At 68.3% G+C, this 101,763-nt stretch overlaps 17 protein-coding genes across 26 annotated transcripts; 10 read left to right on the top strand and 7 right to left on the bottom strand.

Moving 5' to 3' along the window:
* The first annotated feature begins 738 nt into the window (after window positions 1-738).
* DQX1 (DEAQ-box RNA dependent ATPase 1) lies at window positions 739-6,607 on the top strand. The gene is made up of 11 exons (XM_066185155.1): window positions 739-1,586; window positions 2,660-2,853; window positions 3,069-3,444; window positions 3,635-3,874; window positions 4,120-4,219; window positions 4,333-4,488; window positions 4,657-4,848; window positions 4,940-5,065; window positions 5,501-5,691; window positions 5,774-5,964; window positions 6,039-6,607. Exons 1-11 carry the CDS (start codon window positions 1,305-1,307, stop codon window positions 6,214-6,216), a joined length of 2,226 nt encoding a protein of 741 aa, XP_066041252.1. The 5' UTR covers window positions 739-1,304; the 3' UTR covers window positions 6,217-6,607.
* Window positions 6,608-8,266: 1,659 nt separating this feature from the next.
* LOC136290837 (interleukin-12 subunit beta-like) lies at window positions 8,267-10,069 on the top strand. The gene is made up of 6 exons (XM_066185179.1): window positions 8,267-8,336; window positions 8,685-8,906; window positions 9,023-9,131; window positions 9,215-9,396; window positions 9,501-9,649; window positions 9,929-10,069. Exons 1-6 carry the CDS (start codon window positions 8,267-8,269, stop codon window positions 10,067-10,069), a joined length of 873 nt encoding a protein of 290 aa, XP_066041276.1.
* Window positions 10,070-10,763: 694 nt separating this feature from the next.
* Window positions 10,764-12,986, bottom strand: LOC136290842 (alpha-internexin-like). The gene is made up of 3 exons (XM_066185186.1): window positions 12,010-12,986; window positions 11,245-11,369; window positions 10,764-11,181 (listed from the first exon to the last, which is right to left on the bottom strand). Exons 1-3 carry the CDS (start codon window positions 12,217-12,219, stop codon window positions 11,130-11,132), a joined length of 387 nt encoding a protein of 128 aa, XP_066041283.1. The 5' UTR covers window positions 12,220-12,986; the 3' UTR covers window positions 10,764-11,129.
* Window positions 12,987-13,464: 478 nt separating this feature from the next.
* TLX2 (T cell leukemia homeobox 2) lies at window positions 13,465-16,925 on the bottom strand. The gene is made up of 3 exons (XM_066185180.1): window positions 16,544-16,925; window positions 13,954-14,191; window positions 13,465-13,691 (listed from the first exon to the last, which is right to left on the bottom strand). Exons 1-3 carry the CDS (start codon window positions 16,923-16,925, stop codon window positions 13,475-13,477), a joined length of 837 nt encoding a protein of 278 aa, XP_066041277.1. The 3' UTR covers window positions 13,465-13,474.
* Window positions 16,926-23,536: 6,611 nt separating this feature from the next.
* Window positions 23,537-26,638, top strand: PCGF1 (polycomb group ring finger 1). 2 transcript variants are annotated; one of them, XM_066185182.1, is made up of 9 exons: window positions 23,537-23,825; window positions 24,621-24,726; window positions 24,822-24,974; window positions 25,190-25,261; window positions 25,351-25,459; window positions 25,576-25,609; window positions 25,752-25,835; window positions 25,909-25,989; window positions 26,486-26,638. In XM_066185182.1, the coding sequence occupies exons 1-9, from the start codon at window positions 23,730-23,732 to the stop codon at window positions 26,531-26,533; spliced, it is 783 nt and encodes a 260-aa protein (XP_066041279.1). In that variant the 5' UTR covers window positions 23,537-23,729; the 3' UTR covers window positions 26,534-26,638. The 2 variants fall into 2 exon arrangements, with proteins under 2 accessions (XP_066041279.1, XP_066041278.1); XM_066185181.1 differs by having other exon boundaries at window positions 25,749-25,835.
* A 10,971-nt stretch (window positions 26,639-37,609) lies between these two features.
* Window positions 37,610-41,353, top strand: LBX2 (ladybird homeobox 2). Its single transcript, XM_066185183.1, has 2 exons — window positions 37,610-37,931; window positions 40,823-41,353. Exons 1-2 carry the CDS (start codon window positions 37,610-37,612, stop codon window positions 41,206-41,208), a joined length of 708 nt encoding a protein of 235 aa, XP_066041280.1. The 3' UTR covers window positions 41,209-41,353.
* A 792-nt stretch (window positions 41,354-42,145) lies between these two features.
* On the bottom strand, window positions 42,146-46,286 carry TTC31 (tetratricopeptide repeat domain 31). Its single transcript, XM_066185166.1, has 15 exons — window positions 46,135-46,286; window positions 45,899-46,018; window positions 45,520-45,785; window positions 45,326-45,409; window positions 45,114-45,182; window positions 44,864-45,007; window positions 44,543-44,771; window positions 44,315-44,405; window positions 44,091-44,232; window positions 43,538-43,639; window positions 43,384-43,456; window positions 43,154-43,295; window positions 43,000-43,074; window positions 42,456-42,558; window positions 42,146-42,351 (listed from the first exon to the last, which is right to left on the bottom strand). Exons 1-15 carry the CDS (start codon window positions 46,253-46,255, stop codon window positions 42,235-42,237), a joined length of 1,878 nt encoding a protein of 625 aa, XP_066041263.1. The 5' UTR covers window positions 46,256-46,286; the 3' UTR covers window positions 42,146-42,234.
* Window positions 46,287-46,347: 61 nt separating this feature from the next.
* On the top strand, window positions 46,348-51,462 carry CCDC142 (coiled-coil domain containing 142). 3 transcript variants are annotated; one of them, XM_066185150.1, is made up of 11 exons: window positions 46,348-46,623; window positions 46,964-47,060; window positions 47,430-48,788; window positions 48,867-48,953; window positions 49,152-49,316; window positions 49,385-49,539; window positions 49,615-49,779; window positions 49,888-50,002; window positions 50,083-50,260; window positions 50,737-50,938; window positions 51,197-51,462. In XM_066185150.1, exons 1-11 carry the CDS (start codon window positions 46,576-46,578, stop codon window positions 51,446-51,448), a joined length of 2,823 nt encoding a protein of 940 aa, XP_066041247.1. In that variant the 5' UTR covers window positions 46,348-46,575; the 3' UTR covers window positions 51,449-51,462. The 3 variants fall into 3 exon arrangements, with proteins under 3 accessions (XP_066041247.1, XP_066041248.1, XP_066041249.1); XM_066185151.1 differs by having other exon boundaries at window positions 50,730-50,938; XM_066185152.1 differs by lacking the exon at window positions 50,737-50,938.
* A 517-nt stretch (window positions 51,463-51,979) lies between these two features.
* MOGS (mannosyl-oligosaccharide glucosidase) lies at window positions 51,980-54,858 on the top strand. The gene is made up of 4 exons (XM_066185154.1): window positions 51,980-52,340; window positions 52,433-52,644; window positions 52,718-52,908; window positions 53,016-54,858. The coding sequence occupies exons 1-4, from the start codon at window positions 51,980-51,982 to the stop codon at window positions 54,721-54,723; spliced, it is 2,472 nt and encodes an 823-aa protein (XP_066041251.1). The 3' UTR covers window positions 54,724-54,858.
* Window positions 54,859-55,001: 143 nt separating this feature from the next.
* Window positions 55,002-57,052, bottom strand: WBP1 (WW domain binding protein 1). The gene is made up of 4 exons (XM_066185177.1): window positions 56,914-57,052; window positions 56,744-56,846; window positions 56,211-56,372; window positions 55,002-55,813 (listed from the first exon to the last, which is right to left on the bottom strand). Exons 1-4 carry the CDS (start codon window positions 56,974-56,976, stop codon window positions 55,251-55,253), a joined length of 891 nt encoding a protein of 296 aa, XP_066041274.1. The 5' UTR covers window positions 56,977-57,052; the 3' UTR covers window positions 55,002-55,250.
* A 647-nt stretch (window positions 57,053-57,699) lies between these two features.
* INO80B (INO80 complex subunit B) lies at window positions 57,700-60,186 on the bottom strand. Its single transcript, XM_066185173.1, has 5 exons — window positions 60,027-60,186; window positions 59,743-59,920; window positions 59,469-59,584; window positions 59,065-59,279; window positions 57,700-58,743 (listed from the first exon to the last, which is right to left on the bottom strand). The coding sequence occupies exons 1-5, from the start codon at window positions 60,178-60,180 to the stop codon at window positions 58,279-58,281; spliced, it is 1,128 nt and encodes a 375-aa protein (XP_066041270.1). The 5' UTR covers window positions 60,181-60,186; the 3' UTR covers window positions 57,700-58,278.
* Window positions 60,187-61,181: 995 nt separating this feature from the next.
* On the top strand, window positions 61,182-74,490 carry RTKN (rhotekin). 6 transcript variants are annotated; one of them, XM_066185162.1, is made up of 12 exons: window positions 61,182-61,727; window positions 65,977-66,170; window positions 66,742-66,803; window positions 66,948-67,001; window positions 67,077-67,194; window positions 67,712-67,936; window positions 68,312-68,406; window positions 70,152-70,258; window positions 72,193-72,324; window positions 72,528-72,693; window positions 73,114-73,218; window positions 73,401-73,507. In XM_066185162.1, the coding sequence occupies exons 1-12, from the start codon at window positions 61,638-61,640 to the stop codon at window positions 73,505-73,507; spliced, it is 1,455 nt and encodes a 484-aa protein (XP_066041259.1). In that variant the 5' UTR covers window positions 61,182-61,637. The 6 variants fall into 6 exon arrangements, with proteins under 6 accessions (XP_066041259.1, XP_066041256.1, XP_066041257.1 ...); XM_066185159.1 differs by lacking the exon at window positions 73,401-73,507 and adding an exon at window positions 73,773-74,490 and having other exon boundaries at window positions 61,183-61,742; XM_066185160.1 differs by lacking the exons at window positions 61,182-61,727; window positions 73,401-73,507 and adding exons at window positions 64,656-64,681; window positions 73,773-74,490.
* On the bottom strand, window positions 74,465-80,587 carry LOC136290825 (drebrin-like). The gene is given in 15 exon segments (XM_066185163.1): window positions 74,465-74,872; window positions 74,979-75,024; window positions 75,294-75,401; window positions 75,403-76,298; window positions 76,373-76,481; window positions 76,586-76,660; window positions 77,061-77,115; window positions 77,232-77,383; window positions 77,937-78,014; window positions 78,148-78,201; window positions 78,203-78,283; window positions 78,760-78,834; window positions 78,911-79,023; window positions 79,109-79,161; window positions 80,425-80,587. Coding segments are annotated over 15 exon segments (2,082 nt in total). The 5' UTR covers window positions 80,511-80,587; the 3' UTR covers window positions 74,465-74,771.
* Window positions 80,588-82,564: 1,977 nt separating this feature from the next.
* On the top strand, window positions 82,565-87,843 carry LOC136290826 (rho-related BTB domain-containing protein 2-like). The gene is made up of 9 exons (XM_066185165.1): window positions 82,565-82,825; window positions 83,114-83,217; window positions 84,589-84,774; window positions 85,167-85,972; window positions 86,381-86,499; window positions 86,786-86,936; window positions 87,165-87,253; window positions 87,356-87,461; window positions 87,540-87,843. The coding sequence occupies exons 1-9, from the start codon at window positions 82,634-82,636 to the stop codon at window positions 87,707-87,709; spliced, it is 1,923 nt and encodes a 640-aa protein (XP_066041262.1). The 5' UTR covers window positions 82,565-82,633; the 3' UTR covers window positions 87,710-87,843.
* A 1,159-nt stretch (window positions 87,844-89,002) lies between these two features.
* WDR54 (WD repeat domain 54) lies at window positions 89,003-94,361 on the bottom strand. Its single transcript, XM_066185169.1, has 10 exons — window positions 94,270-94,361; window positions 93,258-93,465; window positions 92,551-92,613; window positions 92,401-92,467; window positions 91,866-91,922; window positions 91,666-91,793; window positions 90,759-90,859; window positions 90,518-90,680; window positions 90,205-90,279; window positions 89,003-90,065 (listed from the first exon to the last, which is right to left on the bottom strand). Exons 1-10 carry the CDS (start codon window positions 94,287-94,289, stop codon window positions 89,934-89,936), a joined length of 1,014 nt encoding a protein of 337 aa, XP_066041266.1. The 5' UTR covers window positions 94,290-94,361; the 3' UTR covers window positions 89,003-89,933.
* A 690-nt stretch (window positions 94,362-95,051) lies between these two features.
* LOC136290835 (uncharacterized) lies at window positions 95,052-97,006 on the top strand. Its single transcript, XM_066185176.1, has 4 exons — window positions 95,052-95,149; window positions 95,236-95,457; window positions 95,553-95,663; window positions 95,820-97,006. The coding sequence occupies exons 2-4, from the start codon at window positions 95,395-95,397 to the stop codon at window positions 96,654-96,656; spliced, it is 1,011 nt and encodes a 336-aa protein (XP_066041273.1). The 5' UTR covers window positions 95,052-95,149; window positions 95,236-95,394; the 3' UTR covers window positions 96,657-97,006.
* An 849-nt stretch (window positions 97,007-97,855) lies between these two features.
* LOC136290834 (retinol dehydrogenase 13-like) lies at window positions 97,856-99,965 on the top strand. 2 transcript variants are annotated; one of them, XM_066185175.1, is made up of 6 exons: window positions 97,879-98,050; window positions 98,608-98,847; window positions 98,934-99,023; window positions 99,096-99,284; window positions 99,420-99,526; window positions 99,613-99,965. In XM_066185175.1, the coding sequence occupies exons 1-6, from the start codon at window positions 97,894-97,896 to the stop codon at window positions 99,799-99,801; spliced, it is 972 nt and encodes a 323-aa protein (XP_066041272.1). In that variant the 5' UTR covers window positions 97,879-97,893; the 3' UTR covers window positions 99,802-99,965. The 2 variants fall into 2 exon arrangements, with proteins under 2 accessions (XP_066041271.1, XP_066041272.1); XM_066185174.1 differs by having other exon boundaries at window positions 97,856-98,050; window positions 98,934-99,284.
* Window positions 99,966-101,763: the final 1,798 nt, after the last annotated feature.

Here is a 101,763-nt window from a genome sequence, read left to right as displayed (position 1 = left end):
TCCGGTCAGGGAGCTCCACCTGCCGGTCCCGCCGGGAGCCGCCGCGGCCGAGGCCGAGGGAGCTGCTGCGGGTACGAGGCGCCGGTACGGGATGTCCGGCACCGGGATGTCCGACCGCGATACGCCCAGTGCGGGTACAGGATGCCCCGCTCCGGTAGCAGGATGCCCAGCAACAGTATGACCAGCACCATTACGGGATGCTCCGGTACGGAAGGACCGACACCGGTACGGGATGCCCGGCTCCGGTACACCCGACAGCTGTAGAGGATGTCCCGCATGGGGATGCCCGGCACTACTACAGGATGCGACGGTGCAAGATGCCCGGCTCCGGTACGCCCGGTCCCGCACCGGCATGCCCAGATCCAGTACGGGATGCCCCGCACCAGCACCGAGATGTCCGGTACCGGGAAGCCCGGTCCGAAAGGTCGCTGCAGGCGGGCTCGGGCTCGGAGCCGCACACCGGAGCTGGCACCGGAGGACGCCGGGCAGGGCGGGGCCGCGGCCGGGGGCGGGAGCGCTGCCGGGGGTGCCGGAGATCCCGGCGGGGCCCGTCCGCTCCCGTACCGCCGCCACATCCGGGCCCCGCCCGGCGCGGGCGCTGATTGGCTGCCGCCGGCGGGGCACGTGATGGGGCGGGTGTCACGTGACCGTGTCCCCAGGCAGGGCCCGCGGTGGCGCGCGCAGGTGAGCGGCGGGACCGGAACCGGAACCGGGGCCGGAACCGGGGCCGCGGCCCGGGAGGGTGCGGGGGACCCGCCCCTGACCCGCCCCCGACCTGACCCGCCCGCTCCGCTCCGCTGAGGTCCGGCCCGGTGCCGGTGCTCAGGTGCCCGGTCCGGACCGTCCCGTACAGGTGCTCCGCCGACCCGGTTCGGCCCGTACCGTTCGGGACCGACCCTCCCTAGGTGTCCGCTCTGTCCCGCAACCCTTGTACCCTTCCTCGGTCCGGTCCCCACGCACAGCCCTGTCCGGTCTCCGCACTCTGCTCGATCCTGCGGGGCTCTCCCGTTGCCCCATCCCCTTTCCCCGGTTCCCTGCCCGCGTCCCGGTTCCCTGCTCGTTCTCCCGGTCCCGCACACTCCGGTTCTGTTCCTGGTCTCCGCGGCCGTGTCACCCCTCCGCACCTGTCCGTGCCCCTGTGCCCGCATCCCCCGCCCGTCCCCGGTATCCGCGGGTCCCCCCTCCCCGCGGGACGGGACGTGGCACTGGGCTGCACCGGGCTCCTTCCCGGGACGTAGGCGAGGGTGGGTCAGCGCCGGTCCCGCTCCACCCCCGCCCGCCCTCGCAGCTCCGGTGTCCCCGCCATGGCCGGCTACGGGGCCCCGGGCCCTTTGCCCGGGCCGAGCGGCTCCGGCTCCGCGCTGGAGGAGGAGGAGGAGGATGAAGACCCGTCCCTGAGCTGCGACGGCGACCTGGAGGTGAACCCCTACGACGGGCTGCCCTTCTCCTCCCGTTACTACGAGCTGCTGCGGCAGCGCCGGGAGCTGCCGGTCTGGACCACCAAGTACAGCTTCATGGAACACCTGGAGGGCAACAGCGGCATCGTGCTGGTGTCCGGACCCCCCGGCACCGGCAAGAGCACACAGGTGAGGAGGGCGAGGGCAGAGCTGGGGGCTGCGTGTGCATCCTCCCAGACGCCACGGCAGCCCCTGAGCCGTGGGACACACGGAGAAGGTGCCGGGCCCCCGGGAACGCTGCACTGAGCCCGGCGGGCACCGCGGGGTGCTGGGGCCGCCGCCGGGCTCCGGGCAAAGCCGCAGCACGAGCCGGGAAGCGCTGCCACGGGAGCGGCTGGCACCGGAGATGGCGGCGGGAGGGGGGAACGGCCCGTCCCGGAGCTGGGCATGGTGCAGGGACAGCGGCAGAGGCTGGGGCGCCAAATCCCTCCCGCCTGCCCCGGGGAGCTGGTCCCAGCTGCTGGTGACACTCGGGGACGGCACTTGACAGACTTTGACCGGGGAAGGGATTGCAGGGGAGCGGTGGCGCAGCTGCGGGGCCGGAATGGGCTGGGTCGCCGTAGGCAATCGGGGTGTTTGCCCTGGGCTCGAGGTGCTCAACCAAATCACCTCCCTGGGTGTGACCTGCTGAGCTTCTGGGCTGGGCTGGCGCTGCCGGATTTGGGGAATAAAGTCCCTGTGCGGGCCCCAGGGCCGGTGTTTTTGGGTGCAGCACCCTGTCTGCAGTCCCTGCAGGGTCCTGGGGACACTGAGGCACAGGCACTGCTCCTGGGGGACTCAGAGGTGACAGGAGGAAGCAGGACTCAGGTCCCTGGTGCCAAAGTGATATCTGCGTGGCCTTGGCACTGTCCCACTCTGTCAGGCCAGGCACTTGGCCAGCAGCTGCCCCCTGGTGATCCTTCCCTGTCTCTCTGTGAGGTTTCCCAGGCCATTGTCCCGTGTCCCTAATGTGAGAGCAGGGTCATGCTGTCCCACACCGGGACAGGAAGCTGCAGGTGTGGGGCCGTGGTGCTCCTGTGGGGCTCAGAGGTGACAGGAGTTGGGAGGGACGATCCTGCCTGAGGTTTGAGTGCCTCTGGACAGCCCCTGGCCCTGGAGATCATGCAGCCAGATCCATGGGAAAGATCTCTGTGCCCTTTGGAGGTGCACAGCAGGGAGGGGACAGTCCTGGAGCCACACTGCCCCATGCCCTGTCCCCACAGATCCCTCAGTGGTGCGCTGAGTACGCCCTGTCCATGCGGTTCTCCCACGGGCTGGTGGCCTGCACCCAGCCCCACAGCCTGGCCGCCCTCAGCCTCTCCCTGCGCGTGGCCGACGAGATGGACCTGAACCTGGGCCACGAGGTGGGCTACTGCGTGCCCCACGAGGACTGCTGCACCGCCGACACCATCCTCAGGTGCGGGAGGGACGGACGGCGGGGCCCGCGCTGGGAGCACAGCGCCCTAATCCCGCTGAGCTCCGCCTAATCCCTTAATCCAGCCTGGCCTTGCTGGAAAGTGGCACGGGCTGCAGCGGGGAGGGGGCTGCAGCGCGGAGGGGGCTGCTGTGGGGAGGGGGCAAAGCATTTCCCCCCAGCCAGGGGTCTGTGCTGATGGGGTGGGCCCGTGGCAGGTTCTGCTCGGACGAGATGCTGCTGCGGGAGATGACGTCGGACCCGCTGCTGCGGCAGTACGGGGTGGTGGTGCTGGACGAGGTGCAGGAGCGCACGGTGCCCACGGATGCGCTGCTGGGGCTGCTCAAGGACGTGCTGCGCCAGCGCCCGGCCCTTAGGCTCGTGGTGGTCACCTCGCCCGCCCTGGAGCCGCGGCTGCGCGCTTTCTGCGGGGACCCCCCCGTGGTGCGGGTGCTGGGGCACAGCTCCTCGCCACAGCTGCTCTACCGGGAGCCGCCAGCCCACGGGAGAGTGGCTGCTGCCTGTCAGGCCGTGCTGGACATCCACCAACGCCAGGAGCCCGGCCACGTCCTCATCTTCCTGGCCAGCGAGCAGGTGGGTTGATGAGGGAACAGGGCACGTTTGGGGTGTCCCTCTCAATGGGGAGCCCAAAGTGTGTCTGGGGTTAAACTGTGGGAGCTGGGATTCCTTTGCAGTGGGAGGTGGGTGCAGCAGCCTGACCTGGGAATAGGGATGCTGCAGGTGTGTCAGCAAGTGTCACTTGTGCCCCCTTGTCCTTGCCCAGGAGATCTCCGAGTGCTGCAGTGCCATCCAGACGGAGGCCGTGGCGCTGAGCCCGGCGCTGGGCCCACTGCTGGTGCTGCCGCTGCACCCCGGTGTGGGCCGGGCAGCGCAGAGACTCTACGAGGAGACCCCTGAGGAGAGCCGGGAGCGGCGTGTCATTGTCACCCACTGGCTTGGGGACTCGTCCTTCTCGCTGGGCACTGTGCGCTTCATCATCGACTCGGGGCTGGAGCTGCGCAGCGTGAGTGGGATGGGATGGGATGGGGTGGGATGGGATGGGATGGGATGGGATGGGATGGGATGGGATGGGATGGGATGGGGTCTGGGTCTGCCCTGAGGTGTGATGGCCTGTGGGATCCTCCCTGCCATGATGTCCCGGGCTGGGAGGAGGGGTCTGCTCCAGGGAGGTGGCCCTGCACTGGCGGGTGAGGGGCCTTAGGGGATGGCAGGAGTCCCCCGCAGTGTCCCACTCACAGCCTCTCGCAGGTGTACAACCCCCGCATCCGTGCCGAATCCCAGGTGCTGCGGCCCATCAGCCGGAGCCAGGCCGAGTCACGCATGCAGCGAGCCACTGGCAGCCCCCCAGGTGAGACCCCTGCTCCAGCGTCCCCCCCTCAGGACTGCTAGCCAGCCCCTGGCCCAGCACCTTCTTGTGCCACTGCCCTGTCCCTGTCCCACCTCATGGCCTCTGTCCTGCAGGCACCTGCCTGCGCCTGTACTCGGAGGCCTTTGAGCAACGCCTGCCCCCCAGCCCTGCGCCCCACGTCAGCGAGACCAGCCTGAGCCGCCTCGTGCTGCTGCTGAAGCGCCTGGACATCGCTGACATGGGCCAGTGTGACTTCCTTGACCGCCCAGGTAGAGCCCACGGGGGTCAGGCATGGCGTGGGGGGCTGGAGCAGAGAGGCACGATGGGGCAGCCATGGCTGCGGCCATCACTGCGGCCTGGGTTGTCTCTGGAGAGGGACTGGGGGCCTGGCAGGTGCAGGACAGAGTGGGCAAAGCTGCCTTATGTCCCCACCCCAGCCCCCGAGTCACTGATGCAAGCGCTGGAGGACCTGGACTACCTGGCAGCCCTGGATGACGACGGGAATCTGTCGGAGGTGGGGATCATCATGTCGGAGTTCCCCCTGGACCCGCAGCTGGCCAAGGCCCTCATCGCCTCCTGCGAGTTCGACTGCGTGGAGGAGATGGTCAGCCTGGCTGCCATGCTCACAGGTACCGTGTGGGGGGCGTGGGGTGGCCCTCAGGAGCCAGCACTGCTGGGGAGGTGCTGGGGGCACAAAGTGACCCCCCTGCCCACCCCCAGCATCCCCCTGCTTCGTGCCCCTGTCCACGCACCTGGAGGAGGCCGTGGCCCTGCGCCGGCGGGCGCTGCTGCACCCCAACGGGGACCACTTCACCCTCATCAACATCTTCAACGCCTTCCAGCAGCGTGAGTGTGGGCAGGGGCTGGGGCGTTTGCACCCCTGTGGGCATCCTACAGACCCCTTTGTGTCGCCTGTATCCCCTGCTCCTCCTGGTGTCCCACGCCCCCTCATGTGTCCCTGTCCTGGAGCTACATTTCTGACCCCATCCCAGTGCCCAGCCTGCCTGGGGGAGGATCTGGGGGGTCCCAGCTCTAGCCTGAGGGCTGTGCCTTCTGCTCAATCCCTGTCACCGCTGTGTGAAGGCATCACAGACAGGGAGAGCAGCAGTGCTTCCATGGTCTTTAAGCCCCCAGCCCAGCGGGCTCTCTGCTCACCTGTCCCCATCCCCATGGCACCCCTGTCCTGTTGCTGCCCCCACTATCCCATCTCTGTTCCCACATCACTGCCCCCACTGTGCCATCCCTGTCCCCACGTCACTGACCCCGCTGTCCCTCCTGCAGACGCAGGGGACGAGGGCTGGTGCCGGAAGCACGGGGTGTGCTCCGAGGCGCTGCGCCTGGCGGGCACCGTGCGGGCAGAGCTGCTCGAGGTCATGCGCCGCATCGAGCTCCCGGTGTCCCCGCCCGCCTTCGGCTCTGACGCCAACGCCCTCAACATCCAGCGGGCCCTCATCTCCGGGTACTTCCTCAAGGTGGGCCCAGGGGAGCTGCGGGGAGTTACGGGGGAGCTGTGGGGGTGTCCCAGCCACCCCACTCCCTCCTGGTCCCTCGCAGGTCGCCCGAGACATCGACGGCTCCGGCAACTACGTGATGCTGACGCACAAGCACGTGGCACACCTGGCCCCGGCCTCTGGGTACCTGCTGAGGCCACCCCCGCGCCGCCTGCCCCCCTGGGTGCTCTACCACGAGTTCACCATCTCTCAGGACAACTGCCTGCGCGTGGTCTCGGAGATCCAGCCCCAAATGTGAGGGGGCGGGGAGGGGACAGGTCCTAACAAGGGGGTCCCTATAGCTGGCTGACCCCACCCTGTCCTCGCAGGCTGGTGGAGTTGGCCCCGCAGTACTACCTGAGCAACCTGCCACCCAGCGAGGGCCGGGACCTGCTGATGGAGCTGCGGGAGAAGGTGGTGGCAGCAGAGGAGGCGCCGGCAGAGCCGGAGCTGGCAGAGGCGGCCGGACGCGAGGATGAGCATGGGGACGTCTGTGTCCTGCAGTGAGCCAGAGCACCGGAGCCCCGCAGTGGGGCTGCCTGGGCTTGGCCATGACCCTGGGGACAGGGGAGCCCCGGGGAGGCCCCAGGGGGGCTGTGTGGCTGCAGGGGCTGTCCCAGGTCCCAGGGAGGCGCGGGCATTGCCTGGCACTGCCTCAGCGCTGCGCCGCCGTCAGTCGTGGGCCAGCGGCCGTGGGACCACCCCGGCACCTCAGAGCGTGGATTGGGGAGCGCTGGCCCCAGCCGGGGGAGTTGTGTGGGCTCTCCCAACTGGGCTCCTTCACCCCATCTTTCCCGGGGGTGCTGTGGGGCTGGAGGCATTACCTGTCCCTCTTCCCCCATGCCCGGGGCCGAGGGGCCACACGCGGGTCCCTCCTGTATAAAGTTTTGTGACCTTTGCTCCTGGCTTCGTGTCCATGACTGCAGCGAGGGGTCCAGCCAGGGTGGGGTCCATCCTGCCGATGGTCGTCACCACAGAGGAATCCAGTCAGGGTGGGCTCTGTCCTGCTGCTGGATATCATGGCAGAGGGATCTGGCCAGGGTGGGGTCCATCCTGCCGGGGGACATCACCACAGAGGGGTCCAGCCAGGATAGGCTCTGTCCTGCCAAGGGACATCACCACAGAGGGGTCTGACCGGGGTGGTCTCTGTCCCTGCTCCTCCCATCTCCCGGGATGGTTTCTGTCTGGTCTCACTCCCCTCCCACCCTTGTTTCCAGCACCAGACTGGGGTCCCCACTGTGCTGAGTGCATCCCTGGCCTTTGCATCAGGACTTCCCCTCCGTGGTTGTGGTTCTTCTGCAGAAGCCAAGGGGAAGCTGTGGTTGGCGAGGTGGGGGCGAGCGGGTCCCTGAACCTGCCACCAGTGTCTGCTTCCCGCAGACAGGGCAGGGCATGGGGGCACCCTTGGGCAAGGCACCCCATCACTCCCTCCCCTGTCGGGGTCCCCTACAGTGCTACAGCCAAGGGCTGTGCTGCTGCATGGGGGCCTGGGGGGTCCCAGCTCGCCCTCCCTGCCCCACAGCCCACGCACAGGGGCTTGGCTCTGCTCTGCCCAGAGGTCCCACCACCCCGTCCTGGCCGCAGTGCCTCAAAAGGTGAGAGCTGGGCTCCCCCAGCCTCCCCCAGCCCCCACTTCCCCTTTGCTTTCTAGGAACTCCAGAAAGTACATGAAAGGGTACAGCGCTCCCCTTGCCGGGGTGGGGTCTGCTATGTGCCCTCGACATGGGCTGGCAGAGGGGCAGCTGGTGACCATGATGATCTCTGTCCCTACGTCCTCATCCCTGCACAGCATCCCGTGGGAAACACAGTGGCCCGAGGAGAGGAGGGAAGGGGTGAGACAACCTGTGCCAGCCTTGGGGCATCACCCTGAGCCTCTGTGGAAACCTTCAGGGACCCACCCCAGCCCACCCAGAGGGGCCCAGCCCTGAGCTGCCCCTCTCCAGACCACTGGCACAGGTGCTGATAGGCGTCACTGGTCCCCCCACCCCATAGCAGGGCACTGTGGGGTCCTGTGCAGCACACAGTGAGGTGCAGACCCTCAGGTGGTGCAGAGGCTCAGGACTGCTTTGAGAGAGCTGGGACCACCCAGAACCCCAACACCATCCCAGGTGCCCAGCGCTGCCCCTTGCCCAGCGCTTCCTGGGGGGGCCCATCCTGCAGCATTCAGGGCAGGGCAGGGGGGGTCGGATGCCCCCTGCCCCGGGAAGTACCGGTGGTGAGTCCCGGGGCTGGGTGGGTGGGTGGGAGGCGGGGGGCCGAGCATGGCTCCCGTTCTCCAGTTCTGAGAACTGTGATGATGCTGTGGCTGCACCTTGGGGCAGCCCCATGGAGTCCAGCCCAGTATAAGACCGCAGGCCCCGGCCCTTCCGAGCCCACCAGAGAGACACACGCAGAGGTAAGCTCAGACCAGGAGGGTTGGGGGGGTCTTGGGGGGATCCTGCTTTGCGGATGCTATTCCCAGGGCTGGGGGCTCTGCCCTGGCTGGTCACACTGGCTGTGCCACTGTCCTGAGTTATGTCCAGCTGGGGCTGCCCTTCCCCTCCCTTTCCCTGCCCAGATGCTGGTGCTGCTGGGACTGGTGCTGTTCCTTGTGCCTGCAGAACCCCTGACTGCCTTCCCCCCAAAGTGTGAGTGCTGCTTCTGGGGTACAGGGCCTTGAAGGGGGGATCTCCTGGTTGGGGCAGCTGCAGGGACTGCAGAGGAAGCAGAGGGAGTGGGGGACATCCCAAACCCACATCCCTCTGATAGGGGTTGGGACAGCTGTGCTGGGAGAGGGGAGGATGGGCATGAGGGTGATGTGGGGTGGGTATGGGGTGAGGGAGTGAGGGGGATGGATGTGGAGTCAGGAGCAGGGTGAGGACTGTGGGCCAGGGTGGTTGTGAGGCCAAGGGGCACCCAGCCCCACAGTGGATTTGGGGACCATTTGCCCCCACCACAGCCCATCTCTGACCATAGGCTCTGCCTCTCACCTCCAGTCCAGGTGGGGAAGTTCAACCAGGACGTGGTGGTGCGATGTGACACTTCAGAGCAGCACATCTACTGGACACTGAATGGGGAGGAGGAGCCCATGGCCGAACTGGTGCCTGAGGGCCAGAACCTCACCATCGTCGGCTTGGACCTGCCAGCCACTGGCAACTACAGCTGCTGGGCCGGCCCCACCCTGCTGGACACCACCTACGTGGTGGTCAGCGGCACCTGTATGGGCTGGGGCAGCCAGGGGTGATGGGGTGGAGCCCCATCAGTGCCATGCAGGGAGGGGGCACCACTCCTGGCCTCATGCAGCCCCTGACCAGTCACCCCTTGGCCCCCTCAGGTGAGGAGGAGATCAACGTGTCCTGCCAGGCTGAGTCCTACAACGGCTCCTTCCACTGCTCCTGGCCCGGGCCCCCCTCTGCCATCTTCCATGCCCGCCTCACACACAGGTGGGTGCCCCAGGACCCCCCAAACCCAAACCAGCACCACAGCCACCCAGCCCTACGAGCTGCTGAGACCTCCCTCCCCACAGCAATGGCTCCGTGGGCCCATGGGTGCCGGTGGCCAGTGACCATGGCTGGTTCAACACCAGTCTGGCAGACCCCTTGTTCTGCCCCTTCGGAGAGGAGCTGCACCCGCTCCAGCTGCACCTGGAGGGGCTCTCGGACACCTCCTACCTCAACCTCTCCAGGCACTTCTTCCTCCGTGATATTGGTGAGCTCAGGGCAGGAGCAGCAGGGTGGGGGTGTCCAAGAGGTACTGGAGGCTCGGGGGGGGGGGGTGTCTCAGCCCCTGTTCTGAGCCTCCTCTGTCCACAGTGCGTCCTGATCCGCCCCAGGAGCTGATCCTGCAGCAGCGGGGGGAGCAGCTCCACCTGGCCTGGGCCCCCCCGGCCTCCTGGCTGCTCCCCAAGTCCTACTTCACACTGCTCTACCACCTACAGTATGAGCTGCACAACGGCACCCAGGTAACGAGGGGGGTCTCTGCCCAGGGGGATCCTGCAGAGCCCACCCCATGTCCCCACCCTGCCCTGTGCCCTCCTTGTCCCGTGCCCACCCTGCCCCATCCCTGACTCTGCTTGGGAAGATGCTCAGCCATGGCCCCTCCTCACTCTGCTGCTTCCCTTGGGGTGATGAATTGTCACCCCTGGCTGTCACCCCTGCTCCCCCCAGCGCTGCCAGGGTCAGGGGCTGCTGGTGGCCCCTCCCCGAGGATCTCCCGAGACTATGCCCTGCCCCCTTTGCAGGTTGAGCAGTTTGTGGAGGGTGTGGAGGAGACGCCGGTGCAGGCAGATGCGCGGCGGGTGAGGATCAGCTGCCGGGACCCCTACACCCCCCCGGCCTGGAGCCCCTGGAGCGCCTGGATGGGCCTGGATACACCCCAATAACAGTGGCTTTGAGGGTGCTGACCCCGCAAACGGGAACGTCCTTTCCCCAGAACCGCCATCCCTTTACAGCTCGGAAAAGGATTTTTCCCCCTATTAAAACTCTGGGATTGGCTTTGTCACCACAAACACGGGTCGGTGTCTGTGTGGGAAGGGAGGTCCTGGGCCCCCACAGGGCTCTTGGCTGGCACAAGACTCAGCCCTGGGGTCCATCTGCATGGCTGGGACTATGCTGTCCCTAGCTCGGGGACAGGCAGGAGAGAGGGTCCCCACAACCCTGCCCAGCTACACATGGGTTCCCTGAATTCCCCCAATCCTCAAAAACCCCTCCCAGTTCTGCCTCCTTTCTGGGAACTGCGATGGGACAACGCCAGGGGCAGCACTGGCAAGCAAGTCCTGGGTCCTCCCCGTCCCCACACCCCGGGGAGCAGGATCCCATCCTGACCCCTAAAGTGCCGGTGACAGTGGGGGGGTCAGGGACCACCCGTCACCACTGGGGGTGACCTCACAATGTGCCCCCTCAGTGTCCCTGTGCGGTGCCCAGCTCCGGGGTGAGGGGCTGCCCCAGGCAGGAGGGAACCCACACCCCTCCACGAGCCCACTTCCCTCGGAGCCCCCCGCGCCCCCGCTCCACCACAGACCCCTGGAGCACAGCCGGGGGTGCTGCCCAACCCCCTCCAGACGGGCCGGCTCCGGGTTGATGCCACGGGGCTTTATTGAGGTGTTTCCACACGGGTCTGGGCCGGGACCCCCACCCCGGAGAGGCTGGTGAGTGTGTGTCCCCACGGGCGCTGCCCTGCCGGGGGTCCCGGGGCAGGCGGGCACGCAGAAGTCCGGGGGACCCGTGGAACCGGGGGGGCAGAAGGACCGGGGCTCCGTAAGTCCAGAGAGGTCCAGAGGGTCCCAGGGAACCGTGGCCCGGGGTGCAAGACTCGGGGGTCTGGGGTCTGGCGGAGGAACCGGAGTCCGGTGGTGGGGCTGAGGATCCCGTCCCGGGACCGGGGGTCCAGTGGTAACGGCAGGGCCGGGGTCCGGTGGTGGGACCGGGGCTCCGGGGGTCCGGTCACGGCGGGGCCAGGCCGCCCAGGCGCAGCTCCTCGCTCTCCAGCATCTCCCTGGAAAAGAAGGGCTGGGCTAAGCCCCTCGCCCCCCGTGCCCCCCGCGCCCCCCTCGCGTACCGGTACGCGGCGATCTCCGCCTCCAGCGCCATCCGCAGCCGCAGCAGTGCCGGGTACTCCCGCAGGCACCGGGCCATCTCCGCCTCCGCCGCCCCGATCTCCCGCTCCAGCTCCGCCACCCGCTCCTGAGAGGGGCCGTCAGCAGCGCCGGTGCCCCGGGGCGACCCCCGGGATCCCCGGCCGGACCCCCGCACAGGGTGACCTCTGGCCCGACATCCTCCCCACAGGGACCCCCGCCCGGCCCCTTCCCCCACCCAGATCCCTGCCCGACCCCCGATCCGCACGGATCCCCACCCCCGCCCCGAACCCCACCCACACGGACTCTCAGCACCCGTGGCCCGACCCCCGCCCGCACGGACCCCTGGAACTCCGCACCGCCCCCCACCCCGCACGGATCCCCCGGCAGACCCCCTCCCTACATGGACCTCTAGACCCCCACCCCACATGGACCCACGGGATCCCCAACCCCGCACCGACACCCACGCACAGGGACAGCGGGTGGCCCGACCCACACAAACCCCACATACCAATCCCACCTGAACTCCCCCATCCCATCCCGCCGCCGCTCCCGCTGCCTCCCGGGGCCCCCCATCCGGACCCCTGACCCCCGCCCCTCCCCATCCCCCTCTTCTCCCATCCCTCCGGGCATCCAGCTCGAGTACCGCCCCCCCCCGAAACATCCACCCCCCTCCTCACATCCCGGCCCCCACCCCCGCTCCCTCCCAACCCCCAGGCGCCCCCCGGCCCCCCCTTCTCATCCCGCACCTGGTACTTGGCCAGCTCCCCGCTCCGCCGGTCCCGCAGCCCCTCCAGCTGCCGGTGTAACGCGCCCACCGCCCCCCGCAACGCCTCCACCTCGGCGGCTCGGGCTCGCAACAGCCTCCGGTAACCGGCGGCCTCAGCACGGGCACGGAGCACCGCCTCGCCGCCGCCGCCGCCCCACCGGCACCGGGGCCGGCCCTCGGCCGCGCTCATCCCGGTGGTAATGCGGTTCCACCCCTCCGCGTCACGGAACCGCAGCCAATCCCGCCGGTACCGGGCGTCCGACTCCTCCCGGTAGGGAGGAGAGGGGGAGCCGGCAGAAGCCTATCCCCCAAAAGTGGGGTGAGGGGCTGCAGCATCGTGGATAGCGGCGAGGCGGGGGGCAAGGTCGAGTTCAGGGTCAAGGTCACCGCTGTTCCCCTCCCCCCCAACCCCCTTCATTCCTTCCATCATCACCAACCGAGGCTGGACTCGGGCTGGATGGTCCCGGCGGGGGGAGCCCCCACTTAGGGGGTCGCTGGGGAGGGGGTGCAGAGATTTTCCAGAAGAGGGGGGATTCAGCCCCTCTGCACCCCACGAGTGTCCTATGGGTCACACCCAGGCTCAGTCTGTGGGAGGTGATGGCAGTCCCGGGGGGAGTCAGGGACTGGTGCAATCCCTCGGCATGGGGGGCACCCCGAGTCCATGGTGGGGGGCTGCAAGGGCATGTCCAGGCCCAGGGAGCTCACAGGCCAGTGAGTGGGGGGCCGGGGGCCCAGACCATCAGTCTGTCCCACCACGGGGTGGGGCCGGTGTGGCCAAGTCCTTCGTCCAGCCCGGAGAACACAGATGGAAGCCGGAGGTGGCAAACTCCGACCGGGATAAGGCAAGTGGTGCAGGTGGTGCAGACCCTGCTATCAGGGTGGGGGGCTTCCAGCACCAGGATTGGGAGGTCCAGGTGGGCTGGAGGCTGTGAGGTCCAAAAGGAGCCAGTGTGACCCACGGAGCTGCTGGTGGGGAAGCTGCAGAACCCTGCCAGGTGTGCGGACCCATCCCTGGGCTCACAGGGGTCTGGGCAGGGAGCTGCAGGTGTCCATGGGGTGTAGAGGCTCAGCCCTGAGCTTCCACAGGTCTGAGCAGAGGGTTACAGACATCCGTGGGGTGCAGGGGCCCAGCCCTGGGCTTCTGGGGGTCAGGCAGGGGGCTGCAGAGGTCCATAGGGTGTGGAGGCCCATCTTTGGGTTCCTGGGGGTCCAGGCAGGGGGCTGCCCACAGCAGTGCTCCAGGTGGGGTTTGGTGAAGCTTTGAGTCCAACCGCAGGGGCACGGCCTCCCTCCTGGGTGGTCCTGGGGGGCTCTCCATGGCAGGGAGGGGGCTGCCAGTGGGGGGCTCCCAGGAAGCTGCAGCCCCTTCCCTGCCATGGTCCAGGCTCAGAGCCCAGCGGGCTCCCACTGCCACCTCCTGGCACATCGGCAGCACCCAGGCCCCCTCACACCACAGAGGCCACCCCCGAGACCGACGTCACCTTGTTGTCCTCGGCCCAGGGCTGGAGGTTCTGCAGGGCGTAGAGCGAGGAGTTGTGCATGCAGAGCGGGTCCTGCGGCAGCGGCTGCGCCAGGCTCTTCTGGAAAGCCTCCTGCTGCAGGTGCAGCATCAGCCGGTTGGCCTGCTGCCGCTCCGCCTCACGCTCCTCCGCCGTCTGACGCCTGCAGACACCCACCATTGGCACCACCACGTGCCACTGCCCCACAGCACCGTCCCTCGTCCCCTTACCGCTGGCATGTGCCGCTGTGACACATCCCCACACCACCACCGCGCCTCACCCAGCAGTGCATAGGGGAGGTGATGGGAAGCCCAACCCCAGTCCATCCCAGTGCCATCCTCTCCCAGAACGCAGGGCACGCTGTGGGGGCTTGGGGCTGCCACAGGGGTGTGAGCATCACGGTTGTGGCAACTACCCCCCGTTACCTCCACTTGGTGCGGCGGTTCTGGAACCAGGTCTTGACCTGGGCGTCCGTCATCTTGAGGGCCTTGGCCAGGGTGGCACGCTCGGCCGAGGCCAGGTACTTCTGGCGGTGGAAGCGCTTCTCCAGCTCGCAGATCTGCACCCGGGAGAAGGATGTCCGCGGCTTCTTGCGCTTGGGCGGTGTTCGGTTCTGGTATGGGTGCCCGATGCGACGCGTCACCGCGAAGGGCGACAGCGCGGCTGTGGGGACAGCGGGGTGAGGGGGGGCTTGGGGTGACCCCAGAAAAGCACAGCAGAGCAGGATCCTGGGGGGACGTCAGGGACCTCAGGGCCATGGGGATGGGGAGCTCCAGGGCAGCCACCAGTGCTGCCTGGGAGAGCAGGGGAGGGGGACACTCAGAGTTGGCCCCACCTGCTCCCCCACCTTGGGGACATGGGGGCAGCTCAAGACACGACGATGGAGGACCCATCCTCTTTCCTACCCCACGGCACAATCATTCCTCCAGGCCAGCGGTCAGCCTGGAATGTCAGGGCGGATGAGCTGGCCCGGTCACGGGACTGATGCAGAACCATCAGGTCCAGTTGCACAAACCCACCCTCCCCTGACACCGAGCCCTGCCGCAGCCCCCGAGGGGCCTCCACGGCACTGCAGGGGCTGCCCAGCCTTGCCAGAAAGGGGATGGGACCATAGAAGCTGTTTGGGAGGCAGAGAGTGTCTCTTTCCATGTGCCAGCAGTGCCTGGGCTGGCCACCGTCAGGGGCCAGGGAAGGGGATGTCCCTGCCCATCTGAGGTGTGAGCCAGGCCTGGTGAGGCAAATCCCCAGAAAATGCTGGAGCTGCAGGGAACAGCAGAGCAGCAGAGCAGCAAAGCAGCATGGAGGAAAGTGACGGCTTGGCAGCCCCCAACGCCTGCACCCCTCCCGCTCTGCCAGCAGCCTTGGCCAAGCCATGACCCTACGGCACCACATCCCCGTGGCGCCATGGCACCACAGCCATCACCAGGGCCAGCACCGCGTGGGCAGGGCTGCACATGGCCGGGACCATGGGCAGCCATGGAGCCCCAAGCCCCCATGGCACAGGGATGTGGGGCACAGCCCACAGCACCCCAGGGACGCCCTGGCGCCCACAGACCCTCCCTCCCACCCACGCCCAGGAGGCCGCCTGGCTGCCGGCAGGGGCGGACACAGTTGATGCAGGTGGAGCCGTGCAGTCGGGGGGATGGAGGCCCCCGTGCCCCCTCCCCGCACGGGGCGGCCCCTCGCCGGCACCAGATGCCTCCAGCCCGCAGCCCACCCCAAGGCCAGCGGTGCTGAGTGATGGCTGCGGCTGGGAGACCCCGTGCCGGGGAGGGGCTGCCCCATCCACCCAACGCTGGCGCCAGGCAGGAGACGAGGACGTCACCCGCCACCCCTGCGCGGGGACGGTGCTTCGTCACCGCTGCGATGGCGGGGTGGGCCGGGAGGCGGACACGGTTCTGCTGGCACCCGGGCGGGACCCCCACAGTCCCCAGCCTCCTGCCCCACACCGCGCCATCACCCACATGGCCGGCGCTCAGCCCCCAGCCCCGCACGGCCTCCAGCCTTGTCCCCGCATGCGGCCACACACTGTGGACGTGGCAGTGCCGCCATCTTGGGTGGGAGCAGAGCTGAGCCAGGCCCGGAGTCCCCAGCACCCACGCACGGTCCCAGTGCCCGGGACCCCAACCTCGGCACCCCTCCTGCTTCTCGGGTGCAGCAACCAGCACCCCCATCCCAGCACTGCTGCTCAGCCCCCACCACAGCACTCAGCTCCAGCCACACCAGCAGCACCTCAACCCCTCGCTGCCTCGCCAACACCAGCATCGGCACAGGCCCGCCCTGGCCTCTCCCACAGCACTGGCACTCGGTGTTCCACACCGATCCCTGCACGTTCAGATCTGGGATCCCATCCCCAGACACCCCACAGTTACCCCTTCACCACTGGTCCCATCCTCCGGGGCTCACAAGGCCGGGGCATCTGCTCTGTGCATGGACGGGCTTTGTCCTGCACTCACATGGTAGGTCCCCCACCCTGCATCGTGTCCCCACAGAGCCTCCACATCACATCTCACACCCTGCAGAGCCCCCACTGCACTCTCCGTTCCGGGGGAGCCCTCACCCGCACCCCATAGAGCACCCACCCCACAGCCCGGCTCCCCAGAGCCTCCAGCAGTTCCCTGTTATGGTGGGGCAGGGTCGCCACCCAGCACCTCCAAACCGGGGAAGGGACCAGACACGGAGTGGAGATCGAGACCGGAGCCTGTTAGGACCCCTCGGGCTCCATCCGGAGCCGCCGGACCCTGCCCGGTGCTGTGGTGGAGCCGCCGGTGGCCGCGTCTACCCCGAGCAGCTTCCACGGGCCCCGACGGCGCTGGGCGAGGACCGGGCGCTGCGGGAACCTGTGGAGCGCACGGTCCCCGCCATCCCCGTCCGATCCCCGTGTCCGCCCCGACCCGCGCCGCGCTCGCCGCACCGCACAGCCCCGACGGAACCCCGGGAGCGGCCGGTGCCGCGTGAATCCGCGGAGCCGTCAATAGCGGCCGGTAGTCCTCGGCAGCCGTCCCGCCCGCTCACCTGAGAGCCGGTCCTTGGCGATGCGGCGCGAGGTCTCCATCCAAGGGAAGGTGAGCCCCGGCAGCGCGGGCCCCGGCGGCGGCGCGGCGGGCGCGGCGGGCGGCGGGGCGGGCGCGGGCCGGTGCGCCGGGACGCGGATGACTCCGGCGGGCGGCGCGGCGGGCGCGGGGGTCACGTTCACGCTCACGTTCATGCTCATGTTGAGGTTGTAGGAGCCGAGCGGACCGGTGGGGCCGTAGCCGCTGCCGTAGAGCCCGTAGTCGGGCTCCGCCGCCGCCCGGTGCGGCCCCGTGGGCTCGGGGCCGCCCAGGATCTGGTCGATGCCGAAGCTGATGGGCTCGTGGGGCGCGGGGGGACCCGGGCCGCCGCCCTCCCGCTCCATCCCGGCCGCGCTCAGAGCCGGCGGGGCGCGGGCATGGCCGGGGGGCGGCGGGGGGCGGCGGCGGCGACCGGCGCGGAGCGCCCGGTGCGGGGCAGGACGCGGTGCAAGGTGCGGGTGCGGGCCCGGAGCAAGGTGCGGGGCAGGTGCCGAGTGCGGGTGCGGGCCCGGGGCAGGGTACGGGGCATGGCTCGCAGCCGCTGGCGGCCCCGGGGCGGGAGCGCGGGTGGGCTGCGGGCCCTGGCGGGACGCGCTTTTCTGCCCCGCTCCATCCGGACCGGCCGAACTCCCACCGCCTGCGCCCTGATTGGCGGCCGCGCCCCGTGACTGACAACCCGGGGCCCCGCCCCCGCCCCGGGACCCCCCCCCGCCCCCGCCGCTCCGGGCCCCCGCCCCGGCTCCGGGACGAGCGGACGGGCCCGTCGGGTCCCGAGCGTGCGCGCCCCGCACGGGCCCCGGACACCCCCCGTGCACCGACGTGCTCCGTACCCGTTCGCCCCGCCGGGGCGTCCGCCCGTCCTCCACCCGGTCCACCGGAGCCACTGTCGCATCGGGCAGCAGCGCGGCGCATTTTCGCGTCCCCGCTCCGTCCGCAGCCCCGTCGGCGCTTCCAGCCGCCTCTCCCGGGGCGCACGAAGCGGCCCCTGCCCCAGCGCCGTTACCGCGGGGCGTACGGACCGGCTCCGGGGATGCGCAGGCTTCCCGCCGAGCCCGGTTCCCGCCGAGCCCGCCCACAGGGGAGCGAATGGATCTGGCGGCCCCGGAGCCGACGGGCCCGGGGCCGCGAACCCAGGGGTTTGTCCGACCCGCCGCTCCCGGGATATGGATCCCAATCTCCTCGAGCCACTGTTGCCGGTAGCTGGGATCTCAGTTCCCAAGAAACCGCCTTTCCCGGGACACCGACCCCACGCCGAACTTCAGTTCCGGGACTATGAATCCCCCTTCCCCGGGACCTGCCGTTCCCAGTATCATGGACCCCATTTTCCACGGACCAGACTGTTCAGGGGGACGGAGTCCGACACTCCTGGTCCCGCCATTCTCGGAGATAGATCCCCGTTCCCGACGCGCCGTTCCCTGGGATGGACCCCTGTTCCCCGCCCGCTTTTCCCGGTCACAGAGCCCAGCCCGGCTCCGTCGGCGGGCGGTAACGGCAGCGGAGAACGGCACGGGATGGGCCGGGTCTTCCGACGACTATCGCGACAGCGACGCGGCGGCCCCGCGGGTGGGTTCCCGGCGGCTCCCGGGCGGGTCACGGCCCCGGGACAGGGGCTGGCGAGGCGGAGGCGGCCTCCCGGGCACGCTGGCGCCACCGGTCTGGGGCAAATGACATTACCGGGGCCTGCGCCTGTAAATCACGGCGGCACCGGGGGCTGCAGCTGCCGCACCGGGAGCGCGGCACGCCCCGGGACACCGGGGGCTCTGCACACCCAGGGGCGCCGCAAGCATCGGGGGGCACCGGGTGGCCCCAAGCGCTCCGCAGTGTGGGGTGCCCGTCCCCGCAGCCGCAGCTCTGCCGGGGTGTCGGGCCACGGGAACCGGGGCTGCACGGGGACACGCCGGTGCCACCCTCGGCTATGCCCACGTCCCACCACGGCACCGGGAACGGCCGAGCTGCTCTTCTCCACACCCGGGGCACCGGCGGAGCCTCGTGTGCCCAGAACGGGAGGGGAGCACAACACCGGGACCTTGCCCTGCAGGCGCCACGGCTTTCTGGTGTTTCCTGCTCGCAGCCCGGCAGGTGCCAGGTCAAATCCCAGTGGCTTTTCCAACTGGAAAGAGCCACCGGGTCTGCTGCGGGAAAGGGACGAGCTGTGACCCCGTGGGGTGCAGCCATGGCGGCGGCAGTGGCAGTGACAGCGGTGACAGTGGCAGTGGCAGTGGCAGTGGGAGGAAATGGCCGGTGCCGGAGGAGGAGGCGGCAGCAGGTTAATTGAACCCGGAGCAGGAGGCAGATGTTGCCGTGCCCAGGGGCTGGAATCTGCCGGGCTGGGAGATGGATTGGGGGGCTGTAACGAGGCCGGGGGCAATGCGGGCTCACCCGGCGCCTGCTTGCGCCAGGGCCCGCCCCATGCCCACGGGGGTCTGCAGGCGGCACCCCCGGCCGGAGCAGCCCCCCCTGCCCGGCACCCTCCAGCACCACGACCAGGGCTGCCCTGGGAGGGCGCAGGGAAGAACTAAAGGAAGCACTACGAGTCCTGAGTCCCTTTCCCACCCTGGCTGTGGGTGTAGGGTGTCTCCGTGCCACGGACCCCACTGGCCAAGGGCCCCTCACTGTCACCACCTTGTGCCGCTGGCTCTGTCCTCCCAGCGACCCTTGGGCCACCTGGAAAAAGGCCGTGTCCCTGTGTCTGCCCCAGGGTCCCCGGAGCCACCGTGGGGACCAGGCAGGGTACCTGCGCCCGGGACCTCCCAGTGTGCCAGTACAGACCCTTCCTCGTTTCTCGGCCAGCAGGGTCCTCCGTGTCCTCGGTGCCCACAAGGGGCTGGGCCTGGCGGTTCTCCTGGGTGGCGGTGACAGCTGGAGGGGATGCGGCAGAAAAAAGGGCATTTGCCCAGTTCAGAAAGAAATCATCCTTCAACCAGGGCGGCACCAGGCCCTGCCACCGCCACAGCTGCTCCAGCATCTCCCCGCTCCACGCCCTCCACGCCCCTCTGCCCCTGGGAACAGGGGGTCTGTGGGGTCTGGCCCCTGCCCGCCCCACCACGGGGCTGCTGCCCGAAGCTGCCGGGGCTCCTTGTGCCGTTTCCCACCGTGGCCCCGGGGCTGCCGGTGCCGCTTCGTGGTGCCACGTCCCCGGTGCCGCCCGTGCCAGTGCCGCCGTCCCCCACGGGAACGCCGCAGGCTCGGGAGCTGCTGCCGGGGCGGGGGTCGCTGGGACGGGTCCCTGCTTGTCCCCGGTGCCCCGGCCATCACGGCGATGGCGCGGTGGGGACCTGGCAGGGCCCCACGTTCCCACCGGCCAGAGGCTGCCGCGCACCCGCTCCCGCCCGCTCCCCCCCGTAATCTCATTACCGCTGGACGTCCCCTTCTTCCTCCCGCTTCCCCCCAAACCCGCTGGCAAACTGGAGGGACAGTCAGCTCCTCTCTGGCTGCTGGGTTAATTCTGGGCTAATTAGATGAACCAGCCCAGATTGGATTACTTTAGCCTGCATTTGGTCCTCCAGTCCTTGGCTTGCGGCTCCCGGGGGAGCTGCTGGCGCCTCCTGCCTCAATCAGACACTTCTTAACCGCATGAAACACTCCCGGTGCCCCCCGCCGCCCGCCCGCCGCGGGCGCCGGCACCCGGACGGGGTGCGCGGGGTGAGGCGGCAGCAGCCGGTGGGCGCGGTGCCCACCCCGAACCGCCTGACACGCCGGGAGGGCTGGGATGAGGATAGATGGGGCCGGGATGGGGATGGGATGGAGTCGGGATGGAGTCAGGATGGGACCGGCGTGGGGTTGGGATGGGGTCACTGCGGCCGCGGATGGCCCCCGCCGGCTGCCGGGGACCCGACGGCCGAGTCGCCCGCTCGGACGTCACGGTGGCCCTCGGCGTCTGCGCGGTGTCCTCGGGGAGGAGCCGGGTGCCACATGGGTGCGGGGGCGGCTGCTCGGTGACGCCAACACCCGGGTGCTGGCTGGGGGGGCGGTTGCTCCCCCCCGCGCACCTCCAGGCTGCAGCCCCTGGGGCGGGGCACAGTGGGTACCGGATTGGGGGGTCTAGCACGGGCCATCCCCCTCAAAACCTCCCCCCGGCCCCAGCTCCGTGGTCTGGGAGCGGGGTAAGAAGGGATGGGGGGGGAACAGTGTGGGCTGGGGGGCTGCAGAGGTGATGGATGCCAGCGGAGCCCTCAGGCTTTCTGTGGGGTGAGGGCAGTGAGGAAGGGGATGGAGCAGGGGACGGAGAGAGGCACACACAGCCCCCACCCCTTGGGCTGCAGGACAGGCAGCTCCAGCCCCACTGGTCAGTGGGACCGGTGCCCAGGAGCCACGGGACACATGGCTGGGCACACAGGAACCCTCCCCCACGCCGGACGCCCTCGGGGTGCTCGCGTACCCCACCTTCACCTCCCCAGCCGGGGGTTGTTGTGGGGTCCTGCCCGGTCTGGGGGCTGCAGGTGCCAGTGCTGCCCGTCCCGGTGGGCTGGTGCCCGTCGCGGGGCCACAGTGTGCCGGTGGCTGGTGGCCGCTGACAGCCACGTCGCTCAGGGCCTCGTTATCGAAGGTTAATTGGATTCTGCAGATGTACTCGGTGCATTAGGCAGGAGCTCAGTCCATGAGCACCCAGCCCCCGCTGCCCTATAGGCACCCCTGTCCACCTCAGAGGGATTAATGGGGGACCCCTATCTGCCCTGGTAGACCCCTGCCCGATCTGTCAGGGACCCCTGTCTGCCCTGGGGGTCCCCTGCCTTCTTTGGGGGGATTCCTATTCACCTGATGGTGGTGGGGGGAGCTAACGCTGCTGCCCTGCTCCCACTGCGATCATGAGCGTGTCCGGCCTCAGCCCCAACCCTGCACCACTGCGGTCATGAGCGTGTCCAGCCTCAGCCCAGCCTCGCTCAGCCCCAACGAGGGCTCGAGCCGGGAAAACGCCCGGCAGCACTTCCCAGAAGGAGCCGCCCCGGCCCTGCCGCGGAAATGGAGCTGAATATCTGAGCAGGGCTCAGCTAAAAGCCTCGGCCCCACAGCCCCGCGCAGCCCCGGCGGCTCCCGCCATCAATTATTAACGGCGAGATGGATCCGCGGCCTCGCCCGTGCCCGGCTGGCGGGGGCGGCTCCGGGAGAACCGGCTGCCGTGACCCCAGCCCCGGGACGGGCTCTCTGCTCTCGGTCCCGCGGGGCCCGTCCCCGAGCCACCCACAGAGGCCGCTCCTCTCCCGGCCGGGACTCTCGGTGTCGGTGTCGGTGCCGTTACCGGGTGCGGTGCCGGTTCTCCTCACGGCGGCAGCAGAAAGCGATGCTGCCCCGCCGCGGGGCCGCGCTGGCCCCGCTGTGACCCCCGCCCCTCCCCGGATGGCTCCTGGCAGGTACAGATGGGACCGGACCCTCCCCAACCGGGGGTCACCGGCCCCCGCCGAGCTCTCGCCTCCCCGGAGGCGCGGGCAGGGCGTGGGCGGGCGGCAGGGCGGGGGCTGGTCCGGAGCCTCTGCCCGCCGGCGCCCCGGCACCGGGAGGGGTTCCTGCTGCTCCCGGTGGGGCCCCGGAGGTCCCGGGGTCCGGCCACACACCGTGCGCGGCCCGGGACGAGGGGCTAGTACCGGGGTCACCGGGGCTCGGCCGGTGCCGCACGGGGACAGGCTTAGGCGCTCCGGTCGGGCTGGGGAGACAGAGCGAGTGGACTGGACACACTGAGGGAGCTGCGGGGTGGAGTAAGTGCTGTGACTCGTATCCGGGACCGGAACCAGGATCAGAACCTGGACCTGGATCGGGACCGAGACCAGGATCATCACAATGACCGGGACGCATCCCGGAGCCCCAAACCCGCACTGTCCCTGGCCGTGGCAGCCCGTGCGGAGCCGGCGCCAGAGCAGGGCTGGCAGCGCGGCAGTGTGCCAGGAGCTCCATAATGGGGTGGTGGGTGCCCGCCCCTGCTCGGGGGTCCCGCCGTGTTCCTCTGCCCGCTCCCACCCCCCTGGCATGTACCAGCCTTCCCCGCCGCCGGTCTGGGATCCGGGGCGGGGGTTGCACAGTCTGTGAGGAGCCGTGGTGGGCTGTGAGGGGCCGTGGGGAACTCGGCTCCGCTCTGCATTAGCGCGGCCGCTGCTTCCCCTGAGCCAAACCTTCATTAGCGTGGCTCCGGCTGCGCCGGGTGGGGCCGTGGGCTGCTCCGCTGGCACCCCAAATTGTCAGCGTCTCGGCACCCCAAGCTGCCAGCACCCCAGTACCCGACAAACCCGAACTGCCAGCACTTCAACCCTGCCTGCACCCCAGCACCGGGCACCCCAAATGTCAGCACCAACAACACCGTGACACCCCAAACTGCCAGCACGCTGGGACCTCAGCAGCACAACCCTGCCTGAACCCCGGCACCCCGATTTGCGAGCTCCCTGACACCCCGAAGTGCCCCGATACCTCGAACTGCCAGGGCAAACACCCCGACCCTGCCAGCACGCCGGTACCCCAATCCTGCCCGTACCACTGCATCCCTCAGCCCAGCCCTGCACTCGCCGCCGCAGTTAACTCTGTGCCCCCGTGGAGACACCCCCGTGTCCACTCCCGAATCCTCTCAGACCCCCTGAGCCCCCCCAGACCTCCCCCACCCACGGCCCCCCTAACCCACCCCCCTGAGTCCTCCGCATGTATCCCGCGCCCTACCCAGACTCCTCGTCCCCCTCGTGCCCCCTCACAGCCTCCAGACCCCCTCAGACCCCCTCAGACCCGTGTCCCCCCGGTTCCCTCCCGTGCCCCCCGAACACCCCCTGCCCCCCCCGCCCCTCCCGTTCCCCCGCGTTGCTCTGCTGCCCCCTGGCGGCGTTCCGCAGCACCGCGCGCACACCGAGCCCTCTCTGATTGGTGAATGCTGCTGTCCGTCAAGAGCGCTCCCTGTCCCTATTGGCCAGTGCCGGGAACGCCCTCCCCTAAACACGGCGGGTCCGCTGGCGGCGGCTCCCGGCGAGTCCCCCGGTCACAGACGAGGTCGGGGCGGGCTCGGGATCCCGGGCCTCTCCCCGTGGATCGTGGGGAAGGGCCAGCACAGGGCCGAACTTGCGCTGCCCGCCGCTCCTCGAGGCGCGTGGGGAAACACTAAGAGTTGTAGTCCCGCCGCTCGCCGCGGCCCCGCCCCGAACCCGGAAGTGCGCGAGGCCACAGGCGGAGGCGGCTCTAAGATGGCGTCGCCTCCTCAGGGGGGCCCGATGGCCATCGCCATGCGGCTGCGGAACCAGCTCCAGGCCGTCTACAAGATGGACCCGCTGCGGAACGAGGCGAGCGGCCGTACCGGGAGGGAGGGAGGCACCGGGAGGAGGCGGTGGCGGCGACACCGGGGGCCAGCGCGGGCAGGGACGGGAGGTGCCCCAGTGGCGCCGCTGGGGGGCGCTGTTAGACCGAGGGGCGGTGCGGGAAGGCGGGGCCAGGAGAAGGGGGCGTGGCCAAGGATCGGGGCAGGCTTTGGGCTGGGGGTGTCCCCAAACCCCCAAAATCCCATTTTATGACATAATAGGGCAAAAAGCCCCCTCCAAATCCCGATTTTTGGCGTAATAATGGAATACAGAGCGCTCAGTCCTGTTTTCTGGTATGTTAAGGCAAGACAGGGGGTGCAGCACCCCAAAATCTCGTGTTCTGCCATAATAATGGAAGACAGGAGGCACAGCCCCTCCCAAATCCTGTTTTCTGGCATAATAAGAGAAAACAGGAGGCGTTGGGGCCCCAGAATCCCATTTATTGGCATATTAAAAACACACTGAGGCCAGCCTCTCACAATTCCATTATCTGGTATAATGATGGACAACGAGGGGCAATCCCTACAAAATCCCACTTTCTGACATATTTTATCAAGATAGAGATGATCAGCCTTTCAGAATCTGTTTTTTGGCATATTAAAGCAAAACAAGAGGCACAACCCCCCAGAATCCCATTTTCTAGCGTGTTAAGGGAATGCCAGGAGAAGGTTCTTGGGCTAAGGGGTTCCAGGTGAAAGATGAAAGGGGTGTCGGGGGTCTCCAGGTGACAGGTGAGGGTGGTCTTGGGATGCCCTAGGTGACAGGGAGGTGTCCCCGCAGGAGGAAGTGAAGGTGAAGATGAAGGAGCTGAACGAGCACATCGTGTGTTTCCTGTGCGCCGGCTACTTCATCGACGCCACCACCATCACCGAGTGCCTGCACACCTGTGAGTGTCCCCCACCTGTGTGGGGGGTTTGGGGGGGGGCTGTGAGTCCCGTGGGGGTGCGGTCCCAGCCCTCCCACACCTGTCCCTGTCCCCAGTCTGCAAGAGCTGCATCGTGAAGTACCTGCAGACCAGCAAGTACTGCCCCATGTGCAACACCAAGATCCACGAGACGCAGCCGCTGCTCAACCTCAAACTGGACCGGGTCATGCAGGACATCGTCTACAAGCTGGTGCCCGGCCTGCAGCACAGTACGGGGGACATGGGGGGCACAGGGGGCATGGCCTGCAGCACAGTGTGGGGGGCATGGGGAGCTAGATGAGGACAGGGACAGGAATGGGGATGGGGACAGGGTCTGTGGCAGGGGCTTGGTGCAGTGGCAGCAGTGGGGAGAGGGAGGACAGCCAGGCACTGCCCTCAGGGGCAGATGCACCAGATGTGTCCCTGAGCCACCTCTCCTTTGCAGGTGAGGAGAAGCGGATCCGGGAGTTCTACCAGTCCCGTGGCCTCGACAGAGTGACACAGCCCAGCGGTGACGGTGGGACGGGGGGGCACGGGGAGCAGCTGGCTGCGGTGCTGGGGGGTGTCGGGGACGCAGGGGGCTGACGGTGCCACCTATGTCCCCAGACACGGTGGGAGGTGACCCCATGGGGCTCCCCTACAGCACCTTTGACCACTCGCGCGCACACTATTTCCGCTACGATGAGCACGTCTCGCTCTGCCTGGAGAAGCTGAGGTGAGTCTGCGGGGGCTGCAGCCCCTCAGTGGGCTGGGGAGGGGACACAGGGGACACTGGGCATGACCCCCACCCCTGAGACCCTGAACACGTGTCGCTTTCTTTTCCCGCCACAGCTCCAGCAAGGACAAGAGCAAGGCTGTGCTGCAGGTGAGTGGGGATCCCTGCAGTCCCCACCTCTGATCCCCAGCTCTCACCCTGGCCCCGGCAGGGGTGTATGGGGTCCCTGGGGGGTGTGTGGGGTCCCTGGAGGACCCCACAGCCCCCCAACCCACTCTTCCCCTCACAGCAGAAATACGTGAGGTGCTCAGTGCGGGCGCAGATCCGACACCTGCGGAGGGTCCTGTGCCACCGGCTGGGGCTGTCCCTGCAGCACGTGAGTGGGGATCCAGGGGGGTTCCCAGCCCCCAGGGTTGTCCTGGCCCCCCTGATTCAGCCTTCCCGTGCAGGTGCAGATCCTGTTTGACAACGAGCCCCTCCCCGACCACATGACAATGAAGCAGCTCTGGCTCTCGCGCTGGTTCGGCAAGGTGTGCATCCATCATAAAGCATGGCAACCTCTGACTTTGGGGTTCACCCAGCCAGTGGGGTGGTGGGGTGACCCTCTGGGGGTGGTTTGGGGCAGTGTGGGATTGGGGGATTGAGGATCTTGAATGTCAGTGGCTGCAGTGGTGACCTGGGGAGGTCCCCAGCCCCTGTATGGGTCAGGCAAGGGGGGGGTCCCCAAAGGAGTTGGCCAAGTTCAGGGTGCAGCCCCAGGGGAGTACCTGGGCTGGGGTTTGGGGTCTCTGCCCCAAGGGGATCTTGGGCTGGGGTTTGGGGCCATGGATTGGGATTGGGGGTCCCTGGTCTGAGGTTTGGCATCCCTGCCCTAGGAGGGGGTGCTGGGCTGGGGTTTGGGGTCATGGACTGGGATTGGGGGGATCCCTGTGTGGGGGGGTTCCCTAGGCTGGGATCTGGGGTCTCTGCCCCAAGGGGGATCCTTGGCTGGAATCCCCCCAACTCTGACCCCCCCTCACCCCACAGCCCGCACCCCTCCTGCTGCACTACAGCATCAAGGACAAGAGGAGGTAGGGGTGGGGGGTGGGCGCTGCCCCCCCAGTGCAGCCCTGCTCCCGCCCCCCCACCCCCCATAACTTATACCCCAGTTCGAATTTATTTTTGGAATAAAATTGTGGAAAAGCCTCCTTGAGTCCTTGCTTTGTCTGGGGGGGCTGGGGGCTGCTGTGGGGGTCTCAGGAGCGTCACCTCTGCACCAGCAGCTCCAGGAGCTGGGGGGCTGCATGTGGGGAGTCAGTGACCCCCGGATGGGCTGCACCCATGGGGGGCTGAGTCATGGGGAGCTTAGGGGTGCGCTGTGGGCAGTGGGGCTGTGCAGCCACCTCCGTCCCCATTCCCCCGCCGTGCCGGGGGGGGGTCTCACAGCCCCGCACAGACATGCGGGCACGCTCCATATCGATCCCGTCACGATCCCGTCACGGCTTCCCGGTGCTTGTCCGGCCCCTCCGGCCCGCGCCCCACATAATGAGCCTTAATAAAGTCATCGGCCCTTTGATTGCCGGGGGAAGGGGGGAACCTCGCAGTCCCCCCCGCCCCGCGCGGCCCTAATTAGCCCGGGACAATATTCCGCCATCTGGATCCCCGCGCGGCAGCCACGGGCACAGCTGCGGGCGGCGGGTCCCGGGGGTGTCCCTGGGGTGGGGCCGGGACCCACGGCTGCGGGAGGAACAGGTGCCGGATCCCAGTGATCCCGGTGATCCCGGGAACGCGGCTCCGGAGGGGCCCTGGCTGCGGCACAGGGCTCAAACCCCCCCGGTCCTGACCCTGCTCAGTCCCCTCGGCACGGTGGTGCCAGTGCCGGGCTGTGCCGGGGATCACCCCTCCATCCTCGCCCCCCGAACCGGCTGGCCCGTCCTGGGGTGGGCATGGTGTAGGACCCACCGGCCTTGGGTGGATGTGGCACCGGGTGCCCCGTGCCCACGCCGGGGGAGTCGCGCCGTGGCCCATCCTTCCTCCCCGGCCCCGCACTGAGCTCTGCGCTTGGTCCCCCGCGCCGCCGCCGCCGCTGCCGGGGGATCCGGTTACGGCCCGGCCCGGCCCAGCTGTCGGCCGTCGCTCACCGGGCGGGGGGCGGCCGAGCTCGCCTGCCCAAAGCCCCCACAAGGACGAAGGGAAACGCGGGGGCTGCAGGGACATCCGAGCATGGGAGTCCCAGTTGGGGCTGGAGGGGTGGGACTGCGGAATGGGGGTTCCAAATGAGGCTGGAGCGGTGGGGTGCAGGATTAGGGTCCCAACCGGAGAGGGAGGGGCGGGGTTGTGGAATGGGGGTCCCAAATAGGACCGGAGGAGCAGGATGGGGGGGGGGGGGGTCTCAGTAGGACTGGAAGGCTTGGGGTGCGAGGTGGGAGTCCCGAGCAGGGACAGAGGGTTTGGGGCAGGATGGGGGTCCCAAATGGGGTCAGAAGGATGGGTGAGGGATCCTCAATGGGCTGGAGGTGTGGGACAGGGATCCCAGCTCCACCGGAGGGCTGTGGGTGCAGTATGGGACTGCCAACCAGGGCTGGAGGAGTGGAGGTACGGGATGGGGATCCCAAACAGGGCTGGGGGGCTGGGGGTGCAGGACGGGGGTCCAAATGGGGGCTGCCTGTGGGGGAGTGGGCGCGTAGGTGGATAGATGGATGGAGGGAGGGACAGATGGATGGATGGACGGACGGATGCCGGGGGTGGTGAGGCAAGGGCTGTCCCTGTGTCTGTCAGCAGTGGCTCTGGCAGCCAGTTACAGACGGCAGAGCAGGAAGCCCCCCGGAGCCCCCCACGCCCCCCCCCCCCCCAGCCCTGCACCCCCTCCCTTATCAGCGCCGGCCCCGGAGGAGCCTAATTCAAACCAACTGCGGGGCTGACGTTGGTAAATGAGCCCCCCGCCCACGGCCTGGCCCCAGCGCCCACGGGGGCTGCCCCGGAGAGGGGGGAAGATGAGGGTTGGGGGATCCAGCGGGGCAGGGGCAGGTACCGGGGGGATGTTCCCGTACCCCCGAGGCGCGGTCAAGCTGAAGGCACTTTGATGTGCCCCCGGCCCGTCATGCTCCGAGGGGGCTAATGGCCCCCGGCTCCAGCCCGGCAGAGAGGGAAACCTGAGCCCCCATCCCCCTGTCCTGAGCCTGGGGGGCTGCCGGGGGTCCCCAGCTCTGTCCGAGAGGATCTGGGCATATCATGGACTCTCGTGACCAAGGGGACGGGACCCTTGAGAGCTCTTGGCTGTGTGGGACCCCCAGGGGTCCCACTGGGGATGGTGGCACCCCCAGCCTGGAGGGTCCCGGGGCTCCGGTGCAGGGTGAGACGGGAAGGGACCCACCCATGATGTCGCAGGGATGTGCCAGGGGGCTGCGGGTGCAGTACTGGGGGGGAATCTGTAGGAGGGACCCCACAGAGAGACTCCTCAAGCCCCCCACCCCCCACAGCCCTGCAACTCCTGTGCCAGGTGGGGGGCAATGGGGGCACAGCACAGCCCGGGGAGGGGGGCACAGCATTACCCCTCCCTCCTATGTCACTGTCCCCAAGCACTGCCCCATCCTACTCCTCACCCCCCAGCCCTGTCCCTCTCTGGGACCCCTCCCTAGCCCCCTCCAAAACCCCCCAAAACCCACCAGCCCCATGGACTCTCACTCTGGGAGTCCCGCTCACCCCCAGTCGCTGCCCTGACCTGGGGGTGGTCACAGGCGGAGGACCCCGGGCTGCTGAGCCCCCCGGCTGTGCAGAACCCCCCTGGCTGCACCGTCCCCACCATGCTCCGGCAGCACCGGCTCCGGGCAGCCGTGACAGAGACAAATGAGCCCCCGGCACCTCCACACCCCATCGCCGGGTGAGGGGCCATGCTCGGCGTCCTGGAACGTGGTGGGCACCGGGATGGGCTGGGTGGGCACCGTGGGGACACATGTGACACAGTATTGCCCCACACTCTGACCTCCCACCCCAAGGCACCCACTGGGCCCATGGCGACACACAGCCGTCTGTCCCTGTGGTGCCCATCCCATCCCACTCCACGCCCAGCAGCACAGGGCACGGGCACGCGACTGTCACGACGGGAATGAGCTGTCACGACAGGAATGAACCGTCGCACCAGCGCGGGGACGTTCCCTTGTAACGAAGCGCCGGGATGAGGCTGATGAGAAAATCCAAACGCAATTTAATTCCTGTCACCGCCTGAGCAGCTCTAAATGACTTCAGGGGGTTCTGACGGACCCACGCTGAGCCCCCCTCAGCCCTCCCCACACTGTGCCCCCCTCAGCTCCGCTGCCCCCCGCCTCGGCCCCGTGCTTCCTGCCCGTTTCCTGAGGATGTGGGCACCGGCACTGGCACCGGGATGCCCGCCGGCGTGGGAAGGGGGGCGAGGGGGGGCACCTTCCTGCGGACAGAGGGGTCATGGCAGGGCCTGGGAAAGTGCCGCCCTCGGGACCCCAACACTCGCTGCAGCCACCTGGAGGACCCCCGGGATTGCTCGGAGCAGCCAGGCTAGTGATAGGAGCACTTGTGGCACCAAACCGTGGCACCCAGCCCTGCCACTGGCATTCCGGGGCTGCCCAGGACCCTGAACACCCAGTCCCAGCTGCTGGGTGGTGACAGGGCCAATGTCCCCTTTGATAAAGGGGCACCGAGCACCATCAGCCCGTCCTGGCATGGGTGCGAGGGGTGGTGGGGCCGTGGGAGCGGGGTCAAGGTACCCCTTCACGTCTCCCGGTTTATTTTGGCCGCCGGAGCTTCCTCCAAGCCTTTGTCTGGTGGCTGCAGCCTCCCACCGCACCCCCAGGCTTCCTGCGTGTCTGCAAGGTCAGGGGGATGCTCTGCAGGACCACCACCCTGGGATCGGTGGGATGGGAATGTGAGGATTTGGGATGGGAATGTGTTCTGCCACGTGCACGGGTGGGACATGGGATGGGATACGGGATGGGATAGGGGATGTGGCATGGAGTGCACAGGGGACGCACACATGGGGTACAGGAGGGCACAAAGGGCAGGTGTGGGTGCTCTTGGAGGGTGCCAGCCTGACCCCCATGGCCAGGCTGGTGCAGATGCTGCGGTTTGGGTGCTGCTGCCCCAACGTGGATGCTGGTGCCGTGGTGTGGGTGTCACGGCAAAGGTGCCGCGGTGCCAGTAGCCACAGTGTGGGTCCTGGTGCTGTGGCGTGGCTCCCAGTGCTGTGGTATGGATCCTGAAGCCATGAAGTGTGTCCCATGTGGGTCCCAGTGCCATGATGTGGATCCCAGTGCCACAATGTGGGTCCCGGTGCCACGATGTGGGTGTCAGTGCCACGGTGTGGGTGTCAGTGCCACGGTGTGGGTGCCATGGCATGGTGTGGGTGCCAGTGCCACCACGGGGGCCCCAGTGCCCTGTGTGTCCCAGTGCGGTGGCGCTCTCCATCCCGCCATTGTTCCACCCTTTGAAGTCGGTGTTTCCTGGCGGGTTTGTCCCGGCCCGCCTGCGCCGGTGCTTCCCAGGCAATAAATCACCCGGCACGGGGGTTCGACGTCCGTGTACCCACGGTCGCAGCCTGACAAAGGGCTCCCTCCAAGCCCACCTTCACTTGGGACCTGCCTGGGCAGGGCAAGGACTCACTGGAGCTCCGTGGTACCTACCATCAGGATGGACATCACAGTGGTCCCTTCCCCATGTACCCGCCATCCCCACTGACTCCGATTGGTACAACAGGATGTGGATAACCCCGGGGTTAGGATTTGGGGCATACCACAGCAAGTTTGGGAGTGCCCACGACAGCCCAGCTGATGTGCCAGGGCTTCAGATGGTCTCTCCACTCCTGTGTGGCTGCCCCCAGCGCCCCGAGGCTTCCGTCCGGGCCCAGCGCTGACGGCACGGCCGTTCCCTCCGCTATTCCCAGCATTTCCTGGGGTTTATTGTCTTTCCCTCCCTGTCCCACCTTCCTCGCAGGAAACCCTTCGTCCCACGGGGCCGGCGGCTCCATTACCAGCAGGACGGCGCTCCCGGCTCCCTCTCCACGGGCAGGGATACAGCCGGCGCCCCGGGAGCTGCTCAAGCCCCCAAATCCTGCTCAGACCCTGGTATGGGGGGGTCCCAGCTGTACCACGCAGGTCTGAGCCCCTGTCACGGCCGTGCTGGTGTTGATGCTGGGGTCTCACGGTGGAGAAGAGGCTGGGGACTGTCCCCAGAGCCCTCTCCCACTGGGGGAGCTTGTTCTGCCACGGCAGTCGCCCGGCAGTCTCCTGATCCCTAAAACATTTGGTTGCGTTATTGCAACGCCTCGTCTCTGTCTGCCGGATCTCGGCAGGGAGGGGACGTGCTGCCATCATCCCGTAGCTCGGTCCGGGCTCCCGCCGTGGGACACGGGCTGGAGAGAAGTCGGGGAGCCCAGCACAACAAGGGGGTGCTCCTGGAGGAGTGAACCGGGAGTCTGCTCCATCCCCATCCCCATGTCATTCCATCTCCATCCCTATTGCATGCCCATCTCCACCTCATCTCATCCTCATCCCCATCCATCCCCCCCGCTCTTCCTACACCCCCCGGACCCCTACACCCCCCGGGGCCTCGGGCGGCAAATTCCAAAGGGCACCCGGGAAGATTAATGGCGGGGCCGGGGCCGGGGCTGGGGCTGGGCCGGCCGGTAACCGGATCGCCCCGCGGGAGCAGGAATGCGGCGCTGACCCCGCCGTGCCCGCCTCGCCGCGAGGGTCCCGCCACGCGGGGTCACCACGGGCTCAGTCACCGCGGGCACCGCGCGGCCCCTGCCCCAGCCAAGGGACATCCCTCAGGCCCCGAACCCGATGGGGCTCTGTCCCCGGATCCCCAAACCCAGAGACACGTCCTGGGGACCCAGGGACAGGCAGTGGAGCCGAGGTCTCTGTGATGGGGGTTCCGGGATGGGCGCCATGTGCCATCTCCCTGAGCACATCCAGAGGATGCCACGTGCCATCTCCTCTCCCCACAGCAAGGTGGGCACCAGGGGCTCCATCTCCCTCTTCTCGCCCCAGCCTCGGGGGAGCAGAGACCCCCCCTCCAGCCCCCCGGGAACGGGGACACCCAGTGTTGTCGTGCCGTTCCATGCCATGGAGGATGTGGCGTGGAGGCCGTGGGGACTGCGGGGGCCGTGACGGCTGCAGGCGGTCGGCGCGGAGCAGCTGTCAGGTCTAAAGTTACGGTGGCGGCTGGGGGCGGGGAGCGAAGCCCGGAGAGGAACGGGGTCCCCATGGAGGTGTCCCCGCTTAGAGTCTCCCCGTTGTCCCACCCCGAAGCTCCGGCGGGGCGCAGAGGGCCGGACCCCGCTAGGCGGGGAGGATGCAGGACAGACCGGGGCTAAGAATAGCTCTGGGGTGGGAGGAGGAGGAAGGATGGGGCTTCCTCTGCGACGCCTCTTCTTCCTCCTACCCGACTCTGCCAGGCAGCACGTGTGACACGGGGACATTCCGAGTGCCACCTGCCCCCCCTTCGCTGTCCCGCACCCCCGTTCCCAGTGTGACAGCCCGCGCTGCACTCGGCAGTGTCCCCTGGAGCAACCAGCGTGCCCGCTGCCCGTACAAGTGCCACCCCCACCGTTCCCTGCCGCCGTCACCCCCCGCTGCTGTCAGGCCCCATCACCACTGTCACCCCCCGCCGCCGCCGCGTTTCGTTGCACTTCACTTTTTAATTAACCTCGGGGCGCTGCCTCGCCGGGGTTAATGGCAGCGGTGACCCGCGCGGCCATCGATCCCCCGAGCCCTGTGCCGTGCTCGCAGCGACGGACGGGCCCCCTCGGGGTCCTGCGGGATGACAGGGGCGTGCGCCCCCCCCCCCCTCCAATCCTACGCATGGCAGAGTCCCGTAGGACCCCCGGGGTGCCCCCACGCTGCTGCCATCACTGTGGCGGTGTGAGGCTGTGGGCACACAATGCTCGAGGTGTCCCCAGCCAGGTTTAGGGAGGGTCCCATAGTGGCCCTGGTGCCACGTCCCCCCACTCTCATTGGGGACCCCCTCCTGGCCATTCAGTGGCCCCGTAGCCGTGCCAAAGGCGGGGTCCCGCAGTCGCCCCAGCCCCCTCCCTGCTCAGGTGCCCCTGTCACCCCTCCGCGCTTTAATCCGGGGGTCGTTCATCTTGGGCGGGGGCCGGGCTGTCAACGCCCAGACGGGCCATTTCCGAGCCGAGTCCCCCGCGCTCAGCCCTAATTGAATCCTCATGGCCCCGCCGCCGCCTCGGCCCCGCCGCGGAACCCGCCACCGTCCCGCTGCCCGCAGCAGGTCTCCCAGGGCTCCCGGTGCCACGGGGAGGCTGGGGCTACCCCACGCCAGGCACACGCCGGCGGCACTCGGAGCCCCCCACCCTCTCCAGCAGCCCGATCCCTCCCCCGGCACAGAGACCCCCGCTCGGTGGGCAGCGGGCACACGGCCCCACCCCACGGCTCTGCCCCACGGCAGGACGGGGATCCCACGCCCCAAGAGCCCAGCCTGCCCCCGCCCTCCCCCACAGCCGCAGGTCAACTCTGGACGGACCCCGACCCCGTGGGGGTCCCAGCGGGTCCCTCTGCTGGGGGACGGGGAGTCCCCCCCACCCCGGCCGTGCCGTGCGGGGGTCAGGGGGCGTGGGCGGCCGAGAGCCCGGCGGGGGGGCAGCGGCGTTTGCTGCAGCCGGAGCCTTTGAAATGCAACCCCCCCCCCTCCGCCCACGGCCCATTTGGCTGGAGTTTGGCCCAGGCACAAATGGAGGCCCCGGAGCGCGCAGGGGATTCCGGGGGGGTGCGGCAGCTGTGGCCGGGGCTGGTGGGACCCGCTGACCCCGGCCGGTCCCTGGCACTGGCGCTGATGGCTCCACGTGTGTGTGCGCCTGCACACTCGTGTGGCGGCTCTGGGTGTCAGCTGGCGTGTCCGTGAGCCCTCCATGCACACCTGGACACAGCTGCACACACCTGCACATGCCCCTGCACACCTGCACACGCCCGCACACGTCTGCACACAGCTGTGCCCACACACTCCTCCTGCGAGGAGCCTGGTGGGGTGGCTGTGCCCGTACAGGGTGTGGGAGCAGTGGAGGGATGTGCAGGGCCCCGTGTGTCCCTAGTCCTGCGCTGTCCCCATGTCCATATCCCCAGCCTCATCCCCATCCCACCCCATCCCCATTCCATTCCCCCAAGCTCCCCCCGCGCCGTGGTTGTGCTCAGCCCCCCCGCCCCCCGCCCCTGCTCGTCTTAATGAATCGATGATTTGCCAACAGCCCCAGGGAGGGATCCCCGTCTCCCCTGGCTCCCCCTACTCGCGACACATCCATCCCCATTCACCGGAGCCAGGTGTAATCCCATTATTCCCAGCTCCGCTGAGGGCCCAGCCCACCACAGGGTCAGGATTTATTGCCAGTAATTGCTGGGGTCCCGTCCCCCGGCGCGGGGGGGCTCCCGGCACCCCCCCGGCGCTGCCGCCGCTCCTTACACTTTAATTCCGCACCGAGCTGTTCCCTTATTAAAGGAAAATTCATTTGCCAGCGATTTCCATGTGCCGGGGCCGCGCGGGGCCGCGGCCCTAATCGCGTTACGAAGCGCTGCGGCGCAATATCGGGATGGAGCCGATAAATAATGGATCAGGGCGGCGCGGGGCGGGGGAGGCGCCTTACGGGGGCTTCGCACCCCGAATTGTGTTACCCCCGGCACGGCGCTGGCGCCCGAGCACCCTGCTCCTGACACCCCGCTCCCGGAGCCCTGGCATCCCAGCACCCCGTGCCTGGCACTCCGCTCCCGGCAGCTCGCGGGTCCGGGAATACCCGGAGCTGCCGGTGCTTGGAGCCACGGCAGCCCCCAAGATGGGGGGTGCTGGATGAGGGGACACAGCAGCAGCCCCAGCTCCAGCATAAACACCCCCTGAGTGCCCCCTCAAACGTGGATCACACTCTTGTGCACGCACAACCCCCCTCACATGCAAACGCACGCACAAAAACACATGCGTGTGCCGCGGTGCTGCTCATGGCGGGGATAGGGCGTGAGGGGCTGGGAGGTGGCTGGGAGCTGAGGTCCCGGACCTCCAGGACCCCCCCAGAGACCCACAGGGACACCCCTGGGGTGGAGGAGCGGGACAAAGGCACTGTCAGTGCCACACCGGGTGTGGTACCCTGGGGTGCCCTCAGCCCCACGCCGTGGACGTGCCCGTCATCGTCCCCTTGGGCCACGGGCGCCCGGCCAGCGCCGGGCACTCTCCCGGCTCCGCAGGAAGCTCCTCTGTTCCTGCAAAACCCCCGAGGGCTCGTTTTGTTCCCACCCTGTGGCCTGGTTTGGGGTGAAAAGCGTTTCCCATCCTGTGTTCCCGGCAGCTGGAGCCGCCACTTCCCACACCGGGGGGAAGCCGGAGGGGTCGGGCAGGGTGTGGGGGGCTCAGCCCACCCTAGCAATGCCTCACCGGCCTCCTCGGGGTACAAGTGGGGGCTCAGGGAGGGAAGGAGGTGCCAGCACAATGATCTGGGAGCATCCCTGGGCGCAGGGATTCACCACAACTGCTGAAGAGCAACGGGAGGGGATAATGGGGGGTTGGTCAGAGGGGGCGATGGGGTGAGGGTGACATCCCATCCATCAGGGTGGGCACCACGGCTGGAGATCTGCCGGATTCCTGCAGATTCCCGTGTTGCAGCCCTGTGGGAGCACTCCCACATTCCCAGCCGGGGACTCGGCTTGCCGAGATCCCGCCGGCCCCGGAGGAGCCAGAGCGTTCCAAAGGGGTTTGCTCAGCGGGTGGGCGGTCGCAATTCCCCATCACCACAAGAACATGGGAATCACTCCGTGGAAGCGAAATCCCAGAGCGTTAAACCAGGACTGAGACCACGGCCTCCCCATGGGGATGGGATCCCCGGGAAAGGTTGGGACTCCTGGGAAGGGCTGCGACCCCCATTCCCTGCTCACCGGGTGCCCAGGGCCTTGTGGCCGGCACGGCGGCCTCATGCCAGCGGTGCTGCTGGGCGGGACTGGGCTCACAGGGGTCCATCCGAGTGCAGGACCACTGGCAGCTGCCGTGGGGGGTTGAGAGTGGGGGTCCCAGCTCGCCTGCATCCCGGGACGGGCTCCATCCCCCGGAGAGAGCCGGCGGCACGTGCGGCCACGGCGGCTCCGCCATCTCCCCGCGCCCTGCGGAGAGGACAAAAGCCGCGTGTGAGGAATCCGTGCAAACGCCGCTGTGCCCGGCACGCCGCCGTGCGAGGGGCCCCGTGTCCCTCTCCCAAACCGAGCCCCCTCCCCACCCCCCCCCCCCCACCCGCCGGCCTTTAATTGCTCCGGCTGCTGGGAAATTTCAAGGTTGAATTTGTCAAACTCCGATTTCCAGCCGGGAGATCGCGTTCTGCCTTTGTCAGCAAGATTGGAAAAAAAATCCTCCCCCCCCCCGCTCCCTCCCGCCCCCTCCCCACTTCCATAATCCTGGCATCGGCGCTGCCGGATCCCCCTGCACCTGCTCCCCCAACCCGGCTCCGTGTGCTCCCACCGGCCCCCCCCGCACCGTCCGCAGGTTCATTACCGCCGTGACCCCCGTGACCTCGCCGTGTCCCCGATCCCAGCGACAGATCCATGGGGACACCCGACGGGACTGGGGCTGGGGGCTGCCGAATCATCTCTGCGGAGGGGCGATCCGGCATCCCCCAGCCCCAAACCCGCCGGATAATCCGGACGCGGCGTCGCCAGCCGGGCCTCACCTGCGTGTGCGGCATCCCGGGATTTTTACGAGCGGCCGAAATCCCGGAGCTATTTGTACCGGGAAAGGGCAGCGGGAATGTGGGGAGGGGGGGGGGAATTTATGGCTCTGAAACCCAAAACCCACCCAAAAGGGCTTAATCACTCCCAGCCGCGGCCCCGATGCTTTTATGGGGCATTTTAGAGCAAAAGAGCCAATAAATTTTTGGGTGAGGGTAAGAGCCGCGGTGAGGATGAGGAGGGAGCAGAGGAGGAGGGGAGACCCACTGGGGTGGGTTAAAATGGGGGAGACAACAGGGGGGAGGCGCGGGGCTGCGCCCCGGTAGTGGCGGAGAGGGGTCGGTCCCCCCCCCTCGACAGGGGGGGCGTCGGTGGCTCCTCCTCCTCCTCCTCCCGGTATCCCGGGGCTTTAAGGCGGTGGAACGGGAATCGCGGGGCTGGGGCGGGGGGGGCGGCGGCGGCGGGTCCCGGTCCCGGCGCGGGTCCCGGTCCCGGCATGACCTCGGCGGGGGAGGCGGCCGGTTCCCCCCCGCTGCCCGCCGCGGTCGGCGGCCACCGGCGGAGCCCCCTGGACCGGCTCCCGCCCCCCGCCAACACCACAAAACCGCTGACCCCCTTCGGCATCGAGGACATCCTGGGACGCCCCCGCGGCGGGAGCCCCCCCGGGACCGGGACCGGTCCCGCCGCCCCCCCCGCCCCGACAGGGCCCCGCGGCGGCGGCGGCGGCTGCGCCCCGGCCTCGCCGCTCTGGGCGCTGGAGGAACTCGCCAGTAAAACCTTCCAGGGGCTGGAGCTGGGAATGCTGCAGGCGGCCGGAGGTACCGGGGCAGGGGGGCTGCCGGGGCGGGGGAATTTCGCCGGGAGCGGGGCGGGCAACGGGAACCGGGCACCGGGCAGGTGGCGGGGCTGAAGGGCGGTGGGGACGCCGTGGTGAGGCCAGGGACGCCTCTCGTCCCCCGTCCCGGGAAGTTTCCTCCTTGTCCCAGAGGGGCGAGCGCGGCTGGGAGGCCCCAGAAGTCGCCGGTGCTCGGCCGGGATACCGGGGACACGCGGCAGCCTCAGCCCGAAAGGGAGGGAGAAGTCCCGGGAAGCGGAGCGATCCCCAGCCCCGTTGAGCCAGCACAGGCACCGAGGCACCGGAGCTCAGGGAGAACCGACCGCGTCGGGGCCGTCAGCTTTACCGGCAGCCGCGGGACCGGGCGGTGAACCGGCGTCGCCGCGTCGTGACCGTGACCGTGACCGTGACCGAGCGCAGGGGGCGAGCGGCGGATCGGCCCCGCCGACAACGGAAACCCGGTACCGGCCCCGACCCTCAGCGGGGACGGCGGCTCCGTCCGGAGCTTGGCCTGCCAGAGCAGCCCTGTACCGGCGGGATCCGACGGCGGCTCACGGACGGGGAGGAACCAGCCCCGCGCCTCCCCGGGCTCAGCCGAACCGGGAGTACAGGCGGACACCGACAGACAGCATGGCGCCTCCGGGAACGAAAAAATTCGTGACTGCCTTGGAGAGACGGACACGGACGGACAGATCGTGGCTCCGGGATTAACGGAAATTCTCTCCCACGGATGGACACACGGACAGGCAAAGCACGGCGTCGCCGGGAACGAATAAAAGCGTTACCGGGACAGACAGAGCGATGCGGACAGACCGAAAAAGGCTCCGGTAATTAACGTAGAAAAATAATTACCGTCCTTTACCGAGACGGACAGAGAGGGTATCCGTGATTAACGTGAAAAAAAGTAATTACCGAGACGGACAGACCGACAGTCACGGCAGAGCAGCGTGCTGGTAATTAACGGATACGGTTGGGCACAACGCGACTCACGCCGGTAACGAAAAACCCTTCGGACAGACGGACACGGAACGCTAGATCAGACCTCCCGTGAGTAACCGAACCTTCGTTACCGGACGGACAGGCGAACGAGCATGGAGGCAGACTCCGGTAATTAACGGGGGAAAAAAAATCCCTAATTACGGAGAGGCGCTCCAGTAATTAAGGAACCCACCATAGCGGGCCGACAGACGGACAGACAGAGCGGGGCTCCTGTGATTAACGAATAAACCAAGCCGTTAACGGGCGGACAGACGAACAGAACGGCGACACCTCGGGCGCCCTGTTTTAAGGTAAAAACCCTCGTTATCTGACGGACGGACACGGCAAGTAACGAAATAAGTGAGCGAAAATATCCCATTACTGGGTGGACAGACGCACAGGAACGGGGGCGAAAAAATTCCCTTTTACGGGACAGACAAACCGGCAGAAACGGGGCCGATCGGGGCTCCCGGGATTAAGGTAAAAAGGCCCGTTACCGGACGGACAGATCGACAGAAAAAGGATTTTAAAAACCCAAAAAACAAACCAACAAAGACACAAAACCGAAAAAAAAAAAAAAAAAAGAGAGAAAAAATATTAAAAAAAAAAAAAGAAAAAAAAGAAAGAAAGAAAAAAAAAAAAAAAACCGACACAAAAAAAAAAAAGCCGTTACCCGGTGATCAGACAGACAAAAATCGGAACGATAGAGGCTCCCGGGGCGGAGGTAAATTCCTGTTACCGGCCGGATGGAACGACAGACACGGGACTAATAAAAATGAATCAAAAAACCCCGCTGCCGGCCGGACAAACACGGGAGCGATCGGCGCTCCCGGAGCTGGGGTGAAGCTCTGGTACCGGGCGGACAGATGGACACGGCCGAGCGGGGATCTCGGAATTAGCAAAACCCGGTCGCGAACCCGCCGTGGGGACCGGCGGAACGAGCCGGGACCGGCGGACAGATGGAGTTGTCGGTAATTCAGGTAAAAACCTCGTTACCGGGACGGACCCACCGACAGAGCCGGGACAACCCAGAGCTTCCGTGATGAACGAAAACTCCTCTTCGGCGCGACGGAAGGACGGACTGACAACGGAACGATCGGGGATCCCTGGGCGAGGGTAAATCCCCGTTACCGGCATGGACAGACGGACAGAAACGGGGCCGATCGGGGCTCCGAGAGCGGAGAGGAAACCCCATTACTGGGCTGACGGACGAACACGGCATCGGTCGGGTTTTCGTGACCGCGGTAGAGCCGTGCTACCGGGACGGACCTACAGACTCGGCCGGGACCGCCCGGGGCTCCTCTACCGAACGAGGAGTGAAGTCGGCGCTGCGAGAGACCCCGGGAGCCACCGCTGTTACCGGGGAACGCATGGCCCGAGTGAGCCGCGTTGTGGAGAGGCGGGTGGTGCCGCCGGCAGCGGCGGGGCTGGAACGGACCGGGAGCCGGAGCGGGAAAGAGATCGGGACCGCCATCGGGATCCCGCCGGCGGCGTGGAGCAGTGCCCGGGGTGGCGATCTGGGTCTCGCCGGGGGTTCTCTACCGGTGCCGTGGCACTGCCGTGCCCACAGGTCGGGACCCGCAGTGCTCGGGGTGGGTCCCGGTGCGTGTACCGGTGTCTTTGACCTGACGCCGCTGCCACCGCAAGCCGAGGCCCGCGGTGCTGTGCGCGGCTCGGCAGTGCCGGTGCTGCCCGGGTCCCGGTACCCTGCTACACGAGCCCTTCCTCGCCGGGCATCCCGGTGCCGCTGCGAGTCCCGGTGCCGTTACCGGTGTGATGCGCTGCCCACGCTGCCCCCGCAGGCATTTCACAGCCGGGCGCCCGAGGGCCGTTCCCCGGTGCGGGTCCCGGTGCTGCTCTCCCGTTCTCCGTGTCCTAACCCCGCTGTCTCCGCAGGTCCGTCCCCGCCGGGCGCCTCGGGCCCGCGCCCTCCCTGCAGGAAGCGTCGCAAGTCCCGGACCGCGTTCACGGCGCAGCAGCTGCGGGAGCTGGAGCAGCGATTCCGGCGGCAGCGCTACCTCTCCCCGGTGGACCGGGACGCGCTGGCGGCGCGGTTGGCGCTCTCCGCCGCCCAGGTCATCACCTGGTTCCAGAACCGCCGCGCCAAGCTCAAGCGGGACCTGGAGGAGCTGCGGGCGGACGTGGCCTCGCTGCAAGCGCTGCCCCCCGCCGCCCTGCAGCAGCTGGCGGGGCTGCCCGAGCCCCCGGGAGCTCCCGGTACCGCCACCGGGACCACAGAGCCCGCCGAGCTCTCGGAGGAGGAGATCGACGTGGCGGACTGAGCCGAGCTCGCTCGGCTCCGCTCCGATCCACTCGCACCGAGACTGCTCCGTTCGGATGCACGCCGCTCCATTCGGGCCGGCTCGGCTGAGTTCGGATTCACTCGTGTCGGATCCGGCCGAGACTGCTCCGTTCGGATCCACCGGACTCCGTTCGGCTCCACTCGGGTGCACTCGGGTCCGCTCGGATTGACTCGGGTCCGTTCGGATCGACTCGAGTCCACCACATCCGCTCGGCTCGGTTCCGAATGGAGCCGAGCCCAGCCCCGCCCCCTCGCTGCACCCTTTTTCGGCTTTTTTTTTTTTCTTTTTTTGTTCGTCTTTCCATTGTTTTTGGTTTTGTTTATTTTTTTTTTAATTTTATTTTCTCTCAGCCCCGGTGTAAATATTTGCAATAAAGGCGACACCTTAATATGGACCCCAGAGCCCCCCACCCCCCCCCCACTTTTTTCCGGGCGAGCACCTCCCACAGCGGGCATTAATTTGTTTTAACCGGTGATTAATTACCGGCTGCGGCCGCCCCTGCCCCCCCTCAATTTGCATATTAATCAAATTGTATTTGATCTCACGCCTGTCACCACTTCCCCCCGAAGCTCCTGTCACCAGTCAGTGACATTAAGGGGGGGTGGAGACCCCTCCCCTCGCTGTCCCCCGGGGCTGGAGCGACATAGGGAGTGAGTGGGGACAGAGGGGGACGCGGGGTGGACAAGGACATGAAGGGCTGGAGCAGTGAGGGTCCAAACTTCAATGGAGACGGGGTGGCAGAGAGGCTGAGGGACACCAGTTCAAGAGAAGGCCAAAGAGAAAACCAAATCTCCGTTTTATTAAAAAACCCAAACTGGTACAAATCCCTGAGGGGCCACGGGAAACAGCCCAGGCCCACCCCCTCAGCACAAGGGGCTGTAGGGTGGGCCCCGACCCCCAGCACCCCCAAGGCAGGAGGGGGTGACACTCCCACCCCTGGCAGTGGGGGACAAGGCACAGGCAGGTGAGCGGGGGGACCCCGGCAGGCCCCCCAACAGAACAGGGTCAACTGGGCAGCCCCCTGGGGGTGGCCCTGCCCTTGGCACGGGGCACGGGGGCCGGGGTGGCGTGGACAGGGTGCTTGAGTTGCAGCAACACCTTGCTGCCTTCCACGGTGGCACCCTGGGGACAGAAGGAGCTGGCACTGGGACAGGTCCCCTGTGGGGATGGGGTGTCCCAGGGCCACCTGAGGGGTGAGGGGGGTCCCACAAACCCCCCCAGCTCACCTGCATGGCCCTGAAGGCCGCCTCGGCCTCCAGCTTCCCGGAGAAGTTGATGAAGGCACAGCGGCGCCCTGGGAGCAGCCGCACGGAGCGGATCTCCCCGAACCTGGGGGGCACAGACCCCCAAATTGAGGGGGGGGAAACAGTTTAGCTCCTAAATGGGGAGGTGGAGGGTTAGAGATCCCCAAATCTGCAGGGTGGGAGGGTCAGGGACTCTCAAACATGCAAAGCATGTTTAGCAACTCCCAACAGCTGGGGAAAGATTGAAGACTCAAGAGAAGACTCTCCAAGATGGAGAGAGTGAGACTCTGTTCCCCAGATCTACAGAATGAGGAACACAAACTCTTAAACCTGAGGAGGAACAGTTAAAGACACCCCAAGCAGTGGGATAGAGACCCCCAAACCTGGGGGCAGTGTGTGATTACTCCCTAAGCATCCCTTGCAGGTCAAAAGCACCAGAGAACGAGGACAAGGAACAGAGCTGGGGAGCTTTGGGGTCACCAGGGCTGCGGGTCCTGGAGGAGGAGCGGTCCTGGGGGTCACTCACCGGCCAAAGGCACAACGCAGCACCTTCTCATTGATGTGGGAGGTGACATTGCCCACCCAGAGCGGGAAGCAGTCCCTGCCAAGAGCCATCCTGGTGTCATCAGAGCCAGCACTGCCCCACTCTGGGACCTCCCCAGATCACCAGACACCTGTACCTGGCTGGGTGGCTCGGTGGCAGTGTTGGGTGGCCACTGGCCACAGCAGGTCTCTGTTCTGGGTCTCTTGTGGGGGTCCCGCTGCTGCCTCCTATCACACTTTTGTCACCTGTGTCCTGGCAGCTCTTGGTTGCCCATCCCGCTGCCGAGGGGCCAAAGGGGTTCAGCACCCACTGGAGACACAGGGATAGCCCCGGGGTCCCCCCAGCCCACCCACTCCTGTCCCTTACCAGGGAGAAACAGCGGCTCCTTAGCCTTGAGCAGGAAGGGGGACTCGGGGACACCCCTGGGAAGGCTGCACTGCTGTGAGGGGACAGGGGTGAGGCGTGGGGGGCACAGCAGGACAGGCGGCAGGGGGTAGGGGGCTGGGAAAGAGGGTCTCACCTGCAGCAGGGCCTGGCAGGCCTCCAGCTGCGTGGCTGCCTCAGCATAGGCCCCGTCCTGCAGCAGCAGCTCCTCGAAGGTGCGTGCGGCCTCGGCGTAGCGCTGGGGGCCGGAGGGTGCCTGCAGCCCCCTGCCTGGCCCCACAGGCACCCCACACCCTCCACCCAGCCCAAATGGCACCTCAAAGCCTCACACTGATATCCTCCAACCCTATACCACCCCACCCCACTAACACCCTGCAGCAGACCCAGTCCTCCCAGCCCCAACTCACACCTAATGCAAGCGGCCCCCCAACTCAGCTATAGCAGCCTACAGCCCCTCCAGTTCCCCACAGCCCCCACCCAGCCCCACTGGCATCCCTCAGCCCCCTGCCCAGCCCACCAGCACTCCAAAAGCCCCAGTTTATCTCCAACAACAGCCCACATCACCCTGCAGCCACTCTGAAAGCCCCATACTCACTCCTAGAACGCAGCATTCCCTCACCCAGCCATGGCACCCAACTCCTCCAGCCCCCTGCAGCCAGCCCCACAGTCCCTGGAGCCCCCGTGGGTACCTTCAGCCCCCGCAGGGCCTTGCCCTTGCGGAAGGAGCCCTTGGGCCAGCCCGGCTGCAGCACCAGTGCCGCCTCTGCATCCGCCAGCGCCTCCTCGTATCGACCCAGCTTCTCCAGGCAGTAGGAGCGGTTCCCCAGGAGCCTGCGGGGATGGGGGGTGGGTCACTGAGGCCTGTCCCACCCCACTCCAGGGCCCCCAGCTCAGCCCAAGCCCCTCTGCTCACCGGTGCTCCTGGGGGTTCAGCTCCAGGGCGACGGTGAAAGCCCAAACGGCCTCAGTGTATTCACCCATCTGGGCTGCCTCGATGCCATGGCCTGGGGAGGTGACACAGGGCTGGCTAGTGAGGACGCAGGGAGGGACAGCCCCCCTAGCACAGCCCCTCTGAGCTGGGCAGAAGCAGGGAGAGCCCCCAGTGCACTCCCCTCACCCGTTTGGGGGTCCCTACACTGACCTGCAAGTGCCAGGCTCTGCTCTATGGTGCTGGGGCTGGGCGGCCTGGGCTGGACTGGCTGGGGAGGCACAGGCGTGTCCACAGGGTCTCTACTCCCTTTCTCTGGCACCTTCCTGCTTGGCTCCATGTTCTGTGGCCCAGGGGACCGGTCACTGCCCGGGGCGGGCAGCCGGACCCCCGCCTTCTCCCGTGCTTTGCAGACAAAAGTGCAGCTCAGGTCCAGCTCCTCCTGAGGAAGAGGGGAGGGATGGGCAGGGAGAGCCCTGAGGTCCCCCACCCTCAGATAGCTCCCCTGGGGAGACTGTCCCTCCCCTCTGTCACCTCTGTCACCGCCGTGTCCTCTGGCCCAGGCTCCCCCAAGGGGACTGTGGAGTCTTCAGGGCACAGGGAGGGTTCTGGGCAGCATCCCTCATCCTCAGCACTGTTTGGGGGGGCCCCAGTGCCTGCGGGGCCACTCGGGGGGCTCTGCAAGGAGAGGGAGGGGGTAAGGTGGTGGGCCTAGGGGGTGCTGGCTGGCCCCCACCTCTGGCAACCCCCAGAACAGCGCAAGGGGGCTGGACTGGTCACTCACTGGGTCAGTGTTCTTTTTGTTCTTCTGCTCATGACCCAGTTTCTCCCGTTTCTTTCGGTCTTTTTGTTTCTGAAAAAGGAGGACATGGACCCGTGAGCAGGTGTCAGAGACCCCACCACCCTCAGCCCCCAGCCATGAGATCTCCGAGCTCAGGGACCTGCTGGCGGCACCCCAAGAAGAGGCAGTGACCCCAATCCCCAGGGCTCACCCACCTTCTTCTTCAGCTTCTTTTTCTCTGCCTTCTTCTTGGCCCGCTCCTCCTCTGCTACCAGCTCCTGTGCGTTCTTCTCGGCTTCCTGCAGGAGAGATGCCCTGAGTCAGGACACTTCTGGGGACCCCTCTCATGATGTCAACCCAGGAGCCCCAGCCCCTGGAGAGCAGGAGGGGCGGCGGGGGGATTCCCCACCTCCGCCGTGAGCCAGGTCCGGCAGGGCGTGGGCAGCCGGTCCAGCCGCGCGTCCAGGGCGGTCGGGGATGTCCGGGGGAGCTGTGGAGGCGGCTCCGAGCACAGGAAGGACTTCCGGAAGCCGCAATAGCTGTAGGGAAGGAGCCCCTCGGCGACGGGATGGTCCAAGAACGGCAAACCTCCGTCGGACTCGTCCTCGTCGTAATCGTAATCGTCATTGCCGTCGTCATCGTCATCCTCCACCGGGTAGTAATCCACGCTGGGGCCTGGCAGGAGAGCGGGGTGTGTGAGGAGCAGTCTCAGGCACCGGAACCCCCTGTTCCCCCTCTCCTGGCGATTCCCGAGCACGGGAACCCCCGGCAGCCCCCGCCCGACTCACCGTCTTCCCAAAGGAAACACACCTCCCCCTCCTTGCACTTGATCACTGTCTGGGAGGGGCCCTGCGACGGCACCGGGAGGTCGGCGAAGCTCGACATTCGGTGCCGCGGGCAGAAAGGCGCTGTGGGATGCAAAAACAGCCTTGAGCCGGCGGAGGCGGAACCGAAACCGGGCCACCACTGCGCCCCGATCTGGGCTCCCACCCCTGCGCTCCCCCGGCCCCGCCACGGCCCGTACCGCCGCTCCAGCCAGCGGGGCCGGGCGTGCAGCCCCAAGGGCAGGCAGCGGGGACAGGCCCGAAGCCGAAGTCGCCCAGTTCGGGCCCGTCCCGCTCCCGGGTCCCGCCCGAGCCCCGCATCGCCACGGGCCGCCGCCGCGCCTCAGAATTGCATCACGGGCCTACCGGAAGCACGTCACGGCGCCGGTTGAGGCCGCCCGGCCGCCATGTTGGATGCGGGCAGGACGGCGGCCCGCAGGGCCCGCGCGGGACGGGACCGGGGCTCCACATCCTCTCCCGCCGTTCCCGCCTGCTCCGAGGCCGTGGGCTCGGCCGCCTCCCGCCGCTCGTCCCGCCCCCCACGCCGGGCCCCTCCTGGCGGCCAGCTTGGCCCAGCCCCCCGGATTAGCGAGGGCGCGGCCTAAGCCTCTTTGCTGCCGCCGCCCCCGGCATGGCCCGGCATGGACGCCGGCGGCGCTGAGCGGCGCGGCGCAGAGCTATGCCTGCAGGTGAGGCCGCTCGGGGCGGGGGGGGGGCTCGGACACCCCTCACGGGGCAGCGGCGGGGCCGGGCCGGTAACGGGGTGGGGGTGGGGGGGGGGGGCCCGGGCCCAGGTAGTGCTGCGTCTCCATGGCAACGGCACAGCGGGCGGGGAGGGGTGTGGCCAAACGTGGCGAGCCCTGACGGGGGCGTGGCCATAGCGGGAGTCAGCTGGGGGCGGGGTATGGGGGCGTGGTCAAAGTGCAGCTACGGTGAAGGAGGCGTGGTCTGTGTGGTAATGGGCGGGGTGGTGCATGGCCCCGCCCATCTCCCCGGCCCAGGTCTCCTAAGCTCCCTGTACCCTTCCAGGTGGGCGACGCCGGCCTGGGCGGCCTCATCCTGCTGCTGCTGACGGCCCGGCCGGGACCGGGCGATGGGGCTGCCCGCGGGGACCCCCCCGAGCCCGGTGAGACCCCCGGGGACCACAACGGGGTGTGGTTTTCTGGGGGACTGCGGGGATCCTGGTAGGGTGCGTGGGCCGGGGGAGTGTGAAGGACCCTAATGGCGTCCAGGGTCCTTGGGGGCCTATTGATGGCATGTGGCGGGCTGTGGGGACCCTAATGGGCTGCAGGGTCCTGCGGGGACACCAAAGGGCTGTGGGGTCCTGAGGGATTTGTGGAGACTGTGAGTTCTGGGGGTCTCAGGGTTAGGGCGGCAGTGGGGCAGTGCTGGGACGATGTAGGCAGGTGCTGCCCCACAGCAAGGTTACGCATACTGGGGGTCCCCACCCTACACCATCCTCCCTGCCCCATCCTGAGGGTCCTGTGCCCCCCAGGCGGGTCCCGGGGTCCCCTGGCACGCTCCTTGCAGCGGGCAGAGGCCATGCTGCGCAGCGTCACCCCGGGACTTCGGCGCCTGCTGTCCCCACGGTCGTGCCGGCGCGGTGACGGCGACGAGGATGACGACGAGGATGAGGATGAAGCAGCGTCCATCGTCATCCCGCTGGAGCAAAGCTTCCCAGGGCTGCGCCGCCGCCTCTGCGTCTGGGAGGACCCTCGCACCGAGACTTTCGTGGGCTACGTGCAACCCCATCCCAGCGGCGCCGGTGACTTTTCTGTGGACGCCGTGCGGCAGCGCGTGGCGGAGCGGGGAGCGACCCTGCACGCGCTGCTGCAGCACCGCCACCAGCTCCGCCTGGCCCGCGACTTCGCCCGACGCCTCAAGGCCTCCTCCGACTTCCTGCAGCGGCTGCTGGCGCTGCCGGGGCCCGGAGAGCCCGGGGACCCGGCGCCGGCGCTGCGGGAGCTGTGCCTGGAGCTGCGGGCGCAGGCTGGGCACTGGGCCGTGCTGCTGCGGCGGCTGCGGACGGACGCGTGGCTGCGGGCGCTGCCGCAGCGCCGGGGCGAGGCCGTGGTGCACATGCGGTGGGCGCTGCTGCTGCCCGCCCTGATGGCCACGCGCCTGGCCAGGCGACACATCGAGGGACGGCTGCAGGAGCTCGGCCGCCCCAGCACCCCCTGCCCGGGCTCTGAGCGCTTGGCTGACCTCTTCCAGGGGCTGGAGATCTACAACCGCGTGGTGCAGGAGCTGGCGGAGGAGCTGGGCCCCGAGGTGAAGGCCCCCAGCGCCTTCACGGTGGGTGGGGTGCTGCAGCTGCTGGCTGCTGAGCGTGGCCGGGCCGTGGCCCAGAGGCTCCAGCCCCTCCTGTGGCCCCAGAATGGGAACATCAGGGATGGACACGTCTCCTGGGAGGACGTGGTAGTGCCATGGCCACCAGAGCGCAGCACGGCGGAGAAGGGAATGGGGATGGACACAGAACCCTCCAGAGAAGAGGTGCCACCGGCGCTGGCGGCTGAGCTGCAGGCAGTGTGCCAAGAGGACGAGGAGCTGATGGGACACGTTTTTGGGGCGCTGGTGGCCTCAGCTGACAGCCTGTGGCAGCCAGTGCTATCAGAGAGCCCCGAGCCCCCGGGGCTGGCCCCGGGGCTGCGGCCGGGCAGTGCAGGTGGCTGGAAGGCCGTGCGGTGGCTGGACGCTGCCCGTGGCCCCGTGGCTGCCACACTGAGTGCCCGGTACCGCCTGCTGCTCTGGGAGGCTGTGAGCGCTGTGCTGGGGGACACCCCGGGCGCTCCTCCTGCCACCCCCAGTGCCACCGTCACCGCGGCGTGGGAGCTGAGCCGTGCGCTCACTGTTGGTATGTGGGGGTACAGGGGGTGTGGGGGCTCCCTCAGGGTGTCCCTGCCTCGCCCTGACCCCTGCTGTGTCCCCACAGCCCGTGTGCCCCCTGAGTGCCAGGAGGAGCTGGGGGGGCTCTGTCTGCGCCTGCTGTGCCGGAGCGTCCTCTGCAGCTGGGACGCGGGTACGGGAGGCTGGGGGAGCACGGGGTGGGGTACAGGGGGCACAGGGCGCGGTGCAGGGTGTGGGCTCTGGGGTACAAGGTGGGGGGAGGGCAGGGTGTGGGGCATTTGGTCGATATGGGGTATGCTATGAAGGGTATGGGGTGGGGTGTGGGGTGCAAGTGGGGGATGCTGGGGTCTTCTGACTGTTTCTCCTCTAGATTTTACCCGTGCTCTGGGCTCAGGGCTGTCAGACAAGTGCTTGGAGGCCTCAGGGGGACCCCCGGGGCTGGGGTGCAGCCGCACAGCCCAGCAGCTCCGGTGCCTCTTCCCGGCCCTGGCACTGGCCCTGCGCTGCCTGCGCCTGCTGCCTGCGCGCCCTCACGGTGAGAGGGGTCCGGGGGGGGGGGCAGGTGGGTCTGGGGATCCTCTCAGTGCTGACCCCCACCCTCAGCCCCCCGTGGGGGTCTCTGCCTGCGGCTGCAGGTGCTGGGCCGGTGCCTGGCGACGGTGGCGGCCGCCCACGCGTGGCTGACGGGCCGGGCCGGGCGGTACCTGGCGGCCTGGGCGCTGCCTCAGTTCCTGCTGCTCACCCAGGGAGACCTGCAGGTACGGGGGCACAGGGGGCACGGGGGTCTGGGGGGACACAGGAGGGCTGGATTCACTCTACTTGCTCCCCTCCAGGTGCTGAAGGGAGAGGCAGAGCAGCTGATGCTGCAGGTGAGTGGGACCTTCCCGGAGCCAGAGGAGATTCACAGGGACAGCCCCCCTGAGCCACTGCCCAGCCCGGGGTCCCCGTGGGAGCTCCAGCTGTGCCAGCAGATCCGTGACGTGGTCAACAGCATCCAGGTATGGATGGTCAATAGCATCCCCCACTGCAGGAGGGGGATCCTGAGCACGAAGATGTCTGTGTCACCCGGTGTCACCCTGTGTCATCCCATGTTCCCTGTGTCCCAGCTCTTCTCCGGGGACGTGCTCTGGATGTTCTCCACCAGCTGCAAGCGGCTCTCGGCCGAGATCTTCGACCAGACGATGCCGCTGGGCCGGCACTGGCGGCTCAGGCCACGCGCTGGTGGGTGTTGGGGCTGGGGGGATGTGGGGGGCTTGCTGGGCGTTTAGGGGGTCACTGATCTGGGTCTCTGTGTCCCCCAGAGTTGCCCAGCTCCCCCAGCGCGTACGCGGCGGCCGCGGTGCAGGCGGTGCTGGGGCAGGTGCTGCAGGGGGCACAGGCCCTGCCCCAAGATGCCCAGGTGCCCACCCTGGCACGGGTCACCACAGCCTTCCTGGAGGCCTGGATGGATCACATCCTGACCCGCCGGATCAAATTCAGGTACTGGGGACAGTGGGCTAAAGCCGGTGGGTAGTGCCAGGGGTCCCAGTGGGGTTGTGGGGGTCCCAATGGCAGTCCTGGGGTCCCAGTGGCAGTGCTGGGGGTCCCAATGACAGTTCTAGGATCCCAGTGGCAGTGCTGGGGGTCCCAATGACAGTTCTAGGATCCCAGTGGCAGTGCTGGGGGTCCCAATGGCAGTTCCAGGGGTTCCAGTGGCAGTTTCAGAGATCCCAGTGGCAGCGTTGGAGGTCCAATGACAGGTTGGGGGGCCAAGTGTTCAGGTTGGGGTCACGCTGATGGTGCCAAGGGTCCCAGTGGGGGTCCTAGGGATCCTAGTGACAGTCCCAGGGGTTCTGTGGGCAGTTGTGGGGGTCGCAGTGGTGCTCTCTGTGGTGGTGGTGCCGGAGGTCCTGGTGGGGTCCTGGTGGGGATTCCAGGGGTCCCATGCCCACCCTGACCTCCATCCCAGCCTGCAGGGTGCCCTGCAGCTCCGGCGGGACTTCGAGGCGGTGCGGGAGCTGGTGTGCTCGGAGAGCTCCGGGCTGGCTCCCGAGGCCCGGCAGGCGCTGCAGGCTCTCTGCGTCTTCCGACACACGGACACGGCCGTGCGGTGCCTCCTGCAGCAGCCGGGGGGGCTGGGGGGGCCCCCCCGGGGCTGGGGCAGCCTCCGGCGCTGCTGTGAGAGCGGGCTGGGGTGGGAACTGGGGGGGAATGGGGTGGGATGGGGATGAGACAGGCGGGGATGGGATAGGACGAGGTGGGGTGGAGTTGGGGTGAGATGGGATGGGACAGGGTGGGATAGGCATAGAAAGAGAGGTTGGGACAAGGATGGGTTGGGACAGGGACAAGGATGGGGATGGGATTGGAATGGTGATGGGGACAGGAACCCCCGCCAGGAGCAGGTGCTGATATCCCAGCCTATCCATCCTTTCCCAGGCTCAGACGAAGGCGCCCACCCCCTGGAACCATCCATGGACCCTCTCCCTGGTCTGGACCCTCTGGAGAGGCTGGGCCCAATCCCAGGGACCCCCCCGCTGGCTCCGGAGGCCGATCTCCCATCCCGTCCCGAGTCCCCGTTCCCGGGCAGCCAGCAGCAGTGGCTGTCCCTGCGGCTGCACCGTGCCCGCCGCTGGCGTGTGCCAGGGCTGCCGTGTGTTGGGAACAGCCCCGAGGGCTGACCTGAAATAAACCTGGAAAAACCATGGCCGTGGCTATGTCTGTGGGTGGGAAATTGGGGTATGGGGGTCTGGTATCCCTGGAGTGTGGTCCTGGGATTCCAACTGGGACCAGTTGCTGGTGGGCAGGATCTAATTGGAATTTCTCTGGGGAGACTGATGGGGCTAGGGGGTCTTGAAGGGGTTGGGGGTGCAGGATGGGATTCCCCTAGGGGTCCTGCGGGACACTGTGGGTGCATTGCTGGGGTTCCAGGGTGGTCCTAGGGAAGGCTGGGGGTCGGTCCATAGGGGTCATTTGGGTATCCCCGGAGAGGCTGGGGAAATCAACAGGCGTAACAAACCGGACGTGAGGCGCGTGGACCGTGTGGCAGGGCTGGTCGGGGACACCCTGCGCTGTTGCTGTCCCCTCGGGGCCGGTTTGGGTTCCGCGGTGTCCCTGGGAGGACCGAGCCTGCGCGTGCTCCTCCCGCCCGCCAGGGGGCGCTCGCGGAATCGGCATCGCCGCAGGTGGCGCAGCGCTGACGTCACGAGCGCGACAGCCCTGATGGCGGGCGAGCGGCGGCGGCGCGGCGGGGATGGACCCCGGGAACGGCCCCGGGAGCGGCTCCGGGACCGGGACCCGAAACTGCGGCAACAGCAAAAGCCACCGCGAGGCTCCGGGCGGGGCCGGACGGCGCTGGCGCTTACAGCGGCCGCGGCAGCGCTGGCGCTGGGTCTGGCGGCGGCGGCGGCCGAATGGAAGCGGTGGAGCGAAACCTCCCGCCTCGTCACCCCCCACCCCGCGCCCCCCGCCGTCCCCCCTGGCTCCACGGGGCCTCTCGCATCGCCCACCTATTTCTGGGGCACGTACCGGCCTCACGTCTACTTCGGGATGAAGACGCGGAGCCCGCGCGCTGTTGTGACGGGTGAGGGGCGCGGGGGGCTCTGCCCGCCCCGGGGCTCGTCCGGCCCCGCTCCCACCACGAGACCCGCCCCTGACACCTCCCCGCCCCTCCAGGGCTGATGTGGCTCCAACACGGAGGCAACTTGCGGCACACGAGCGAGCAGAACGACGGCGTGTCGCGATATGGGTGGCTGATGCACGACGGGGAGAATTTCGGAGTGCAGGAGATCCGCGATGAGGGGCTGGTGCTGAGAACCGAGTTCGTGAAGCAGCCGGGGGGAGACCATGGCGGCGACTGGAGCTGGCGGGTCACAGCGAAGATGGAGGTGAGGGGATCAGAGTGGGAGAGGGGTTGGGGTGCCGCGGAGCTTTTGTCATCCTCCTCTTCCACCTCCCCAGGGCAAGGGCCCGGCCCCTCTCCTGTCCCTCTTCTTCTACGTGGCCACAGACGGGCAGGGGACTCTGCGGCCGATGCTGGAGAATGGGACACGGCTGGCGGCCGTGGCAGGGACAGCGGAGGAGCTCGGGGACTTCACCCTCACCTTCCTGCCCCCCACTGGGGAGGGCGGGGAGGGGACCAAGTATGCCAGGTGAATGTCTGGGCTGCAGCCCCCAAACCCTCTGTGTCCCCTCCACCTGCCCCCACGCCCTGTTTCCTCTATGTCCCCCATCCCTGACTCTCCTGTCCCTCCCCCAGTTACAACTTCCTGGCCGCGGGGCTGCCGGGGCTGCACCGTCTCACCGACCTGGTCCGGCAGAGCCTCCGTGAGAGCTCCGTGTTCTCCCCACCGGGCCGACCCCGCCGGCGCTTTTTCGGGGTGTCCAGCACTGGGGGGCTGCCTGGGGAGCCCCCGCGGGGGCAGCTGCTGCTGCACCAGGTGACGCTGGAGCCGCCGGCAGTGCTGGAGGTGACGCTGGAATCGGGCAGCGCGGCGGGGGCGCGGCGCGGGCGGCTGGCGGGGCCGGCGCTGAGCGCGGCGCTGGCCCGGCACGCGGCCGCCTTTGAGCAACGCTTTGAGGACACCTTCGGGCTGGGGGCACGCGGGGTGTCCCTCCCGCAGCGCCGCTTCGCCCAGGCCGCGCTCAGCGAGATGCTGGGCGGGATCGGCTTCTTCCATGGCCGCTCCCTGCTGCGCTCGGAGCGCCGGGAAGAGCCGGTGCCTGGCGCCGAGTCCATGCTCTTCACGGCCGTGCCCTCGCGCTCCTGCTTCCCCCGTGGCTTCCTGTGGGATGAGGGCTTCCACCTGCTGCTGCTGGGCCGCTGGGACCCCGCGCTGGCCCGCGACATCCTGGCGCACTGGCTCGACCTCCTGAACGCCGATGGCTGGATCCCGCGGGAACAGATCCTTGGGGAGGAGGCGCGGGCCCGGGTGCCCCCCGAGTTCGTGCTGCAGCACAGCGAGACGGCGAACCCCCCGACGCTGCTGCTGGCGCTGGAGCGGCTGCTGCCCGACGCGCCCCTGCCCTACCTGCGCCGCCTCTTCCCGCGCCTGCGCGCCTGGTTCGAGTGGCTGAACCGCACCCAGGCCGGCCCCGAGCCCTTCACCTTCCGCTGGCGTGGCCGCGACACCAACCCCGAGCGATTCCTGAACCCCAAGACTCTGTCGTCGGGGCTGGACGATTACCCCCGCGCTTCTCACCCGTCCGCACAGGAGCGGCACCTGGACCTGCGCTGCTGGATGGCGCTGGGCGCCCGCGTGCTGGCAGTGCTGGCCGAGCACCTGGGCGAGTCCCCCGCGCCCTATCGCAGCATGGCCGCGGCCCTGAGCGACAACGACCTGCTGGACCGGCTGCACTGGGCGCCGGAGCTGGGCACCTTTGCCGACTTCGGCAATCACAGCGCGGCCGTGGCTCTGCGCTGGCACCGCCCGGCCCCCGTGCCCGGCAGGCCCCCGCCGGCCCCGCAGCTGCGGCGGGAGGTGCGGGAGGCGCCGCGGCCGCAGTTTGTGGGCGCTTTGGGCTACGTCAGCCTGTTCCCGCTGCTGCTGCAGCTGCTCCAAGCGGACTCCCCGCGGCTGCCGGCGCTGCTGGGCTCCATGCGCAGCGAGAAGCAGCTCTGGACGCCCTTTGGGCTGCGCTCGCTGGCCCGCGACAGCCCCTTGTACCTGCGCCGCAACACGGAGCACGACCCCCCGTACTGGCGCGGCTCCGTCTGGGTCAACATCAACTTCCTGGCGCTGCGGGCGCTGCACGGCTACGCGCAGGCGGCGGGGCCGCACCGGGAGCGCGCGGCCGAGCTGTACCGGGAGCTGCGGCACAACCTCGTGGCCAACGTGTTCCGGCAGTACGAGGCCACCGGCTTCCTCTGGGAGCACTATCGGGACAGCGATGGCGCCGGGCAGGGTTGTCACCCTTTCGCCGGCTGGTCCGCGCTCGTCGTGCTGGCCATGGCTGAGGACTATTAAATGTGAGCGGGGGTCCCTGTGCCCCCTGCCTGCCTGGCGTGCTCAGGGCCAGGGGAGGTGTTGGGGAGCTGTGCCAGAGCCCCCCCGCTGCCTCCCCTGCAATAAACCTCCATGACTGTGGCATCTCGCCACCCATGTCAGGGTGTCACAGTGTCGCCTTCGCTGACCCCAGGTCAGACTGGTGCCCCCTGTGCCACGGGGGGGATGTTTTGCCCCCTCCCCATGGAGTCAGAGGTCGCCACCCAGCCCAGTGCAGCCACCACAAGGGCCAATGGTACTTTCACATCTCTTTAATGGTGAGAGAACGTGCCGGGACCACCCACCCCATGGTCTTGGGCACCCCCTGGGCGATGGGGCCCCCCCGGGCAGCAGCACTGGGATCACAGGGGAGGCCCCAGAAGCAGTTCGGAGGGGAGGCAGCTCCAGCAGGACCCCGCCACGCTTCAGGGTGGTGTCAGTCGGGGCAAGGGGCCCCCAGGGGCTCCATGATGAGTCCAGACCCCAGTTGGGGGTCCTGGGGGGAGGGCTCAGACGGGCAGCACAGGTGAGCCAGGCCCCCCATCACCCCCCGATCCCCCACAGCCTTCGGGCTCACCCTCATCCTCCTCTAATCCCCGGCCCACCTCAATGCCTGAATCCCCTGTGAGCCGTCGGTGCCGCCCGAGGCATCCCTCTAGCACCGCTCTGCCTCCCCCGTCCTCGCCCCCCTCGGTGTTGGAGCAGGGGCGGCCCTCAGCCTCACAGAAGTCCGGGGGGACTTGTTTGGGGGGACCCCCGCGGGCCGGCGGCTCCTCGGGCAGGGGCAGGTCCCAGCTGGCACCGGTGCCGGTGCTGCTGGAGCCGCCGTCACGGCCGGCGCTGCCACCCCCCGGGCCCGGGCCTGGCTCCGGGTCCGTCTCGTCGGTGCCCGGCGCCGAGAGCGAGGAGCTGCTGGGGGAGGAGGCGCAGGAGCAGCCGCACGAGCAGGAGCTGCAGCCCCCGGACGAGCCGGGGGACAGCGAGGGGCTCCCGGGGCTGTAGGGCGGCGGCGGCGTCCCGGGGCGCTGCGCCACTTCCTCATACGCCGGGAGCTTGAAGGAGGCCAGCAGCCCTGGGGGGGGGAAGAGGTGGGGTCAGGGGGACACGGGTGGGCACCTAGAAACAGCCCCGAGAGGATGGAGATGGAGGGGGAGGGCACAGCTCGGCACAGGGCACAGCTGGGGGGATGTGGGGGATGGAGCTGGAGAGCACAGCCCAGGGCTGGGGGATGTGTGGGGCTGGGGGATGCAGGGGCTGGGGGAATGTGGGGCAGGGACAGAGGATCCGGGATATTGGGCGGTGGCACAGGGGTCCTGACTCACTGAGATCCCCCGTGAAGATGGTGGGGTACAAGGGGCTGGGGGTGACATGTGGGGTCCCGATTCACTGAGGTCCCACATGGAGGGGAGTGGTGCCTGCAGGGGCTGGGATGGGGAGGTACGGGGGAAATTCAGAAGCCCCTCACTCACGGAGGTCCCCCGAGGACGGGGGGTAGTGGCAGGCACCGTGGTAGGCGATGAGGTTGATCTCACGCTGCCGCTGCTGCTGCTGCAGGCGCAGCTTGGCCCGCCGGTGCCGGAACGCGCAGCAGCAGCTCAGCAGGATCAGGATGGTCCAGAGCAGCCAGAACCCTGCGGGAAGGGGGGCGCGGAGCGGGGGGGTCACCCTCACATAGAACCCCCATTCCCAGGGGGGGTCCGGCTGCAGCCCCCAGAACCTCGCACACCCCTCAGTCCCCCCAGGGTCCCAGCTCTTCCTGAGCCTCCAATGCACCTCGGAGCCCGCAGGCCCCCCGAGCCACAGGACCACTCGAGTCCCCGATTGTCCTCGGAGCCCTCAGTCCCCGTCCCCCACCGCAGCTCTCAGAACTCGCACGGAGCTCTCAGCCCCGACGCAGCCCTTGACCTCCCGAGTCGCTGAACCTCCCCGGATCCTCCTGAAGCCATCAGCCCGCCCAGAATCCCCGATCCCCTCCGTTGTCCCCGGATCCCCCCGCACTCACACCACAGCTCGTAGTAGTAGGTGCAGCAGCCGCTCTCCCCGCAGCAGTGCCCGGTCTCGCACACGTAGGGCCGGTTGTTCACCCCCGGGCAGAACTCCCGGGCCTGCGGGCACGGCCGCACCGTCACCGCGGCCCCGCGCGCGGCCCCCCCGCCCCGGCCCGCCCGGTACCTGCGGGTGCTGCCGGCCCAGCAGCGCGGCCCAGGCCCCCTCGGCGCTCCCGGGCCGCTCCATGGCACCGCCGCCTAAAGCCCGCCGCGGCCCCGCGCCCGCCCGGCCGCGGCCCCCACCGCCCGCAGCAGCCGCCGCCGCCCCGTCGCCGCCGCCGCCGCCGCCGCCATCGCGGCCCCTGCGGCCGCCGCCGCCCGGGCCGGGGCCGTCGCCGCCGCCATGACGCCCGGCCCGAAATCCCGCCCCCGTAGCCACCGTCGGCCAATCAGCGGATGCTCTGCAGCCAACAGCCAATCGGCTTCGGCATCGCCGCCCGGCTGCAGCCAATCGCTCGCCGTCTGCCTGAGCCTCACGCCCAACAACAGAGACAAAGGAGCCGAGCCCCGCCCCCGCCATGATTGGCGGTCGTAGCGACCAACCGGAGACGGAGCACCGCCCCCGGGCCCTGACTGACAGCGCCGTTCGCCAATGGTGATCCAACCCCGAGCACGGCGAAGGGCGCAGCCCCCTGGCCCGCCTCGGGGCGGACACCCGGCACAGCGCGGCCAATTGACACGCAGGCAGCTCTTCGTCTGTCTGATTGGCAAAGCACCCGACCAACCAGCGTCGCTATTCTCCGATGGGCAGGGCCCCCGTAAATGGGCGCTGCCAGATAGTGCCCCACCCACCCGGGACCGCGGGACGAACCATAACGAACGGGGGCGGGGGGAGTTGGGCTGTTCCACAGCGCCGCTGCGGGGGGGGCGGAGTTGTACCATAGTGTTTCCGGGGGGTTTTGGACTGTTCCACAGCGCTCCTGGGGGTCGGGCTGCCTCCCCACCCCACCAAGCCCACACAGGGTTCCTTCAACACACACGGTTCCTTCAACAACATCCTTTAATCAGCTCTGTGACACCAGGACCCGCCTTTTCGGGGAATCTCTATCCCCTCAGGACCACCCTCAGTCCCTGCCGGGGTCCCCAACCCTCTGTGTCCGCGGTGGAGAGGCTGGAGCCCTCTGGAGCTCCACATCCTGCCTGGCCATATCCATCTGGAGGAGCCAGAGCCCCCTGTGTCCATGAGGAACTGCAGCCATGCAGGTCCCTTGCGTCCACGTGGAGTGACCAGAGAGTCTCTGTGTCCACAGCAGCAGGTTTGAAGCCCCCTGTTCTTTCTGGCCTTCTGGCTCCATCTGGAAGGTCTGGAGCTCCCCACATCCCTCCAAGTCCACAGTGCAAATCTACAGGTTCCTCAGTATCCATGTGGATAATCCAGACCCCTCTGGACCTCCTTATGTCCACGTGGCCTGGTGATGTGGCCCTTTGTATCCACGGCCAAGAATCCGTAGCCCCCGGAGAGGGTCCTCAGCCCCCTCTGGGGGGGACATCACCCCGCGCTCTGCAGCAGCTGCAGGTTGCGCTGGTAGCAGCCCAGGCTGCAGAGCGGGCGGCCGGTGCGGGCGCAGCTGTACCGTTTGGGGTTGGGGCAGCCGGGCACGGCGCAGGGCTGCGCGGGAGGCACGGGCGGCGCGGCGGCGGCGGGCAGCGGCAGCGGCAGCCCGGCGGGGAAGGACATGGTGACGCCGTCGGCGGCGCTGCGGTAGTGCACGACGGGGCAGGGCGCGGGGCGGGCGCGGCGCTCGCGCAGGGCCCTCACCTTGGCCTTGTGCGTGCGCGTCAGGCGCTCGATGGTTTGGTTCTTGCTCTCCTCGGCCTTGCGGGCCGCCTGCAGCCGCCGGCGCCGCGCCCGCTCCTCCCGCTTCTCCCGCATCTCCTCCGTCACCTCCTTGGCCTTGGCGCCCATGGGCAGCTGCAGCAGGGGCTGGCTCTGCTGCTTGTGCAGCAGCGCGCGCTGCGGGGGCACGGAGGGGTGTCAGCGTGGGGAGGGAGGCTCTGGGAGGTCCACACAGGGCTCCCAACCCGCTCTCCACCAGTTCCCCAGAACAGCAGTTCTGGAGTCCCTGCAGCCCTTCCAGATCCCCCCAGTCCTCCCCCAGGGGTTATGAGGCTCTCCAGTCCCCCAGCAGCCCAGCTCCCTTCTTGTTCTGGAGCTCCCTGAGCGCTCCAGCCCCGTCCCAGTGTCTCCCAACACCTCCAGCCACTCCCCAGACCTCTGCCAGCAGCTCTGCAGCCCCCACAGCCCCCCGGAGCCTTGCCCCCAGTCCCCCCATACCTGCCGGGCCGTCAGGAGGGACTCGTCCACCTCCCTCTTGATGTCGCCGTTGTCATCCAGCTCCCCTCTCTCAAGGGCCGCCAGCCAGCGCCGCTCCTCCTCCTCCTCTTCCTCCTCCTCTTCCTCCTCCTCCTCCTCCCCCTCCTCACGGGGAGGGAAGCAGTTCTCAGGGTCCAGCTCGGGCAGTGGGGAGGGGGCCAGGTTGCTGTCCTCATCTGGGGGGGCGGGGAGGGCAAGAACAGTCACAGGGGTGGGGGTCACACCATGCTGGGGTCACCAGAAGGGTCCAGAGCACCCCCTCCCCAGCCAGCCCTCCCTCTGAGCCCCCCTGTTTCCCCCCAGGACTTTCCCTGCCCTCCCCACAGCCCCTCCCTCTGAGCCCCCCGTGAATCCCCCCTGCTCACCCAGCCAGGCCCGGTACTGCTCGATGGGGACCCCCTCGCTGGGCTCCTCCTCGTCCCCTCCCAGCAGCGGGGACGGCGAGTGCGTCCCTTCGGGGACCACCGTGAACGTGGGGACGCTGTAACGGAAGAGAGAGGAGTTTGGGGACGCTGGTGAGGCCGGGGTGGAGGAGTCCCGGTTAAGGGGACACGTGGAAACATGCCCGACCCAGCCTCCCTCCTCCTCCTCCTCCCACATTTTGGTGCCCAGGATCTGTCCCCCCGGCTCCCTCCTCACCTCTTGGTGCCCAGGATCTGCCCTCCCAGCTTAATCCGGAGCCGCAGCCGGGGCTGCCGAGGGGGTTCGGGACCCGGCGGCGGCCCCGCCTCGTGGTGGTGCCGCTTCTTGTGCTTTTTCTTGTGCTTCTTGTGTTTCTTCTTGTGGCCGCCATGGCCGCCCGCTTCGACCTCCTGCCCTGTGAGGAGGGACACAGGATCAGCGAGGGATCCCCGCGGGCCCTGCCTCGCCGGGGAGCGACCCCGCAGTCCCCCCGGACCCTCCCCGGCCCCGCGCCCTCTCACCGTGGCCGCCGGCCTCCATCCCGCCGCGCCGCCAGGCCCTGCGCATCCGGCTGCGGGGGACCCAATTCGGGGCGGACCCACTTCCGCCCAAACTCGCTTCCTCCCGGCCTCCCTTCCACCCGTTATCCGGGGCGGGTGACGCTGCCGCCGCCATGTTTGAAGTGGGCATATTGTGCGCTGTCCCGGAGGGAAACTGGCGCCGTCGGTGCTTTGGGGCCGCCCGGGGCAGATGTGTGAGCTCAGGTGTGAACTCAGGTGTGAGCTGTGCAGGTGTGTGTGAAACCAGAGGGTGAACACGCAGGTGTGATCACAGGTGTGAGCTGTGGGCTCCCGAGGGGCTGTTCCTGCCCAGCCGCGGGTTCTGGGGGTCCTGGGAGCAATGGAATCCCAGGGGACATCGGCAGTGCCAGCAGGTCAGGGAGTGATCCTGCCCCTCTGCCCGGCCCAGGTGAAGCACATCTGGAGTGCTGTGTCCAGGTCTGGGTTCCTCGGGACCAGAAATACCCGGAGCTTCTGGAGCGGGGGTGATCTGGGGGTGATTTGGGGTCTGGAGCACTTGGCAGGCTTGAGGGAGCTGGGTCTGGTTTGTCCGGGGAGAAGACTGGGAGAGGACTTCATCAATCCACAAAAATATCCCAAATATCTACACAAAACCCTCAAATACCCACCCAAACATCTCAAATATCCGCACAAACCCTTCAAATGCCCACCGAAATATCTCAAATATTCACACAAATCTCTCATCTGAGAGTGGATCCCACCCGTCCACACAAAAACCCCATCCAGCCGCACAAATCTCTCCCCGGGATGTCAGGACGGTGCCCGGGGCAGGACGAGGAGTTTTGGCCACGAACCAAACACAAATCCCGGCTCAGCACGAGGCAGAGCTGCGCCCCACGGAGGGGCCAAACCCTGGGACGGGTGTGTCACCTGGAGAAATGACATCTCCAGAGGTTTCCCAGGGCTTTGAGGGATTCCCCTGTGGGGACACGCGTGTGACAGCCCCGTGTGGCACACACACAGAGGATGTCACATCCCGACACACACACACACACACACACAGACACCCGCCCGCCCCCCGCCCGCAGCTGCCGCTGCCCCGGGCCATTGTCCCGCCCGTGCCAGGAGCCGCCGGCACCGATCGCCGCCGCCGCCCCCCCCCCCGCCGCGGGATCCCGGGGCTGTGCGGGGCCGGGAGAGGCGACCCCGGGATCTCCCCGTGCAGCCATCCCGGTGTCTCCCACCTGTGCCCGGGAGAGCTCCGGGGGACGCCCCGAATTGGGATTTTCTTGGACCCCTCTCCCGGAGCACCGGGATCCCCAGAACTCCCGGGCTGCCGGGACCTCGGGAACCCCCGCAAACCTCCGGGACCCCGCGGGGCTTCCCCGGGAGGCTCCGGAGGACCGGCACCACCCGGGACACCGGGAATACCGGGACCCCCCCACAAAGCTCAGGTTCACTGGGACTCCGGGACCCCCCGAGATTTCCCGGACCCCTCAGAGGGCTCCGGACGCCGAGATCCCCCAAGAGCGCCGGGACCCTCCAGAAACCTCTGGACCCCGGGACCCCTCGGACCTTCGGGACTTTTCGGGACCCCCGGGACCCCCGCCCATGTTCCGGCGGGACGAGCGCAGCCGGGCCACGGTGGCGCGGGGCTCAGCGCTGGACATGGAATTGCGCCGGGGCTGCTGCTGCCCCCCGGTCCCGGCCTCGCAGGTACGGACGGGAACACCGGGAGCCCCGGGAGCAGCGGGAACAGCGGGACCAGCCCGGGCACGAGGCCACGGGGGCGGCGGCGGCCTCTCCCTGCCCCCCGGGCCCCCCGGCCCGTCCCGCTGCCCCGGCCCAGCCGGGAATTCCGGTGGGACCCGGCACAGCGGGAAGCGCCCGCGCCCCCGGCACCCGACGGGGAGGGACTGGGGGGTCGGGGTGGGGACAGAAGGACTGGGGCGTCCCGCAGGTGGCGGTGGCGGGGTGGGGGCGCGGGCAGGTGGCACAGGGGCACGAGGGGGGGTGTCCAAGGGACACTTGGGGGGTCCCTTGGTGGTCTGGGGGGGGTGAGGGTCCTGAGGGTCCTGATTCACCCCAAACCAGCTGCGCTCGGGGGGGCTCAGTGCGTGTGTGGGGGGTCTTGGCCTCTTCATGGAGGTCCCAGTGCCTGCGGCGGGTCTTGGTGGGTACGGGGGGGTCCCAGTTCACCCAGTCCCAGCTGCATTTTGGGGGTTTCCAGTTCGCTGTATGCACGGGGGGGATCTTGGTGCATTCGGGGGTTCCATTTCACCCGGCCCCAGCTGCCCACGGCGGGGTCCTGCTGTCCTAGGGGAGTCCCAGTTCACCTGGTACACCCACACTCGGGGTGCCCCGGTACACACAGGGGGGTCCCAGAGCTTTGGGGGGAAGGTTCCGGTGCGTCCTGGGGTGGATCTGATGCGTTTTGAGGGCTCTTGGGAGGGTCCCGCTGGATACGGGGGGGTCCCCGTCTTTCTGTACCAAGTGCACTTGGCAGGTCCGGGTTCACCTGGGGGGGCTCCCGGTTCACTCGGGGGTCTCTTGGCGCACTCGGGGATCGTCCCGGGGCATTTGAGGGCATCCCGGTGCCCTTAGGGGAGGTCCCGGTGCATCCCGAGGAGTCCCGGTTAACTCAAGGCGGGTTTGGTGCCCGCGGGGGGCGTCCCGGTGCCCCGGTACCAGCTGCACACGCGGGCTCCGGTTCGCTTGGGGCGGTCCCGGTGCCCCCGGGTGGGGGGGTCTCACCCCCTCCCCCCGCACCGCGCGTTTCCGCCCAGCAGGGGGCGCCCCCCGGCCGTTCCCGGTGTCCCGGAGCCCCGCGGGGGGGGGGCGGGGGGGACACGGAGGCGGCTCCTGGGAGAAGGGAGGGGGGGACACGGGGAATGGGGGACACGGGGCGGGACATGGGGCGGGGGCGGCCGCCGCTTCCTGTGCGCGATCGCGGCGGAGCGGGAGCGGCCGGAGGTACCGGGAATGGGGGGCAGCGCTGTACCGGGGGTGGGGGGTGCGGGGGGAGAAGGGGTCCCGGTGTCCGTCCCTACCGGGACTCCGTTCCCCGTTTCCCCCGCACGGCGCCCCGTCTCCTCCTCCCCCGCCTCCCCCAACCCCTCCTTCAATGCCGTTCCCGGAGCCCCGTTCCGCACCCCCGGGCCCTGGTGTCCCCCCCCTCCCCGCACCCCTTTTCCGGCCCCCGGCACCCCCAGGTTCTGCACCCTGACCCCGGCACCCCGTCCTCTGCCCGCACCCCTCGTCCTGTCCCCCGTCCCCTGCACCCCAAACCCTGCACCCCGTCTTGTCCCCCGGCACCGAAAACCCTGGAACCCCTTCCCCTGCGCCCCATTCTCCCCATGCGCCCCCTCCCCGCCCCCCAGCTGGTCTCCCCTCCCCTGCACCCCTTATCCCCTGGCTGCACCCCAAACCCTGCGCCCCATCCAGTCCCCTCCGCCCCGCACCCTCTCCTGTGCCCCTAATCCCTTCCGTGGCCCCAAAACCCTGCCCCTCTTTTCCCATCCCCACACTCCATCTTGTCTCCTGCACCCCATTTTCTCCACTCTTTCTCTCGTGCCCCGGACCCCAAACCCTTCACCGCAACCCCTGCACCCCAATCCCTGCCCCTAAATCCCCTCCCTGCACCCCAAACGCTGCCACATCACGTCCCCAAACGCTGCACCCCGTTCTGCCCCCATTTTCCCGTCCCTGCACCCCCTCCTCTCCATGCACCCCTCATCCCATCCCCACACCCCGTTCTGTCCCCCCACCCTTTGCACCCCACCTTGTCCCCTGCACCCCTTATCCCCCTCCCCTGCACCCCATCTCTTCCCTTGCCCGCCCCCCGCGCCCCAAATCTTTCCTCTCTTGCCCCCCCCCAAATTCCTCCGCCCCTCCTTGCACCCCAAACCCGGCCCACCCCATCCCAACCCCCCCCCCTGCCGTCCCCCCCGCCCCCGCTGCCCTTTCCCGCACAGTCCCCCCCTTGTTCCCTGGGAGGGGGCGGCGATTTGGGGAGGGCGCACAACGTGGACGCCTCCTCCCCACCCCCCCCCCAAAAAAAAATTCCAGGGGAGGGGCGGGAGCACGTGGGGGACCCCCCGAATTCCCGGGGGAAGGGCCATCCGACCATCCAAAGCGCCTTTTCTCCCCGCAGCCACCTCGGTGTTGGGGGGGGGGAGAGCCCCCACTACACCCCAGCGCTGGATGCGGCGGGACCCCCTTGGGGGGCTTTGGGGGGACCCCCCAAAATAGCTGGGGGGGTCCCGGGGGTCCCGATGGAGGTGGGGGGGGGCCGCCGGCTGCGGATCCTGGAGGATCTCAACATGCTCTACATCCGCCAGATCGCCGCCAGCATCCAGGTGGGAATTTTGGGGGGGGACCCCAAAACCCGACTCCAAATCCGGGATCCCCCGGGACCCCCCCGGAGCCCCCAGACCGCGGGTTTCCCGCGGTCTGGGGGCTCCGGGGGGGTCCGGGGAGTCCCGGGAAGATGGAATGAGCTCCTCATCCCAAAGGACCCCCCAAAACCACGAGAGGGGGGATTTTTGGGGGGGCTCCCGCTGTTTCCAGCGGGGAGTTATTTATAGGCGATGACGTCACTGGAAGGGGGGGACAGGGGCGGGATCGGGATCGGGATCGGGATGGAGGAGCAGGAGGTACCGGGAAGGAGTTGGGGGGCTGAGGGAGGTCGTTGGGGGGCGAGGGTGGGGAGGTTGTGCTGGGGATTTTGGGGTTTTGTGGGTGCTTGGTGAATATGGGGGAGTTTTTGGGGTGCGCGGTGGATCTGTGGGGCATCCGTGGGGTGCAGGGTGAGTTTGGGGGATGTGGTAAACCTGTGGGGTGCGTGGCACGGTTGTGGGGCGCGGGGTGTGTTTTTGGGGTGCACGTTAAATCTGTGGGGCACGTGGTTCCCCCGTGGGGCGTAGGATGGATCTGTGGGGTGCGCCGTTCCCCTAAGGGCTGCTGGATGAGTTTGTGGGGTGACTGCCCTGCCTTTGGGGTGCACAGGTCCCCCGTGGGGTGCACGATGGATCTGTGGGGCACGTGGTTCCCTTATGGGGTGCAGGAATAATTGATGGGGTGCCTGGTTCCCCCGTGGGGCGCAGAAATAATTTGCAGGGTGCCTGGTAAACCTATGGGGTACACGATGGATCTGTGGGGCGCGTGGCTCTGCTGTGGGGTCCATGATGTGTTTGTGGGGTGCTCGGTAAATCCGTGGGGCCCTCAGCACAGCCGTGGGGTGCACGGCCTGGTGTTGGGGTTCACAGATTCCCCGCGGGGTACATGATGTGTCCGTGGGATTCCCGATAAACCTGTGGGGTGCACGGTGTGTTTGTGGGGCGCCCGGTAAATGTGTGGGGCGCACGATGTGTGGGTGCAGCTGGGGCAGGGCTGGGACCCCCCAACCAGTGTGGGACCCCCCCACCCCCCGTGTGTGCAGGGCTGGGACCACCTGGGCGTGACCGAGATCCCCGGGGGGGCGTGGGTCGGGGGTCCCCCGTGCCCGGCAGGTGCCCCAATCCCATTTATTCCCCCAGACCCTCCCGAACCCCAAATGTGGCAAGAGCCGGAGCTCCTGCGGGTGCGGGAGGGGTTTGGGGACCCCGTGACCCCAAATGTGTCCCATTCCAGAAGGCAGAGCTGCACTGGGTTCTGCGGGTCTGAGAGGGGATTTGGGCTCTCCCTGACTGCCCAAATGTGCCCCGTTCTCACAAGCCAGAGCTGCACTGGGTTCTGTGGGTGCGGGAGGAGTTTTGGGGACCCCAAATGTGTCCCATTCCCAGGAGCCGGAGCTGCAGCGGGCACTGGAGCGGGCGCTGCGGGTGCGGGAGTTTTGGGATCCCCTGGATCCCAAATGTGCCCCATTCCCGGGAGCCGGGCTGCAGTGGGTACAGCGGGTCTGGGAGGGTTTTGGGGACCCCCTGACCCCCGAAATGTGCCCGGTTGGCAGGAGCCGGAGCTGCAGCGGGCTCTGGAGCGGGCGCTGCGGGTGCGGGAGGGGGCCCGGCGGCTCCTCCCCGCCTGCAGCCGCCCCGAGCAGGCGCTGGAGACCACCAAGACCCTGGTGCTGTGCGACGCCAGGGTGGTCGCGGCGGGGGGAGAGCTGCAGCGGCGCCAGGAGGCTCGGCTGAGGGGGGCCCGGCGGTGAGGGGACCCCCAAAATGATGGGGGAGGGCGTTGGGTACCCCAAGGGATGCCCAAAGCTGGGGAGGAGCCCCAAAAGTGGAGGGGGAATGGCGAACCCCATAGGGGAGTGAGGGGCGCCCCAAATCGCGGGGGGATGTTGGGGTGCCCCATGGAGGGCACGGTGGGGGTGGTCCCTAAAATTTAGGGAGGGGGTTTGAGGATCCCAGGGGGGGTGCGGCAGTGAGGGACACCCCAAAACTTGGGGGGACATGGGCGACACCGCAGTGAGGGGACCCCTAAATCCCAGGGGTGGGATGAAGGATCCTGCAGGTCTGTGGCAGTAAGGGACACCCCGAAATTTGGGGGGGACATGAGGGACACGGCAGTGAGGGAAAACCCCAAAACCCAGAGGTGGGATGAGACCCTGCAGGGGCTGCAGCAATGAAAGACACCCCAAAATTTGGGGGCAATGGGGAAATCCCGAGGGGCGCAGCTGTGGGAGTGCGGCGGCAGGGGACACCCCAAACCTGGCAGGAATCACCCCAAAACCTGAGGGGAGCTTTGCTGAGCCCCTCCCGTCCCCCTGCAGCCCCTCGGATGCCGGGCCCGGGGCTGAGCGGGTGCCGTGCCGGGGCACCGTCTGCATCTCAGGTATGGGGGGTCCCGGGGGGGTTCTGGGAAGGGGGCACCCCGTCCTCTCTGCCTGCCCCTCCCTGGAGCACCGTCTGCATTTTGGGTGAGAGGTCTGGGGGTGTCTCAGGGGGTCTCAAACCCCTCTCCACCCCCCTCCACCAGATTTGCGCATCCCGCTGATGTGGAAGGACACCGAGTACTTCAGGAACAAGGGGGGTGAGTGTTGGGGTGCCGGGGGTCCTCCCCTTTCCCTGTGACCCCCCCCTGACCCCCCCCCAAATGCCCCCGCAGAGCTGCACCGCTGCGCCGTGTTCCTGCTGCTGCAGGTGGGGGCCGAGATCCACGACACCCCCACGGTGCTGGTGGACCGGACCCTCACCGACATCTGCTTCGAGGGCGCCGTGCTCTTGTGAGGGGGGGCACGGGACCCCCCACACCCCACACCCCTCCCCGGGACCCTGACACCCCCCATAGGACCCTCAGCACCCCCATATCCACCCACGGGACCCCTGAGCCTGAATATGGGACCCTTGACCACCCCAATATGCCCCCATGGGACCCCTGATCCCTCCCCATGGGACCCCTCATCACTCCCACACCCCCCTGGGACACTGACACCCACCATGGGACACCTGCCACCACCAAACCCCCCTTGGGGACCCCCTGCCCTCTCCTGCCCCCGCTCCAGGGGACCCCTGATCCCCCTCTGGGCACCTCTGACCCCTCCGGGGGCTGACCCCTGCCCTCCTCTACCCCTCCCTGGGCACCCCAAAACACCCCTGCCCCCCTCAGGAGACCCCTGCCCCACACTTCCCCTCTGGGCTCCCTTGTCCTGTCCCCCCCCCCCCGTGTCCCCACAGTCCGTGGGGTGGCCGCGGGGGTGTCCCCCGCCCTGGCTGACCCCGCCGTGCCGCCCCCCCCCCCAGCTCGGAGGCGGGCCCGGATTTCGAGCTGAAGGTGGAGCTGTACAGCGCGGGGCTGCCGGGCGGGGGGGCTCAGGGCAGCACCCCCAAGAAGCTGGCGACGCGTCTCAGCACGTCCCTGGGCCGCTCCTCGGGGCGCCGGGCACGGGCGGCCATGGAGGGGGGGCCCGGCAGCCCCCCGGGCACCGGCGGCACCGGGGCACTGCTGCTGCCGCCGCCCGGCGTGCCGTGAGTAACCCCCGGAGACCCCTGTGTGTGTGCCCCGTGTCCCCCGTGTCCCCTGTGTCTGCTCTGTGTCCGTGTGTGCCCCATGTCCCCCTTCTGTCCCCGTGTGTGTGCCCCGTGTCCCTGTGTGTGCTCCGTGTCCCCACTGTGTCCCCTGTGTGTGCTCTGTGTCCCCACTGTGCCCCCCTGTGTGTGCCCCGTGTCCCACTGTGTCCCCTGTGTCCCCACTGTGTCCCCTGTGTGTCCCCTGTGTGCTCTGTGTCCCCCCTGTGTGTGCCCCGTGTCCCCCCCGTGTCCCCCTATGTTCTCTGTGCCCCCCCGTGCCCCCCATCCTCCCCGACCCCCCCAATGTCCCCCTGACCCCCCCGTTGTCCCCAGGTGTCCCCGGTTCCAGCTGCTGGCCCACGCCGCGCTGTCCCTGGCCCAGGTGCACGACGGGTTCCGCACCCACGACCTCGTTGTCGCTGCCGACGGTCAGTGGGGCACCCCCAAAACACCCCATGGCACCCCAAAACACCCTGTAACACCCTAAAACACCCCATGGCACCCCATAACACCCCGTAACACCCTATAACACCCCATGGCACCCCATGACACCCTATCGCACCCCAAAACACCCTATAACACCCCATGGCACCCTGTAACACCCCAAAACACCCCATGGCACCCCTAAACATGCCATGGCACCCCAAAACACCTTCTAACACCCCATAGCATCTCACAGTACCTAATAACACCCTAAAACACCCCATGGCGCCCCATGACACCCTATAACACCCCACGGCACCCCGTAACACCCCAAAAGACCCCATGGCACCCCAAAACACTATAACACCCCACAGTACCCAAAACACCCCATGACACCCTATAACACCCCACAGTACCCAATAACACCCCAAAACACCCCATGACACCCCAAAACACCTCATGGCACCTGATAACCTCCCATAGCACCCCATAACATCCCATAATACCCTATAACACCCCATGGTACCCGGTAACACCCCATGGCACCCTGTAACACCCCAAAACATCCTGTAACACCCTATAACACCCCATGACACCCCATAACACCCTATAACACCCCACGGTACCAAATAAGACCCCATAACACCTCACAACACCCCATAATATCCTCGTCATCTGATAACACCCCAAAACACCCTGTAACACCTCATGGTATCCAATAACATCCCATACCCACCCCATAACACCCCAAAACTCCCCACAGCCTCCCATGGTACCCCAAAACACGGGCAATGGGGCTGGAACAGGTGGGGAGGGGGCTGGGGGTCCTGACAGAGGGGACAGGGGGATTTTGGGGTCCTGAAAGGGTCTGGGTGGGGTCTGGGGTCTCCGTAAGTGGGGGACAAGGGGGTCCGGGGGTCCTGGCAAGGGGAGGAGGAGGTGGGTCTGGGCTCCTATTGGGGTTTGGGGGTCCTTCGCAACCCCCAAGACCCTCATGTGTCCCCCCAATGTCCCCCGTGTCCCCCCCCAGAGCGGAGCCCCTGTTGGGTGGGTTTGGGGTCAGTGTGGGGTCCCTGCCAGCCTCCAATGTCCCCAGTGTCCCCCGTGTCCCCCCCCAGAGCGGAGCCCCTGTTGGGTGGGTTTGGGGTCAGTGTGGGGTCCCTGCCAGCCCCCAATGTCCCCCGTGTCCCCCCCCAGAGCGAAGCCCCTGCTGGGTGGGTTTGGGATCAGTGTGGGGTCCCTGCCAGCCCCCAATGTCCCCGATGTCCCCCCAATGTCCCGCGTGTCCCCCCCCAGAGCGGAGCCCCTGCTGGGTGGGTTTGGGGTCAGTGTGGGGTCCCTGCCAGCCCCCAATGTCCCCCGTGTCCCCCCCCAGAGCGAAGCCCCTGCTGGGTGGGTTTGGGATCAGTGTGGGGTCCCTGCCAGCCCCCAATGTCCCCGATGTCCCCCCAATGTCCCGCGTGTCCCCCCCCAGAGCGGAGCCCCTGCTGGGTGGGTTTGGGGTCAGTGTGGGGTCCCTGCCAGCCCCCAATGTCCCCGATGTCCCCCCAATGTCCCGCGTGTCCCCCCCCAGAGCGGAGCCCCTGCTGGGTGGGTTTGGGGTCAGTGTGGGGTCCCTGCCAGCCCCCAATGTCCCCCGTGTCCCCCCCCAGAGCGAAGCCCCTGCTGGGTGGGTTTGGGGTCAGTGTGGGGTCCCTGCCAGCCCCCAATGTCCCCGATGTCCCCCAATGTCCCGCGTGTCCCCCCCCAGAGCAGAGCCCCTGCTGGCTGCCCCTCTATGGCCGCATGTGCTGCCGCCTGGCGGCCAGGCCGAGCTGCATGGACACCCCCGCGGCGACAGGGACACTGCGGCTGCAGGTGAGCGATGGGAACGGCATCGGGAATGGGGCCGGGAACGGCACCGGGAATGGCACTGGGAATGGCAGCGGGAATGGGAGAGAGGGGTGGCATAGAGAGATGGGAATGTATTAACCCTGCCGTGATAAAAGGGACGCTGCAGCTGCAGGTGAGGGAATGGGGGAGAGAAACGGGATGTAGAGAAATGGGATATGGGAGTGGGATAGAGAAATGGGTTATAGAGAAATGGGATGTAGAGAAATGGGATAGAGAAATGGGATATATGGATGGGATAGAGAAATGGGTTATAGAGAAATGGGATGTAGAGAAATGGGATAGAGAAATGGGATAAAAGGGATGGGATAAAGAAATGGGATAGAGGAGTGGGATAGAGAAATGGGATATATGGATGGGATAGAGAAATGGGATATAGAGAAATGGGATGTAGAGATGGAATATGGGGATGGCATAGAGAAATGGGACGTAGGGATGAGATAGAGAAATGGGACGTAGGGATGGGATAGAGAAATGGGATATAGGGATGGGATAGAGAAATGGGATGTAGGGATGGGATAGAGATGGGACGTAGGGATGGGATAGAGAAATGGGACGTAGGGATTGGATAGAGAAATGGGACGTAGGGATGAGATAGAGAAATGGGATGTAGGGATGAGATAGAGAAATGGAATGTAGGGATGGGATAGAGATGAGACGTAGGGATGGGATAGAGAAATGGGATGTAGGGATGGGATAGAGAAATGGGATATAGGGATGGGATAGAGAAATGGGATGTAGGGATGGGATAGAGATGGGACGTAGGGATGGGATAGAGAAATGGGACGTAGGGATTGGATAGAGAAATGGGACGTAGGGATGAGATAGAGAAATGGGATGTAGGGATGAGATAGAGAAATGGAATGTAGGGATGGGATAGAGATGAGACGTAGGGATGGGATAGAGAAATGGGACGTAGGGATGGGATAGAGAAATGGGACGTAGGGATGGGATAGAGAAATGGGATATAGGGATGGGATTGAGGGATGTGCTGCATAAGCACCCCCACAAAACAGGGACCCTGCAGCTGCAGGTGAGGGAATGGGACAGAGGGAATTGGATTAGGAATGGGATGGATCAACACCCCTGTGGTAACTGGGGCCCTGTGGCTGCAGGAAGGGAATGGGATCAGGAATGGGACAGAGGGCTGGGATAGAGGGATGGGCTGTGTTAACACCCCTGTGGGACCAGAGACTCTGCAGCTGCAGGTGAGGGGGATCAGGATATGGGATTGGGATGTGAGGATGGGGTGGGATGAGGGATGGGATGGGGATGGAGAAAGGGGTGAGAAGAGGATGGGAACAGGGATGGAAATGGAGACAGGGATGGGGATAAGGATGGGACAGGGACAAAGATGGGACAGGGACAGGGATGGGAATGGGGTTGGAGATGAGGATAAGGATGGGACAGGGACAGGAATGGGGTCAGGACTGGGATGGGAACAGGCACAGGAACAACGACAGTGATGGGGGTGGACAAGGATGGAGACGGGGACACAGATAAGGAGAGATGGCCAGAAAATAGGGACAAGGACAAGGATGCGAACAGGACAGGGACGGGGACAAAGGTGGGCGTGGGATGTGGTCAGACAGAGGATCAGGATGGGGACAGTGACATGGATGGGAACGAGAATGGGGACAGACCCGAGGGATAGGACAGAGATGGGAAGGGACAAGAGTAGGACTGGGTTGGGATAAGAAAGGGGACAGAGCTGGGAATGGGGACAGGGATGGGGACAGGATGGGTGGTGACACAAACCCACCCGGTCTCAACCATCCCCACCAGCAGCTCTGGGCTGGTTTGGGTGGAGCTGGGGGGATCCGTGTGCTGGGGAGGGGTGCAGAATCGGGGGGCACGCTGGTCACCCATGGGTGCTGACGGCTCCGGGGGTCTCGGGACAGGCTCCGGGGGCTGAGGGGCCGAGCGGACCCCCTCTGTTCTGCGTCCTGCGGGGCCCTGGGCTGCTCTGCTACGGCAGCGCTGGCGAGGCCGAGGCAGGGCAGGAGCCCACCCTCACCATCGCTGTCACCAAGGTATGGGGACACAGGGGACACTGAGGGGGTGGTGCTCGGAGGGCTCTGGGGGGCTGTGGGGGGTGTGGGGTTATGGGGGATGGAGGGGACATGGTGGCTACGGGGAGAAACGGGGGCTGCGTGGGGCTCGTGGTGGTTGGAGGTTTATGGGGTGTTGTGGGGTCTGTGGGGTCTGCGGGGTCCAAGGAGTCCCGGTGCCGCAGGACACGCGGGTGCGGGCGGTGGAGCCGGGGGGCCGCGGGCAGCCCCCCGGGGTGGCCGTCACCAACCGGCTGGGCGGGGAGGAGGTGACACACGCGCTGGTGGCCGAGAGCGCGGCCGAGGCCCAGCGCTGGCTCGAAGCCTTCGGGCAGCACCTCTACGACTTGGGTGAGCCGGGACCCCCGGGACCCCCCACGCCATCCCTACGAGAGTCCCCATCATCCCCGTGGGATCCTCCCTATCCCTGCGGGCCCTCCCAGCCCTGTGGGACCCTCCATGCTGGTGGGATCCTGTCCCAGTGGGACCCCAAAATCCCTGTGGGACCCCCGTCCTGGCAGGATCCCAGACCATCCCTGTGGGACCCATCCCTGTGGGACCCCCATCACCCCAGGACGCCCCACCCCAGCGGGACCCCAGTGCTGAGAGCACCCCCATTCCCGTGAGACCCCCATCCCAGGCTGACCCCATCCAATGGGACCCCCATCCCACTGCAGTCCCCATCCCAGCTCAATCCCCATCCCGGGAGCACTTGGATCCCCGGGGGGCTCTGTCCCACGCCCCCTCCCCCTGTTGTCCCCGTTCCCACAGCCCAGTGGAAGCAGTGCTGTGAGGAGCTGATGAGGATCGAGGAGCCCCCCCCGCGCCGCCCCCCGGTCCCGCTGCCCCCCCAGGGCTCTCTCTACCACCAGACAGGTGAGTGGGGCTGGGGGGGGTGGTCTGGGGGGGCTCCTGCTCTGTCTCCCCCTCTCTGCTCTCTGCTCGCTCCCTAACGCTGCTCTTCTCGCTGTCCCCTCTCTCTGTGTCCCACTTCTGTCCCCCCATTTCTTTCCCCCCGCTCCTGCCGCTCTGCCACCCCCCCCTCCTGCGCCCCCCAGCCCCGCCGGGCCCCCCCGGGACCCCCCCGGGCGAGGGGCTCCTGCTGCAGGAGAATGTGTCAGCCGAGATCCGGGCGCTGCTCAGCTCCTACTACAGCGACAGGTGACACGGGGTGGGGGGGACACGGGGGACACCCCCCCACACTGCCACAGCACCCCCAGGATGGCCACGGGGACTGCGGGGGGGGCAGTGAGGACACCCCCAAACCCCCCCACCGCCTGCGAGGGGAATCCATGGGGGGCTTGGGCAGGTACTGGGTGTAGCCGGGGGGGGCCTTTCACAGCCCCCACCCCGCAGAGAGGGGGTGCGGGGGGATGGTCTGGGGATGCCGCTGACCCCCTGTGACCCCCCCTTTCCTCCCCCCTCCCCAGCTATTGACCCCTCGGATGACATCGCGGCGGTGACCGACATCCTGACGCGGCACGGGGGGACTCCCCGAGCCCCCGGCCCCCCCCCGTGGCTGTCGCTGTTCGAGGGGCCCCCCCTGCGCAGCCCCAGCCCCCCCCGCCGGGGTCGCCCCCGCACCCTGTCCCTCGACGCCCGGCTCAGCACCCTAAAGGGTCGGGGGGGTGCCCCAAAACCCCCCCACTCCAGCTCCTCCAGCAGCGGCAGCAGCAGCCCAGGGCCCCCCCAGCGCGACCCCCCCAGACCCCTCCAGTCCCGGGTCTGACCCCTCCAGCACTTGCGGGGGGGGGTCAGGGGGGATGGACCCCCCCCATTTGCCACGGGGGTTGGGAGGGCTGGGGGCTCCCAGCTTCTGTTTTTGGGGAGAAACTGGAATTTCTGCCCCTCCCCACGCTGGGGAGGGTCAGGGCTAAACTCCAAAAAAGGGGGTGGGGGGGTGGTTTCCTTCCCCCCCCCAACAAAGGTGGGTGCTGGGGACCCCCCCCCACCATAGGGTGGGTGCTGGGGACCCCCCCCACCGCAGGGTGGGTGCTCAGGGTCTAACCCGGGGGGGGGGACACAGAGCCCCCCCCCCAGCTCTGCTTTCCCTCACCTCTAACCCGGGGGGGGGACACAACCCCCCCCGGCAGGCCCCTCCCTCATTAATGATGTTCACTAATAATTTGCATTAAAATTTATTTAACAGCTGCTGTGTGTGATTTTGGCGGGGGGGGCGGGGAAGGGAGTGTGGGGGTCCCTGTGCCCGGGTTTGGGGGGGTCTGTGCCCTCCCGTCCTGTGGTGCCACCAGCGCGGGGGGGGGTCTCGGGGTGCTGCCCCCTCCCCAAGCTGCTCTTTTGGGGTGCAAGTGGGGGGGGGGTGGAGGCCGTGCTTGGGGGGTGAGTGGGGAGGGGGCGTCCATCCTGGAGGCTGGGGTGCCATAGGGGGGAACCCCCCCTCAAAAAAAGGAGGTGCTGACCCCCCCCCACTACACAGCGTGGGGGGAGAGGTCCTCGTCCTCGGTGGGGGGGCTGGGGCCCCCCAAAAGCGGCGGGTGGGGAGCGTCACGGGCCAGCAGCAGCGCGAAGCCTGGGGGGAGAATGGGGGGGGTGAGATGGGGGTGGTCGTGGGCGGGGCGGGGGGTGTTGGGGGAGGCTGGGTGATTTGGGGGGTTCACGGGGGAGTTTTGGGGTACCTGGCGTGGCTTTGTGCAGGACGAGGTCCTCGCTGGGCTCATCCCCCTGCAGAAAGTGGGAGGGACCTGAGGGGTCTCTCCACCCGCGGCTGTGCCTGCCCCACTCGCCAGGGGACCCCACCCCACCTCCTGTCCTGCCCCCCACTCCCCCAGGGGGGTCGTGTGTTCCCCGTCTGACCCCCAGACCCAAAACCTGCAGCCCCCACCGCCCCCGTGCCCCCCATCGCCCTCAGCCCCACATAACCCCAGAACCCCATCTCGGCCCCCACCCCACATTTCCCCCAGCCCCACATCGCCCCCAGCCCCTCCCCGTACCTGCCCAGGAGGGGGTCTCGGCTCCCAGGGGGCCTCCCAGCCCCCCACCTCGTGTCCCCCGATTCCATTGCGCCCCAAATCCTGGGAGTCCTGCACCGGGAGGGGGGGGGCCGGGGTTGTGGGGGGGGGACCCGGCCGGGGGTATTGGGGATCCCTCCCGCGGGCTGGGGACATCCTCAAGCAGTGGCCCCAGAGATTCCCATGCTGGGGGGCTGGGGAGGGGGGGAGTGTCCGGGAGGGACCCCTCCTCATCCCGGGGGGGCCTGGGGGGAGACCCCAAGCCAGGAGTGCTGGAAGGAGGGAGGGGCTCTACCCCATAAGTGCTTTCAGAAGACCCCGACCCAGAGGGGCCAGGAGGGACCCCCATCCGGGGAGGGCTGGGAGGGGGCCCAGACATGGCAGGGGGGGACCCCGACCTGGTGGTGGCAAAACTGGGGGTCTCCAGGGTGGGGGAGAGAGGGATCCCCGTTCCTATGGGGCTGGAGGGGGTCCCAGTGGTGGCACATCGGGGGGTGCCCGTCACCACAGGGCTGGGGGGACTCCTTGGGGGGGCAGAGGGAGGAGTCCCTGTCCCCACAGGACTGGCGGCATGGGGGGACCCTGCTCGGGCTGGGCTGGGGGGCGTCCCCAGGGTGCCACGCTGTGGGGTGCCTGTCCCCACAGGGCTGATGGGGGTCCTGGTGGCGGCACACTGCGGGGTTCCCGTCCCCACAGGACTGGTGGCATGGGGGGACCCTTCTCGGGCTGGGCTGGGGGGTGTCCCCAGAGTGGCAGCGGGAGGGGTGCCCCTCCCCATGGGGCTGGCGGGGGTCCCTGTGGTGGCACTCTGGGCGGCCCCTGTCCCCGCGGGGCCGGGGGGCAGAGGCGGCGGCGGCCGGCGGGGGCTGGGGGGCGATGCCCCCCTGGAGGCGCCGGGCGGGGGGGTCGGGGGGGGCTCCGGCCGGCGGAAGATGAAGGCGGATTCCGTCAGGCTGCGCTGGTACCGCAGGAAGGGCCGGCGGGCACCTGGCGGAGACGGGGGGGGGTCAGCAGAGACCCCCAGAACCCCCCGTGCCCCCCAACTTTTCCATGACACCTACCGGGGGTGCTGCCCGGCAGGGGGGATATGGACGTGGACCCCGAGCGCTCCCGCTGCCGAAAGAATTCCCGGGGGTTCTGGGTGCGCTGGGAAACCAGGATTGCGGCTTCCTGCGGGATCGGAGGGGTCAGCGGGGGTGTGGCCGTGTGGCACCACGGCAGGGCCAGCTGCCCTGTGACCCGCGGGCGGGGAGGGACCCGGTCCCGGCACTCACGGCCGCCGTCCCGCTGACCCCGGTGCGACCCCCGCGCTCCCGCTCGGCCGCCTCCTGCTCCCGCTGCTGCTGCTCCTGCGGGACGCGGCAGAGATGGGAAACATGGATCCCTCAGGATGGATCCTGGATCCCCTGAGATGGAGCCCTGGATGTTCTGGGATAGAGCCCTCACACCTGCCCGGGTTAGACCCCCACCCGGATCCGCCCGGAACAGACCCCCTGAATTCCTTGTGATGGACCCGCTCGATCCCGCAGGATGGACACTCCGGATCCCCTGGGATGAACCCCTTCAGATCCCCCAGGACAGACACCCACGACTCCCTGGGATGAGAGTCCCTGAATCCCCTGGGATGGGATTCCTCAAACTCCCTGGGATGAACGCCCTGGATCCTGCTGGGATGAAGCCCCTGCATCTCCCGGGACAGATCCCCTCGATCCCCCGAGACCCCCCCATTCCAGCCCCCTTCCCGCTCACCCATCGCTCCTGCTCCTTCCTCCGCTCCTCCGCGTCCAGCCGCGCCTGCTCCTGCCTGCGGGGCCGGGAGTTGGGGCGTCAGGGGAGGGTTACAGGGACGGGGACACGGGGATGGGACAGGGACGAGGACACGGGGCTGGGACAGGGATGCAGCCCAGCGTTGCCCCTCACCGCCGCTCCTCGATTTGCCGCTCCCGCTCCTGCAGCCGCCGCTCCCGCTCCGCCGCCTGGAGCCGCTCCTCCTCCATGCGCTCCCGCTCCCAGCGCCGCCGCTGCTCCCGCTCCCGCTGCCGCTCCTGCTCCTTCCGCTGCTGCTCCTCGCGCTGTGCACGCACCGGGATCAGCGCCGGGATGGGCACCGGGAACCAGCCCCGGCACCTGGACCGGGAACTCACCCGCCCCGGCAGCAGGAGCGGCACCGGGATCCCACTGCCATTGGCGCCGGCACAGGGAACGGGCACCGCGACTGGGACCCCGCCAAACTTCACGTTGGGACTCTCCCAGCGTCGGCACCAGAACCACGACCAGGACCAGGAGCCCACCGACCTCCCCACCAGCACTGGCACCAGAACCCCCTCGGTCTCGGCATTGGGACTGTGATCCCCTCTGGTATCGGCAATGGGACCCCTGCAGCGTCACCACCGCGACCCCCGCAGACCTCGGCTCTGGGACCGGGACCCCACAGCACCCCACACTGGGACTGGGATCCCCACCGGGACCGGGACCCCCACCGGGACCCCCACCAAGCTCGGCATTGGGACCCCCGGGCTCAGCCCCTGGCAACCCCAGCCGGAGGCAGCAGCCGTAACCCCATCCCCGGGATACCGGGGGACCATGGGGACCCCCCAGCCCTTCCCCAGCCCCCCGACCCCTCACCTCAGCCTGTTCCCAGAAGGAATCGCGCTGGGTGCGCTGCAGCTCCAATGCCGGGTTGGTTTTACGGTAATTGGTTCCCTGGGGAGCACGGTGGGGGGGTCGGAGTGGGACCCCCAGGATCCCCCAACACCCCCGGGAAGGGGGAGCAAGCACCCATCGCCCCCCAGGTGCCCTCCCCATTCCCGCAGGGACATCGAGACCCCCCACTCACCACCAGCTCCGGGGGGTCCTGGGGGGTCCTCCTGGGAGGGCGAGGGGCGGGGGGGCTCCAGCTGTGCCAGCACTCGGCGCAGCCCCTCCAGCGTCACCTCCTCGGAGCGGCGGGCGCTGATCACGGCCGTGGCCTCCTGCCACCACGGGGACGGGACAGGACGGGACCGTGTCACCCCTCCCACGGCCCACCCCCCGCAGGGATCCTCCGGGGAATCTCGGCACCATTCCCTCGGAAGTGTCAGATGTGGGGCTGGATCCAGATGTGGGGCCGGATCCAGATGTGGGGCCGGATCCAAACCCCGGACCCAGACAGATCACCGGAAGCTGTTCCGGGGGATGGGGAGGGCAGGACCCCCCCCGGCAGGACGGGATCGGGATTGGGGGGGGGCAGGGATCCCAACCACAGCTCCGGCACGGCGGCCAAGACTGGGAGCACTGGGAAAGCGGCGGCTGAGTCAGCAGCGCCAGGAATGCGCCCGGGCACAGGCAAAGGTCGGGGCGGCGGGATGGGGGGGGGGGGGGGGGGGGGGGCAGGGGGGGGCAAGAATGGGGAACATGGCTAGACGGGGACCCCTCAGCACCCCCCGAGGGCTCCGTGCCCCCCACTCACCCTGAAGAAGCTCCGGATGGCCGGCAGGTGTCCAGCACACGCCGCCCGCTGCGATTCCGGCACCTTTTCGCCCACCTGGCGCCGCACCCATTGCTCAGCCCGGGGGGGATCCCATCCGGGGGTCCCCCCGAGCTGCTCCCCCCGCACTCACCCAGCTGATAAGAACGATCCTGGGGGTGCCGGAACCAGGATCGGGGACCCGGCACAGCCCGTACATGACGCTGGCCGCAGAGAATTTTCCAGCGAGCTCATCCGGCCCCCCGGCTGTAAGGAGGGGGGGTCAGAGGGAGTACGGGGGAACTCGGAGGACCCCCCCACCAATACTCCCCGGCAGCGTTGCTGCCGGTACCTCCGGAATCCAGGAGCTTGAGGTCGTGGTGCTTCTCATAGCCAAAGACGGCCCTGGGGGGGGGAGAAGGGGGGTCAAGGTGGGGGTCAGGGTGGGGGGGTCAGAGCGGGTGTCACATAAAGTGGGGGACCTGCCAGGCTTGGGCACCCCCCGTGTTCCCCCATGCCACCAGCTCGGGATGAATTCATGGAAATGCCGCCGGCAGCATCCGCCCCCGGGACAATGGGAATGTGGGAAGCGCCGGAGCGGCACGGCCCCCCCAGCGACCCCCCCCTCCCCTTGCGGCGGTGCCGGGACCCCCCCGCCCGGGCCTGGGAGGGCTCAGGGGGCCCCATCGCGGCGGGATCCTCCCCCCCCGGGCATTCCCAGCGGCTCTGCCCCTCTTTGTTCCCGCGTGGCTCCGGTTCGGGGCGCACGCGGGACTCGGCTGGGCACGGCTCCGGCAGCACGCGTGGAGCACGGCGCGGCAAGGCACGTCACGCATGTCACGGCATGTCGCGACAGGCTGTGGCGCCACATGGCGGGACAGAGCCCGGCACGCGGCCGGGCGGGCGCCGGGCGGAGCCGGCGCTGGAGCGGGTCCAGCCGCGCTCCGGGGGCAGAGGGCAATGCCCCGGTGGCCGGTGGCCACGGTGACGGGCGGTCCCGTGACGCCGGGGGGCTGCGAGGCCGATGAGCCCCGGTGCAGTCGCTCCCCACCCCGGGATGGGGGTTTTGGGGGACAGCGGCTCCGGCCCCGCGGCTCCGGCACAGAACTGGGGCCAGCCCGGGACCCCCAGCCCCGCACCATCCCGGGACCCGCGTCCTCCCGATTCAGCCGGGCAGAACCCCCCTTACCGCACCCCGGGGTGCTCCCCGCTCCCGCAATCCCCCCCGGGCCCGTCGTGCCCCCGCCCCGGGCGGCGGCGCCGCTCCCAGCCCGGCGGCACCGGGAGGGACCGGGCGGGACGGGGCGAGACTGGGTGAGACTCCCGGTTCCCAGCGCGGCGGCTCGTAGGGCTCAGTCCCGGGACCCCCCCGCGGACCGCCACCCCCCGGCCGAGACCCCGGTGCGCCCCGGAGCCCCCGTCCCGGTGCCGGTAACGGTGCCTCTCGGCCCGCCCCCGACGCCCTGGCCCGTGCCTGTTCCTGCTCCCGCTCCCGGTCCTGTGTCCGGTGCCTGTCCCAGTGCCCGTTCCCAGTCTTGGTCCCCTCTTCCGTTCCCGTCCCCGTTCCCGGTTCCCTGTGCCGGCTCCTCATTCCCGGTGCCCTGTTCCCGGTCCCCATTCCCGGCTCCCGTTCCCTCTCCCGGCGTCCACCCCCCTTCCCATTCTCACCAGTCGGTCCCAGCCCGGGGGTTCCCCACGTCCTCCCGCGCCGCCAGCAGCGCCAGCCGGTACCGCTCCAGCCCCGGCCCCGCCATCCCGATCCCGGGGCCGATCCCGATCCCGGGGCCGATCCCGATCCCGGGGCCGCCGCCGCCGCCGCCCTGCGCCCGCCCCTCCCTCCCTCCCCCGCCACCCCCCCGGCACTTTCCACCGCCCACGGGCGGCACCGGGCGGGGCGGGGGCGGGAGCGGCCGGGAGGCACCGGCACGGGACGGGCGGCGCTGGGAGAGCTGGGACGGGGGCGCCGGGCCTGGGTCCCGCACCGGGACAGGGTCCCGTACTGGCATGAGAATCCTGTACCGGGATGGGGGTCCTGTCCCGGGATGAGGGTCCCAGTCCCGGGATGGGGGTCCTGTACCGGGATGAGAGTCCCTGTACCGGGATGGGGGTCCTGTCCCGGGATGGAGGTCCTGTACCGGGATGGGGGTCCCTGTCCCGGGATGGGGGTCCTGTACTGGGATGGGAATCCTGTCCCGGGATGGGGGTCCCTGCACCGGGATGAGGATCCTGTACCGGGATGGGGGTCCTGTCCCGGGATGGGGGTCCCTGTACCGGGATGAGGGTGCTGTGCCACATTTCCATTCTGGGACATGGGTGCAGGTTCCAGGATCCCATGCTGGAATGTGTGTGGAGGTCCCAGGACCCCGCAGCAGGACGTGAATGTCACACCAGGATGTGGGGCAGGTCCCAGGGGCCCACGCTGGGACCTGTGCCCGGGTCCGGCTCTGGAATGTGGCTGCGGTGCCAGGATCCCACAGCAGGATGAGGGTCCCAGACTGGGCTGTGGGTGCTGGGCTGGGATCCACTGCCAGGATGAGATCCCACACTGGAATGTGGGTGCTGGGCTGGGATCCTGGACTGGGATCCGGGTGTTGTGCCAGTATCTAGCACAGGACCAGGAGTGGGGGGTGTGTCCTCCTTCCCTCTTCTGTCCCCTCTGTCCTTTCCCCCGTGCCTGGAGCCTCTCCCGCCATTCCCTTTTTACACCAGGAAATGGGATTTTGGGGGGCTGGGAGAGTCACTGTGTCCCCCTCGAACATGAAGGTGGTGGCAGGGGGGGTCTTGGGGACATTCCCAGCCCAGTGTCTGGCCCGGCCCGTCCCCACACGGCTCCTGTCCCAAAGCCTCTCCCATCGTTCCCTTATTTGGGCACCGCGACTGAAAAATCCCAAATCCCCAGGGAGGAAAAAAATGCTGGAAAATGGGATCTTGGGCCCAGCGACACGCCCAGCCCAGTGTGTGGCCAGCCCTGTCACCCCCTGTCCTAGGGTCACAGGTGTCACTGGTGTGACTGACATTACTGGTGTCGCTGGTGTTGCTGGTGTCACTGGTGTTACTTTTTACTGGTGTCACTCTTACTGGTGTTACTGGTTGTACTGGTTCTGCTGGTTTTGTTGGTACCGCTGGTGTCACTGGTTTTACTGGTGTCACTGCTGTCACCGATGTCACTGCTGTCATCGCTGTCACTGCTGCCACTGCTGTCATGGCTGTCACTGCTGTCACTGACGTCACTGGTTTTGCTGGTGTGACCGGTGTTGCTGGTTTTACTGGTGCCGCTGGTGTCACCGGTTTAACTGGGGTTATTGGTGTCACCGGTTTCCCTGGTGTGTGCCACTAATTGTCGCTGGTGTCGCTGGCGCCACTGAAGCCACTGCTGCCGCTGCTGTCACAGGCGCCGCTGGTGTCGCTGGTGTCTCTGCTGTCACTGGTGTCGCCGGTGTCGCCGCTGTCACAGGTATCGCTGCCATCGCTGCTATCGCTGCTGTCGCAACTGTCGCGACCCTGGCCCCCCCGCCCTCCCCGTGTGGGCGTGTCCTCACTCGAGGGGCGCGTCCAGATGACCCCGCCCCGTGGGCGTGGCTTTCACCCGCGGGGGTGGGCGGGGCCCTGAGGGGGCCGTGCCGTCACGTGGCGGCGCGGCGCCCCCTGGCGGCGCTCCTTTGTCCGCGCGCGGGGCGGGGCGGCGGGGGGCGTGGCCCCGTCGGGCCTTGCCGCGCGTGATTGGCGCGGCGGGACGGGGCGTGCCGCGGCGGCGCGCTCTGATTGGCTGCGGGGCGGGGTGGGGCGGGGCGGGCGGGGCGGGGGTCGGTAACGGGCCGGGCCCGGGCGGGGGGCGCTGAGCGGGGCCGCTCCGCTGCCCGCGGCCCCCCGCGCCCCCATGGACCCCGACGTGGACTACGAGCGCCCCAACGTCGAGACCATCAAGTGCGTCGTGGTGGGCGACAACGCGGTGGGCAAGACGCGGCTGATCTGCGCCCGCGCCTGCAACGCCACGCTGAGCCAGTACCGGCTGCTGGCCACACACGTGCCCACCGTGTGGGCCATCGATCAGTACCGCGTCTGCCAGGAGGTGAGGGCGGGGGGCACCGCCGGGCACGGCCGGACACCGAGCGGGGGAGCAGCGGGAGGGGCGTTACCGGGGGACACCGAGCACCGGGCATCGCCGGGCACTGAGGGGCACTGGGGCGGAGGGGGAAGCAACAGGGAGTACCGAGCACCCGGGGACGCCCGGTACCACAAGGGACGTCGAGGAGGGAACCGGGATGGGGTAGCGGGGGCGCGCCGGGGTGGTACTGGTGGTTCCGGGCAGGGCGGTGGGTGATGGTGCCGTTCCCGGTGCCGTTCCCGGTGCCTACAGGTGCTGGAGCGCTCCCGGGATGTGGTGGACGAGGTCAGCGTTTCCCTGCGCCTCTGGGACACCTTTGGGGACCACCACAAAGACCGGCGCTTCGCCTATGGCAGGTGGGACGGCGACCCGACACCGGGACCCCACCCCTTACCCCCACCGACACCTCCGAGACCCCCTCCGCCACCCCAGCTCCTGTCACCGGCAGCCCAGCCCCCACCCCCAGCACCCCGACCGCGAGCCCTGCCCATCCCGGGATGCACAGAGCCAAAAGAGCCCCTTGGGCTCCTGCCAGCGTCCAGGGAGCAGCTCTGGCACCCCAAACCCTCGGGGAGGGGCGGGACTGCCCCCATCCCCCTCCGGGAACAGCTTTGGGGGCACCCTGACCCCGACACTGCACCCCCGAAGCCCCCGCCCCGAGCAGGGACCCGGCTGCTCACGGCCCCTCCGGAGCTGTGGGTGGGGGGCGGCTCCGGGGGGGCTGTTGAGGTGCGAGAACCCTTCCTGGTGGCGCTGGCCTGGCCGCAGGAGGGGCCCCCCAGACCTCCCGTGGCCCTCCGGTTGTAAACAGCCGGTCCCCGTGGCCGGCGGCACGTCCGGGCTCTTATCGCCGCCGCCCCGCGACAGCCCCGCGGCACCTCTAATCTCCCCGCGGCACGGCGGGTGGGGGGCCCCCCGGGGCTGGGGGGGCTGGGGGGGCTGGGGGGGGCTGGGGGGACCGGGTCCCCATGGCCCGCGGTGGCCCCGGGGCTGGCCGGGGGCCTCGGGGGGGCCGGTGGCGGCTATCTTGGTCTGGAACACGGGCCCTGCTCCAGCGGCGCCTCCCGGTCACGTCCCGTCCCGGCGCGGACTAAAAACAACCCGGGCCCGTGGCCACGCGGCTGCTCCGGGGACTTGGGGGTGCTGGCATCCACCCTGTGTCCCCTGGCATCCCCCTCTATGTCCCCTGGCATCCCCCCATGTCCCCTGGCACCCCCCCCCCCATGACCCCTGGCACCTTATACTCCCCGAGCCAGGGCTGGGATGGCAGTGGCCGCCCCACGGTGGGCGCAGGGTCACAACTGGGGACAGGAGGCGTGGTCTGTCCCTAGTGCTACCCCCCCTGGGACACCCCATGGGTGCTCAGGGCTGGAACCACCACGGTGCCGACCCGAGCTGGGGCAGCCCGTGACTTGGCCGACGGTGGTGACCCGAAGCCAGGTCCTGTCGGGTCCCTCCTGTCCCCTGTCCCGGGGCTCTCGGAGGTCATGGAGTTCTCAGAGGGTCGTGTGTCTGCCGGGTATCTGTGGGATTCCCATGGCTGTGGGGCTCTCAGGGGGTCCTGAGGCTCCTTGGGGAGGGGTGACAGGATGGGGACAGTGACCGGCGCTCTGGGGCGGGGCTGGGCCCCGGGTGCCGCCCGAGCAGGGCGTGTTTGGGGACGCCGAGTGACAGCGGGTGGCACCGGGGCAGCGCTGCCCTCCCGCTCCTGCTCCTCCCCCCCGCAGGTCGGACGTGGTGGTGCTCTGCTTCTCGCTGGCGAACCCCAACTCGCTGCGGCACGTGAAAACCATGTGGTACCCCGAGATCAAGCACTTCTGCCCCCGCACCCCCATCGTGCTGGTGGGCTGCCAGCTGGACCTGCGCTACGCCGACCTGGACGCCGTCAACCGCGCGCGCCGGCCGCTGGCCAAGTGAGCCCCCAAAGTGTCCCCCCCCCCAGCTCCACGGGGACTGGGACACCCCGGTGTGCCATCACCAGGACCACTCCAGTCCCATTAAAATGGGGGCCCTTCCCTCTACTGCTGTGGGGACCCCCAGTTTCGTCACCAGCAGGGTAGGGTGTGTCATCTCACGGGGGATGTGGTCCCGCTGTGGGTCAGGGTCTTGTGACAGCACTTGTGGGGTGGAACCTCTGCCCCGTTCAGCACTCTTGGGTTGTGGCCTCCCCTCCAGGCCACAACAGGGAGGGACCACCCTCCCAGCACGCCCTGGGATGAGGATGAGACCTCGCAGCATCCTTGGAATGAGGAGAGGCTGCCCTGGACCCCCTCCTCAGCCCCCCACCCTGTCCATGCCCCCCCAGGCCCATCAAGCCCTCGGACATCCTGCCACCGGAGCGAGGCCACGAGGTGGCCCAGGAGCTGGGGGTGCCCTACTACGAGACCAGCGTGGTGGCCCAGTTCGGCGTCAAGGACGTGTTCGACAACGCCATCCGCGCCGCGCTCGTGTCCCGCCGCCACCTGCAGTTCTGGAAGTCCCACCTGCGCAAGATGCAGCGCCCGCTGCTGCAGGCGCCCTTCCTGCCCCCCAAGCCCCCCCCGCCCCTCATCCAGGTGCCTGACGCTCCCCCCGGCCTGGGGGGGGGGCCGGCCGCCCTGTTCCAAGCCCCGCTCTGCGCCGACGTCGTCTTCCAGCTGCAGGGCGGCCACCGCGTCTTCGCCCACCGCGTCTACCTGGCCACCGCCTGCTCGCGCTTCTACGACCTCTTCACGCTGGAGGGGCCGCCCGGGAGCCTCGGCGAGGGGGACGGGGGGAGCCGCGACCTGTCGTCGTGGGGCCGCGGCTTCCTGAGCCTGCGCTGGGAGCTGGTGGCCGACCCGGTGGCGGGGCGGGAGCGGCGGATGGCGGTGGTGGCCATGGACCGGGGCGTGTGGCCGGAGCCGCTCCGCGCCGTGCTGGAGTATTTGTACACGGGGAAGCTGGAGCGGCCCCACGGCGACCTGAGGCAGGTGGGCGCCGTGGCCGAGCTGCTGGAGGTGTTCGACCTGCGGATGATGGTGGCCAACGAGCTCAACCAGGAGAGCTTCATGAACCAGGAGATCACCAAGGCCTTCCACGTGCGCCGCGCCAACCGCGTCAAGGAGTGCCTGGCCAAGGGCGTCTTTGCAGGTATAGGGGGCTCTGGGGACAGGAGGGTCACCACCCTCCCCTCCCGATGGTGGCCCCTTCTCGTGGTGACAGGGCTGTGGTCACCCTGAGCCCCTGCCACCACTGAGGTGTTTGGAGTCCGGGGTCCTGGAGCCCCTGTCCCAGTCAGTCATGGAGGTGCTGCTGGGGTGGAGTGGCAGTTCTGGGCTGTGGTGGCCAAGGGATGCTTGTCCCCAAGGCAGTGGTGTCTGAGGGGTGGCTGTCCCCATGGAAGGGATGTCTGAGGGATTCTTGTCCCCATGACAGTGGTGGTCAAAGGGTGGCTGTCCCTGGTCTGCAGTGTCCGAGGGGTGGCTGCCCCTGGTCTGCAGGGGGACAAGGGATATCTGAGGGGTGGCTGTCCCCCCCTGAGCTGTCCCCTGTGCCCAGACGTGGTGTTCCGTGTGGATGACGGGGCCGTGCCGGCGCACAAGCCGCTGCTCATCGCCGGCTGCGACTGGATGAGGGCCATGTTCCGTGGGGGCTTCCGCGAGAGCTACGCCGACGAGGTGGGGGCCAGGAGGGCACCTGTGGCTCTGTGGGGCAGGGCGGGCATCCTTGGTGGGGGTCAGGGGGCTGCTCAGACCCCCTGGCCCAGGGACACGTGTGTCCTACTTCCCTCTTGCAAGGGAGAAAGCGAGGAGCCGTGCTGGGCCGGGAGGGCCGCTCTGGGTTGTGTTGCTGTTCCAGGGCTGGAGGTTGCTGTGCCAGCTCAGGCACTGCCAGGAGGCTCCCCTTTTCCCCCAGCCCCTTTTAGGGGTGACTCTGAGCTCCACCTCCACCCCGATCCCACAGGTGTCCCTGCCTGGCACCAACTGCGCCTGCCTCCGCGCCGTCCTCGACTTCCTCTACACGGGGGTCTTCACCCCCACGCCCGACCTGGACGCCATGGAGCTGCTCATCCTCACGGACCGGCTGTGCCTGCCGCGGCTGCAGGCGCTCACCGGTGAGACCCGACCCTCACTCACTCCCTCCCTCCCCGCAGCCCCCCGATATCCCCCCTGCACGCCCTCTGACGTCAGCTGCCAATACCCTGCTGGTGCCGCGGGGGTCGGATCGATCGTCCCCGTGTGTCATTCGCTGTCCTTATGTAAGCGCGGGGTGGGGGCGCGGCCGGCCCCGGGGGGCACGTCCCCGGTGTGTCACCCCCCCATCATTTCCCTCCCTCCCCCAGAGCAATACGCCGTGGACGAGCTGCTCCGAGCCTTCATGCAGCGCGTGGAGATCGACGAGCAGGTCATCATCTACCTGGAGATGACGCAGGTACGGGGGGGCTGGAGGGCACGGAGACCCCCGGTGGGGAGGGGGCGGGCAGAGGTGATGGGGTGACCCCCCACCCCGCCCCAAATCCTCCTTCCCCCGCAGTTCCACAACGCCCGGCAGCTGGCGGCGTGGTGCCTGCACTACATCTGCACCAACTACAACCGCGTGTGCCGCCGCTTCCCCCGAGAGATGAAATTCATGTCCCCAGGTACGCGGAGAGGACACGGGGAGGGGGGCACACGGGGCACCGCCCCGCCGTGCCCTGAGCCCCGGGCCGTCCCCGCAGAGAACCAGGCGCACTTCGAGCAGCACCGCTGGCCCCCGGTGTGGTACCTGAAGGAGGAGGATCTGTACCTGCGCTCCAAGAAGGAGCGGGAGCGCGAGGAGCAGCTGCAGCGCAAGCAGCACCCCCGCAGCAAGTGGTGCTTCTGGCGGCCCTCGCCCCCCGTGTCCTGAGCTGGGGGGGGGGCTCCGGGAGGGGGACCCCCGCGTGGGGCTGGGGGGGCTCGGGAGGGCTGGGAGCCCCTGTGCTGAGCAGGGGGTTCGGCCCCGGGATCCCTACGTAGGGCTGGGGGGCTCAGCTGGGCTGGGGGTCCCTGTGGTGAGTGGGGGGGCTCGGGGCTGGGGGAGGCTTGGCTGGGCTGGGGGTCCCTGTGCTGGGCTGGGGGTCTCTGTGCCGAGCAGGGGGCTCAGGCATGTTATGAGCTGAGGGTCTCAGCCCCGGGACCCCCACACTTGACTGGGGGGCTCAGCTGGGCTGGGGGTCCCTGTGTGGAGTGAGGAGCTGGGGCTTTTATAAAGGGCTGGGGGGTTCGGTTGGGCTGAAGGTCCCTGTGTTGAGTGGGGGGCTTGGGCCCAGGGCTCCCATGCAGGGCTGGGGGTCCCTGTGCTGGGCTGAGGGGCTCAGGCTCAGGACCCCCACCCTCGGCTCCAGGGATCCCACACTGAACAGAGGGGTTGGACCCTGGGTTAGGGGGGGGGCTGTGCCCAGGGGTCCCCCACGCTGAGCCAGGGAGCTTGGCCCCATGACCCCCACCCTGGGCTGTGGCTCTCGGCCCTGGGACCCCCCCCCAGCACTGAACCAGGGGGCTTGGCAGGGGTGGGGGTCCCCCAAGGGCTTTGTTTACCCCCCCACCCCGGCTGTTTACAGGCTCTGCCGGGTCGCAGCCCCCCCGGTCCCACCGTGCCTTTCCCCGGCGGGGGGGGGGCCGTGCTGAGCCCCCTCCCCCCGGCAGGGCCCCCCCGCCCCGGCCAACGCTGGTGCTACCTCTGACCGAGCAGTATTTGGGGCTGGGGGTGCGCAGGGAGCGGGGGCTCTGCCGCTCCCCCTTTCTTTTCTGGGGGGGGTCCCCACCCCCGTAGGGCTCTCTGGTGCTGTATTTTCTCCCCCCCGTGGGGCGGGGGGGGGCCCAAGCTGTGAGCAGGGCGGGGTGGGTGGGTGGGTGGGTGGACGCGGGGAGGGGTCCCTGGGTGCTTGTGTGGCTGCGAGAGCCCCCGGCTCATCTCCGTGCCTTGGACGGGCCCCCCGGCCCCGGGCCGTGTCCCGGGGGGGATCTTTGTCCCTGTCCCCGGGGGCCTGGCATTGTCCCTGTCCCCGGGCTGTGTCCCCGTCCCCCGGGCTGAACTGCACAACCGTTTTTACACTTTTTTAACCCAGGAGCACAGCGGCCCCACCCGGCCCGGAGCGGGGGCCCCCCACAACCTCAGCAGCGGCTGTTTTAACCTTTAATAAAGCTTTTTGTAACGGAGCCTGACTCTGCTGGTCCCCCCCCCCCCCCCCGGAAGGAGTGACACGGGGGGGCTTCCCTGGAGTGGATTTATTGGGGTGAGGATCAGAAGTGGGGGGGCCTGACCCACACACTGGGGGGGACGTGAGTGGGATGTACAGGGTGGGGGGTCATTTTTGGATGGGGCAGATCCCTGGCACGGCAGGAGGGGTTGGGGGGGTTCCCCCCACCTCAGGGCCTATCCCGGGCTGAGCCCCCCCGGCTCCAGGGCTCCTTTCCCCCCTCCGGCCTCACAGGGCCCTGGGAGCAGAGCCTGGGGTCACCTCAGCTCCCATGGGGGGGGTCAGGGACAATCAGGGGGCCTGGAGGGGACCTGGGGACGTCCCTGGGGTCCAGCTGCAGCTGCTGCTGCTGTTTCCAGCCCCGGAGAACAGCTGGGGCCTCAAACATCTGGCCAGCGGCCATGGGACTGCAGCATCCCATGGGGTTTTGGGATCCTGGGGGGTGGTTGGGATACAGGATCCCCCCAGGTCCCCCGTGTCTCCCTGGCTTCCCTCAGCCCTTTTTTTCCCTCCCCGTGGCCGGTGGGTGCTGCACCCTGGGACGCTGGGCTGGGCTCGGGGCTCTCCCGGCCGGAGCAGCAGGTAGCACAGGTTTCCCGGGATCCTCCCGTCTGAGCCGGGTCTGTTCCCAGCCACGCCACCCTCCGGGAAGGGCGGGAGGCCACGGGAGGATCCCGGAGCCGGCGGGAGCCATGGGAGGATCCCCTCGGGGAGCCGGAGCAGCTCCCAGCCCTCGGGAAGGCTTCGGGAACGGGGGGGGGATCCTGGCCGGGCTCCCCCCACACATCCCCACGGAGCCGCGGCGGGGTCTGTGCTCAGCCCTGACCCGCGGCCGCGCTGCCGGAGCGTTCCGGCATTCCCGGTGTTCCCGATGCTCCCGGCAGCGCCGGCTCAGGCGGGGCCGTAGCAGAGGATCTCGCTCAGGTCGTAGCCGGTGACAGCGAAGGTGTCCCCGGCGGGGTCACAGAACCGGGCGCCGCAAACCTGCGTGTCCGTCACGCACTCGGCGTGGCAGTGCTGGATCTGCGGTGGGAGCGGGTCCACACGGAATTCCGAGGTTTCCACGGCAGCCACAGCTCCAAGGGCCACATCCCAGGTCCCCAATCCCCACGGAGCAGCCGTAGCTCCGAGTGCCATGCCCATGTCCCAGGCCCGGACTCACCTCGATGTCGTCAGTGTCCGGGTTCCTGCTGAGCTTCCAGACGTGGACAAAGGAATCCTCTGCACCTGACAGCAGCTGGAGGGGAGCAGAGGGACAGTGGGGACACCACGGAGGTGGCAGTGCCATGGGGCAGGATGGGACACTGGGCTGGGATGGGGTGTGAGATGGGATTGGGATTTGAGGTGGGAATGGCAGCTAGGGTGTCGGGGCGGGATGCAGGTTGGGATATTGGGCAGGATGTCATGCTGAGTGCGATGCCAGGCGTGACTGCAGGTGCGACACCTGGCACGGGGAGCCCCTGTCCCCTCCGTACCTTGCCGGTGAGCGGTGCCAGGTCGAGCGCGTAGATCCAGCGGGCGTGGGCGCTCACCTGGGCACGGATCCGCCCCGACCCCGCTTCCCACAGCCGAATCTGCCCGTTCCCGTAGCCCGCCGCCACGATCCCGTTCCACAGCACCACCGAGGAGCAGGTGGAGCTGCACACAGGGCCACGTGTCACCACCTCTAGGGTGTCCCCCCACGTGGCCAACACCCTGCGGGTCCCCGGGGCTCACCCAGATCCCGGGATCTTCCCCAGCAGGGTGAACTCCTCCCCGGTGCTCCAGAGGCAAAGGGTCCCGGAGTCATCGGCTGTCACCAGGTCCCCAGCCCCATCCTGTGGGGAGAGATGGCTCAGGGATGGCACTGGCTCCAGGGCTGCCCCAGGGGCACAGGGACAAGCTGAAACAGCTCCTGGAGTGCTGACGGATCCCGGCCGGAGCGGGGCCGGGAGCGCCCGCGGGCGGCTCCGTTGGAACTCGCCCGTGTTTGCCCACGCTGACACGCCGAGGGTGGGTTTTGAGGAAGGATCAGGGCACTCCTCTCTCCGTGAGGATTCCCGGCCCCTCCCGGCCCTGGGAATGTCCCAGTGCAGCCCTGGGAACGCTCAGCACTCAAGGAGCAAAGTCCAGGGGGGTGTGTGAGGGGACGGGCGGCAGTGGGAGGTGACACAACAGCTCCGTGTCCCCGCGGTGGTGACACAGCAGCTCGGGAATGGGTTCTGGGGGATGAATTCCTCGGGGATCCCCGAGCAAGGAAAGTTCAGTGACTCATCAGGGAAAGTGCTGAGTGGGAGGAAACGGCTGGTGAGTCTGCAGGGACCTGCTCTGTGAGCTTCCAGTGCCTAAGGAGCTTCCAGGAGAGACGGGACGAACTTTGGGACAAAGGACAGAGAGACAAAACAAGGGGGAAATGGTTTCCCACTGGACAAGGGGATATTTGAGTGGGATTTTGGGAAGAAATCCTTCCCTGTGAGGATGGGGAAGCCCTGGCACAGAGAAGCTGTGGCTGCGCCTGGATCCCTGGCAGTGTCCAAGGCCAGGTTGGATGGGGTTTGGAGCCACCTGAGATGGTGGAAAGTGTCCCTGCCCATGGCAGGGGATGGGACTGATGAGATTTGGGGTGTCCCACCCTCCCCCATACCGGGGCCTGGCCCTGCTCGGCCGCGATGTCGGTGACGGGATCCCGGTGCTGCTCCAGGACCTCGCTCAGTGTCACGTTGGTGCCTTTAGGGGGGATGTCAAACACCAGCACGGCCCCAAAGGACGTCCCTGTGGGGTCAGGGGGGTCAGCAGGGCTGGGCCACCCTGGGGCCACCACCCTGCCCACGGCCCTGGGCTCACCCACGCAGACAAAGCGGCCGCCAGCCGCCGAGATGCCTCGGGCGAACACGGAATGTGCTGGAAGGGAACAGGTCTGTGTCATTCATGGGTGGGGACAGATCTCCGTGACAGGAATTGGGGGGGTCACACCCCAACTCTGGCACGGGTTTGGGCCTGTTACAAGATATTGAGGTGTTGGTGTCCAGGGAAGGGAGCTGGGGAAGGGTCTGGAGCACCAGGAGGGGCTGAGGGAGCTGGGAAAGGGGCTCAGTCTGGAGAAAAGGGGGATCGGGGGGACCTTCTGTCCCCTGACAGGAGGGGACAGCTGGGGAACAAGGGACAGGATGAGAGGGAACAGCCCCAAGCTGTGCCGGGGGAGGTTTAGCTTGGATACTGGGAAAATTCCTTCCTGGAAAGAGCTGGGATTTCCACCCTGGCAGGGGTGGATCCTCCATCCCTGAAGGGATTTACCAGCCCTGTGGATGTGGCACTTGGGGACACGGCCAGTGGTGGCCTGGGCAGCGCTGGGGGACTCGGGGCTCTCCCAGGGATTCACCTGCCGGGTGCTCCGGGACGTCCAGCGCGTGCCAGAACACCATGGTGGAGCCGTCAGAATCGTACATCTGCCACGGAGGGACAGGGTGGGACACTCTGGGGGGGTGACAGGGGGACCCCCAGGACCCCCTGGATCTCCGCCAGGCCTCACCTGGACCCCGCGCTGGGATGTGAGCACCAGCAGCACCCGCGACGGGAGCTCGCACCAGGCGGCCTGCGAGGGACAGAGTGGGAGAGGGGGGCACTGCAGGACCCCAAAACCTCCCTCCAGCCCCTCCTCCTGCAGTTTTTCTCCTAGAGACCCCCCAAAACCTCCCTCCAACCCTCCTCCTGTGGTTCTTCTCCTAGAGACCCCCAAAAACACCCTCCTCAAACCTCCCAAACCCTCCTCCTGGAGCCCCCCAAACTCCTACTCCTGGAATAAGAGCCCCCAGATCTCCTTCTGGAGCCCCCCCCAGAGCCCTCTTCCTGGAACAGGAGCCCCCAAATCTCTTCTTAGAGCCCTCCAAACTCCTACCCCTTGACCAGGAGCCCCCAAATCTCCTCCTGGAGCCCCCCAGAGCCCTCCTCCTGGAACAGGAGCCTCCAAATCTCTTTGTAGAGCCCCCCCAGACTCCTCCTCCTGGGGCAGGACCCCCCCAACCCCGCTCCTGGGGGCCAGCCCCCCTGCCCCAGGCGTGTTTGATGTTCCCACAGGTGAGCGAGTCCCTGCTGGGCTCGGGGACCCCCCCCCAGAATCCCCCAGACCCCTCAGGGGGCTCCTTTCCCCTCGCCACCCTCCGGCACTGCAGGACCCTGGGGTCCCCCCGCCCCGTCCCAGCCCCAGCCGAGGCTCTGCCCGCGCTCCCCGCCCCCCACCTGTGTGAGCAGGGGGGTGCTGAGGGCCGAGCCCCCCCCGCGGGCCTGCAGCTGCCGGGGGGGCCCCTCGCTGCCCAGCAGGCTGAGGGTGGTGCCGTGCACGGCCCCGAAGGCCGGGGGCCGGGCCGGAGGGCACAGCACGGCCAGGTTGTTGTAGAGCGCGGAGCTGCTGCTCCGCAGGGTCAGGCTCCGCTCCCGCCGGTACGGCCTGAGGGCAGGGAACAGCGAGGCCGGGCATGCGGGGGGGCCGCAGGGGGACAGGGGGCAGATCCGGGGGGTCGGAGAAGGGTTTTTTTTTGGGAGGGGGGGGCTGGAGCGGATCAAAGGGGGTGGGAGGGGTCCAGAGAGGGAATGGGGGCAGATTCCAGAGAGGTCAGGGGTGGATCCAGAGGGGCTGATGTGGGTCCAGTGATGGATCCAGACAGGGAGGGGCAGACCCAGAGAGGCGGGAGCAGCTCCAAGGGGATCTGGAGAGCTCCAGGGGGCGGGGGGCAGATCCAGGGGAGGGGGGGACAGACCCAGGGGCAGGGGGCAGATCCTGGGGGCAGATCTAGGGGGCGGGGGGCAGATCCAGGGGGCGGGGGGCAGATCCAGGGGGGCGGGGGGCAGATCCAGGGGGCGGGGGGCAGATCCGGGGGGGAGGGAACAGACCCAGGGGGCGGGGGGCAGATCCTGGGGGCAGATCCAGGGGGCGGAGGGCAGATCCAGGGGGACTGGGGGCAGCTCCAAAGGGGTCTGGAGAGCTCCAGGGGGCTGGGGGCAGATCCAGGGGAGCGGGGGGCAGATCCTGGGGGCAGCTCCAGGGGAGCGGGGGCAGATCCATCCCTCTCCCCTCCCAGGGCCCCCCACAACCCCCGGCCCAAGCTGCTGTTCCAGGGACCCCCCACCCCATCCCCACCTCCCCGAGCCCTTCCCGAGCCCCCCGCCCTGCCCGTGCCGCCCTCCCCGACTCCCGTTCGCCCTCAGTGCCCCCCCGTCCCCCCCGGTTTCCCCTTTCCCCCTCCCCGCTCACCCGGTGCTCGCCGCCGCCATGGAGACGCGTCGCGGCGTGATGACGCAACCGCGGTCGGCGGCGCGCAGTGATTACGTCACGTTGCCGTGGAGCCCGGGACGCCAAAAGGGGGCGGGATGGCCGAGGTGGGACTGGGAGAACTGGGCGGGACTGGGAGAACTGGGAGGCGGCAAAACGGGGCAAAGGGGGCCGGATTTGGCTGGGAAGAGCGGGGGGATGTGGGGAGCTGCGGTGTTCTGGGATATACTGGGGTATATTGTAGTATACTGGGGTATACTGGGATGAGCTGGGATGAGCCGGAATGAGCTGGGATGTACTGGGACGTACTGGGGTGAGCTGGAGGGCCATGCTGGGCTGTACAGGGGTCTACTGGGATGAGCTGAGGGGCCATGCTGCGGTGGGCTGGGCTGTCCTGGGATGAACTGGGGCATGTTGGAATATAATGGGGTATACTGGGGTAGGCTGGGGGACCATGCTGGGGTGGGCTGGGCTATACTGGGCCGTACTGGGATGAACTGGGATGAGTTGGGGGGCCATGCTGGGGTGGGTTGGGCTGTACTGGCCTATACTGGGGTGTACTGGGATGCACTGGGATGGACTGGGCTGAGCTGAGGTAGATGCGGGTGTCTCTGTCCCGGCTCAGAAAGGGAAACCCCGCGGCGCCGGCGCCAAACCGAAACCGGACAAGTCACAAACGCCTTCCCGACCCCCGGGCCGGCAGTCCAAGAAGCCGTCCCCCAAAATCCCCCGCCAGACCTCGGCCCAGGCCACCCCGTCCCCGGATGAGCCGCCAAAGGAGCCCTTGGACGTCGGGCCCATCCTGGACGATCTCCTGGACCGGGTGTTGGCCGAGTGCGCCCTGGCGGCCGCGGTACGGCAGGTGAGAGAATCCCGCCCCTCCCGTGATTTGGGGAGGTTTGGGGGGGGCTGGGAGTTGCTGGCGGGGTCTCAGCTGTGTCTCTGCAGCGGGTCCCCTTCACGGTGTCGCGGGCACGGGACGCCATCCTCTTTGTCGCTGAGTGGCGGTTCCTGGCGCGGGACGAGGGGGACCCGGATCCCGAGGGGAACACGGATGCCGAACGAGACGGAATCTGGAGAGAAGATGAGGAACCCCAAACCTGCCCTATGGACTCCAGGACACCGTGCATTGTCCCCGTGGACTACGAGGGCTCTCTGTCCTCGGAAGAGGTGAGACGTTCCGCGACACGCCGCCCCCCGGAACCCACCCGGGCCGTGGGACCCGCGGTGTCACCCACACGGGGTCCCCTCTGTCCGCGGACCAGATCTCATCCGAGGATCTCTCCGTGAAAGCCGAGCCTGAAAGTCCGCTCGTGTGTCCCAGCGAGGTTCCCGACGCTGCTCCCGTCCTGGCTGCCCCTCTGCCCGCGGAGCAGGTGAGACGTGCCCCAGTCTCCCTTCTCCGAGACCCCTCGGGCTGAGCTCCAGCGGCTCCGGGACTATGGGACACCCGCTGTCACCAACACCGGGTCACCCCACGGGGGACCCCGACACCCTCACCTACACCGGGTCCCTTTTGTCCCCCCGGGCAGGTCCCCGCTGCAGCAGCTGCAGCTCCTCCCGCTCAGTTTCCCGGCGCTGACATCGACGTGCCCGTGCCAGAGCCACCCCGCCCGGAGTCGCCGAGAGCTCCTCGTCCCCGAGAGAGGGGTCGCCGCCTCTCCCGGGACCCCGGGAGTGTCGGCATCCCCGCCCAGCCCCCCGAGAAGGGTCGCCGCCTCTCCGGGGCCCCCGAGAGCGGCAGCATCCTGGCCCAACCCCCCAAGAGGGGCAGCCAACCCTCCCGGCCCCCGCAGCCCCGGCCGGCCCCGCAGGACGTGCCCCAACCCCGGGCTCCGGTCCCGACCGCGCCCTCGGAACCCCCAGCGCAGGCACCGCAGGTGTCCCACGAGGGCGCGGCCAAGGTCAGCCACCAAATGCCACCGACGCCACCCCCCAGCCTGGCACCGATACAGGCGCGCAGACCCTCCCGCGGCACCGAGGTGCCCAGGCTGGGTGCCCGCCGCCTTGCCGCCCGCTGGGTGTTGCCCGAGGTGAAGGTTGTGGACGTGAGCAGCGAGCCCGACTGGGGGCGGGCGGGACCCTCGAGGTCCCGGACGGTCCCGTCGGGGGTCCCGCAGGTCGTCCCGGGAACCGGGCGTGCCCGCAAGGCCGAGCCGCAGCTGTGTGACCCCTGGCTGGCCGCGGCTCGGTTGGCTCCCGGTGTCACCGTGCGCTGGGGCCGCAGCGAGCGGCGCGGGCCGGCCCTGCCGGGGTACGCCGGGCACGAGGATGTTGAGGAGGATGAGGAGGCGGTCAAGAGGGCGGACAAGGAGCTGAAGCCCATCCTGGCCTACCCGGAGTGCCGGCTCTCAGAGTACGACGAATGAGAGGAGCAGCTGGAAAACCCGCTGGGAATGCGGCGGCTCCCGGGGCTCTCTCAGCTCCCGGGAGGATCCCCGGTCCTTGGGGGCTCCTCGGCACCCCGTGTCCCACCAGAGCCGGGGCTGGCACTCGGAGCTTGGAGCTCTTTGCCAGCGCTGCTGAAAAGAACGGAAAAAAAAACCCCAAAAAACCCTTTAATGGGTTTTCCTCAACCGGCCACCGGAGCCGGGCCAGGAGCACCGGACGCTGCATCCACGGTGCCAACCAGTGCCCGGACCCACACTTGGCTCGTCCCCGCAGCCTCCTGGTCCCCAAATGAGGAATAAAGGGGGATGCGATGGGGTGACACTTGTGGCTTCACCCCGTGAGTGCTCCTGAAGGTCCTTGCTCCCACAGGATGTGCTCCAGCCCTGGAGTGTCCGAGTGTCCCCGCACTGCAGGACGGGGACCTTGGGGGACACGGGGACATGGCCCCTTCTGTAGCCACCCCGAGTGGCGCGGGCGAGCAGCCCTGGGGTGGCACCGGGGACACCGGTGCGACACAGGGAGCTTCACACGTCCCCCGGTGACTCCCTAAGTTGTATTTTTAGAGACCTTCATTAGCATATGAGGAGTGGGGTGGTTTCCAGCTCATTAGCATGAGCTAATAGGTTTTCAGTTCCTACTTAGCACCAGGTGAGGCCTTGGGCCTGTGTTGTGGTTCCTCATTAGCAGATGGTAGGGTAGGCGTGGTTTTCAGCTCCTAATTAGCACGAGAGTGGTTTCACCGTGGGGCGCCCTGGGGTCTTAATTCAGTGCTCGTCGAGGGTCCGCTCTGGCGGCCCTACCAGACCCCAAAATCACCAGTCCTATTTGTGACCCCACTTTTTGCGCTGGTGCAATTCCCCCCTCGTAACTCAACATCACAAAGGAACCTTGGGGTTGAAAATACGGTTTGTGGTCTAGGCTGGACAGACCTGATAATACCAGTGCTGAGTTACCCGGCTGGTTTTACAGCACTGAGAGCTTATTTAAGGCAGTAAATTAATTGTCAGGGCAGCACAGGGGATAGTGGGGCAGCAAAGGTGACAGTGTGGTGGCACAGGGGACAACTGGCTGGCCCTCCTGCCCACTCCAGCCACTCTGCTGTCCCTCCTCGGCTCTCAGTGGCTCACGGAGCAGAGGGACTCGTGTCGTGCCATGCTGCCAGCTGGGCAAAGGTCTTGCTGTGACCTCTGTCCCCAGCCCCACCCCGCACCTGCCATGGAGCTGCTGGGGGCCCTGAGCCCCCCGTGGTGGCTCCTGCTGCTCTCATTGCTGATCCTGCTGCTCTGGGCAACACGCAGAAGCCCCTGGGAGCCCCGCAAGTGTCCCACCGACCTGACGGGCAAGACAGTGATTGTCACCGGAGCCAACAGCGGTAAGCAGGGACGCGTGGTGGGGACACGTATGAGGGCGATGGCGTGATGGCTGTGGGGTGACCCGCAGGGGACATGGACGTCCCTTTGCCAGCCCAGGATCCCAGTCCCTGCTTTGGGAGTGCAAATGGCTGCAGAAGCAGCTGGTGGCTGTTCCCTGGGCACCCACAGTGTGCTCCTGGTGCCCCCTGCCCACTTCCTGAGGCTGGACTCCATCTCAGCCCTGTTAATGACTGACAGACAAAGCCACCACGGCCACCGTGTCACACCAGGGATGGGGTCACTGCTCCCACCTGTGTCCCACTGCCAAGCATGTGGTCGGGCTGCCACTGCTGGGGACCCACAGGCTGGGATTGGGATGTCCACGTGTGCCCAGGGACAGAGTGGCCCCACAAGTGCTGGGCTCCTTTCCTACCTCAGTGCCCATCATTTCCTGCTGGGTGGTTTTGGCTGCAGCAGGGGCTGCCCAAACCCTGGGGACAGGTGCACAGACCCCCAGGGACCCGTCTCCAGGTTGACCTGGCTGGGATCAGCCCGCCCCCGCTCCCGTGTTCCACAGGCATCGGCAAATGCGTGGCCATGGACCTGGCGCGCCGGAACGCCCGCATCATCCTGGCGTGCCGGAGCCGGGAGCGGGGCCAGGCGGCCGTGGAGGAGATCCGGGCGGCCACCGGGAACCCGGCGGTGGTGCTGCGGCTGCTGGACACCAGCTCGCTGGCCTCGGTGCGCGCCTTCGCCAGCGCCGTGCTGCGCGAGGAGCCGCGGCTGGACGTGCTGGTCAACAACGCCGGTGTCACCGGTACGTGCCAGGCCAGCTCCAACGGGTCCAGCACACCGTCCCGATGCCCCACAGCACTCCCCACCCTCCTTTCTACCCCATTCCAGGGCTGCCCTTCGCCATCACATCGGAGGGGTTTGAGCAAACCTTCGCCACCAACTACCTGGGCCCATTTCTGCTCACCAACCTGCTCCTGGGTGAGTGTAGGGGTTGGGGAGAGTCGGGGGGGCTCTGGGGACTCCTCCCCGCTCACCCCCTGCTCTGTACAGACCTCCTGAAGGCCTCGGCGCCCGCTCGGGTGGTCAACGTGTCGTCGTTCCGGCACAGCAAGGGCACGGCCGACAGCGCGTTCCTGACGGGGCAGCGGAGCCCAGGCGGGTACGACGCCGCCTACAACAGCACAAAGCTGATGAACGTGCTCTTCACCGCCGAGCTGGCACGGCGCCTGCAGGGCACAGGTGGGCACGGGTTAGACACCCGCTGGCATCCCCTAAGAGTGGCAGAGCCCCGGGCTGAGGTCAGGCTGGGGGCTGCTCCCCGAGGGATTTGGGGTCCCCGGGGTCCCCCACCCTGCTGATGGTGTGTCCCGGCAGGGGTGACGGCCAACGCGCTGAGCCCCGGCGTGGTGCACACCGGCATCATGCGCCACTTCAGCTTCCCCGTGCGGGCGCTCTTCAGCCTCCTCCGCCCCTTCATGAAGGTGAGCGGGGCCGGGTCCTGCCCGTCGCGGGGGCAGCGGGGTGGGGTGGGGGCTGACAGACCCCTCCTCACCGCCGTCCCCCGCAGTCGGCCGAGCAGGGCGCCGCCAGCACCATCTTCTGCGCCGTCTCGGAGGAAGCCGCGGGCATCACCGGGAAATACTTCGACAGCAGCTGCCGGCTGGCGCTGCCCTCGGCGGCCGCCCGCGACGCCGCGCTGGCACGGAAGCTCTGGGAGGCGTCGGAGCGGCTGACGGGGCTCACGGAGCAGGACTGAGCCACCGGGATGTCACCACTCAGCAAGGCGGGAAAGGGGACACGGAGGCCGCTCCACTCCCCCTGTACCCACCCTGTGCTGCCGCGGGGACAACACGGCGCCGGCCAGGTGTGACTGTGAGGCTTTTATTAAAAACCCCGGCGCCACACGCGCCGCTACTCCCAGGTGATGTCCAGGTCCAGCCGCTGCTTCCTGACGGCCTGCAGGAAGCCGTCGTAGTCGCGCCGGTAGATGTCGGGGCAGCGGGACAGGTCCAGGCGCCGCAGGGGCCCGTCGGAGCCCAGCAGCTGCCACACGGCGCCGGCGGACACGCAGCTCTCGGCCAGCGACAGCTCCCGCAGCTGCCGCAGCCCCGGCCCCGCCAGCGCCGGCTCCAGCACCGAGTCCAGCGGGAAGGGCACGGACAGCAGGCGCAGGCTCTGCAGCTGCGGGGCATTGCACAGCACCGAGGTCAGCGTGGAGCCCAGCACCGGCTGGTGCGCGGCCGGCACGGGCCCGGACAGCATCAGCGAGAAGCTCTGGAGCTGGTGCAGCCCGCGGGGCAGCAGGTCGGTGGCCCAGCGTGGTGGAGGGGCGGGGGGCTCCTCGTGGCTGTGGGGGTCCGGCGGCACTTCCAGCACAGCGCTGAAGCTCTGCAGGGCGGGGCAGCTGGCGAGCAGGGTGGGCAGCGAGAGCGGGTCCTGCCAGCTGAAGCCGTGCAGGGTCAGGGTGTGCAGGCGGGTGCCCAGGCCCTGTGCCAGGGGCAGAACCTCTGCCAGCGCCCGGCCGTGCAGCCCAGAGCAGCCCAGCATCACCCGGGACAGGCACTTCCAGCCCGGCAGCTCCCGCAGCCCTGAGGGGCTCGGACTGTCCTCCAGCCACACGCTGACCTCCTTGGCCTGGGGACACATGGCGTGGACAGTGCCCAGGGCGTCCTCCTCCACGTACTCCAGCTGCTGCAGGGACAGGATGAGTGGGGTTCCCTCCAGTGCAGCCTCCCGGCCCCGCATCAGCTCCTCCAGCGAGGGGAAACCCTCGGAGTCCTCGGTGCCGTCCAGCTGCCGCGAGTGGAGCAGCCGCAGCGCATCCAGCAGGGCGCTGTGTGCCAGCACCTCCAGGCAGGGCAGGGCCAGCAGCAGGAAAGCCACGGCGGCCACCACGTCCCCATCCCTGGCGTGCTCCAGGTCGCGGGCCAGCAGCACGCGGAGCGCGGGGCAGCCCGGGGTCCGTGCCAGGGGGTCGTAGCCCAGGTGCCGCAGGGCGCGCGGTGTCACCTTCTTGCAGCCGGACACGTCGAGCTCCCGCAGCTGGTGGCAGCAGGAGCCCACGGCCGAGAGCACCTGGATGTTGGCCTGGGTGTGGGCCAGCCCCAGGCGGGTCAGGCGTGGCAGCCCTTCGGCCAGGTCCACCAGCACGGACGGCGAGAGCCGCCCGCAGTTCCCCAGGTCCAGCACGCTCAGGCCCTGCAGCCACACGGGGGAGACCCTCAGTGGGGTGGGCAGGGGGGCACGGATGCAACTCTCACCCCCTGCCCCATTGAGAGTGGGCGCCTCAAGACTCAAAAAGGGCTCCCCCTGTCCCAATCCCTCAGCCCGTGGACCATGGCACCCCCAGCCCCACAGAGGGTGGAACTCCTCCTGCCCCACTGATGGTGGGCATCCCCAGCCCCATGGATGGTGGGCACCCCCAGCCCCACAGAGGATGGGCAGCCCCCACCCCACTCTCCCATCCCCTGAGAGGGTGGTCACACCCAACCTCACTCCCCCCGCTCCCCCAGGGTGTTGTCACCCCCTGCTCTGCTCCCCCTGCCCCATGGGCACCCCCAACCCCACAGATGTCCCTCCCAGCCCGCTCTCACAGACCGTGCCCCGCTCTCCCACCCCCCCAGCAGGTGGGCACGCCCATTTCCCCGCGCCCTCTGCCCACCTGGCAGCGCAGGACGATGAGGTGCCCCAGGGCGTTGTTGGCCAGCGCGGGGCAGGG

The sequence above is a fragment of the Chamaea fasciata genome, unplaced genomic scaffold (genome assembly GCF_029207755.1).
Source record: "Chamaea fasciata isolate MVZ Bird 193981 ecotype frontalis unplaced genomic scaffold, bChaFas1.0.hap1 SCAF_6, whole genome shotgun sequence".
In the NCBI taxonomy this organism is placed as follows: domain Eukaryota; kingdom Metazoa; phylum Chordata; class Aves; order Passeriformes; family Sylviidae; genus Chamaea; species Chamaea fasciata.
The sequence above is the reverse complement of the archived record's forward strand: the minus strand, read 5'-3'. Positions and strand labels throughout refer to the sequence as shown.

What these genes read in the sequence shown, in the direction of transcription:
- DQX1 (XM_066185155.1), top strand. Translation starts at nt 1,305, where the DNA reads ATGGCCGGCTACGGGGCCCCGGGCCCTTTGCCCGGGCCGAGCGGCTCC. An exon ending in CGGGGCTGGAGCTGCGCAGC is followed by an intron (nt 3,875 to 4,119) that starts GTGAGTGGGATG and finishes AGCCTCTCGCAG; the next exon opens with GTGTACAACCCCCGCATCCG. An exon ending in CCTGGCTGCCATGCTCACAG is followed by an intron (nt 4,849 to 4,939) that starts GTACCGTGTGGG and finishes GCCCACCCCCAG; the next exon opens with CATCCCCCTGCTTCGTGCCC.
- LOC136290837 (XM_066185179.1), top strand. Translation starts at nt 8,267, where the DNA reads ATGCTGGTGCTGCTGGGACTGGTGCTGTTCCTTGTGCCTGCAGAACCC. An exon ending in CGTGGTGGTCAGCGGCACCT is followed by an intron (nt 8,907 to 9,022) that starts GTATGGGCTGGG and finishes TGGCCCCCTCAG; the next exon opens with GTGAGGAGGAGATCAACGTG. An exon ending in CATGCCCGCCTCACACACAG is followed by an intron (nt 9,132 to 9,214) that starts GTGGGTGCCCCA and finishes CCCTCCCCACAG; the next exon opens with CAATGGCTCCGTGGGCCCAT.
- LOC136290842 (XM_066185186.1), bottom strand. Translation starts at nt 12,219, where the DNA reads ATGAGCGCGGCCGAGGGCCGGCCCCGGTGCCGGTGGGGCGGCGGCGGC. An exon ending in GGGAGCTGGCCAAGTACCAG is followed by an intron (nt 11,370 to 12,009) that starts GTGCGGGATGAG and finishes GGCCCCTCTCAG; the next exon opens with GAGCGGGTGGCGGAGCTGGA. An exon ending in GCGGAGATCGCCGCGTACCG is followed by an intron (nt 11,182 to 11,244) that starts GTACGCGAGGGG and finishes CTTCTTTTCCAG; the next exon opens with GGAGATGCTGGAGAGCGAGG.
- TLX2 (XM_066185180.1), bottom strand. Translation starts at nt 16,925, where the DNA reads ATGGAGCGGGAGGGCGGCGGCCCGGGTCCCCCCGCGCCCCACGAGCCC. An exon ending in CGCCAAGGACCGGCTCTCAG is followed by an intron (nt 14,192 to 16,543) that starts GTGAGCGGGCGG and finishes CTGTCCCCACAG; the next exon opens with CCGCGCTGTCGCCCTTCGCG. An exon ending in AACCGCCGCACCAAGTGGAG is followed by an intron (nt 13,692 to 13,953) that starts GTAACGGGGGGT and finishes GGGTGTCTGCAG; the next exon opens with GCGTCAGACGGCGGAGGAGC.
- PCGF1 (XM_066185181.1), top strand. Translation starts at nt 23,730, where the DNA reads ATGGCGTCGCCTCCTCAGGGGGGCCCGATGGCCATCGCCATGCGGCTG. An exon ending in CACCGAGTGCCTGCACACCT is followed by an intron (nt 24,727 to 24,821) that starts GTGAGTGTCCCC and finishes CCCTGTCCCCAG; the next exon opens with TCTGCAAGAGCTGCATCGTG. An exon ending in TGGGGCTGTCCCTGCAGCAC is followed by an intron (nt 25,836 to 25,908) that starts GTGAGTGGGGAT and finishes CTTCCCGTGCAG; the next exon opens with GTGCAGATCCTGTTTGACAA.
- LBX2 (XM_066185183.1), top strand. Translation starts at nt 37,610, where the DNA reads ATGACCTCGGCGGGGGAGGCGGCCGGTTCCCCCCCGCTGCCCGCCGCG. An exon ending in AATGCTGCAGGCGGCCGGAG is followed by an intron (nt 37,932 to 40,822) that starts GTACCGGGGCAG and finishes CTGTCTCCGCAG; the next exon opens with GTCCGTCCCCGCCGGGCGCC.
- TTC31 (XM_066185166.1), bottom strand. Translation starts at nt 46,255, where the DNA reads ATGCGGGGCTCGGGCGGGACCCGGGAGCGGGACGGGCCCGAACTGGGC. An exon ending in GCAGAGCCTGGCACTTGCAG is followed by an intron (nt 44,406 to 44,542) that starts GTCAGTGTAGGG and finishes TCACCTCCCCAG; the next exon opens with GCCATGGCATCGAGGCAGCC. An exon ending in CCACCGAGCCACCCAGCCAG is followed by an intron (nt 43,075 to 43,153) that starts GTACAGGTGTCT and finishes GGCTCTTGGCAG; the next exon opens with GGACTGCTTCCCGCTCTGGG.
- CCDC142 (XM_066185150.1), top strand. Translation starts at nt 46,576, where the DNA reads ATGGACGCCGGCGGCGCTGAGCGGCGCGGCGCAGAGCTATGCCTGCAG. An exon ending in GAGCCGTGCGCTCACTGTTG is followed by an intron (nt 48,789 to 48,866) that starts GTATGTGGGGGT and finishes GTGTCCCCACAG; the next exon opens with CCCGTGTGCCCCCTGAGTGC. An exon ending in TCACCCAGGGAGACCTGCAG is followed by an intron (nt 49,540 to 49,614) that starts GTACGGGGGCAC and finishes GCTCCCCTCCAG; the next exon opens with GTGCTGAAGGGAGAGGCAGA.
- MOGS (XM_066185154.1), top strand. Translation starts at nt 51,980, where the DNA reads ATGGCGGGCGAGCGGCGGCGGCGCGGCGGGGATGGACCCCGGGAACGG. An exon ending in CCCGCGCGCTGTTGTGACGG is followed by an intron (nt 52,341 to 52,432) that starts GTGAGGGGCGCG and finishes CCGCCCCTCCAG; the next exon opens with GGCTGATGTGGCTCCAACAC. An exon ending in GAGGGGACCAAGTATGCCAG is followed by an intron (nt 52,909 to 53,015) that starts GTGAATGTCTGG and finishes TCCCTCCCCCAG; the next exon opens with TTACAACTTCCTGGCCGCGG.
- WBP1 (XM_066185177.1), bottom strand. Translation starts at nt 56,976, where the DNA reads ATGGAGCGGCCCGGGAGCGCCGAGGGGGCCTGGGCCGCGCTGCTGGGC. An exon ending in TGGGCCGGCAGCACCCGCAG is followed by an intron (nt 56,847 to 56,913) that starts GTACCGGGCGGG and finishes CCGTGCCCGCAG; the next exon opens with GCCCGGGAGTTCTGCCCGGG. An exon ending in CTACTACTACGAGCTGTGGT is followed by an intron (nt 56,373 to 56,743) that starts GTGAGTGCGGGG and finishes CCCTTCCCGCAG; the next exon opens with GGTTCTGGCTGCTCTGGACC.
- INO80B (XM_066185173.1), bottom strand. Translation starts at nt 60,180, where the DNA reads ATGGCGGCGGCAGCGTCACCCGCCCCGGATAACGGGTGGAAGGGAGGC. An exon ending in GATGGAGGCCGGCGGCCACG is followed by an intron (nt 59,921 to 60,026) that starts GTGAGAGGGCGC and finishes CCCTCCTCACAG; the next exon opens with GGCAGGAGGTCGAAGCGGGC. An exon ending in GCAGTACCGGGCCTGGCTGG is followed by an intron (nt 59,280 to 59,468) that starts GTGAGCAGGGGG and finishes CCGCCCCCCCAG; the next exon opens with ATGAGGACAGCAACCTGGCC.
- RTKN (XM_066185156.1), top strand. Translation starts at nt 65,377, where the DNA reads ATGTGTGGGGCGCACGATGTGTGGGTGCAGCTGGGGCAGGGCTGGGAC. An exon ending in CGGCTGAGGGGGGCCCGGCG is followed by an intron (nt 66,171 to 66,741) that starts GTGAGGGGACCC and finishes GTCCCCCTGCAG; the next exon opens with CCCCTCGGATGCCGGGCCCG. An exon ending in CCTCGTTGTCGCTGCCGACG is followed by an intron (nt 68,407 to 70,151) that starts GTCAGTGGGGCA and finishes GTCCCCCCCCAG; the next exon opens with AGCAGAGCCCCTGCTGGCTG.
- LOC136290826 (XM_066185165.1), top strand. Translation starts at nt 82,634, where the DNA reads ATGGACCCCGACGTGGACTACGAGCGCCCCAACGTCGAGACCATCAAG. An exon ending in GCGGCTGCAGGCGCTCACCG is followed by an intron (nt 86,937 to 87,164) that starts GTGAGACCCGAC and finishes TCCCTCCCCCAG; the next exon opens with AGCAATACGCCGTGGACGAG. An exon ending in GATGAAATTCATGTCCCCAG is followed by an intron (nt 87,462 to 87,539) that starts GTACGCGGAGAG and finishes CCGTCCCCGCAG; the next exon opens with AGAACCAGGCGCACTTCGAG.
- WDR54 (XM_066185169.1), bottom strand. Translation starts at nt 94,289, where the DNA reads ATGGCGGCGGCGAGCACCGG. An exon ending in CGTCCCGGAGCACCCGGCAG is followed by an intron (nt 91,923 to 92,400) that starts GTGAATCCCTGG and finishes GTTCCCTTCCAG; the next exon opens with CACATTCCGTGTTCGCCCGA. An exon ending in CCGAGCAGGGCCAGGCCCCG is followed by an intron (nt 90,860 to 91,665) that starts GTATGGGGGAGG and finishes CTCTCCCCACAG; the next exon opens with GATGGGGCTGGGGACCTGGT.
- LOC136290835 (XM_066185176.1), top strand. Translation starts at nt 95,395, where the DNA reads ATGGACTCCAGGACACCGTGCATTGTCCCCGTGGACTACGAGGGCTCT. An exon ending in GCTCTCTGTCCTCGGAAGAG is followed by an intron (nt 95,458 to 95,552) that starts GTGAGACGTTCC and finishes TCCGCGGACCAG; the next exon opens with ATCTCATCCGAGGATCTCTC. An exon ending in CCCCTCTGCCCGCGGAGCAG is followed by an intron (nt 95,664 to 95,819) that starts GTGAGACGTGCC and finishes CCCCCCGGGCAG; the next exon opens with GTCCCCGCTGCAGCAGCTGC.
- LOC136290834 (XM_066185174.1), top strand. Translation starts at nt 97,894, where the DNA reads ATGGAGCTGCTGGGGGCCCTGAGCCCCCCGTGGTGGCTCCTGCTGCTC. An exon ending in CAACAACGCCGGTGTCACCG is followed by an intron (nt 98,848 to 98,933) that starts GTACGTGCCAGG and finishes ACCCCATTCCAG; the next exon opens with GGCTGCCCTTCGCCATCACA. An exon ending in ACGGCGCCTGCAGGGCACAG is followed by an intron (nt 99,285 to 99,419) that starts GTGGGCACGGGT and finishes GTGTCCCGGCAG; the next exon opens with GGGTGACGGCCAACGCGCTG.